The 144,179-nt window shown below is 38.4% G+C and overlaps 11 protein-coding genes across 11 annotated transcripts; 5 read left to right on the plus strand and 6 right to left on the minus strand.

Annotated features, from left to right (window-relative positions):
• Positions 1-17,765: 17,765 nt before the first annotated feature.
• LOC128744649 (uncharacterized) lies at positions 17,766-20,680 on the plus strand. Its single transcript, XM_053841805.1, has 2 exons — positions 17,766-18,192; positions 18,251-20,680. Exons 1-2 carry the CDS (start codon positions 17,879-17,881, stop codon positions 19,383-19,385), a joined length of 1,449 nt encoding a protein of 482 aa, XP_053697780.1. The 5' UTR covers positions 17,766-17,878; the 3' UTR covers positions 19,386-20,680.
• A 3,413-nt stretch (positions 20,681-24,093) lies between these two features.
• Positions 24,094-27,033, minus strand: LOC128744648 (peptidyl-prolyl cis-trans isomerase sig-7). Its single transcript, XM_053841804.1, has 2 exons — positions 24,454-27,033; positions 24,094-24,324 (listed from the first exon to the last, which is right to left on the minus strand). Exon 1 carries the CDS (start codon positions 26,898-26,900, stop codon positions 24,876-24,878), a length of 2,025 nt encoding a protein of 674 aa, XP_053697779.1. The 5' UTR covers positions 26,901-27,033; the 3' UTR covers positions 24,094-24,324; positions 24,454-24,875.
• A 6,327-nt stretch (positions 27,034-33,360) lies between these two features.
• Positions 33,361-38,385, plus strand: LOC128742204 (zinc finger protein 236-like). Its single transcript, XM_053838477.1, has 4 exons — positions 33,361-33,430; positions 33,520-33,966; positions 35,642-36,832; positions 36,957-38,385. Exons 2-4 carry the CDS (start codon positions 33,542-33,544, stop codon positions 37,840-37,842), a joined length of 2,502 nt encoding a protein of 833 aa, XP_053694452.1. The 5' UTR covers positions 33,361-33,430; positions 33,520-33,541; the 3' UTR covers positions 37,843-38,385.
• Positions 38,386-38,467: 82 nt separating this feature from the next.
• On the minus strand, positions 38,468-39,235 carry LOC128743242 (NADH dehydrogenase [ubiquinone] 1 alpha subcomplex subunit 13). The gene is made up of 3 exons (XM_053839786.1): positions 39,181-39,235; positions 39,019-39,122; positions 38,468-38,952 (listed from the first exon to the last, which is right to left on the minus strand). Exons 2-3 carry the CDS (start codon positions 39,113-39,115, stop codon positions 38,594-38,596), a joined length of 456 nt encoding a protein of 151 aa, XP_053695761.1. The 5' UTR covers positions 39,116-39,122; positions 39,181-39,235; the 3' UTR covers positions 38,468-38,593.
• Positions 39,236-43,571: 4,336 nt separating this feature from the next.
• On the minus strand, positions 43,572-45,208 carry LOC128743955 (CD63 antigen-like). The gene is made up of 4 exons (XM_053840667.1): positions 45,128-45,208; positions 44,286-44,474; positions 44,054-44,224; positions 43,572-43,994 (listed from the first exon to the last, which is right to left on the minus strand). The coding sequence occupies exons 1-4, from the start codon at positions 45,206-45,208 to the stop codon at positions 43,572-43,574; spliced, it is 864 nt and encodes a 287-aa protein (XP_053696642.1).
• Positions 45,209-46,061: 853 nt separating this feature from the next.
• Positions 46,062-53,570, minus strand: LOC128740562 (leukocyte surface antigen CD53-like). The gene is made up of 4 exons (XM_053836112.1): positions 53,448-53,570; positions 46,701-46,889; positions 46,472-46,642; positions 46,062-46,412 (listed from the first exon to the last, which is right to left on the minus strand). Exons 1-4 carry the CDS (start codon positions 53,568-53,570, stop codon positions 46,062-46,064), a joined length of 834 nt encoding a protein of 277 aa, XP_053692087.1.
• A 390-nt stretch (positions 53,571-53,960) lies between these two features.
• Positions 53,961-55,103, minus strand: LOC128740563 (CD63 antigen-like). Its single transcript, XM_053836113.1, has 5 exons — positions 55,023-55,103; positions 54,759-54,947; positions 54,525-54,695; positions 54,169-54,393; positions 53,961-54,113 (listed from the first exon to the last, which is right to left on the minus strand). Exons 1-5 carry the CDS (start codon positions 55,101-55,103, stop codon positions 53,961-53,963), a joined length of 819 nt encoding a protein of 272 aa, XP_053692088.1.
• Positions 55,104-57,537: 2,434 nt separating this feature from the next.
• On the plus strand, positions 57,538-62,565 carry LOC128742488 (Fanconi anemia group I protein). Its single transcript, XM_053838866.1, has 10 exons — positions 57,538-57,691; positions 57,753-58,446; positions 58,505-59,160; positions 59,223-59,560; positions 59,615-60,011; positions 60,078-60,242; positions 60,305-60,453; positions 60,522-61,378; positions 61,451-61,667; positions 61,728-62,565. Exons 1-10 carry the CDS (start codon positions 57,596-57,598, stop codon positions 62,563-62,565), a joined length of 4,407 nt encoding a protein of 1,468 aa, XP_053694841.1. The 5' UTR covers positions 57,538-57,595.
• Positions 62,566-63,446: 881 nt separating this feature from the next.
• LOC128742950 (calcium-independent phospholipase A2-gamma-like) lies at positions 63,447-66,174 on the plus strand. The gene is made up of 5 exons (XM_053839450.1): positions 63,447-63,783; positions 63,848-64,259; positions 64,316-64,536; positions 64,594-65,026; positions 65,681-66,174. The coding sequence occupies exons 1-5, from the start codon at positions 63,652-63,654 to the stop codon at positions 65,920-65,922; spliced, it is 1,440 nt and encodes a 479-aa protein (XP_053695425.1). The 5' UTR covers positions 63,447-63,651; the 3' UTR covers positions 65,923-66,174.
• Positions 66,175-67,583: 1,409 nt separating this feature from the next.
• LOC128744416 (uncharacterized) lies at positions 67,584-68,387 on the plus strand. The gene has a single exon (XM_053841418.1). The coding sequence runs from the start codon at positions 67,587-67,589 to the stop codon at positions 68,385-68,387; it is 801 nt and encodes a 266-aa protein (XP_053697393.1). The 5' UTR covers positions 67,584-67,586.
• A 22,952-nt stretch (positions 68,388-91,339) lies between these two features.
• On the minus strand, positions 91,340-136,267 carry LOC128740564 (uncharacterized). Its single transcript, XM_053836114.1, has 4 exons — positions 136,238-136,267; positions 92,634-93,068; positions 91,831-92,364; positions 91,340-91,765 (listed from the first exon to the last, which is right to left on the minus strand). The coding sequence occupies exons 1-4, from the start codon at positions 136,265-136,267 to the stop codon at positions 91,340-91,342; spliced, it is 1,425 nt and encodes a 474-aa protein (XP_053692089.1).
• Positions 136,268-144,179: the final 7,912 nt, after the last annotated feature.

Here is a 144,179-nt window from a genome sequence, read left to right on the forward strand (position 1 = left end):
AGTGCTTGACTTCTAGAGTGGTTGTAATCAGTGCTGAAAATGTGATGGATTCGTTAGTATCGAGGTGGCGATTGCCTTCAGCAGCTGAAAAATGTACGTTTTTGGACAACAATTTGTAATTCATCATATTTCTTGTCGGAAACCCAATAAATTGTGTTTGTGTGAATCAAATGTATGGTTAAGTGATTTGTGAAGATGATCCTATCAAAAGATTTTGAAAATATGAATAAAAAGTGCATTTTCGGCTCATTTATGTTCAACTGATTAAAATAGGTGACACTGCTTAACTCGTTCCTTACCCTACTGTCAGATCATAGAATTTCGCAATTCGGCTGACAGCAAAAGTTTGTCAGTTATCGACATTATCGACTGCTTCACGCTAGACGGGCTAGGCATCAGGTGTAAAGATATTCTCACTGTCTGTTCTGCAGATGCAAATGGGGCGGGTCATACGGTGAGTGCTTATGGATCAAAAGATGGCGGGTTCAATTCCCGGAAAAAAGACATGCATTTTTAATTAGCTAGCTTACTTGTTCGAATTAAAGTTATTCGAAAATAAAAATATCGCGTTTGACGGCGAAATAAAAATGACGCGTTCCATTTTTTTAAATTTAAAAATAGATTTTTTTTTGACTGCATAAAGGTTCATGAAGCGTTGATTAAGCGACTGGAAAAGTAGATTGCAAAACTATTTCTCGTCCTAAAAATAGAATTGACAGCATTGCGAAAATTGGCTATTTAAAAGTGCAAAAAAGTTTCTATTAAGCTTTATTGCAGCTTCGAAAGCAGCTATTAATTAGCCTGAAGCTTGATAAAATCACCAGATTTAGATGTTTAAGACCTGAAAAAAGGTTTTTATTTCTAAACCCAAACCATAGACCAGCCACAGGTTGAATAAAATCAGCTATAAAAGCGTTTGATCAGCCTGAAATTGTTACTTGGGGTCTTAATAGAATACAAAACCTGAAATTTCTTACCTTTTCTTAAATTTTATGCACAGTTTGATTCGATGTTGCTTTTTTAACTTTACCGCCTCAGTCAACCATAATTTCATAAAGTTCTGTATGTATCACTCATAGCATAATTATAACCCATAACATTGCTAATGTAAGTATTGCTCTATCTTTATTGATTGCTGTTTTATAAGGACAGAACTCTTTTTGCTGCCGACTTTTTGCTGCATGGCTGGAGCGGTTCAGTCAAAATAGCAAAATTGAATCAAACTGTGCGTCCCAACCCTGCTTGCTTAACGTGCAATAAATAATAATAGTTGATCTACAGCATTGTATTTATATATATATATATATATATTACCTCTTTTTATGCTACGAAAAATAAAATTAGTTTTGCTATAGCATTATACCATGTATTAGCTACGAACCTAGCTTGTTTCCTTTTACCAGGCTAAGGGATCCGCGGGTTAACTTTGTTATAATGGGAACCAATATAACTACAAATCGGGAAATTCCTCGAAACCTCGAAGTTTTCAACTATAGGTTTTGGCTCCGTTCTTAACTCTATAAACCATACCAGCCACCAAAATTTTATACGATAATTTTGAAAAATATCCCTTAATGACGCTGTTCGACGATATATAAAATTACGCAATGTTATATTGATCGTTTGAACATGTGAAATTAGAGCGTCAGAAAAAACAGTAAACTCTTCAATATTGGTTGGTATAAATTAGGGCCAAACCCTTGATACGGCTCACCAATTCAAATAATATATACCTCATGGTGAAGATAAACCAAAATTTGTCCTCAAATACGTTCTCTTACCATGTGAACATACATAATTTCCAGATTATTGTCGCTTTATAGTCGAGTGTCTACGTTTGACTGATGAGATAGATACAAAAAGATTTATTTCCACCAAAAGTAGAACCTCTCGACTCAAACAATATAAATGTTCCACTTCCGGGTATGTCTACGTTTGGACGAGCGTTGCACAAAATCAGACAGCCAGCAGACGACAAATGGCAAGTTATTAAAAATCATATTGCAGAACGAACTATTGCATGTCTCGTGCCAAGAATATAATCGGGCGTTCAACAGCCAGAGTAGAAACGTTGCTTTTTTCTTCTTTTTCTCTTTTGTTAATAACTATAGTAAAGTTTTTTTGCCGTTCGGTTCCGGTTTACTGGAGAGGAACTACCGTACCATTCATAGGGACCACGTAAGTGCCTTATGTTTCTTTCAAACTGCCTATGGATGGTCAGTGCGCTTCTCATTAAGAATTCAGCTCTCGTAACGCACCTACCTGTTTGCATTAGACCCTACCACGCGTGCTATATGAGGGTTGTGGAAACCTATCACTACTTCAACGAACCGGGAGGTGGTGGAGCGCAAGACTTCAACATAAATGTGTTATTTGCCACAGGAAGCAGCTGGACGTCAACAGCCGTAATCTTTTTCTCGTTTCCGCCTATAGCGGGCTCAGAACGGTCGGGTAAGATTCCGCCGTCCAACGGCCTTTGCGCTGTATGGCGTGCGTATTCTTTCGAGCAGCTCAAGTCACGCTCGCTATCCGAGGTTTACCAGTATTTCGCCGACATGCTTAACTGATTATGTAATTTATACATTTTTTTTAATTTCACTCGTTACAGTTTCAACTTACTGATTTTCATTAGCAAAAAAAAAAATCGTTCAAGTTTTCTTTATACGGTTAGATACAGAGTAGCTTGCAAAATGCAGGATTGAAACAAAGATTCAAATGTTTATCATAGCTATCGAAAATAACGAAGAAGAGATGAACCAAAAAAATCTTGGAATAGTATGAGGGCTTAATTGTTTTAAAATGAACGGATAACACCGTCTCAAGAATATCAATGTTTCTAAACGGGGGTTCGCCAAAAGTTTAGCTCACAGCGTGATTATTTATATATTATCTTATAAGATTATAAGTGTTGTGTATTAAATTTACCCAAAAAAGGGTATAATTTTAAGAACGTGTAATTGATCGAAATCGATCAATTATATCAATTAATTATGGCGGTCTTTCTGGCAACACTGTCATCCGATAAAAAAGTAGAATACACGAGCCGGTCTCGGCAGTCTAAGTTGATCTTCCAACGTGAACTATAGTGCTCAGTGTTGAATCATCCGAACTCCATACGATCTACGACTATTTACCATCTGGAGATTATTCCACCCTGCTGTTTGCCCGGCCTTAGGTAGAATTCATAGGAAAGACTTTAAAGTGGCGACGAGGAAAATTGGTTTTTATCGCGGTAAGTGATAGTTTTTTTTTTATTTTACGGCACGAGGCCAGTGGAAAGTTATTCTTTTCGGCTGGTGCTGTAAGCAAAAAAAAATCAAACGAAAAAGTGTGTTGCGGCGTGCATAAACGCTAGAAAAACGGCGGAAAAAGGTAATTTTCGGCAACGGTGGAAAGCAATTTGTGCGTGGGTGAAATAAAAACGCCATTTTGTGGCGCTTTGGTAAAGGTGTTTCTTTTTTCTTTCTTTTGTTAAGAACAGCGGAACAGACAATAGAATTAGTAAATCTATTGTTTGGAAAAACAATAGTTAGTATTTCTATTGTTCTGAGAGATAATAGATCTCCGATTCTTTTTGCTAAAGGACAATCGGTCTTGACAAAGGAATAATTATTTTATTCTAATGTTTTTTTTTCTCTGTTTCTTTGGTGAAAAAACGTAACACGGCGTTTAGTGCTTTTTACATCGTTTGGCTTTGCTGGTTTGGATTCCGGCACCTGCAGTAGAAAAGAATTGGCAAAAGACGTTGAAAAAAAGGATAAAAGGATAAAAAAAGCCTAAAGGAAAAAGTGCTGAAAAATTTTGGAAATTAAAATTATAATTGAAAACCCTTTTGCCACGGACGATCTGGTGAGTTTCTTTTGTTTTATTTTTTGTAACACTGGGCAAATTGTGATATTTAATTTTTATTTTTCCATTTTCTCTTGCCCATTAAAATAAATTACCACAATATTGTTACAATATATACATATAATCATCCACATATCAGTGACAAAAAGTGACCTATGAAAATATTTTTTATAAATTTTCTTTTAACGTGAATTCGGTGGAAAATTTTGTTGTTCTTTGGAAATTTGGTTTTCTCCTAAATTTTTTTTTGGAAATAATTTTTATTGAATTTTTTTTTGAAAAATGTCTTCAACTTTCTCCACCACAATAGAGCCTTACCGTAAAGGTACTTCTTTTACCCAATGGGTTGAAAGATTGGATTTCTTTTTCATGGCAAATAAGATAACTGATGATGACCGCAAAGCTCATTTCATTACCCTTGGTGGTCCTCACATATACGCCGAGCTGAAACTATTGTTTCCAACGGGAAATCTGGTGGACGTTTCGTTAACTACCATGATAGAGAAACTAAAAATGCGTATAGACAAAACGGCGTCAGGAATTTGTCAGCGAATCTCTTTTAATCAGCGGGTGCAAAGAGCCGATGAAACGGCCGAAGATTTTTTATTAGCCTTAAAACTGCAGGCGGAACATTGTTCATACGGGTTATTTAAAGACACTGCAATACGGGATCGTTTATTAGCAGGGCTCAGGGATGTTACCTTAAAGCAAAAAATTCTTGGTGAATCTGATCAGACGCTTGAGGCGGCTGAAAAAGTGATTCAAACGTGGGAAGCAGCGAAAAGTAGCGTGGAAAGTTTGTCATCTGGCTCTAGATCTACTAATATGACTATTGAGCAAGTGGCATCTTTGCATAGACCTGGTGACCCTGTTGGTCCAACAATGGGCAGATTTTTAAAACTCGACAGGCTAATAAAAGAACAGGAGGAGAAGGATAAACTTTCGGTAAAGGAGAGGTTGGGGTACCAACCATATAATAAACATTTTTCTAATAAAAAGCGGTTCCAACCAAGCAAGCGTTGGAATTCTACAACAAAATTTAAGCCAGCTGAGTATAGGGAAGAACAATTTAGATTATCCGGTGGTTATAAAGATTATCGCGTCTGTGATTTTTGCGGAATAAGGGGTCATTTGAAGCGGCGATGCTTCAAACGCAAGGACTTGAAGAGGGAAGCTATTAACCTTGTAGATCAAATAAAACCGGGGCCATCGGGAACACAAAATTTAGCTGACCTTATGCAGAGGATGAGAACCGACGAGATTGACGAGACTGACAGCGATTCGGACGAAGGTAACTTGGAGTGCATGAATATAATTTCGATTAACAGGATAAGTGAACCATGTTTAGTGTCCGTCCGGGTTGAGGATAAATCTTTAGAAATGGAGGTTGACTGTGGCTCCTCCGTTTCGGTAATAAGTAAAACACAGTATTTCTCTCTTTTTACAAACTCTTTACGAAAATCAGCTAAGCAATTGATAGTTGTCAATGGTGCTAAACTTATGATTGAGGGAGAAGCTAAAGTTTTGGTTTCATTCAGGGGGAAAACTGAGTTGTTAAAGCTTTTGGTTTTGAATTGCCAAAATCAATTTATTCCTCTTTTTGGCAGGCCATGGTTGGATGCCTTTATCCCGAACTGGAGAAAGTTTTTCTCAGATTTTCTGGAAATAAACAATGTTGCTGAAAATAGTTCTAACTTAATTGTTCCAGAAATTAGACATAAATTTGGTCATTTATTTAAGAAAGATTTTTCTTCGCCAATTGTTGGATACGAAGCCGACTTGGAACTTAAATGTGATAGGCCAATATTTAAGAAGGCTTATGACGTTCCCTATCGTTTGAGGGATAAAATTTTGTTATATTTGGACAAGCTGGAGAGGGAGAAAGTAATTACTCCTATACAGACCAGTGAATGGGCGTCTCCAGTAATTGTAGTAGCAAAAAAGAATAATGACATTAGACTTGTAATAGATTGCAAGGTCTCTATTAATAAAATAATAGTTCCAAATACCTATCCATTACCCACAGCACAGGATTTATTTGCTGGTTTAGCAGGGTGTAAAGTATTTTGTGCGTTAGATTTGGAGGGCGCATATACCCAGTTGTCTCTTTCACAGGAATCGAGGAGATTTATGGTGATAAACACTATTAAGGGTTTGTTCACCTATAATAGATTGCCACAGGGTGCTTCATCCAGTGCATCTATTTTCCAGCAGGTAATGGATCAAGTTTTAAATGGTTTAGAACATGTTTATTGCTACTTAGACGATGTACTAGTTGCAGGTACTAGCTTGGAAGATTGCAAGCAAAAGCTTTTTGAGGTTTTAAAAAGGTTAGAAAATGCAAACATAAAAATTAATTTTGACAAGTGCAAATTCTTTGTCACAGTTCTTCCATATTTGGGGCATATTATTAGCTCTAATGGGCTGATGCCTTGTTCAGATAAAATTGCCACAATTCAGCAGGCAAAGATACCAAAAAATGTAACTGAACTCAAATCCTTTTTGGGTTTGATAAATTATTATAACAAGTTTATTCCTAATTTGTCTTCTAAATTGTATTATTTGTACAATCTCTTGAAGAATGATGTAAAGTTTATCTGGAATAAAGACTGCGACAGAGCTTTTGAGGAAAGCAAAAAGGCATTAATAAATGCAAATATTTTGGAATTTTATGATCCTAATAAACCTATTGCAATTGTTTCAGACGCTTCTGGTTACGGTTTGGGAGGAGTAATTGCACATATCGTTGAAGGGGTTGAAAAACCCATAAGTTTTACTTCATTTTCTCTCAATGCAGCGCAAAAAAACTACCCTATTCTTCATCTAGAGGCTTTGGCTTTAGTTTCGACTATCAAAAAGTTTCATAAATATTTATATGGGAAATTTTTTTATGTATTTACAGACCATAAGCCTTTAGTAGGAATCTTTGGGAAAGAGGGTAAACATTCAATATATGTGACCAGATTACAGAGATATATTCTAGAACTTTCAATTTACGATTTTGAAATCAAGTATAGGCCTTCTGCTCAAATGGGAAACGCGGATTTCTGTTCCAGGTTTCCATTAGAGCAGATGGTTCCTAGCGATTATGATAAGGAATATATCAAAAGCATTAATTTCGGTCAAGATTTGCCAATTGACTATAAAAGGATTGCTTCAGAGACAAAGGATGATGCCTTTCTGCAGCAGATAGTAATTTATATGAAACGTGGTTGGCCTAAACGTCTTGACAAGCGCTTTGCTAATATATTTTCAAATCAGCAGGATTTGGAATTTTTTAACGAATGCTTACTGTATAAAGACAGGGTGATTATACCAACAGCAATGCGAAGCGATGTTCTGAAACTTTTACACGCCAATCACGGGGGCATAGTCAAAATGAAGCAGTTGGCAAGAAGATACATATATTGGTTTGGTATAAATAATGATATAGAAAAGTTTGTCGCTAGTTGTGATGCTTGCAACGGAATGGCGATAGTCCCAAAGTCAAAAGTACAGTCTCAATGGATTCCTACTACTAGACCTTTTAGTAGGGTACATATAGATTTCTTTTATTTCCAACATCACACTTTTTTGATTATCGTTGATAGTTTCTCAAAGTGGGTGGAAATAGAGTGGATGAAGAAGGGGACAGACACAGGTAATACCTTGAGAAAGTTGGTAGCATATTTTGCACGTTTTGGATTGCCTGATGTTCTGGTATCAGACGGTGGTCCTCCATTCAATTCGCAGGCCTTCGTAAACTTTCTTGAAAGACAAGGAATTAAGGTTTTCAAGAGTCCTCCATATAATCCTGCTAGCAATGGGCAGGCGGAGCGATTAGTAAGAACAGTTAAAGAGGTTTTAAAGAGGTTTTTGCTTGAGCCGGAAGTTGCCGAGTTAAATTTAGAGGATCAGATTAACTTATTTTTATTCAATTATCGCAATTGTTGTTCGACGGTTGATGGACGATTTCCATCAGAAAAGATTTTCTGTTTTTCTCCTAAAACACTAATAGATCTAATGCATCCGAGGAAAAGTTATAAGCAATATTTAACAAAACTAACAACGCATGATCCACCTACGCAACCAGCTAATGATGTAATGGTAAAGGACAATTATGCTATAGATGTAGCGGATCCTTTCAAAAATCTGATGGCCGGTGATGAGGTGTGGTACAAAAATCACAACCTTCAGAACCATGCCAGATGGGTTAAAGCAATTTTTCTAAGACAAATTTCTAAAAATGTCTTACAGGTGGAAATTGGAAGCGTTCCAATAAACGCTCACAGGAGACAGCTTAGAGTAACACGTTCGGACCCGATGGTTCGACCAAATGTATTATACTCAGCAGGGGTTGCTGAGAGGACAAGCGAGACGACAGAGGTAGCGGAGACAGGCGAGGCAGAGGAAGAATTAGGAAGTTTGCCGAAGGAGGTTTCAAGGAAAGGCCGGAAGAGAAAAAATGAAGAACTTTTTCCGGAAGAGATTTCCGGGAAAGATCGGAAAAGAAGAAAAGAAGAAAGGAAAGTCACTCCAATCAGGAGATCGACAAGAAAAAGAATATTAAATATCGATAAAGATTTTGTCTATAAATAATAATTGTTAAATACGATTTCGAATGTTTTATAGATATAAGATGTATATTCTTTCAAATGTTTTTTCTTAAGAGGGAAGAGCTGTTGTGTATTAAATTTACCCAAAAAAGGGTATAATTTTAAGAACGTGTAATTGATCGAAATCGATCAATTATATCAATTAATTATGGCGGTCTTTCTGGCAACACTGTCATCCGATAAAAAAGTAGAATACACGAGCCGGTCTCGGCAGTCTAAGTTGATCTTCCAACGTGAACTATAGTGCTCAGTGTTGAATCATCCGAACTCCATACGATCTACGACTATTTACCATCTGGAGATTATTCCACCCTGCTGTTTGCCCGGCCTTAGGTAGAATTCATAGGAAAGACTTTAAAATAAGATTATTAGAATTTGCAAAATTTGGATGTTTACGGAAGTAGGGAAAAGTGGTGCAGAATGCACCGCTTAAGCAAAATATCATTTGGAGAGCAACGGTGTGTTTGTTCCACGTTTTTCAACTTCTAAAAGACTTTGGGACTTTTTTACACTATCTTCTGGTGAAATTTCCTAACAAAAACCGGTAGTTTTTGTTATTTTTGACGATTTTTAGCAAGAGTCAAAATCATTATGCGGGGCAAAACGCCACAACCCGTGGGCAAAACGCACCAAGCTTGCCCAGCCAGGCGTTAAACGCAACCAGCAAATTTACATAAAATCACGTGTTGTATAAACTAGGCTTCAAAAATGACGGAAGCGTTTGTTATAGCGTTCGTTTGCTGGGATGGGATGGATGCAATAATGGGTTCATATCTCAACATAATTGGCAATAAAATTTATTCATTTATTTTTCTCCAACTGTTGTGTGATGAAATACTGTACAATTAGGTTTAAGGCAAATTCTGTGTCCTATACAATACATAATATTGCTATATTTTTGATAAATAATCTGAAACAAAAGATGCACTGCAAATTAAAAATATTTTATAAATGTTCGATCCCACTGTTTTGCATGTTCTAACCCTGTTCTACCACTGTTTTCTACCCCTGTTTTGCATTTTGAAGTTTTTTTTGCAATTTATGTGAAAACATGCCTAGTTAATGCCGTTAATCATCGAGTATGACAGTATATCAATTAGATAGACTTTATTTATCATGAAATTTGCATACCGACTAGTGGTAAAAGCTTAAGAGAAAACCGTGATTTCTTACATGCGAATGAGATCGCAGATAATCGCTTGATTTTATTGGGTGTGGCTATGTTTGATGCTTTTACGTGCTACACAATTATGAATTAGCTTGTTTTACACCAAAATAAAATGCGCATTCATAATTTTACAAAATAGTTTCCGCGTTTTTAAACAATTAATAGCATGGGCCATTCTACCCCCATGGTGCGTTCTGGACAGTCTTCCCCTATAGCGCTGAAAAAATGCTATTGTCAACTATTGTCAATTTCAAGGAAAATTGTACCATCCAAAGTGCGATATCGCTCATGAAAGTGTTATTTTGCATTAAATCGTTTCGGTATCTTCGGCGCACTTATTGCTTGGAAGATAACGAAAAAGTGCGCCGAAGATACCGAAACGATTTAATGCAAAATAGCACTTTTATGAGCGATATCGCACTTTGGATGGTACAATTTTCCTTGCAATTGACAATATCATCTTATGAAAGATTGTCGGAGAAGATGAAGAAAATTAACATTCAAAAGAGGAAGCAAATGGTTGAGAGAATCAACCAATAAAAATCAATAAAAAATGCAGCAAATAAATGTAACGGTTGTTTGCAGGGGCTTGCGATGCGTGCCATGTTTTTGTTGCCAATATCTCAGCACATCTCGACAAGGTTGGCAGCAAATTTACCTGTCAGACGGGCGCTTTTCCTGCAATAGCGCCCTTCGTTAAGTCGACTGTCAAACACCGTTCGTTAAGATAGGGATAGCACCCTGCTGGTTGTTTGGCAGGGAAGCAAGCAGCTTTTAAAATTAATTTTTGGAAACAGTCAAGACGAAACCGAATATTAGTATTCCTACATTTAGAAGACATTTGCGGAAGCATAAAGTATGAGACAAACGATGGCTACCCAGGTAACCAATAAGCATTTCCAATGCAATTTAAAAGCAAGCCAATAAGCATTTAAGTTGCCTTAAATGCTACTTAAATGCTATTTTGGCAAAATATGCGGCTACTTTACTGCTAGCCCTTTTATAGTGCTGACAATGCTTATTTGCAGCTAGTTACCAACAAGAAGAATTTAAATAGAATTGTGGATGCCAATTTACAACAGTTATGCAGTCAAAAAGCTGATAAACAACAACCTGCAGTATAAAACGCCAGGGATGCTAATAAACGGCTGATTTACTGCTTATTTTAATGCTTATTGGTTACCTGGGTATCGTTGTTTAGACACCTTAGGGTACTGCCAGAGTGCAAGCGACATGCGACGCGACGCGACATTTCTTGCTGTAGTTATACGCGCCCGAAGCAGGACTGTGCATTTCAATGCATTTAGCAACATGAGAGCGAAGTCGTGTCGCGTTTACTCTGTACGGGGCCTTAGAGATGACTACATGCACTTTGTCAGATTCGATAATGGTGGGAAAGTCGAGAATTATGATATTCGAAATGATCATAGAGAGCAACAATCATTACGACGAAGAAAGAGGGATAAAAGACGACGAATCTGGTGTCAAGAATACACTACCAAAACAGCCACTATATGACTAAAGAGGGAATACCACAGGGCATAGAAAAACTAAAGAAACTCGAAGACTGGCAAGAATGGAAACGTGCTATTCAAGAAGAAATAGATTTGCTACATCAAGATAACACCTGGACAGTGGTCAACTGTGTTCCAAAATGTGTAAAGATTGTCTATTCAAAATAGACATTCTCGGGTGCATATGTCGATGATATTTTGCTCATTGCCAAGGTTATTGGTGATAGAGTATGGATTAAGAAAGCTTGAAAGGTTATTCCAAGTGGAAGATTTATTTAAAGTCACCGAAACAATAGTCGCTGCGCGAGACCGCCGCTCGCTTGCGCTGGCGCTGTTGTCAGATAATATACAAGTAAATTTATAACATTGCTTAATTTATAGCAAGCTGCTCTGCGCAGCGCGAAGACTGCGCCAGGAGATGCTAGTGATTTTTACAAGTTTTATGGGTGACATTGAAACGATGTTTTGTTAAAAGATTTGTTTGAAGTGTTATGTCTGTTAAGCCCCAAACACAATGCATACGGATTTTACTACGTTGCGGAAATTTGACAGAAAACCCATGGAAAAACTGTCAAATTGCCGCAACGTAGTAAAATCCGTATGCATTGTGTTTGGGGCTTTAGTCTGGGGAACTACGATCACTTTTTCAGACGTGCAGGCACTATCCAGCTTTTTACGCGCTATCCAGCTTTTTACGCGCTATAATGGCGGACGCTATAAATTGTGTTCGTAATATTCGAACAATCTTTTTGACAACTCTGCATCCATCAAAACTGAGCACTCTTCTCCTATACGGCAGTGTTGCTCTTTCTTTCGTTTACGCAAAAGAAGGAGAGCAATAGTTTTTGTTGCGAACGCAACAAAAGACAGTTTTCCGGTTCTTTAATAACGTAACTTTATTTATTAACAGCCACTGATGACGCTATTAAAAAATCCCTATCGTATAACATAAGAAATAATTAGTTGTTATAAAGGTGCAATAATTTTAAGTTTTGGTACGTTTGAATTCATTATAATAGAACAATGAAATAATGACTTTTCATAGAACTTACGTTTAGTGTCTTTTTCCAGCTTCCTTATTCGTAATTAGCTCAATTCTGCTTTATTAGCTAAATCTATCCTGACCGTACTTATTCATTCACAGACCGTACTGTAGGCTTATTTTCTCTATGAAACAACGATTGTTTCAATCAACGTATCGTTTGCACCACAAAACATTTATACTAGTTTTAGAGGCAAGGCAAATATAAATTGAAACACTTTTAAAGCAAGTTTTAGTTTTAGATTCGATTTTTAGATAGATCACAAAAAATGCTATCAGTTGTTTACTTTATCCGAGTGACGTTTGTCCATTCAGTTTTCTCCCACCGGTTCACTGGCGCTAGCAACGGATTACGGTGCCAAAGTAATCTTGACGAAGGTGCACCGCAACAGAATGTTGCGACACTCCCCCCAGTACTTCGAGGTCATTGATCCGACGTACTTACACCTGCACCGACGTCCAACACTATGAGTTTAACCGCAGGCCTCTCAGAAACTTCGACAGCGCGTCGAACTTGTCTTTGGAGTGAATCGCAAGACTTACTCCTCCTTTTAACCAGCTATTCCCCGGCAGCATCTCGTCCACTATGGCAACTCCTTCGATAGTTGGTTTATCCATGGCGAACCACTTTGTCCTCTGAGTCAGCATTGGCAAGTATTCTCCTCTCCAGCGCTTCCAAAACCTGTTTGCATAGACCTGCACCATTTTCCAAGTCCACTTCAATGCATATTTACTATCGCCGAACGCGATCGGGGGTTTAGAGCCGATTGAAGATCCGAGAAGGCAATAATTCGGAGTGTGCGACGAGAACAACTCATCAACTAGGGGCGATTTAGTCAATAGTCGTGCGTTTGTAGTTAGTTTAATCTCGGCTAACTTATTCCTTAGTAGTTTATCGGTCGGGGAACGTGTGAGTTCTGCTCGCTCATCATCTTTTGAAAGAAGCGGTTTGGCCGAACGCACTATTCCAACACTGTTAGTGTGTAACGTGTTAGTTTGCATTGTGTTATGCAGCTCTATGCCGCATTGCTCATTGCTGTGGTGGGCTGTGAAGTTTGGTATTGGCAGAAGAGATTGTGAGCAAGGCCCGAAAATTGTCCATCCTAGGCGAGTTCTAGAAGCAATTGGCTCATGTATTGCACCTTCTCTGCTATACAACGGATGCCCTAAGTGGCAATTATCTATCCCTATAAGCAATCTGGGCCGAACATCGCGGTACGAACTCACTGACAAGTTTTTCAAATGATTATACCGGCTTACTAATTTATCCATCACAAGAGACTGTCGTGGTAAAGCGAGACTTTCAACAGTATGAACCTTTGGAATCCAGTACGATTTCGTGTCGTGTATTCCAGAAATCTCCAACGGAAGTCTTACTGATTCTACTTCCTGTCGCTGATGGTCAGCTGTCCATCCTAAGCATAGAGGATATGATTCTCCACTAAGATCTAACTCTTTCAAAAGACCATGTTCCATCAGTGTGACTGAAGAGCCCTCATCCAAAAAGGCGTAGGTACGAACAGAGCTCTTGCGCCCGTGAATCAGCACCGGAATGTATCTGAACAATGCTCCACCAACGTTACTTACATGAGCATTGCAGCTTCCATAAGGGGATTCAGTGTCTGCCTGTGACGTTGAAGGTTGAGAATTTAGGTATCGTGGGTATCTTGAATCATCGTGCAACAACTTGTGATGCATATAAGTGCAGCCATTTCTTCCACAAGCTTCCCTCACCACACATGCTCCGAAATGCTTTGAGAGACATTTTCGACACAACTTATTAGTCTTAACCGCTGTCCACCGGGCCCCGATATCCATGTTTCGAAATCTTGTACATGAACTGGGATTACGACATTCTTCGTCGCATATTAAGCACTTTTTCCTCGATGTTGCATCAGAAGCCATTGACGAGCACGAGGCCGAACTGGATTCACGGTGTACGTACGCTTCCCCTTCCCTACTTCGCCTATCTGATCTACCATTATAATCTCCGAATGATGAAGGAACCGTTACCACACAGGCGGCTTCAACCAGCGTTCCAAGCCAGCTACTAAAGTCCGAAAGAGTAACCGTGTTTAGCGTTTGCCGATGCCTTGCCCAGTCGAGCTTGATAGTCGGCGGCAATCTTTCCACAAGCTCTTGGAGGAGCGCGACGTTACATAGATGTTCATTTAATCCGCAAGCAACAATAGTCGCACACATATTCTGCACTGCAACACCGAAATCGATCAAAGTTTCAAGTTTCTCCGTCTTCGGTGCTAACATTTCTCGTATCTTCGATACTAATGAATGGATGATCACTTCTGGTCGGCCAAATAATGTGCGCAGTGTTTTAATAACACCTTCGAGACCGGATGGGAATAGCAATCGACTTCGTACCGCTTCAAGAGCTTTTCCTTTCAAGCTGTGCTGAAGCCGAAGTGAATTCTCTTCGTCACTGAAGCCACATATTCTAGTGGAACTCTCGTAAGTGGCAATAAATAGCGGCCACTCATCCGGATTACCAGAGAAAATCGGAAGTTCTTGTGCTACTGCTTGCCTCGCAGCAAGTTGACTTTTGCTGAGCTCATGAAGAGAGCTCACAAACTGTTCACCCGACCGTTGGTTTTCGGAGAAAGGGATTGCACGGAAGTTTAAGCCGTCACTAAGAGAAGATTTGCTCATGCCAATTTCCATCACCTGCAATCGCTCTTCCAACCGCTTTATTTCTAGATTCTGCTTTTTCGCCATATCCTGCAGCTGCTTTTCCACCCGTGTAATTGCCGAACAAACACCATCTGCGACACGAGTTTCAGTTCTTAACGATGTTGAATTAGCATTAGGAAGTACAATGGCGGGAACATTCAACTCCTCCCGTATCTGCTGCTCTTTTATCTCCAGATTTAATAGATACTGACGGTGTAAATCACTTATTGCATTTTCCATTTCAAGGTCCTTCTTACGCAGCAACTCTTCATACGTATGCTTTTGTTGTTCGAACCTAGCTTGCATTTGGTCCATCAACCTTTGAAACTGTCGAAGTTGTTCGTTTTGCTGTTCCTGATCAACAACCAACTTTTTTCCTGCTCCACCCTGTACAGATGCCACACGGGATGATGCGCATTGAGATGCACGCTTCGTTTCACACGACGAGCAACTCCAGTCTACATCTTGGATTCCTTCGTCGACACCCACACACTTAAAATGGAACCACCGACTGCATTCATCACAACTCACCATTGAACTATTATCCGGGTCTTTGCACAGACCACAACTCACACCCGGTTGGGGTCCTTTTGCACTATCCTTCGGCATCTTAAAGTTTCCCCGATCGCGATTAAACGGATTTTTTAAAATGTTGCGAACGCAACAAAAGACAGTTTTCCGGTTCTTTAATAACGTAACTTTATTTATTAACAGCCACTGATGACGCTATTAAAAAATCCCTATCGTATAACATAAGAAATAATTAGTTGTTATAAAGGTGCAATAATTTTAAGTTTTGGTACGTTTGAATTCATTATAATAGAACAATGAAATAATGACTTTTCATAGAACTTACGTTTAGTGTCTTTTTCCAGCTTCCTTATTCGTAATTAGCTCAATTCTGCTTTATTAGCTAAATCTATCCTGACCGTACTTATTCATTCACAGACCGTACTGTAGGCTTATTTTCTCTATGAAACAACGATTGTTTCAATCAACGTATCGTTTGCACCACAAAACATTTATACTACCCAGGTAACCAATAAGCATTTCCAATGCAATTTAAAAGCAAGCCAATAAGCATTTAAGTTGCCTTAAATGCTACTTAAATGCTATTTTGGCAAAATATGCGGCTACTTTACTGCTAGCCCTTTTATAGTGCTGACAATGCTTATTTGCAGCTAGTTACCAACAAGAAGAATTTAAATAGAATTGTGGATGCCAATTTACAACAGTTATGCAGTCAAAAAGCTGATAAACAACAACCTGCAGTATAAAACGCCAGGGATGCTAATAAACGGCTGATTTACTGCTTATTTTAATGCTTATTGGTTACCTGGGTAGTTTTAGAGGCAAGGCAAATATAAATTGAAACACTTTTAAAGCAAGTTTTAGTTTTAGATTCGATTTTTAGATAGATCACAAAAAATGCTATCAGTTGTTTACTTTATCCGAGTGACGTTTGTCCATTCAGTTTTCTCCCACCGGTTCACTGGCGCTAGCAACGGATTACGGTGCCAAAGTAATCTTGACGAAGGTGCACCGCAACAGAATGTTGCGACAGTTTTCTTTACATTTCGCACATTTTTGCTCTCCTTCTTTGGCGTAAACGAAAGAAAGAGCACGGTAGTGTTGCAAAAGAAAAGTGCCAGATTTGATGTATGCAGAGTTGTCAAAAAGATTGTTCGCATATTACGAACACAATTTATAGCGGCCATCATTATAGCGCGTAAAAATCTGGATAGTAATGGCCGCTATAAATTGTGTTCGTAATATGCGAACAATCTTTTTGACAACTCTGCATACATCAAATCTGGCACTTTTCTCTTGCAACACTACCGTGCTCTTTCTTTCGTTTACGCTAAAGAAGAAGAGCAAAAATGTGCGAAATGTAAACAAAACTATTGCTCTCCTTCTTTTGCGTAAACGAAAGAAAGAGCAACACTGCCGTACAGGAGAAGAGTGCCCAGTTTTGATGTATGCAGAGTTGTCAAAAAGATTGTTCGAATATTACGAACACAATTTATAGCGTCCTCCATTATAGCGCGTAAAAAGCTGGATACGTTTTTATTTTATTTAACCGGTTCGGAGCCGTTCAAATATTACGTAACGCCAAAAACGCCATTTTTACGAACCACCCACCCTCCTGTATAACAATTTGTTACAATTGTTTCTTACAGCCCCACCCATACTCGTAACGCGGCGTAACTTTCACAGCTCTTCGTACGCTCGTTCGCTCTGCCGATGATTGCGACACAGTACACTCAAAATAATCTGCACATAACTAATGGAAAATTTCCATATGAAAATCCTTAGAATTATTATGTGCCACATATAAACACAATCCGCCCAGAAGTACACATGAAAATTATATGCATATGAATATTATGTGCAAATTTTAAAGGTAAATTTTAAAAACACATAAATGGTAACTGTTTGGCACATAAAGTTCATTTACTGGGCACATGGAAAAAATCTATGTGTGAAACACATAGAAACTATACGAAAAGTTTTCTCAGTGTAGCTTATTGCAATTTAGCTCACAACTGACTCACAAATGTCGGGTAATTAGTTTTTAGGTCATTTTATATATTTTTTCTTAATAGCTCTTTTTTTATGAAGTTACGCGTAAAATTATCGCTCAAAGCGCCCTCCCCCAAAAATTGCGTTACAATTTGTAACAGAAACTCAACATACCCTCACCCCCTGCTGCGTTATGTAATATTTGAACAGCACCTTCAAGCAGCACACAATCTTGCACACAATGAAAAAGTTTGAGCCGGTTTTTTTTTCAACGGGTCCGATGAGGCTTTTCTTTGTTTACATTTTATTAGGGTGATGGATCTGTCAAAGTGCCAATAATAGTGAAAAGTCCTCGGGAACTAGTAGAGAGGAAAATATATGTTTAGTGATTAAAATTTTAAGAATAGAATTAATTTAGATAAACTGTGCTTGCTGTATTCGCTTAATAAATTAAAAAAGCAGGGCATTATTCGGTGGGCACAAAAAACAAACTTTTCATCTAATGGAAGTCAACATCGTTCATCCGGATGATGATCCGGATATTCTCGCTGAAGACAATACTCGGCCCTCGCTACCGGAGGATTTCCCAAATTTTCGTGATTTTCAAATTGAAAAAATGGTTCAGCACTTCCGTGTGGTAACAGACGGATCGGTACAGCGACTTCGGCTTGGTTTCAAGTGTAAGTTGTGTAACGAGGTATTCAACAAAACGATGCAGTTACTGGGACACATCCGGAAACATTTCGAGGACAACCACAGTTGCCGTGATTGTGGAAAATATTTTTTCGATACGAATAAACTACACATTCATAAAAGGTATGTAAATAAGCTACAATTTGTGAAGTAGATATGCGAACATTTGTTTTCGTTTTAGAGCCAAACATACACAGGCGTTAAAGTGCCAGTTAGGATGTCCTAGTTATACAACATCTAATATTAAATGTCTTCAGTCGCATTACTTGCGCTATCACTGTATAAAGATTAGGCCGAGAGAAATGAAGAAAATGGAGGAGACGCTGGTCGGTAGATCTGGACATTTGAGTAAATTTAGAATCCGTCGAGAAGAAATCGCAGATCAGCAGAGAGCTTTATCTACTGCTCAAGTGTTCGAGAAAGCTGATGTTGAGGAGCAAGACCAGGAAGTTGAGACAAGAACTGAAATTGATGATGACGACTTTGATGAACCGGAGGACTACGGTCAAACGGTAGAGTGTTGCGTCTGTGATGTATACATTCCAAGTGAGGATGATTTGCGAGTACATGAGGAAACTCACAGTAGTCCGTACGTTTGTAAGATTTGTTTGACTGCATTTGAGCAGCTTGATGATGCTCGTGATCATTATGATTCTCACGAGAAAACTCAGGTCATGCAGAATCCTCTCCAGGTACAGTCTATCAGTCTATCTCCGGCAATTTTGCAGCAGCCTCAACTTCAAACGAGCATCCCTGTAAACACGATTACCACTCAAAGTCAACAGCATAATCCCACCCCAAACATTACAACTATGATTGTAATGCATAATGGAAATCCCATTCTAATTCCAGTTCAAACCTTTGATAGTAGTCAGTTAGTTCCAGCTTTCCAGCAGCACTCAGTCCCTGCACAAATTACTACGCAGCCGGCTACCACGATTACGCCTATCACAGCTGCCTGGCCAATCAATCAGTTACTTCCCGTAAACAATCAAATCGAAATCATTCCAATCCACTCGACTCATCAAGCAGGTAACCCTCCCACAGGGACCAATGCGGCGGGAGCATTAAATCCGATTGGACCTCCTGCAGGGGCGATCCCAATTCAAAATATAATTAATATAAAGCAGGAGCACGGTCCTCCAACGGCAGCTCACGTTCAGCATAACGCTGGCGGAGGAATCGTAATAACGCCCATTACTGCGTTAGATCAAAACTTCTTGCGACAACAACAGCAACAGGCATTACATGCACAGATACAAATGCAACAACAGCAGCAGCAACAACAACAGCAGCATTACCAACCCCAATCGTAAGCTGAATATAGAGATGATCAAACTGACTAAAATCGAAATTTTAACGAGGCACCAATCACTTCGAAGACGTGTCATACTAATAAGAATTATGTGTAAAAAAACTTGAATGGCGTACAATTTATAAAATAGGAACAGTTTTTTTTTTGGTTTTGAAGCCGAACTGAACAGCTGTCTGAATGTGGGAAACATAATCAAAAAAAAAATGGTATGGTCGAAGCGTAAACGAATTACTACTATTTACGATTTTGTGCCAGTCGAACGCTGTCATCGTTTTAAAATGTTGTATAATCTACTATTATAGACATTCATGCATAACACTTACCAAAATTATAGCGGCGGATGCTGAACGAAAAAAATTTTTTGCTTATGTGCATAGTTTCGCGGTATATCTATTAGGTGTTATGCGACAGTATACATCTAACGTCCACTATTTGTTTTTTTAAATGAGGTTTTTCGAATATATATTTATTTATTGTCATTATTATTAGCACTTTTGAAGAAAGTATCTTCTCGTAGTTTTGAACGATTTAGTTATGAGAGGTCGAGCGTTTTAGGCTGGGAATTTTTAAAGATTTTACTTTAGAGAATTTTAATGTTTAATGGTTTTGATACAATTTATGTGTTGTGGGATACCTAAGCTGTCACAATGCTAATTGAGAACATTTGCGTTCCAAAAAGAATGTCGGGCCTGATATGTGATCAAATACGATGGCACTTTCATATAAGAAAATCAGCAGACCTTCTAAGCCTATTAACCCTCTCTTTCCCATGGCAGCACAAGCGATTCATGATATCCAATACTAAAATCAACAGATCAAATATTTCAGACATTTGAATATTGATATTTCTATTTCCGAACGTAGTAGAAGCATTGTTCTAAAGGTTGTGTAGTTGTGCTTAATGAATTCTGGTTAAAAACCGTTGCGGTTAACTAAAAACTGCAAACCAGGTATACACCCTTAGAACGGAGAGGGTTAATTTTAAGTGAAATAAAGCCGTTCCATCGAAAATCCTTCATAGATACCTACTGAAAACTGATATCGGATATATAGATTTAGTCCTGTGTTGTATCGAGCATGTTATAAACGATGACATAGGTACTTCAGAATGAGTTTCACTTTAAGCAGGTTAAACGTCAAATAAACGTGTCGAATGCTACTTAACTAGCAATGTCTATCATCTGTTGATCCAAGTTATACAACTTTAGAGTCAGTAAGGAAATTTAGACTGGAATTTACATGCAATCATGTAGAACAAAAACAACCCGTTTAGTTTATATTTAGTAAGCAACCTTAAGCAGCTTTTATCATTAAGTTATTTTTGTTTAATAGTTTATCTTTAGATATTTTTATTATTTAATCAACATAGATATGCGTTAAAGGAAAATGTAATAAAATTTGATTCCGCGTAATTAAAACGTGATAGGTATAATAATTATTTATGCATGACATTCTACAACGGTTTTTGATATATTTTAACACCCCTAATCTGTATCGAACGGATTGGTTTTTCCGCCCCGCCCGTAAAATCAACTGGACCAAACAACACGTTCGAAACAAGTCGAGCGAAATAAAGATCCACTCGAAATATTGCTGATAGCAAAAAAAATTACATTCAAGAGTGCGCAATCGCTCCTAAAACTGCTATTTTAGCTTGAATCGTGTCAGTGTCTTCGGCGCAATTCCAGCTTGGAATATAACGAAAAAGTTTACCGAAGATACTGAAGCGGTTCAATCTAAAATAGCACTTTTATAAGCGATTACGCACTTTTGAATGAAACATTTTTCATGAACAGTTGAGTCACAGCATTGAGCGACAAAATCGTGTCGCGTGTGGTTTATGTAATACCAAAAATAGAGTAGTAGAGCAAAATGACACTCGTCACTTTTTGGCGATTTCGTCACTAACGAGCTTGACATTGACTGGGGCTCGTTCATGTAGGAGCGAGAGGGGAGCAAAGAGTGGAGGAGAGGATCCGGGAGTTTGAAATTTGATGTTGTTGGTACCTATTATTCCTATACTGCAAACAGCTTCAGCGAGGGCCCCAGCTAATGTCAAAAAATCTTTATATGTGTGCGTAGTGGAATACTTCATAGCGGCCTTGTCTTTATTGTTCGGAGATTATTGACATAATCAATAGAGAAAATTATTTTCTCTGCCCCCATAGCATGACCGGCTTAGCTACATCTCTTTCTTAGAAAATATCATGCGAGTCAACCAGAATGGAAATTTTCGGTTTCGCAAAGGTGGTTCTCTTGATAACAGAAGAAGGCCATTCTTCCGCAAGATCTTTGGTAACTGACCTATCCGCAAGGAAATAGCTGTATCTTGCTGGTTAGGGTCTGTAACAGGTGTCATGTTCACGCATCTTGCATCGCTGGATAAATTGGTGCTGGCTGGACTATCGCTTCTGCCTTACCAAATCCTTCAATCATGATCTACCATGGTAAATGCATACCAATACTGCGGTAGTTGGTTTTGCTGCGTTTCACGAGGTCGAATCTGGTCTACATGAGATATTAAGGACATTAAGGTCCAAAAGCTCGCTGTAATTTACGCTCGATAATCACGGGTGGTTCCCAAACCTTGTTACTGTGAAGATATTTAACATACACCAGGTCCTCAGAATGGAATACACGAAGAGCTGCTCCGCACCGCCGATTGAACTACATGTTCTGTTCCTCATTTTGGCTGGTTTGAACTGGAGTTGATTTCTTTAGGGAATCCAGAGCAGTCCTAATTGGTCTGCTAAGGAAGGCCTCCAGAGCCTTGAAGTGAATCGAATTCTTTTTGGAAGTTGTTCGATACATACAGAGAAATATTTGAAAATGTTTTAGTGCTACATACGCTTCATACAGCTTGTGGAGTCCTCGATGAGCAATGTTGCAAAACCTTTGATCAGCGAGTTTCAGCATGGCTTCATCGTTAGAAAAAAAACTCTATGCGAATTGAAATCATACTTCCATGTATTCTGCAGGCCAGACTAGATGATTTTGTCGCTGCCATCAGTCGTTCCATTCGCTTGTTGAAAGGCGTAAATCTGCTGCTGCTGTCGGGAAATCTGCTCGGTTATGTGCGGGATGGCGTTCATGGGATCGTCGTTCGACATATCTTCTGGAACGGGGTTGTGGGCTTGAAAAACTTGAGACTTGATTTTTTAGCATTGGACTGATTTAAATCTACGCCTTTATTTTTCGAAGATCATTAACAGAATCAATAAACTAATTTTCTCTTCCGTCATTGCAGTATCCCAAATTAGTAATTTTATATTTTTATCCTCAACATCAGGTTGTACGCTCCCACGTGTCTTACTTACCTGAGATCTGCATCCGACTCATTCTATTATCATTTACAAAGATGCCAGTAATGCATATATACATAAAAGAGGACAAATTTGGCATCCCGTTAGCCTAGTGGGAGTCCGTAAACTTTTTAAAAGGAAAATTTTTCAAGTTGTTCAATTTTAAGTTGTTATAGTTTAATTTCTTAAACCATGCAATGGTTCGACAAAGGTTACTGGTTGCGCATATTAAACCTTTTCCTCGCAATAAGTAAAATTTAACGAATGTCCAGTACCACCCAGTGAAAAGTCTTAACGGGTGGCAACTAAAATTTTGGAATTTTTTCGCGACCCTTATTCGCTCAAGAACAAACGAGCTCAGAGAAAAATGAGAGTATGTATGTGTTAGCTCTCTCTACACTTTTTGTTAATATTTTTTGTTTTGTTTATGCTTGCCCAGTTTTGCTAAAAATAGTGTCGAAACAAGAAGCATTTCGGGAGTGCATTGTACACTTCTACGAATTGCAACAGAAATCTCGGCAAAAATATACGATACAAGATTTAAAAACCAAATATGTTGCGGCTTCGACTGTTGACCATATCCTAAGATGCCCAACAACTATTCGCAAGCAAGGTAGTGGAGTGGAGACTCTTTCTCGTTTCTTCGACAACAAGCCCTCTGGTTATCAAATAAGATGCACCAGACGAATGTTTGAAGAAAATTTTGATGCCGTTTCTACAAAAACATCATGCAGATGGACAATACGTGTTTTGGCCGGATAGAGCATCATCGCATTGCGCCAAAAAAAAAACACAATCGTTTCTGAATACCTATTCGATCCCATTTTTTACCACGACCCGAAAAATCTGTCTCAGCCCAATCAAAGATTTCTTCGGGATTTTAAGTTTCTTGGTGTACAAAAATAGCTGGAGAGCCACGAATTGGCCTTGCCAGCATTGAAAGAGATTTCGTAGGCTGCTAGCACTTACAGGAAATCTCGTGCCGAACTGTCAACGCGTGACAAAAGCAAAAATAGTTCCCTTTGGTTTTTTCTCACGGAAAACCCTGACAATATCTGCAGCGCTGACAAGGCCAATTACAAACAGTTGATTGGTAGAAACAAGAGATGCGTTCGTAAAGTTGACATGACGGCCGTACAACGCTCCTGTTTCGACGTCAAACGAAAGCTTTGCCGAACAGCCGATTACGGACCGTTTTCAAGTGTACACTAATTTTTTTTCAACAATGGATAATGTATCTTTAATTTCGGTAAATCAAAGCTTCTTCATGTATCTTTGTCTTTTTTTGACAGCTTGAGAAAAAAAATCCAAAATTTTAGTTGCCACCCGTTATAATTTCCTTCATACAAAACTAGTTTATTTAAACTAAAATTTCATATTTGAATACTTACATGATGGTATGCACCAGATTTACCCTTCACACGTATAAGCAGCTCCGACATTGCGCACTGTGACCAACTCGAACGCGTCGACCATAGCCTTTTCACGTATCGCACCGAATTTCTTGGTTATAAGCAAAATTCCCTCGTAAACTCCTTACGATCGCTACGAGACCTATGGGTAAAGTACTTGCATTCCCAACCATTCCACATCCAGGACATGGTAAAACTCGAACGCGTAGATTACCACTTGTCGATCCTTAGCGATCCGATCCGAAGCGTGTTTAAATTCAAGTGTTCGTCAGATATTAGTATTGTACAAGACTACCATAGTGCTCATTTCAGACATTTGCTTTCAAAATTACAAACGACTTGAAAATCAACTTACCTATTTGGAATAAACCGACATTTGAAGCATTAAACGCTCTTGCACAAAACATCGACAGCGAAGTTGGACTTTCGAAATTAACTTTCTGAGTTAAGCTGAAAGAAATATTTGATAGAAAGAAAAAGCATAAGGGTTCACATGGTGAATTCGACACGGCGACCACTCAAGCCGAAAATTCTCTGAATTACAATTTTGAATGAGAGGGCGTACTGATTCTAAAATTAGGATTGAAACACAGCCGAAATATTTTAAATGTTTTTCATTACATACAGCATAGAATTTATGTTTGAAATATTTTCCAATCGAACGTTTGCACTACGCAAGACATCTAAGAACTGCCCTTCATAACTTGCTCATTAAACCCATAATAAAACGATGGTTCAATAAAAACAATATTGTTAGCTGTGCCCTATTAGCTGTGTTCATTTCCTTTTCTTCTTGCTCTTATTCTTTTTCTTTTTACGCTTTCCACCGTCGTCGCTTGAATCGGAGTCGGAATCGCTACTAGCACTGCTCGAATATTTTTTGTCGCTCTTTTTGATTTTTTTCTTACTGTTTTTCCTCTTCTTTTTTGATTTGGATCGGTCATCCGACGAAGCGTCAGACGAACGATCAGAATTGGATGAATGGCGTTTCTTTTTAGCTTTTTTACGTTCATCTCTTACAGCAAACGATGATGTGTCCCTAGATTTAGGCGATGGGCGACGACGAGCCGGTGGACTAACATTCCGACGATTTCGGTCGCGATCAACTCTACTCCGTTGGTCCGGCGAAAATGAGCGGCGCGAGCTACGAGGAGCTTTGCGGTCTGGTGAACGGCTAGCAGAGGCTCGTCGGCGGTTGCGACTTTCCAAAGGACTACGTGAAATACGACGACGATCCCGATCACGTCCACGGCGGCCTTGGTCTGAAGACGGATTTCGACGGTAACTAGAACTTCGCGAACGCGAGACGCGACGACGGTCGCGTGAATTGGATCGATGCAGTTGTCGGTTGCGTATTGGTGAACGCGAACGGCGACCTCGCGGCGGAGGCTGACGGCTTGGTACATCTTCTTGCTTCGGTGCATTTCGTTTGATGAAGGATGGTGGATAAGGGCGGTTTTTGTAATCTACCATGCCTTGAACGACGCGAATGTCTCTACCGTTTCGTTCTTCGTGATAAGCTGAGTTGCTTTCCGAAAGCCTAACTCGATTATCTCGACGGCGTCCTTCGTTGCCACCTCCTCCAGATCTTCGCCAAGGAGAACGTCCTCGCGGAGCGCCACCACCACCGCCTCTTAAACCTCGGGGGCTGCGGTTTCGCGGCTTTGAATTAGGAGATCGAGATCCACTGGATGAGCCCGAACTTGCAGATTTCCTCAACCGACTCGGTGCTCTTTTGCGGTCCGATCTGGTAGCATTGTATTGTATATCTTTGAAAGACTTACTATCAGTTCCATCGAAGTACTCAATTCCTTTGCCCTTGCCCTTCCAGCGCACCTTTGAAACTGATTGCGAAAAGTCAACGTGGATTCTGCGGTCGTCGATTAATACGTTATCCATTTTAAAATAGGCATCTTCACATGCCTTTTTGTCCTCAAACTCAATAAAAGCATATTGCAGCGAGTCCCCGCTGATTTTATCACGGATCACCTCGCAGCCTTTGATTTTTCCGAAACGGCTAAAAATAATTTGCAGATCGTCATCGGTTGTCACCGGATTTAGTTTGCAAACAAATAGTACATTTTCTGGCGGTGCAATTTCTGCATCTGGAATATCTCCAACAATTTCCAATATCGTTGCTCGAGCTTTTGCTTCTTTTTCGGCCAACATTTCCGCCACCTCTTCTGCTGTTTTGCCCTCTGTGTCATCGATTTCCTCGTCTGCAGCAATTCTCCCGCCAGCCAAGCGTTCCGATGATGGCGAAGGCGATCGGCTCGGTTCTTTGAATCCTCTTGGGTCATCAAATGGATCTTCCAGTACCACCGTATGAGTGATTCGCACATCTTGATATGGTCTGTTCTTCTCGTCACAAATAACTTCGTTCAATTTTCTTAAAACTTCGTGTCCTTCGGTTACCTCTCCGACGACCACATGGCCACCGCTGTCCAGAGAAGCTAAATCCGGGCCTAAAGTGAAGAAAAACTGTGACCCGATGAGTCCTTCTCCCGCACACACCATTGACAGTAATCCGGGTTCTGTGTGCTTGATTTTGGGAACAGCTTCACCTTCGAAGTAGCGCTTGTGTTTTCCCTCCAATACTCCCCATATTGATGAACCGCCATCTCCAGAACCTCCAGGATCACCGGTTTGTGCAATAAATCCATGCTGGATCGTGTGAAACAAGTTGAAGTTGTAATATTTTAATTTGCACAGCTTTAGGAAGTTCAGCGCGGCCCGAGGACGCTCCGTTAGAAACAAGTCCACGGTGATGTCGCCGATGGTCGTTTCAATAACCACCGACATCTCCAATCAGTTTTTTTTTATTTTTGCTCACTTAACTTATTCCGTACGGAATAGAACTTAAAAATCAGAAACTTTCACATCGGAATGAAATTCGACACTTTCATGATACGTCAAAACGCGGAAAATAACAGGGGGGATCTATCGGTAAGGAATTGTGAAACTCACATGTGAAGGGGCAGGCAGGTGATCATAATTTTCAATGCCGCTCTTGCTATTTTTTTTTTATCGATTTGCTGCTCTTGCCTGTATATGTAGCTTTCGAAAAGTTTCTTAGTTTGTTTTATTTACGCTAAAAAGCAGATAAATGCATTATCGGGATCAAAACAATACAAACGACAATTGCGCTGCGTGTTTGGGTTTGAGTTTCTGTCAACTGCAGTAGACAAAAATAGAGTTGCGAGTCCCTTGGCTCGAAATCAATCACACGCCGTTTGGTCCATGACAGTACAAACGTCATGGACCAAACACCATCTGCGGTAACCACGGGAATGACACTTCCAATACCAACCTATACAAAAAAAACGTAGCCAACATAGAGCGGGCCCAAGCTGACAGCTTCATAGATGGGCTCAAGCTGACAACCGAGTCGGATGTATAAATTGTTAAATTTTGTTAGTTTTAGTTCGATTTTAGTCAAGGTTTTAGCATCACATAGCCAATTTCAGGCAGACAATTAATGCGAAATACGTGAAACTGTGAAAATGGTTAGATAAATTCGTTTTGTGAAATCGCTTTGCGTTTGCCGCCTTTTTCATGTGAGCAACGAAAATGTGACGTCATATCAGCCCCCTGGCGGTAACGCACACATGTATGGAATTTGACAGCAATAGATCCCCCCTGGAAAATAACGAACGACATCATATTTTTTACCAGTGATGCCAAGTAATTTAGCTCGAGCAAATTTAACCCCCGTTGCCAGGGGTCCAACAGAAATGATTACAACCGTATCCAAGAATACAACAGACCTCATAGCACAGAGAACAGATTAACAGGCTCGAAGGAAGTAATCGATTTTTTGTGTGTAAAATCTGTCCGTAGCGCCCTCCAGAAATAGTTTGCCAAACGCATCAAAAAATATCCATGTACCTTTATCAATATTTCTTTGTGCTGGTGTTACATAGCAGCGATGGCAGCGACATCAAGATTTGGTTTGCCACTTACTGCTCGAGGGGTGCTCTATTGAAGGATTACTCGTAGATTACATAAAAACCTTTTACACACTTTTTGTTAATTACCTGGTAGTCTGTTCTCTGTGCTCATAGTCCCTACTCTGAAACAAAAACCATGGTATCTCGCACGATTTTGCAGAAAACGCATGCTTTTTGTAAGTACCATGAAAAAGCTATTCAAATTTACCATGATTCTAGTACAAGTACTATGTTCTCAAATAATTTTACCACCTTTCATGGTCATGTGTAGTAATTTTGACTACGATTCTGTTATTTTTGTTATGTATCGGAATAACGCCGAAAATAACGCATAGTTTTTTTGACCAGAACACTGCTTAAGCTAAACAGAAATCTTTTCTGCAAAAATTCACTGGTGTGTCCTCTTAATTTTACCCTCTAATATGGTAACAATTACCATGATTCTTGTTTCAGTGTATAGACAAGTATTGGCGCTGGCATCGCTGGATATTTGCAGGTTATGTTGTTTTGCTATGTTCTGTACTACACAAATGTCACATTGAACTTGTGCAGATCAATATTAATCATATACAACGTTGATAGATTGAACACACTTGAAGATTTTGCAAAAGCTGGGGCAGGAATACTGAGTAGTCAGCTGCAGACGTGGGTGCTAATTATCTAAATGGTAAGCGGGTCCAACGCTATCCTTTTACTAGCCCTTTCGAAATGGATTGAGTCATTGAGTTCTGAATCGATGCGAACAAACTGCAAGTATGCTTGCGAATGCTTTCAATTGTCGAATCGATAACGACCTGCACCACAATTTGCAGCAGATTTTTACCGGTTAGCTGATACATACTTTTAAACCCGACACACCACACACAGACTGGGGCAGATTTGGCAACTAAATTAACACAAAAATAAATATCCGAAATGACAATAACTTCGCTGCTCTAGCCACCAATTTCACTGTGATAGCCGGTAACTCTGCGGGCTGTAGATTGTACTTATTCCAACAACTGCAGCTACTCCCGTCAACCTCAGCGGTTTCAAAATGAACATGAAATATATTTAAACACGGTCGATTGTTTGATAAAAGGGATCCGTTACTGTTTCGCAAGCACCGACACCGGGCAGTTGTTTTTGCCATTTTCTTTTTGGTAAACGTAAACACACTTTTGACACTTGTAGCTCAGAAGTGCTGGCTTCTTGCTGGAAGATGATTTTCCAGGAAAACAATGGGAACACTAGCGCCAATACTTGTCTAGAGGTATGAGGTCTGTTGTTTTATCCCGCTAACATAGTTAATATTTACATTTTTGATAATTTCTACCGCGTTTTAGCTTGTTTGTTGAAAATAGATTTGTTATTTAGTAAACAGATATATTACCTTACTATACATATAACGCATATAGTAACTTCTGTTTTAAATGAAGAAATTAAATTATTTAAAAAATCTCGCGCTTCCCAGCCCGCATATTGAGCTTATATTTATATAGTTTATATGGAGCTGTCACTTTTGCCTGCCCAACAGCTCTCCAATACATATGCACTCTGCAAACACCCTACCACAGAGAACACACTACCAGGTAATGGACAAAAAGTGTGTAAAAGGTTTTTATGTAATCTACGAGTAATACTTCACCCCTCGACCACTACGTGGCAAACTAAATCTTGATGTCACTGCCATCGCTGCTATGTAAAATCTAACTCCAGCACAAAGAAATATTGATAAAGGTACATGCACCCCATCGGCAGGCAACCATGTTTTCGCTGCCAACATCTCGTGTGTGCGAAAATGAGATAGCATGTCAGCACTGCGTTTCACTCAACTGCCAGCAGTCTAATTTGGGCCCGCTGTCAAATTTTGAGCCCAGGACATCCTGTCGCTGACGTTCACTGCAGCTCGTTATCCAGCTTTCCACGAGCGATAATGGCGGTAATTGAGCACAAGTGGGCACAATCTTTTGACATTCATTGGAGGAGCGTCGAGTTCGCCCTGACGAAGTTACTATGGAAACATCCATGATTGTTTGTTGTTCGAGTGTAAAAATGTAAACATTGTTTCATTTTGCAGATCAGCTGAAATGGAACATAAATGAACGGATTCAAACTTTTGTAGTGGTTTGCGGCCATAATTTCCTGAAAGCACCGGCTCAGGATACTTTTTACAATCGTCCGAATTAAACATCCGAGTGAACTGAGAGACATTAACTTCATATTAGTCGACCCGTTTTTGCCAAGTTTGCTCTCGAACAGCGTCTCGTCTTGATAGGAAACTTTCCGTTGCGTATTTGGCCATTCTCCCTGAAATTCGCGAAAACTGCAAAGCCACAATCCATAAAACTTGTTGTCCGTTCAATTATGTTCCTCATTAGCTGATCTGCAAAATAAACAATGTTTACATTTTTACAGTCGAACAACAAACAATCATGAATGTATCCATAGTAACTCCGTCAGGGCGAACTCGACGCTCCTCCAAGAAATGTCAAAAGATTGTGCCCAATATCCGCCATTATCGCTCGTGGAAAGCTGGATAGAGATGTCGATGGGGTGGGTACATGGATATTTTTTGATGCGTTTTGGCAAACTATTTCTGGAGGGCGCTACCGACAGATTTTACACACAAAAAATTGATTACTTCCTTCGAGCCTATAAATCTGTTCTTTGTGCTTAAATGATAACTTTTTGGCACATAAAGATCATTTACTGGGCACATAGAGCTTGCTAAACCCAGTGCAAAAAGCTACAAAAACTTATCTTATAGGAGTGAAGAGAGTAACTTTCAAATGGTTCTCGGTAAAGGGGAAATCCCAGCAATTTTTTTGGTACCTGTCAAGATTAACAGTTTGGTACCTATGCGTGAGACACACCCCACTGTTACAAATGTCATTCCCATACATTTTCGTGTAGCCAACATCTCATCTAGCCCATAATAAACTTTGCCTCGGACCAAATGTATTTGTGAGTAGCCCGCTCTAACTTCAGCCTCGGATGAATGTGTATTGGTAAGCGCTCGAACAAAATTACTTTTTTGCTTTTTTTCTTTTTGTGTCGGACGTGTAGGAAGCGTAAAAAGATGTTAGCCGCATCTTTACCCTTCAGTTTCATACGCCTGGTGAGACATCGAAAATGTATGAATTTGAAGGCCACTTCACCCCGTAGGTATAATCAACCGTGTAGTAATTGTAATATAAAACCATCCTCGATCCCCTCGGTATATGTTGCAGTTTGGCATTTGGGGAGTGTAGTTTATGTTTCATGCTGTATGTTGCAGAGCTTGAAGAACCGCTGTCGCAGAAAGTCGTGAAAATAGTTTTTTGGGTTGCCTGCGAGTTAGACATATTTTCGTTTATGTCGGCAGTTTCGTTTTGATTTCATTATTCGCTTAGTATACGGCCAGCACGGGTGTTTCGTCTGTGATGCGTGCATTTCTAGGGCGTCTGATAATCTGACCAAACCGCATGTGAACAAAATCGAAGGTGCCCTACTTCGTAAGTGAAACAGCCTCCCTTTCAAGGATTTTTCATTGAGTATCGCATTGAAGGCCAGCAGCCGGAGCTATGCTTTAGCCGAAGGAAGTTTCAGTGACTATTCGTGAGGTGTAGTGTGCACAAAAATCATCAGTGTTAAATAGTGACCGAATTAGCCGATCGATATAGATGATACCGATCGATATCCGCATGCATGAGTGTGCACCGCAAGCATAGTTCAGAATAAGTAGGTAGGTGGGCCGAAAAGTAGAATCTAGTTCTGTGCGAGGGGAATCGTCGACGGTGCGTTGTAATAAATATCATCATCACTAACAGCAACAGCCCCATTGGTAGCGACGGCGGACGAGCACCGAGACGCGACCCAATCAACAAAAAAGAGGACAAGGTAAAAGTGCTCTCGAAATCAGCTCAAGCAACTGCCCCACTGGTTGGCGAGACGAGAGTTGGTTTGGCTTTACGCGAAGTTGCACCCATAGCAGCACTGGAGATCTGTCTCGACTCGCGACGTTGAAACCTTGTAAATATATGAAGAGACAAAAATTGGGGTGAAAGTTGACATCTCGAAGTGTGTTGGGTTACGACAGGAGGAGTTGGCGACCGTATTGTATTGTTGCAGCATTGACCTCTTGCAGAACGAGGCCGCTGGTGCACTTTTTTTAAAACAATGCTTTTCGATTGCCCACAATCTAGAGCACGAACAATGAATACGTGACTGTGCAATGCCGTGGAGCGAAACCAGTTTTCGATCAAAATTGAATTTGTAGTTCAACATGCACTGCGAATGTCATTTTATTTTTAATAAAATGTAAAAATATTTGTAAATCGAAATAAAAACGAGTGAATGCTTACGCGATTCTTAAGCGAAAATTTTACGCTCATACTCGCACTAATGCTAATGCTAAAAGTACATGCTAATAACGCCAATTTACTTCCAATTACTTTGTAAATGTTAATTTACTTGATTAATAAGATTAACTACTATGTAAAGTCTCTATGCAGCACTGCGAGGACCGCTTGCAAGGGTAGACAATGCAACGACCGCTGACCAAAACTTTGCAGGATATACATAGGTATTTGTAGTTCTGTTTCTATTAGATTTGACATTTAAATTTTTGATTTGATCTTAAAATATGAAAATTATTAATATCAATAAGCTAATTCGTCATTCAATGAAGTATTTTCATTCAAAAATGATTACAATCAATCATGCTTTACAATCTGTAACAATCCATTTTAATTTAATCGCTGTTTTCTTAATTTAACATAGGTAAGCAACATTCAAGTTGACACTCCTCTATACATGCACACACACATAGACGTACCCGTTTATGTTTCTAAAAAAAATGATGTGGAAATGTAGCAACAAGTATTGTATTACCAAGTTTGGCAAACCTTAAACACAATTGAACATGAAAAAGCTGATATACATACCTAAATACCTTCCATTCATTTAAACTTTTCGAATACATTACGCGTGTAAATGACGAACAATACTCTAGCAGGTTATTAATGCTTTGCAATCATACAAAACCGAACTTCTCTCGGATTATGTCTCTTGCCAGCCAAATGCCCAACGTAAATCGCAACATCGCTCGAACGAGCCGCCGCTGCTCGTTTAGGTCGCAGTGCAGTTCATGTTTCTCTGTACTTATTAAAGCACTTTTGCCCTATATTTGTCGGGTGCTCTTTCGTCGATTCGTTGCGATTTGGCCCAGATATTAATTGGAATGATCAACATGCAGTGAAACAGCAAACAAAAAACACAAAAAGTAGGTTGATGTCAAAGCGGCAAAGTAAAGTAAAACAAGCCGAAGCAAAAGTGACTACATTTATTTGTTCAACTCGTCTGCCGTGGAGGTCGTTTCGCTACGGGTCCACCACTTCAGTTAATTGAACAGCCAGTGGTGTAGGGTCTTTGAGAAATACTACTCTTTCTGTTTACGTTTCATGATGTGTGCCTAATAATGTTCGCTTTGCCTTTTTTATTTGTCGTAGGTGTGTTGTGAAACGACCAAAAATGGAGTCAACCGGCAGTAAAACGGCCAGTATCGAGCAGATCAAGGTTGAGCCGGATTTCTACTTTCCCATCGGAGAAAACTATGGTCAAGAGGGTGAAGCTGAAGCCATCGACGACAACGACGATGATTATGATGATGACGACGATGATTTTGATAACGAGGAAGAACTGCAGATGCAGCAGCAGATTGGGCTGGACAGTTCGGCGAAGCAAAAGTTAGTGGAAGATACTTTTATAGTGATTAGTGACGGTACCGATGATAGTAGTAAGGGGAAACTGTACGAGTGTAAAGTTTGTAAGAAAAGAATGTCTAATTCGGGCCACCTTATGCGCCATCGAAGGATTCATAGCGGGGAAAGGCCCTTTGTTTGCCATGTCTGCGATAAGGCGTTTATTGAGTCCACCAGCTTAAAGGTTCATCTTAGGTGAGGTTTACTATTGCCAGCGGTGGTTGGTTTTGAAGCATTTGGTTAAGTTTTATTTCGATTCGCATTATCTTTTTTCGACTGGTGCTCCGCTCTATCTGTTCGGGATTCTCAATCTATTTTCGGGTTACTTCACTGTGGTATCGTGTAAATTTAATTCTAACTAAAATTGGTTATGCCGTAGTAGTACCAAATGCGGTTCTATTTTTTTAGAAAACATGGGATACTTTAACATTGCGCTCAATTGTATTAACATGGTAGTACTGTTTCTATCTTTCAAATCTATTAGTTTTTGTATTATTTTCATCCCTATCCGGTTGTGCAATAACAATCTTTTACAGAAATCGTTTTTTTCTCCTTTTTGGCACAGACCTTTTGATCCATAAATGACCGAAATCGTTATTATAAATATATCAAGTCCTCGAATATTAAAAGTGACTTAAAAGTGAAGTTTAAAAGTGCTCTAATCTTGTGCATTTGTTACTTTTTGGAATATTTTGCGCTTCTAAGTGTACCTTTCTAACGTTTCTTGTTGTTTCAGAAATCGTCATTTTTGCCAACACATCTCATTAAATATTTAAAACTCTTATGTTCGAATTTCGACTGAATGGTGTTTTTAGAGATTAGAGTTTAGCCTCCTAATTGCCCTGTACTCTAATAACCGGCTGCGAAGTCTGTGTCGATAAAGAAGGGTCTTAAAGACGTTTATGCCTAAGGCAAGACTTTGCTTTGCTTTGTAAAAAAAATTTAACATTTTAGAATGAAATATAAAAAATGAGGGACTTTTTCAACATTGATAAAGAATAAAGAATAGTTGTGATATGTTTGCAATCCTAAAAAAATTAGGAGTGTGTAAATTAGGAGTGTGTAAACACAATGGATTTAAATACGTTGGGGGGATGTGATCCAAAAAACATGGGAAAAAATGGATCAGATCGATTGGTGCAACAATATTTTTAGAGTTTTTAGAATAATACCTATACAGTCTCGTAAAACTATCAAGAGTGTCTCATGGTGGTCTGGTGCCTAGAGACACCATGCGCTTAATTTACATAATATGGAAGATATCTCGATAGTTTTAATAGGTTTTTTAATAAAATGATAAAATTTTAAGATATATTTTGGGCGTTGTTGATGCATCGAATCGAGTCAATGAGTAATGGCTCTCAAGGAGGACATCAGGAATTTATGTTTATTTCATGCTGATAAACGGCCTGAGCCTGGCTACAGTATAGCAAAAATTCCGGAGTGATTTGCAATTGAGGCGCAACTAGCAAAATGTATACAATAAGGAATCTCACTGTGATAACAAAATATATTTTGAAATTAGGCGACTTCTCACGTGTAATTTTAAACGAATTTTTATGAAGTAAGTAATCTATGTTGATACTTTGAAGCACTTTTAAATTTCGATAGTACTTTTTTCGTGGAATTATTGTTTAAAAAAGTCTAGGCTGTTTGTGGAAATGTGCGTTTTGCCGGATAGGTGTAGACATGTAGGTCTACTTGTAATATAGACATCCATAAAACCTTGTAGTATAAATTCTCTATTAGAGACAAACTTTACACACTCATAACAGGGAAACCAACTAAATTTTAATGTTCCACATATTGTCAAAGCTTTCGCCTTTCGGTATTTTATTTACCTTGTCTAAAGTGTACTTTTTTTATTTAGAACGCACACTGGAGAGCGGCCATATCGATGTGAAATTTGTACCTTCACTTCTGCCCAATCGTGCAACCTTCAATCGCACTACCGGCGAACCCATGGGATCGATCCTAAGAGCAACCCTCAACAGTTCGACAAACTGCGACGACAATCTTCAGTGGATAGTTCCAGCGGTTCAGTGATCTCTCAATCATCTGCTTCCTGGGTCGACCCGAAAGCTCAAAGCCAAACAAAGCCGTGTCATTGCTGTGTTTGCGAGGAACCTTTCTTCGATAGAGATCTACTGCTCATCCACGAAGAAACTCATGTTCCGGAGGCACCGTTCGAGTGTCGTTACTGTAACTCAGTACACTCGGCGCTTAGTCTTTTCCGATCCCATATTAGCATGCATCATATAAATCAACGCAAAGCTTCCGCCGCCAATCACGCCCGACAATCGCAAGCCGGCATTCGAGCCATTCCTAGTGCGCTAGTAGCGACTAGAAAAGTTGACCCTACTTCTGATCCTTCAAACATCAATACGGTACTGAATGCCAATCAGCCATTTATTGCAAGTAATGACAGCCAATATCCCTATAAGTGCGTAGAATGCAACGAGAACTTCCAAAAGCATCAATTATATTACCACATGAAAATCCATCTAAAACAAACAAATATATTCACCAAAAAGAGCATACAATGCGATCAGTGCGATAAAGTGTTCGAAAAAGAATTGACACTGAAGAAACACATGGATGCGGCGCATCCTACCGTGTCCAGTGCATCTCACGACAATCCACTGTTGCTGGAAGCGTTGCAGACCGAGGCCAGATCTCTCACGCCATCTCCGTCGACGGTCATGATGGTAACGTCCGAGGTAGATTCCTCGTCCATTGACGTAAAAGTGAAAGAAGAAGCGCAAAGTGGTTTGGGGGATGACGAAGTGAATTCCACCGTTTCCGATAATCCGATTTTAACACAACTGTTGAATACTAGCAGTGAAGTTGCTGTAAACGAACCCATCAATGCCGCACCCGCTGGGGATGGTATAAATTCAGAGATTTCAAGCGACGGCGGTTTTATAATAAGTGCCGTGGCTACCGTGGACCACAGCTTTCTTGAACAGTTGGACGCAATGGAACGTCAGCAGCAACAGAGTGACGAAAGCCAAGTGCAACCGATGCCTGCTCTGCGAAGAATGCCGGTGTTAGAAGAAAGGTATGTAGAATAACTTGACATTTAACACCGACTTAACCGTTTGTACACCAACAATGTTAGAAGGATGTTAGATTACAGGACCAATAGCTCTGACATGTTTCTTCTTTTCGTTTTTTTCCACCAGTTTGCGTCGCCCACCGGTCACTCCAGTCAGTAACAATATCGCCAGCATCAGACCGATGCCTCTCAGTTCCGGATGCTATCGCTGTTCGTTTTGTTCTAAACAATTTAACGAGCATTTCGGTTTGCGGCAGCATATTCGCGCTATGCACTATTCCGAAAAACGCCACAAGTGCCCAGAGTGTGGCAAAAAGTTTACACTCGGTATCACTCTAGCAACTCATCTTCGTATTCATACGGCCGTTCAACCATTCACCTGTATTGTATGCTACAAAACATTCACCCGATCTAGCTCCCTCAATGGGCATTTATCATCACATTCTTACAGTCGAATCAAGTGTGCGGAATGTGGTACTCATCAGGTCAATGTGTTACAATACATGAAACACATCGAAAAATTTCATCCGGACTTCATGCAAAATGTAGCATGCTACAGAGAGAAAGCCGAAGCAATTTTACAGCGCCGCCGAGAACTGGTACTCCAAATTACACGCGGGCTTTCTAAATATCGGTCGGAAGTACCTAACGTGCTTGCTCGCTTACGAGGGGAGCTACCAGGTTCCACATCAGAGATGAATCTCCAAAACGTTACACAGAGTCACGAGGAGGATGAAGTAAGTTCAAGTGAACAAGTGCTTATTAAGCAAGAACGAGCAGATTCCAGTCAGTCCGGAATTGTTAGCTCGGCCTCGGAAAGTGTGGAGTCGCTACCAGCATTGCGAGCAGAACTGCGCAAACGTCCGCTGAGAAGTAATACCCGATCTAATGAGTTGGAGGAATTAGCCTTACCACCTGCCCGAAAATCAACCAGAAGTGCTGCTGCTACGTCCCCAAACTTAAAACGCTTGTTGGAACAGGATAGTTCAAATATGAGCACCGAAACGGAATAACAGCCCAAAACCAGCCACTGACGATTAGGAAGACTCTCAGAAATATGGAATGATTATTTTGCTTCTAGTTTAAAAGTTCATTTAAGTGCTTGCTACTAAAAAAAATCATTATTCCACCGGTTTCGTTTTTTTTTTGGTTATCGATGTATGTAAGTGTAATTTCCGATAGTTTAGTTTTAACAAAAATTCATTGAGAATAATTAAAAATTGTTTTCGAGCGTCTTATTCCCTAATCGACGAGGGAATTGAACAAATGTTTGCAAGATTATTGAAATATGCGGATTCTGTGGCAGCTGTTCATAAATAAAATTTAACGATTACATCTTTGTTGTACAAAAGACACCGAGAATTTGCAATGTGTTCCAACTTCAATCATTGATAGTAATTAATCATTATTTGAAATACTTAGATTTGTGAAGCATTAACTTAGGTAGTGTTGTGTTTGTGAAGAAATAACAATTTTTTGTTGCAAAAAATCAAATACTGGATATTTGATTGTTGCAACTATTCTACAGAAACAAAGCATCGAAAACAAATATATGTAAGCAGAACCTCCCAGAGTTTATAATTCTACCAAGTTTTTGGAGAAATTCTATTGAACAATACTCTATAATCTGAATTCAGAGATTAAAATGACTAAATGAACAACCTGTTTATTGATCAATGCATTTCGTGACCAACGTACAATTAATTGAAGCAGCAATTTAACTCAATTTTTCATTGAATCCACCTGGTCTGGTTGTTTCACTGTTTAGCTAAGCAGTTTGAGATTTTTGCGCTTAGCCATTTCCCTATATTCTGTGTGAACGTAAAACTCTTGGAAGGTAGGATCGATAAATTTGTCCTTCGGGATAGTTTTGAAGATCGGTTCCCCGTACCAAGTTCCAACCTCCCAGCCCTTGACGTTCTTCATCAGTTCAGCCTCCTCGTCACGGTTTCGTCGTACCTGTTTCAAAAATTCACGATCTCTTTCGGCAAGCAGCATGGCATAGATAACGTTACGAGCCGACCGCATCTCTACTTCGTTACGAAGATTTTCTTTGCAATTCAGATAGTAGCCGCATAAACCGACGGTAGTAAAGCCCGCATATGCAGCAATCAATTGCCATCCTAAAAACAGAATTATAATCTTTGAACTAATATTGCCAAAACAAATGGTGACATAACAGAGCTTACCTTTGAAGTATTTTTTTGCTGGAACACGAGCGAACGGAATTTTTTGATAGCCACCTTTCGGTGGCATTTCCTGAAGCCTAGCTGGTGTGGAACTCATTTTTTACCTACGAAAGTGAAAATAAGAGATATTATTTTTTAAAGGACTCGCAGCAAATAGCAAACCTCCTGATTTTGTACTCGAATCCAGCAGGAAAATCACGAATGATGATTGACTTTGACACACAAGCAGAGTTGCCAGATTTTCTTTTACAAATTAATTTGCGTGGTTTCAAAAGAGCATTTTTACTAGCGATCCAAATTTCGGTTTGAATTTTAATTTTAAGATAAAAAAGTGTGACAATGAGGTCGATTGGTGCACTGAGAAAACTTTTCGTATAGGCGAATTCGAGCAAAACTAAGAGCTACCGTTCGCTACCTGGTTGTGATTATTGGAACTACAAAAAAAGTGCAATTCCCAAAATGCTTGCTGGCATCTATATGGAACTCGACTTTAAACGTAATATTTTATTGAATTAACAACAGTGGGAATGATGAAAATGGATAATAAAGGTAAGAAAAAGCATTACCTTTCATTTGATATATATTGTTTCTGTTTCGGGAGATTATTAGAGCTTCGCAAGTGTATTTATGTTTACGAACTGATAGGTTATATGTTTGGTTCTTGGCGCAGATGATGCTAATCACGAAAATAAATCCGTTAGCATTTGAAAACACATTGGAAAACAGTGAAGACTGAAAATAATCGGTGATTCTCTATCCAGGATATGTAAACTTTACAGCTGACTCTATGTACTTTTGTTTCATGCGGTACAAAATCAAACATTACCATTTTTCTGCCATAAAGTTAATTAATTCGAATATTTTCACTTACCTTAACGTAGATAAACGAATTTCTTCCAATATTTCGCTACCTAAAATCCTGACAATTGATAGGGTTAATCAAAAACTGTATTTTATTTCAGCTTTTTTCAAAAATGTATGGAGTTTGACAGCGATTTTACTTTTCATCACTTTTTTTATGCAGCGCCTCTAAGCGGGCGATAGCTTGTCAAAAACGCCTATAGTTTCTATGTGTCCCACATATAGATTTTTGCAATGTGCCCAGTAAATGATCTTTAAGTGCCAAACAGTTATCATGTGAAGATAGAACCAACAAAAGGGCGAATGTCGCAAGCGTAAACAAACCGAGTGAGAGTTGATTTTCCTAATACTGATGCTCCAGCAAAATATAACTCTCACTCGTTTTGTTTACATCTGCGACATTCGCCCTTTTGTTAATTCTATCTAGATGTATTTGCACGCGAAAAATTTGCACATACTTTTGCGGAGTTTTTACCTATTTAGAGTCCAACACTCAAAATAATCCGCATATAACTAATGGAAATTTTTCATATGAAAATCCTTATGATTATTATGTGCCACATATAAACACAATCCGCCCAGAAGTACACATGAAAATTATATGCATATGAATATCCCGCATTTTGCACCTTACCGGACACCGCAGTCTAAAAGTGCGACTGGCACAAAAAGTGCGACAATGCGAATGCTGTGAGTGAGAAAGAGAGAGTGACAACTGCAATGTTGCTGTTTTGTTTTGTCATATACATTGGCATTAGAGAAAATAATCTGCAAAGCACAATAGTACGTGCAAATTTTTAAAAAACATAAATGTCCACTAACTTTTGAAAAGGGCGGATAAGCCAACTGTCAAATAGACCGAGCGAGGGTAATTTTTTGCTGGAGCAGCATAGGAAAATGCACTCTCACTCGTTCTGTTTGACAGTTGGCTTATCCGCTTTTTTCAAATGTTGGTAAAATAGATGGTTGGTTGGATAGAAGAGTTTCGATAATGCACATAAGGCAGAGATCCCTCTGTAGTTGTCAATGTTTCTTTTGCTCCCCTTCTTATGTACTGGAAACATATAAGCGGATTTCCAAGCAGAAGGAAATATACCTACGGGGTGAAGTGGCTGTCAAATTCATACATTTTCGATGTCCAACGCATAGGTACCAAACTGTCAATTTTGACAAGAACCAAAAAAACATTTGGTTCCAAAAACCATTTGGAACCATGACCATTTGAAAGTTGCTCTCTTCACTCCTACATGAGAAAGAGATAGCAACACACCATGCACTTGAAATATACCTAAGCTAATCGAGGAGTTATATAGACGTCGGATTGAAGCAACCAAGGCATCGATACAGTTCTTATGGAAGTTTGAAGGTACGCCATCCGGTTCACTGGAAGTAGAGCGGCTTGCTTGACCATCGAATCGTTAATAGCCGAGCCGAGAATCGCCAAGATTTGGAACGTTGTCTAGCGCTGTCGATACAGCCTTTCATCGACAAAAACGCCGGAGAATTTACGCGAGAACAAAGGCCATAGAAGTGGAGATCTCTCTCATTTCAAAGAGATTTCTTTGTTCTGCGGACCCAAGGAATCAAAAATTCGAATTACAAATTGTAATCAACGCGCTTTTAAGTAACTAATCGAAATTTTCAGTTCGCACTTGAGTCGGTAAGCGTGAAATGCTGAGAAAGAACTTTCAAATTAGGAAGCCCACTTTCTGTAGATTTCTATAACGGTCCTTTTCTTCTTCTTGTTTTCAGTAGTTTTTGGTATGTTGCGGTATGTTGGCAGCGCGGCATTCCATACGTTCATAAGTATAACTGCGTACATGAATCCACAGGGCAGCGTAAATAAAAACCGCCTAGGGGAAATGTGTATAATGTGCCCCCCCTAAGAATAAATGGATATATCTCCGTTATACTTCCCCAAATTAACGTTACAACTACGTGTATATGTTGGTATTTAAGCTGACAACCAATTGCAATTGTTTATTTCATTTAGTATTGTGGAATAAACATGCTAGGAATTATTTAATAAAAGCACCTAAATGTTGTGTTTCTCGTCTGCGCGGGGTAAAATGCCCCACCTGCGGTATAATATGCCCAATGCGGTAATTTGAGTATTTCTACCAGTGACAGACCAACTCTATTTTGTAGAAAGTAAAACTATTTCCTTTGTTTTGCAAAATACCGTTATTTTATAAAAAATAAACCTAGTTTCGGCCTTCTGGTGCACTTTTTCTTTTCTGCATGGGGCACATTATACTGCAGCTGTGGCATTTTGTACCGGGTAGTTGAATTACCTAGAATTTGGACGTTGGTAATAAATTATTCCCACCACGGTTACTCTACAATACTAATTGAATTAAATAATGGCAGTTGGCTTCAACTTAGATCTGTTTACCTACCCAGGTAACCAATAAGCATTTCCAATGCAATTTAAAAGCAAGCCAATAAGCATTTAAGTTGCCTTAAATGCTACTTAAATGCTATTTTGGCAAAATATGCGACTACTTTACTGCTAGCCCTGTTATAGTGCAGACAATGCTTATTTCCAGCTAGTTACCAACAAGAAGAATTTAAATAGAATTGTGGATGCCAATTTACAACAGTTATGCAGTCAAAAAGCTGATAAACAACAACCTGCACTATAAAACGCCAGGGATGCTAATAAACGGCTGATTTACTGCTTAATTTAATGCTTATTGGTTACCTGGGTATGTTTATAGCCACATTTGCAAGGGGGGCAAATTGCACAACCGCAAGTGGGGCATATTGTCCTGCTTTAACTTATTTGAAAAAATATTAAATGCTAAAGCAAATCAAGCGTTTCATACCGTTATTTTTGGTAGGGATGTCTGTTTGAAGTTCACTTTACGCAATCGAATCGCAACAACCGGTTATTTACAGATTTTGACAAGAAAATAGCTTATGGAAATAACGCCAAAAGTTACATCGGAAGCTGATCAAAAACAAATTTATTTTTGTTTTGTTTTTACAGCATGTGACAACTGTCATACTTGCATAGTAGGCTAGTTCCATCAAATACTATGGTTTCTGGGTGGTTTTGCATTTTGATTTCGCTTGTTTAGCAAAAAACGAAGGGGGCACATTGGCCAGGGGGGCACGCTATACACAATTCCCCTAATTATTAATTTCAACGATAATCAGTTTTGTTGCGTTGCTGATGCAATAATTATGGATTAAATTGTAATATTTTTATTTCTCTGCGTTGTCAATTAAACTTTAACGCAGATCGACTCACTGTCTTAGCCAGTTTTAAGCAATTACTTTTGTGCATTCAAGGGTGACTGTGATACATATAAGGTAATTTAAGCTGTTGGTTGATATAAATTAATGAACTCGGCTTGCAATTTAAAAAACCAAACGACTTTTTAGTAAAGCAAAGTATTAAGCTGGTGTAATACTGTCATTTTATTTGATAACGTAAACATATTTAATACATTTTATTTTGAAGAATACATACGAAAAATATTTATTTCTGTTTGAAATTGAGGTTAGAAAGAATCATTAAATTGCACATCCTGGTTTTGCCGATTCTATTGAAACTGCGTTTCAAGAACATTAAACAAAATTGTCGTTCTGCAGTATATGTTTATAAGCAGTTAAATAGATAATCACACGAATTCAATTATTCAAAATCAGCTTAATTCTTGTAGTTATGTAACACTGTAATACAATCAATTGACGCTTGGACTATTAGGAAGATACATCTCCGAATCCGCATTTTTCGCTGATTTTTCCATCTGTGTGTAGGGAGGGTCATGCAACTTAGTCATTATTCCCAAACTTTGCTGTAGCTGCCAGCGACGAGCAGCTCGAAGTGATTTCGTGCGTCGAATTGTACGGGCTAACATGAAGGCACATATGCTGCCGAGAATCTGAACGAAAGCTACAGTTGTTGCACCGGTAGCGATCAATGCTGCGCTCTGAGAAACGACCCATCCCAGTTGAGTGTAGCAACCGTCTTCGAAAGGTACACATTTCTCTTGCATTGTTGATGGCAGGCAACACGATTCAGGCAGTTCGATATCATCTGGATTGGTTGGAATAGGCAGGAAGTACTCCCAGTCCTTATAACTCTCGACGCCGCAACATTCAAGCTAAAAATTTAGTTTTTATTTAATATTTGCCATTTAGTGATAGTAAATAATGTACTTACAGCTCGTTGCATGAAATCTACTGAATCTTGGATATACGGTTTGGTATTATAACTAGCCATAGATTCGTTGAGTGTCCGACGAACCATTTCTTCAACTTCGCCTCGCAGTACAAAGGCGGAAATAGCTGCTGCGACTTCCAGTATAAACACCAACGCCAACAGGACGCCATACTAAAAACCGACTATATTATTAGAAGGACAACAGCGATCAATGATGCAGATCATGACTTACGATGTTGATCATTGCGGTACTCTCCTTGATAGCTCCAATGCAGCCAAAAATGGAAACCACCATTATAATGATTCCAATCGCTACCAGCAGATGAGCGGGCGAGAAAAAGTGTGAATCGATAAAATACTCAAAATCTCCGAAAATAGTTCCGATAGCTGTTCCAACCATTACCAGTAAGACTGCCGTAAGCTGAAAAGGGGAGTTCCAATAGGTATATATTTCAATTCAGAGAGGATGTAATGGTAATGAAGATAGAAAATAGACAGGAATTCATAGAGATAACACAAAATTGGCTAATCAAGACGCTCAACCAGCAATATCCCAGCTGTTGATTGAAATCGTAAGGAGGAAAGGGCGTCTAATTTTTGTCTAAAGTTTTTAAGTACTTTACTAAATATCAAATACCTAAAATTCATTTTATAGTGTTTCACAAAGTTTTAATATACAATTTTAAACAATACAATAAACTTTCTTGAACATTTCTGGCAATATCTGCATAGTGAAAAGCTATGCAAGGCTATGCTAGAGTCAATATTACAATATTATCGTGAGATAGATACATAGTATAACTATAGTTTTTCAGCAGCGAATGTATGGCCAAGCTCATGGATCTGACTAATCTTTTAGCCAGACATTTATAATGAAACTAATGCTATCACTACTCATTCATATGATATTTCTCAACTCATATACTCGTTGAAAACAAACATTTTTGCGATAAGATAAGGTATAATAGAATATCACTTTTTTCTATTGCTGCACATTAATTCGAATAAATCGTTACCATCTGATACATGCTGTTGATGAAAGTTTTATAAAAGTAATCCATACGTTTTACTTACCAGAAACATCAAGTTGATGATAAAAATCATACATTTCACACATCTCATTCCCCTGTTTAGATCGTTCCGTTCAGTAGCCATTTTTTCTTCAATATAAATGTTTAATGTATTGCTGGAATTCCCTACAGTTATCCAAGTTTTATGATTTCACCATCGAATAGAAGCTTTATTGTTTTTCACTTGCAATTCTTTCTGATATCGTCAACCATCAACCAACCAGGTACCTGTTTCTGGCGACTGTAGAACGTAAAATGTTCAGACACTGGAATAAAGGTTTTTCACACAGTTTTGCAATATCTTATCAGGATTGCCACATTAGTGCAGGCATTATTTGATAACAAAACCAGTAAGTAGTATAGGTACCTGCGCTCAAACTCACTTTTCCCCCTTCCAGATATGTGTATGGTAGCAACCTAAATATGTATGTTAGAACTTACTGCATACTGTTGTTAAATAACTACCTTTATTTGAAACTATAAATATGAGTAAATTTGCAAGATGCAGCTGGTTATTTTAATGACTGTTGAGTTTTATATTGCAGATCCGACATACGTTAGAAACTCAAACATTACTAATCACAAAAACTTCTACCTTGACCTTCATACATATAACGTAGATCTGTTTGGGATTTTACGTATCTATGGAAACCTACCAGCTCATCCTTACGCTAAAGTTGTATTTCGCTTAAACCCGATTTTTCCTTTCTGTGTTGTGCTACATAATTTCTAAGTATTACGTATTAGTCACTTGCCGTATAATATCTACAGTTTGAATTACCTGCTGTAAAAATATGCGACAGTTTGACTTTTAGATGTTCGGAGGGACAAACTTAATAATTGCGTGTCTACTTTTTTGCAAAATAACGCATTTATTGATAATTTTAATAAAAGTAATTTGCATAAGGTTTCCTCGATTGAAGGCCTACCGGATACAACTAAATCGGAGTTTTCTCCTCCGGAATGGTTTCCAAACCAAATACGGAAGGTGGAAATGCACCAGTTGATCGTTGTAAAGTCTCGTGTTTACGATAGCTGCGCAGCTGGATTAGAAACACAACCGCACTGATGACGCAAATTGCCTGAAAAATGATCGCAACTATTGTTCCCGAAGCTAAGACGTTGAGCAGATAGCCAATAAGTTCACTCATTCGATCGAAACAGCCCACTTCGAACGGAACTTCGTATTGAGGGGATGCGAAACAGGACATTGGAACAGAGCTTTCGAAATCATCATGATGCGGCCAATTGTACCAGTCAGAGTAATTTTTGAATCCGCAGCATTGGAGCTAAGACAATAAAACACAAATTTATTCAGGAAATTTTATGAAAAATACAATTTGAATACCCTTTGTTGCATGTGGTTAACTGATCGGTGAGAAATTCGATCGTCATAAAAATTAAGAAATGCGCGTTCCATACGCGTTCCCAACAATGAATCTGTATTTCGTATGAGCGAAAAGGTGGAAATTACTATGATTATTTCCAGAATAATCAACATAGTATATACAACAATGAACTGAAACAGTACAGTAAAATTTTCAAAATATATAGGAACTTTAAATCAATGCACTTACTATCCCAACAGTAGACATATTTTCCAGCATTATGCCTATACATCCACCCATCACTACTACTAGCATCATGATTCCAAGAACTACAATAAACGTGGCTAGTGCGTGAAATTGATTATCCAGAAAATGCTGAAATTCAGCAAATATGTTGCCAGTACTGGCACCGAGGACTATTGCGATTATCTCCAGAACCTGTAAGAAACACAAATGGAGATTTTAAAAATTTGAACCTTATTGAAGCATAATATAAAATAAACAACTATGTAAGAGAATGTCCCCGGTTGTGAAACAAGTTTTGAACAGGCCGGCCCACTTTAAAATTTTCGCATAAACCATGCAAAAGGGTTGATTATGCGACCTTCTGAAAACTAAAGCCAGATTTAGTCACAAACCTAACGCGAAAAAGCAGATCGAAAATCGGTTGAAAAATTATTCCTAAGACACATTCCACGCGCATCTATCCCATGAGAGCAAATTTTGAAAGTAGTAATATTAAAAATATTTGTATGTAGTATGTTCAAACATACTATAAAGCGTACAAAAATTCTGAATTGTCATATTGTTTATTGACAATTCATGCTAAAATGCACCTTACAAGTGGGAGGTTAACAATATAGATTTTTTCATCATTTAGGAAAGGCTGAATTAAATTCTCTGTCAATAGTTTTAAAGCCAAAATAATTTAAAACTATATATCGTCAAAACATGTTTCATTACTAGGGTAACATTTTGTTCATACAGAGTTTTTTGAAAAATGAAAGCATTTTCCAGATAAGCGGCATTTAAAAGCAGGTACTTTTATAGTGGTGTCCCGTAACGAAAATTTTGCATTTATTTCCATATACCAGAGAATTTAAATCCGAATTTTTTGAAACTGTGGATTTTCTTTAATCGTATTGTACCTTGCAGCAATTTTACGAGTCCTACGCAAATACGTTTTTTAATAATAATTATCCTGTACTTGCTAAATACCCTGAAACTTCGCTTGTCAAGCAAGGAGGGGTGCAGTGGGGAGGCAATAATGAAAAACTGATGGTTCAAATTGCTAAATTGCAAACATGTGTGGTAAACGCAGAAAATAACCACGCTAATCATTTTCGCGTGGGACTCTAAATAGGTGGAAACTCCGCAATATATGTACAATCAAAATCGCGCTGTGCTTGACTTTTGATAAGCATTTCTATGTAAAATAAAATAGGTGCTTCAAAATGGTGTTCCGTAACGTTTTGTTTAACACAAAAAGTAATTGAATGAAAAAGCGCTTATCACATCATGATTCAACTAATCTTTATCGACGATAACAAATCTATTATTTGTTAATAGATGTTAATAAAACTTTTAAATTTATGAGTTTTATGATACGTTAACTGATAGGTCTGAAGTAAAACAAAAAAAAACCTAATTTTCGAATATTTGCATTTAATATCATTTTGGCGTGCAGCGCAAATAAAGCATACCTTTCGCATCAAGAAGAACCTTTTTTACCGTTTTAAATTTTTTTAAATAAAATTTTTGAATTTTGTTATTTTGGCCAAAATCATGCAAAATCTTACATAGAGGGAGGGGGCGATTAGTCATCAATGGGGAAAACTCGTTACATAATTAATGCACAGCCTCTACATTTTAATTACTAATCTGTCCAAACCCTAAGATTAGGCAAGCATTTCATTATAATACTTCAGTATAGTTCTCAGTTCTCACATGGGTACACTCAAGTCTTTTTTTACACGGTTTGTTTTTTTCGATTACTCGAAAACGGTGCAGCTAAAGAACTATTTACAATCTACGTGAGGAATGTCGAGCTACTCCCAAATGTATTGAGAAATAAATGAATAGTCTCTAAGTTACCCCGTTCTTAATACTCAAAAAACTAAACCGTGTAAAAAAAGTACTTGAGTGTATTTCTCTTTACCTGGAAGTAAACCTTACCTTACAGATACTTCGTTACGTATGTCTTATTACCAGACTATAACCCACCCAATCAGTACACTATTGTTACAAAACATAGTGAATATAGACCAGATATAGAAAATATGACGGCCTGAACAGAAATCTAGGGAAAATAAACTATATAATGCAGTTTACTTATTTCGTTACGGGACACCATTTGCAGAATACCGTTTGCCCAACAGCGCATGGTGTCCCGTAACGAAATGATTTTTATTATATCTTAAAACCTAAACACAAAACCTGAATATACTTTTACATTTTGAGTTTCAGGCTGCCTTCAGCTACAAATTTTCGGAATATGTCGACTTTGAAAAACTTGAAACAGAGCAGAGTTTTGCAAATGTTTGAATCATGTTCAGAATACGCATTTTCTGCGATGGTGTCCCGTAACGAAAAGTATTCCGCCACTATTCAATGATGCTCATTATAATAAATATTTCGCCCTCGTATTGAGGTAGTACTACTAAATACTACAAAACACCTATTTTGAAAGATATTCGTCAGACTGTTGGTAAAATATGAACAAATTTGCTTCGAAAAAACGGTTGCTCATGGTGTCTCGTACCGCTGGAATGTGTCCTAAAATGGTGATCTTGCGAAGTTTTTTCGTCTTTTCGTGGGTAAAAGCTTATCAAAAAAGAAGCTATAAGTAAAGAATCCTATTTAAACTCTTGACTTAGTATACGTACAACGTATACCGTGGACCCTCGTTCGCTTGACCGTTTTTAATCTAAACACTTTTTAATTTCAACCCCGTTGGTAGGTTTGCACGACGGGCAAAAATTAAAAATGGTTCAAATGTCGTTCACAACATGACATCATTTGCTTATGCATACAATGTACATAAACACGATTGTACTGACCAAGCATATTTAATCTGTTTCACATTCCGTTTTCACAACGATTATGATAGAAATCCGATCGGAGAATGAAATATTCGCTGCATGCAACTGCCATGCCAACTTAATAGACCTTTCCATTTATGTCTGTGTTGGTGCTTGAAAATGAGGCAAACAAACATCAGCCCTTTCCGAAAATGAGGCAAATATCATGTATATACACGCGTATTTCGTGTTCGCTAGTGTGGGTGCTTGAGCTGTCAGAAAGCTCCTCTATAAAACCATCAAAACAATAACAATAACAGGGCGGCCAGTTCATACGAGTTTCAGCATATTTAGAGTGGCCAGTTGTTTAAATTAAAAAGTATCCCCGTTAGTTTGCATGGGAAATCGTTCAAACGAACGGGGGTCCACTGTACTTATATAAAGGACAAATTCCAAACATCTGAAATTTAACTTACACTTCAAAGTTCATTTACAATCAATCCCTATAGATTAATTTGCAATTGAACGCAAAAAAAATTCAAAAAAATTTTGCATGGCGAAAGCTATATGTCTCAATGTCACCCACGTCTCTGTGTCTCACCGTTGTCAATAGGAATGTTTTATGAAAAATAGTGAACTAGCGAAGTTAGCAAACAATTCGATTGTCATATTTTTTCTAATATTAACTTTTATTACTATGTGATGCCTTGCAGTAATTTTAATTTTAATTTAATATGTATTTTGTTGTTTAAAATCACTTGAAAATGATTGCAAAAGAATTTAATTTGAACCATCCAAAAGTGATTTTTATTGAAAAATATACAATGAAGTCGCTTTATTTAAATGATTTATTTAGAAGCCCTTATAGTCATCTGGTGCCTCGTCTCATCCTCATTTAGGACAACCAACTATCATCCATTATGTTTCGGTTTCTAGTCATTTTGACTACAAATGAATGGAACATGCAAGATCTGGGCTTAGAACAAAGTATACCAGCTGCAGCATTCTGAGTAGAATGGAGATTCCCTCTTGGTTTTTAGTTGATTAATAACGTTATTGTAAAAATTATTATTTTAATATATACAGTTTCCTTGTGTCTGACTGTAACGCTAGATCCAAGCAAGCTGTTGAATGAAAATTTTTCTAGACTCCAACACGCGTAGTGATGGTAACAATGATTACAGCAGTGGGTGGGTGGGTGAAATAGGCAATTTGAGGCTACCACATAATGCAATGTTGATTCCAACTATTCCTACGGTTGAACAAAAAATTTGATTTTAAAAGAAACGTCAATTATTTGAGATTGATGGAACATTCTAAACGTGTGATTTGGCACGTGATAATAATGATAGCCTACGATTTAATCAAGCTATAATTGATTATCAGAAGCTGCCAAAATAGCGCATACTCAATATAAAGCGCGAAAACCTAAATACATATATGTGTCCCGTTGGGATCTTTGTACCAATATTTACTTCTTCCGGTGTTCCTTACGAGAATGGTAGCTATAACCCTTCCCGAGTCAGGTGTGGGATGATATCGGAATCACAACGAGGTGATGTAGCATGTAGCGTGTTTTCTTAAACAGTCTGATGTTTTATCAAGGATACATTCAAATTTTGATAATAAAAAAGCCAGAAGCCAAAGAAATCGAAATGTGGTTTATGTGGAATATTGTTACATGATTTTATTGCTAAGTTGATTTACGAACGCGACTTGAAATATCTCATTGTAAAGTAACATAAATAACTGCAAATTTAGGTTTTGAATTTTTTAGTAAAAGTAGCTTTAGACGTTTACTGTAAAGTATACTATTCAAAGTGTTTTAGAAGTGTTCTATTTTTTTAAGGCTTGGTCGCAAAAAAGGCCATCGAAATCTACATCATCCAAAGACTCTGTTGCGTTGACTCGATTTCAAGCAAATAACTAATCCAAGCGTATATGTCCGTTTAGTAAACCGGAAGGGTATTTGTAGTTGAGTGGTAGCGGATCAAACAGCAAATGACCGCTCGGTATAATGCAATCAATATTTACTGCAATAATAATATTGCCGAGACCGATTTTAAATTTTATCTAGGTTCTAAAATTGAATACTTCTTCAAAATGTTCTGCTTCGAGCAGCACGTTCCTCACAATTAATAGATTTTTACACTTTAGGTATATCTAAACCCCGTTTGTTTCGTTTGTATAGATTACATGTGTTCGAATTAATTGAACGATACAAATTTTGACGTCGGACTACGTCTTTGTTTACTATACTGGGACTGGGTAGCACTTTGTGAAAACGAAAATAGAAGTGTAACGTTTGAATGAAAGATTTCAAATGCTAATAACTACTAAACTACTGAACAAAACTGAACAATTTATATGTCGTTGGATAGATAAAATGACCAGCAATTCTATAGGGAGGGTGAGAGAGCAATTCTAAAGAGGGCGTAAGAGGGGGGGGGGGCTCTTATACAAATGAAACACAAATTTTCTCAAAACTCGAGAACTAATCAAGCAAATGAAAACAAATCTGGCATGTGGGGGTTTCAGAAGGCAGGATTTTTTTTCTACGGTGCACTGAGACCTCTTCCCCTTCTAAGAGGGGGGGGGGGGGGGGGGGGCTCCCATACAAATGAAATACAAATTTCCTCATAACTCTAGAACTAATCAAGCAAATGGAACCAAATTTGGAATGTATAGGGGTTTCAGAAGGCAAGAGTTTATTTTTATGGTGAATTGAGACCCCTCCCCTCTTTAGGATGGGAGGCTCCCATACATATAATATACGAATTTCCTCATTACTCGAGTACTAATCAAGTAAATGTAACCAAATTTGGCGTGTTGGGACTGTAGAAAGCAAGAATTTTTTATGATGAATTGAGAATTTGAGACCTTATTTAGGAGGGGGTGGGGCTCCCATACAAATAATATACAAATTTTCTCATAAATCGAGAACTAATCAAGCAAAAGGAACCAAAATTAGCCTGTGGGGTTTTTTGGAGGCATGAATGTATTTTGAATTTATTTATTTTATGATGGCTTGAGACCCCACACCCCTGTGGTAGGAGGATAAGGACTCTCATACAAATAAAACAGAAATTGGTCATTCATTATCATTTCAACCTTTATGATGCACGCAAGTGATTTTCAAAAGAAATCTCTATGCCCCAATGGTTGCTGGCGTTGTACTTATGAACCCCCGTCCACGTATTTCAAAGCCACCATTGCATTCAATGAAAAATTGAATCTGAATTTTGCGCTCTTCTCTTTTAAACATTCACTTAAACAATGGCACTCACAGATTCTTATAAACATACATATGCCAGAAATGCAGTTTGCATTAGTCTTTGATCTGATGATCTGTTATAGTCCTACGTCACCGTTTCCTACAACCCTTAGGGCTGTAAACCTTGTTGTTTTTGAGATATTTGACTAATCAGTTGTAAAGTTGTATATTACTGTATACTGTATAAATTGTATATTTTCAAAGGTTTTGGTATCGTGGCTAGCCACGACGGGTCAAACTAGTTCTTAAATATTTCACCAAGTAAAATCGTCCTTGTCATTGCTCTCGAGCAGCATTTCTGGAGTTTTCCATAACTGCGAGATCGGTAAAACACAAACATATCTCTGCATTCCTATTGAATTGAACTAGGTCTTTTGATTTAAAAACATTACATACAGCATTATTTTATAATGGTATGATGCGATAAGTATCACAAAAGTGTTTGTCGCCAAGTTCACGGGTCTGTTCTGTTGATGGTTTGATGTAAAAAGTTGCTGATCAAGCATAGATCATATCAAAATCATAATATTATTTAATATCTAACTTTACGACACTACTACAACTATATGCAACTATAATTTTTATGTTAAAGTTTTCAAACAAACAAACAATTTAAACACATTCAGCAGGTTTGCAGTAAGTATTAAAAATCCATGTTGCTAATTTTCATCGTTGTTGCAATCCTGACTAATTTTTACGTACCAAACACATGGCCATCAATAGCAAAATAAGATACTTTATAATCGACAGGTTTTTTCTGGTTATAACACGTGAAGCTGCTGGTAGTTGTTCAACTCCCCGAGGATTTTCCGCGTAACCAGTCATCCTGCAGCAATAATACCACCATAGGTTGCAAATGACTAGAGATAAGCACTTTTTGAAGCACAACAAGCAGATTGACGTATTGATTGCAAAATGTACTTTTGTTCAACGTTGTCTTCTATCGATGATCCAACACTGACGGAAGCTTAGCCTTTGAGTTTTATCCATATTAAAAGCAACGTTTTGCGTTGAGTGTCGGGATTTGTGATACCACATCGAATTGAGGGATACAAAAGAAAATCATTATCAGTCTCAATCGGTTTCTGATAAAATACATTGAAAAATCAAAACTAACAGGTTTTGACCGATGAGATATGATAAGACACGAAATTGTATTTTTGCCATAGGTAAATTACAAGTTAATAAATAAAGCCACTTATTCACCTCCAATATCTAAATCTTAGGTATTTGACTGGAACTCTCGCTAAGAAGTTTATAGTCAAAGGTGTGAATCATGTTTTGGTTTCTGAGTTCATCCAGAGACGACTTAGTTTTCATTAGTCGTATATGCTTTCCAAGGATGAAGGCGAACATCGCGGCGGATATCTAAAAATAATGATTGTGTGTCGAAGAGTTTAGAAATTATTATTAAATTACTTACCTGCACGAAAGCAACTAATAGCAAACCGTTGATTATCGTTTGAGAACAGTGTTTGAGAAATGAATACATCCTCTCGTGACATCCTACTTGAAAAGGTACGCAGATGCCATTCTGATAACTATAGCAACAAGAAGCAGGAAGTTCTGTCCGCAATTCATCGTTTACCAGGTCTACGGCAAAAACGTCTTTCCAATCTCCATAGCCTTTTACTCCACAGCATTCCAACTGTTCAAAAAAATATACGTCTTATGAATTCTTATTGTAAACTTAAATGTTGACCTTTATAATGCTTTGAATAATGTAATTACCATATTTACTTTTTATTTCTCCTGCTCAAACCAGTAAAAAAAACTCACCTGAATCTGCATATAATCAACTGAATCTTGCATGTTATTGTTCCAAGGATAATTTTGCATAGAAGTATTCATGGTCTTCATCAGAATTTGATCAATTTCCTGGCGATGATAAATGCCAACAAGAGTTGCGGTCACTTCAAGCAACACAACGACTGACAAAATCCCGCAATACTAAAATATGTACCGAAAATTTAAATACTGAATTGCGAATTTTAGTATAGAAATTTTACTTACTATATTGATCAAAAGCGAGCTTTCTCGTATCGTTCCAATAAAACCAAATGCGGCAATTACCAGCGTTATCATGCCCACAGAAATAAACATAAACGTGGGTGAATAAAATTGCTCATCGATAAAGCTTGTGAAATCGCTGTACACTGACTGAATAGCTGCTCCAGTTGAAATTACTAGCACTGCGGTAAACTGAAATATGTAAATATACAAACGTTATTGATTTGTTTTCAAATATAGACTTAACACCTAGTAATAGAAACTTACTACAAACATCACGTTGATCATGAATAGGAAAAATTTGATCCATTTCATCGACCAACTTCCGGTTTGATGCTCAAACTTCATTTTGCTCACGATTTGGCTGCCGTTATCAGGAGCTCCTGAACGCTAACTGGTGAATGTTGACGCTGGCCAAATCGCTCGATTACGAAAAGGCATACGGCAAAGTTGTGATATCTAGTCACTTATATCTGTTATCTCTGTTGAAGCAGGTTCACTCAAATCGTTTGGTCACCATCTACACAAGTTAACATTATTTCTAGGTAACGGATCTAATATTTTTTAAATATAAATAGAAAGTCCAGTGTATGGATTAATATAATTAGTGGAACAATGGGATAGCAGCATAAAAAACCTTATTAGAGATGACTAAAATAAGCAAAATGCTTGCGATTTTTCAGTACATTTTCTCTGAATTCTAAATAATAAACTCGATTATAAAATTGATAAACTGTAACTTTTAAGGCAAACAGAAAAAATACCATATAAAATATATCTTTATGATAGATTAACCGTTACGTGTGTCATGTGGATTTTTCCAACCGTAAAAAGTGTCATATCTAAGCCTATTTTAACACATAAACAATAGGACAGTTTTTCAGAAAAATTCATTCATTATTCAGAAAAAAAACCGGTTTAGAATCAAGTCACCGTCAGAGTAGGCAGTAGGTTCATCGCGACTTTTTAATTGATAGTAACCCAAGTCATCTATGTACAAAAATTGCACATCTTATCTCTGGTGACTGCTAACTTTACACAATATTGTCAGTTGTCACACAATTTTGATTGTGTTATAAAACGCAGATTCTTAGTGCAATAGCTAATACCATGCAGAAAAATAATATTTTTTTAGGAATTACCTTAAACTTCCACTTTTGAGTGTTTTGGTGGGTAGTTGATATCGAAATTTGAAAGTTCTCCGATTTTGTTCAGATTAGTTGAACTCAGAAAACCTACACCCGTACTCCTCTATCTGGCGCCTAGTGTGCCTTCCTCTGAGCGAGGATGGTCACACCAATCGCTACCCTTACCAGCCTCTCCTTCTTTAAAAATTCACAACTTTTGAGCCACTGAATTGGATTTTGGAACCAAACTAAGGTCATTTAAAAGAACCATTGAGACAAAATAGGGGCCTGAAGCGTAAAGTTTTCAGTGATCGCAAAAACATTGTTTTCTCGTATTTTTAAAAAACATCTGCAATCGAATAATTTCACACCAAAATTTGATCTTTTTTTGGCTAACATGGTTTGTTAAATAACGGAGTAATGAAATGTTCTATATTCAGAACTTTGAAATAACATATTTTAAGAGTTTTTTTGTTAAGGTATTAAATATCGAATACAGTAGTAATCTTCACATTTTCAAAGGAAATTACGCAAGGAATTCGAAAAAGATATTATTTTTCAGCACCAGTGCTGCCAAATATTTTTAAACTTATTTTGAAAACTAAATTTACATTTTTCTCTCAATGAAGACAATTTGATCTCAAAAATTCCAACTTCATATAGGTGAACAAAAGCTTCATTCGACAAGTAGTTGGCGCCGCGGTAAAAATGATGATATTTTTATTTCAAGCTGTCAAAACACATAGAAAACTAAAATCATCAGAAGCGAATTTGATTCTTCTTAACAAATACGCGCTTTGGAATCAATAAAATGTTATGGTTGGGTTAGAAAATAACATATATACTTACTATAATTTTCATTTGCCTGCATTTTATTTAAAACTATTAAAATTTTGTTACATAATAAATACTAAACAATAAGGACATTGATTCAGCATGCCTTGGATGGAACATTCTTATAATTTTGCTTAAAATCATTAAAATTACCTTAAACAATTAAGTAGAACACTTTCATGAATATATCTGGATCTAAATTTTTCGGTCTATAAACATAACTACACACACTTAAACTAAATCCGGATCTCAATTTACTAGTTTCGCAAATTTTTTTACAAAAAAATCACTTATCGCTATGAGGTATTCTTTGCCGATCCAGCGATACAGCGGTTTAAAGCAAGCAATCGCCCATTTTTTATGTCAAACTAAGAGCAAAATAGCTTTTTCTTGGAGCAGTGATTCTCTACGCAATGTAAAAATACTTTGGCATATCGGGAAAGCATTTTTCTCAAATAAAAATTAATCCTGAAAACGACTTACGCTTACCAACTGATCTAAAAGAACTTATTTGGTAATATTTATTATTATTCAGTATTTCAGTTTGTGTCCAAATTGGAAACGGAGAGAGATCTACCATTACCACAAATTGTTTGAATTTTCCCTTGAATTTTCCGGAGTTTTTTGTTCAATATACTAAAACATGTCCATTATACATCCCCTTGCTTGCGACAAAAGCGCCCTCATGCGGCTAGCACTCAACGCAGCATAAAACGAGCATTTGTTTTGGTTTTATACTGTACTGGCGCAAAAGCGTTATTCAGCTCAGTCGTGTAACTACATGTTTAAATTAATTTTCTACAACAAACGATTTAACTTTTATCAGCAACAGTTTCAAACTCAATTGATTTATCAGTGAACAACTTAAGTAGCAAAAAAATGCCACCAAATATTGCTGCCTCTATAGTCAAACTCGGTCAGCAGAAGAAGAACGACGAACTAAAGGAAATTTTAGAAAAGTTTCCGATTAAAGAAGTAAGGTTTTGCTACAGTTACATTAATACAGTAAATAGGTATTTACATACTCTACTTTTAGTTATCTGATTTGGTCACATCGAATCTCAAAACGGCTGATGCGTTCACACTGTGGCACTTCGTACTTGTCGGATTGGCATACTCTAGCAAAGCGAAGGAAAAACGATTTGAGGTGACCCTGGCGGTACTGAATCAGTTGAACAAAACCGAACTAAGTACAAAAATTGTGTTCGACATAGTTTCTCGGCTGGTGCTTGATTTGCCGAAATTCAGTGCCGAACAGTTGGTAGAAATTATGGAATATTGTCTGGAATCAATCCGGGCGGGAGATCCTAAATGCACCGGTTGGAAGGATTTGTTTCCTGACGTGTTGAAACTATTGCACGAGCAAGTGGGAAAGTTTAGCGCCAATGGTTTCATATTGTCCGGTCACGAGTATCGAAAGAAGGTGTTGGATGATTTATTCAAGATGAAGATTCAGAATGGTATTATGACATCTTTTGCTGCCATGTTCCGTGAGGTACCGTTAAGCAAAGAGGAAACCACGTCAGTAGTGGGAAAGATTTGCGATGCTGTACGAGGCTTTCAGCCGTTAGAGATTCCAGCTTTGTCGTTCCAACTGTTTCATATTTGTCTTAAGTATTCCAGCTTGCTAGTATTGCCAATCTATGCATTGCAAAAGTATTTCCATAAACATTACTACAAGAAAATACTGCAGAGCGATGGAGCTGATAGCACAGATTTTGATAGCATTGGTAAGAAAATGTACAACTTGACTTGTTACCTCTTAAATACAAAATTTATTTTTTATAGAACCGGTATCCGATAAAGAAATCCGAGAAGCGGAAGAGACCGTTCTTTATCATTTGTCTAATGTCACGGAATTCCGGTTGGACGAAGCACACGTAGTGGCTATGTTTAAACCTTTCCAATGCATGCCTGAATTTTTGTTGACGCCGTTCGTAATCAGTGGCTTAATTGCAATGAGCAAAATCAATCGAACACCTGATACTATGAAAGTGGTAACCTCACAGGTGATGTCTTTTCTCACAAAGCTAGTGGCTGAGAATGAAAATGAAAAACTAATATGCCGTCGTTCGGCATGGTGTCGGGGACGAATTGAATCCGACGTTGTTCCTGACATTGACCGTATCCTGGCTATTCTAACAGAGCACAGTCAAGAGGGCATGGAAGTTGTTACGCCAGGAGTGATTCATTTTGGTTTTGCGCTATTGATTGCCAAGAAGCAGCCTCGATTGCATTCCATTGCAATATCTTTTCTACAAAACTTTATCAAAAAACGCTTCATTTTTGGTGTTGGAATAGTGGGAAAATTGAAACAATACCTTTTTGCCGAACTTGAGTCGCTACAGTTTTCGGAATGTTTGAACACTCTGAGCTTAACCAATGCGTTGACACTGTCGGAATGTAATTCGGCAATTAATTATATATTGGAGTATCTATTAATGGTAAGTTTGATTGGTGTGTGGAAGATATGGTTAAACCTAGAACTTGATCTTATTTTTTTCAGATTAACGGTGTCCACTCAATGCGCATAATGACATTTTTGTTCCCGTTGATTCGTATATCACACACTATACGAGACTCGTTCATTGAAGTGCTTCGTAAGGCAATGTACCACAGTGAAGTTAACACACGCATGATGGGTGTGTTTGGATTCTGTGCTCTATTGAAGCAATTGAAAAACAATAATTCGCGTCGCTCAGTACTCGGCGGGTCCGCAGGAAATCTTACTCAGCTTTCCATTTCTGGTATGTCCTTGCTATCGCAGTCCACTTTAGGTCGATCGGATAATCCTGACGTTCATTTTGATATGTTGACATTGGAAATTTTGGGAATTCTCAGGAGGTAAAATTATGATATAACAACTAGCCAATAACATTTACAACAATCAAATTTCAGATGCTTCACACAAACAATTGTGGTTCGAGAGTTGCTTTACGAGAGTCTCGGTCGAGCGGTGGAATTTAACTGTAAGCTATTGCCCCATGTACTGCAATTTGCCGATTTACACTTTAGTAGTTATTTCAACGAGTCGCTGGAAGGTGCATTGGTAATTGAGTTTGAAAAATGTGTCCGTTACAAGCAAGCCGAAACAGATTCAGAAGAGGACGTAATCGATCCGCAATCTCAGCAGATTGAAGTTTTTGACAATGTTGGCAAATTGATGTACCTAATGGTGCATTGTGTGACGCTGTGTGATCAGCACAGTATACAGCATGACAACGAAGGTGTTCATAAGATACTAAAAGATGTGATAAAGCAAATTGAGCATATTTCCTTGGATAGTTTGGGAATTGTAAGCACGCTTACGCTTCGCCACGAATCTCTAAAGCTTTCTACTTAAAGGGTTTTCAATTTTCAGATTGGAACCCTCGATTCCAAGACATGTGTTATTGGTTGTCATTATTTAAATACGATTGAAGCGGCCATGTCTTATTGCATTTGGAATGCGAAAACTGATAATAGCTATCTTCGTGACCTGGTCAAACTGTTCAAGCACTACCAGAGTAGCTATGAGAATATTAAGGTACAAATGTGAATTAGGACAATTTATTCTAGTTTTGTTACAATAGTTTTTTTATTTTGAAGAAAATGGAAACAAAAAAAGGTGGTAAAAGAGCGAACAATGAAACCATCGCCCTTACGGCTACAGGAGCAACTGCAAAAGGTGTGCCTTTTAAACCTGATTGTATTTTGGATCTGGCGACATTAGAGCGACTTTTGAAAATTATTTTTGAGTAAGTATTTAAAAAATCTAGGAGTGAAAGTTTAGGAATATTTTTTTAAATATTCAACTAATTTCAAGCGAGTCAACCACGCATGGACCTGAGCAGGACCTAGAATCGCTCCGATCGAATCGTGATTTTACGGTATTTGTGCTGAAAGTGACTTCGGAAAAGTTGGAGGTCCTGCGTCAGACACCGGAGTATTGGCAAATCAAGCACAGCAAACGCGTTTTCAGTCACCTGTGCGAGTGCGGTAAAAGGATATATGATCGCGTTGTAAAGAAAACCAACGAGTTGTGTGGAAATGGGAACATACTTGTTGCCCTCGGTGGAGGTGAATGTTTTCGACAAGCACTATTGACCGCGCTAGCCGTGTACGAAAGAAAGTTAACTGACTTTTTGAGGTTAATCAGTTGCTCTTTGGGTAGTAACTATAAAGCTGTTTTACTCACAACCATGCACGAAATTATTGATCAGTACTTTGCTGATGGAGCGGAAACCGAGACAGCCGGCGAGAAGACAGTTTGCAACTTATTCCTTTGTTTAGAAATCCTCTACCAGTCTAATACTATGGAAATCGCTGAAATCAATGCAGCTTATACATGGCTGCAAAACTTCTGTGAAAACACTAAACTGAAGATCAAATCGCTTGGAATTGTGCACAGAATTCTTTTTGATTTAAGATTAAAAACTCAAACGGGTGCTTATTTTGACACCGTTTCGATGCTTGTCGAAAAGAAATTCGGGCAGATTGAAGCAGACGATCTTGCACCAAGTTTTACGCTGAAATCAATCAGCTCAATAACAGTGGAATCCGCTCTGTACGCTTTGTGTAATGTCCTTAAACAGCAGTTGGATGATGTGGACCATTTTGTGTTGAGAACAAACAGTGTCCTTGGTCGACTGAAGATCTACGGGCACGGCGAAAACGATGAATGTACGCACTCACTGTGACCAACGGTGTGATTGTAATTTACACCTATTCTCATTTATTTTATTTCTATTGTAGATTTACAACAGTTGAAATCTATTGAAAGGTCTATGTGTTCGCAACTTGTGCATATCATATCGGCTGCTACGCACTTGACGAATTCACAGTTGCCTCTGGGATCATGCATGGATGCATTGCTAAAACTGTTAATCAATGTTTATTGCTGTCTTTCAAATTTGACAAAACACTTCCTGACCAGACATCCGGTGGCAGCTGTTTCTCATGATTCAACAAAGTAAATTGTTGACCCTATCAAAAATGAAAGCGAGAATATTCACTGTTTAAATTCTTACAGGTTTAACTTGGTCATCAAATCAACCAAACAGTTGGCGGTCCGAATATACAACCTGTTTCCATTTATTGAAGAAAACATTTTAGGTCAGCCTGAACAGGCAGAAAGCGACGAAGAGTCAAGCGAACCTTCCAAATCAAAAAGTGCGGCGAATGCCAAGCGTAACCGCGAGAAGGTACTTCGTCAAACCAAGCTCATACCGAAGGTGGTATTTCGCATAGAAACGTTCAATAAGTTCGTTCTGCTGCTAAGTAAGCGAACGAAGAAAGATCTTACCTACTTGTTGCACATTGGAACGGTTAGAGATTTCCGCATCAAGGAACCCGCGTTGGTGGAAGCCATTAAAAAAGCATGCGATGGTAGGCAGGACGAGACAAACTCTGAATTTGGAGATTTGGCTGATTTAGAGTACGAAGGAACAGATCTGGGACCCTTGGTTAGACCAACTTCGTCTTCAAACATGGGTGGTGTTATCACTAGCAGCACTGTTTCCATAGTGCCAGAAGAAAGTCAGCTTGATCAGCAAGAATCGAACACTGATTTGTCAGATGTAGGGAACGAAAATTTGCTAATGAAGAATTTGGCGCTGCTGAATGAAAAAAGTAAGCGACGGTCCAGGAAAAAACGGTCCAATGCTGCAGATGAGAAAGAAATGGAAAATCATGCTGCCGAACAAGCTAAGAAAAGAAGAGTGACAAAAAAGAAGGCAGTGTCATTGATAAATAAAACAGCATTAGAAACGGCAAATGAAAAAGCTTCAACAGTAGCAGCAGCAATTTCATCATCAAAAACGTTGGGCCCAGGACGCCGAACTTCGAGGAGTTTAACTAAGAGGACATAGCACCCGTGTTGGATTTTTTATGTCGTTTTCAAATAAAAAAAAATGAATTTAAATTCAATGTGTTTCAAAACACTTCCTCTAGTTATGCAATATTGCAAACTTAAATTATATTCCTAATGCCAGGTTTGGATCTCTTATTTTTCTTAGATTTTGTTCTTTCGACTGCACCGCCAGAAGTTATGCATGAGACACTTATAATTGAGCTATTAATTAGTTTTGCTCAATTTACTTATCCGTTCTAAGGATGATGAGTGATGAATTGTTCTGTAGACCAGCGTCGTACCTTGAGGTCATCTGGGTCATCTCTTAATCCATTACATCACTTTTCTACGTTCATCGTCATACCAGTGCAATCGATCCTCTAACTTCGTTGCATGTGCCCGATGATGATTTCAGTTACACTATTGATGGCTGTTTTGAAGGTACAGCCTTCGAGAGGGAATTCGTACAGCCCTTTCATAGTAAAAACTTGAGCTGAGTTTAAGCTTACTTTTAAAACAATATTATTCCAATATTATTTTTGGTAGCTGAAGTTTATAAACAATCAATTTTGGAGGTAATTAAGAAAGCTTTATTATATATAATTTAGTAATTCTTCTGTGCCCTTCTAGACCAAAGTTCTCCTGCACAGTCATAAACGGAATAAACTCATAAAAATTAAAGTAAAAACTTGTTCAATAAATGGTTGCATTTCGCGCACTTACACCCACTGCAGTCGAACCGTCGAAGTGAGTGTAACCTATGCTGAATGTCGATTCATTGGTTTGTTTTGTTCTCTCTATTCGCATCTCGACTTACATATGCACTCACACTGCAGTCAGTGTTTTCATGCTTTCTTCCCCCTATCACCCATAATGTTATGCTTTCTCGCATAGTCTGATTGGTTTGGTTGGTTAGCTTTAAAAGTGGCGTGATATTATGGTTTATGTTGCAAATGTTAAATTCTAAATCCTAAAAGATATGCTTATACTCAAGGATTGATATTAATTTAGGGAATATGTCTAATTGGAAAGCAATCGGTTCGTTGAAGTAAAAAATTGATTTTTTACAAAGTGCTTTGCTAGCCAAATACTAGAAGTGCCCTTTATGTTGTGTTTCAATGTTTGGAATGTACTCTCTGTATACGCAGGTGGTCGGCTTTTCATAGTGGCCAATAAATCGCGAATCTTGCCAGCGACACCATGGGTAGGTCAGGATGTAATGTCCAAGCAGCCAAGGGTATGAACGAAAATTATATAAGGTTGAATACAAATCATAAAATCGATTTTTTTTGTATTTTTAGCGCTCAAACCAATCGCAAACCCAACATGCACTGATGGATCTGCGCCGAAAAGCAATACCGGTTGATCGTCAACGACAAGTGCTGTACGAACTGGTGGAGAGGTTGGATCGCTCGCCACAGGAAAAAAGTTTTGCAATCCAGGAAGGGGCCATCGAATTGCTGAAGGAATATCTACATTCTTCCGATCCTGCTATTGTGGATCATGCCCGATTGGGATTGGCGTTACTGGGATATGTGCCACCCCTCCCGGCACCGGGCATTAGAATACTCAGCATTGATGGGGGAGGAATACGTGGTATCATAGTAATGGAATTACTCAGGAAAATTGAAAAGATGACTAACCGGAAGATTTTCGATCTGTTCGATATGGTGTGCGGAGTGTCAACTGGAGCAATATTGGTGTGTGCTCTTGGTAGGCACCATTCTGAATCAATTTCTTTCTGCTATACTGAATACCATCCTTTACAGCTTCAGAGAAAAATCTCACCTTGGACGAAGGAATCCATCTTTATAAAAAGATGAGCCACAAAATGTTCCATCGACCATCAACGCTAGACAAGCTCACCGGTGCATCTCGTCTAGTCTCAAGTCATGCTTATTATGATGTAGATTTATGGGAGACGTTGCTCAAACGACATATTGGTCTTCGCAAAATAATTGACACCTCAAAATTGCCCCATGTTCCAAAAGTATTGGGATTGCTATATGAATCTGTTAGATTTTAACATTAACTTGTTTTGTTTTAGTTTTGCTGCGTGTCGACAACCATCTGCGATGACTATATTGATGCGCATGTATTCAGGAACTACACTTTTCCGCTAAATGTTCAGTCGGTATATGAGGGAAGTCATAGGGCACGCCTATGGGAAGTAGTGCGAGCATCGTCGGCCGCGCCAGCCTACTTCGGTGATTTCCAGCTAGGCGATCAATTGCACCAAGACGGTGGAATACTGTACAACAATCCGACAACGGTGGCTATTCATGAAGCCAAATGCTTATGGCCCGGCGAACCAATACAGTGTGTGGTTTCGTTTGGTACGGGTAGAACACGTAACCGACCAAAGGATTGGAAGGATGGGCAGAAAATTATCAGTGAAAATATGCTGGAACGGGTATCGCTTTCCAGCTCTTGGAAAACGAAGTTTCTTCGAATATTGGACTCCGCTACCGATACTGAAGGTGAGTCCATGTGCCATTGTTAATGTAAGGTTTTCGGTTTAGAAACTCCGGTAGAAGTAAGAAACTATTTCCAAAAATATGAACTGCTGAGAAAGGTTGCTCTTTATAAAAGAAATTTTCTTCTATGATGTTAATTATAAATTTTTGAAATAAGCGAGACATTCGGAAATTTTGCGGCAGTTTCCGGAACTTCTTTCAAATATTATTTTCAATCATCCCGCATACAACATTTCATGAAATTCTGAAAATCTTCGTACCAAACTTGTACAATAATTTCCAAAAGTGCCTATCATATTACTAAAAATAAAAAATAAGAAAACTTATCCAATTTAATTCTACTATGTGTATTTCATTCACGACAGATACGTATTTCGCCTACGACTTGCAGGCTTCCTCAGTGTCTGTTTTCGAACAGACACTAACACTGAGGAAGCCTGCAAGTCGAAGGCGAAATACGTATCTGTCGTGAATAAAATACACATAGTAGAATTAAATTGGATAAGTTTTCTTATTTTTTATTTTTAGGTTTCGTATTCTACTAAGACGCTCCAAAAACTTCAGTATCATATTACTATTAAATTTTAAAATTCAATTTTTAATTCGAAATATTTCAAGTGAGTATAACAGAAATATGCGCATTAATAATAATTTCAGCGACCCACACCATACTCAGTGACTTGCTGCCAGCAGGGCGCTACTTCCGATTCAACCCATATCTGACGGAATTCCTTTCGATGGTCGAAGTCCGCCCGGACAAGATAGCTCAGCTTGAGCGGGACACCCAGGAGTATTTTTTGCGTAACGAGGACAAGTTCGAAATGGTAGCGTCGTTGCTTACTCGAAAGAAGAATATTTTCTCCAAAGCATATGCCTCCATTCGCGCTGTTTTTAGCTAGATTCGGTGGATCACAGATTTCAATTTACCATAGCAAGAATAAGTGATAATGTTCCAAAGAAGTCGAGAGGTATTAAACACATATACCCGCCCTAGAAAGAACAGTATCAAGTAGCTTAACGAAAACGAGTTTATTTTTTCAGAACCATTTTTATTATTATTTTTTAACGACTGATTTATTAACTCCCGCGTAGGTGCCGTTTACGATGTGATTTATGTTCAGTGAACCACGGGGTTCATTTTAGCGAAACCAAGCAAGATTACATGAATAAACAAACTGTTCGTGAAAAATAACGTTGCCCACAATCATTTCGCGTTTCCCGACAGTGTGCAGCGTGATGTACTTACGTTGCTTTTCCTTCCGCACAAACATATCTGAAAAATTAAATTGTTGCACCATCGAAAATGCACTGGTCATTCAAATGGTCGGAGACCAATTAATGTTAATAATGATGGAGAAATTGTTTTATAATTTAGGAAATTAGTTTTTTTGGTTTGAAGATAGAAAATGTGCGCCTTTGAAAAGTGCGCCAGTCGTGGTGCGCAAGCGAAATCGAGAACGAATGTAATGTATCGTTTACAGTGACGTTAGCCTTTGTGCGGATTATTTCGTACGTATGTAAATGGGGTTCTCAGATTTTGATAAGGATTGAAAAATAAATGAAAGCATAACAATTGAAGAGCATGATGATAGGACTTATCAATGTACCAATCATGGAATCAATTGCTCAAATCACAGAGGGGAGTTAAAAATTATACAAACTTAAATTTAACTTCGTTAAATTGTTTCTCATCGTTTTGTTGAACTGCCATGAAATCTTCTAACATGATAAGTTGAACAAATACGGCCCAAATATACAATTAGTAATGAATCAAAGGAAAACATGCATTAGCCATTCCGCCAACATCGAAGATTTACTGTAGTTTTTCCAAATTCTCACTTTCGCCACGGCCACGCGCGCGTACGTTTCAATTTCCACGGTCGACTTGTATACACCGCACGGGGCGGCACCTCGTGAAAAGCCAAACCAGCCGAAATTCGTTAGACGGTACTGGGCCTCCAGAGTGTGAAGACACGGTTTGGTTTTGTTTTATTTTTCTTACGCCTTAATTTTTCTTTGATGTGAAGGAATTTCACAATAAAAAGCATCTCGTTGGCGGACAGCTTCTAGCGAAACGATAGTTATCGTGGACGGGTCCATATCGTTTTTGCAGTGCCCGAAAAAACATAGTGTCGCGTTTTATTTTTACCCTCGCTCAAAAACGCATTTATTGCGCGCTCTCCACGTTGCATTATTGGAAGTGCGCGCAAGGTTTTCAAATTACTGGAAAACCGAAGGAGAACGTTCGAGAGGGAAGGTGAAATATTCACACATAAACCGTCTGTTCGGTTTTCTGCTAAGATACGTGGTGCCGTTACTGGTTGCAGGTTTGGAGTGAAGAAGATTATCTGCTTAATTAGTTAATTAACTATACGCGCGTACGCTGAGATTTTTCGGTTTTAATTCTCCTCTGCCAAAGTAAGCTGCTGTGCTTCACGGGGCAGACTGGTGAGTGTGAAATGAATAGATTTTTCCTCAGCGCATCTTGAAGTATTTGGGTTAATTTGTTGACTCAGTGTGATCTCGGTTGTCGAAACAAGCGTGTCGCGGGAAACTGTACGGTATGCAACCAGAGGAGTACGAAAATACCGGTTGGTTGTCGTATTTCAGCCGGCACAAAACGACCTACACGGCGGCTGACATTCACAAGATCAGCAATGAGCTAAATAATGTCCGGAAAAACCTTACCGCCACGCAATACGCGTATGGCGAACTTAGCAGTGAGCTGAAAGCCTTGAAAAGTCTCCAGGAGCAGCGGTTGAGTGAGGAATATGAACGGGCCAACAGTAAATCTAGCTCTTCCAAATCAGCCGAAAAGCGATTGGCACAACAAGCGGAGGAGATAAAATTTCTCAAGAATGAATTAACAGGTTGTAAAAATGATCTATTGAAGCAGATAAATACGCTAAAAGTGAACGTGAGTGAGGCAGCGAAAAAGAAATCAAAATCGGGCCACCTCCCATCGGGTGCTTCACTTAGCATCGAAAGCAGAATTATCGCTTTGGACGCACATTTGGATCAGCTTGCCGGCGAGAACAGAAATCGATTAAACAGTCTCGAGTGTCGCCTTAATCAGCTGGAACAGGCGCACGAACGGGACTGCGGTGCCGCTCTAAAGAAGCTGGAATTATCTACCAGTCGAAAGTTCCAGGAACTGACCAATCTCCTGCTGGAACTCCAGCGTAAGATGGAATCTAGCGAAACAAAGCTGGACGAACAGATTCGGAACCAGTCGATGAGTCAGGATGCAATCTATGAAGAGTTGGATCAACGAATGGACGTCTTTTCGGCCAAGCTGAAAGATATGCATGCCCGAATAACGCGCCTCGGTCAGAGGGATGATATTGGCTCGACGTTTGTTTAGGATAGCAGAATCTATGGGTTTCTGCTCAGAGCAATTTTACACTGGTAAGTTTTTGCCTTAACTAACAACTACACTGCGCTTTGCGGCGCAGTTAAATATACGCATCACTTTGAAGGATATGATGAAAAACAACGAGTGTTCATATTAGGCCTATAAAGCAAAATAATCGATTTGCAACAGAATTTAAACTGAAAGAGACGACTAAAAAGATACTTATGAGTAAAACTCCGCATTACTATCTAACATGCCAAAAAATTTTTATTTATTTTATTTATTTTTATTGGTCGGCCATCAGCGCATCAAGACTCTATATAGGCATGCTAAAAATAATAAGCTATGAGTGTTAAGAAAATGCTGGTTACATAGCATTCGTATCAATTGTGTTACAGAATGTAGAAAATATTTGACACCCAAGGAGAATTTTATATTGCTACTTTTAAAGTATGATGTTTTTTTAAAGAGACTGCCTATTTTGGCATTCGCCTCTGAAGTATGATGTTACCAATTTGTTATTAGAATTACTCGAGATACCAGAAAGAGCGTAAATTTGACCCAATATTTTGGCATAGATGTTAACTCTGTTTACGAAAGCTGCCAACGCATGTCACAAAACAAGATGTTATTAGTCACTCACTAGAGCACTCAGAATACGGCATATTGTGACATGTACCCACTCAGCTTCTGGTTAAAATTAATATCATCTATACCTATAAAAATGGATTTCGGTCTGTCTGTCTGTCCTTATGTGCCTTATAGAATCGAAAACTACTGAACCGACCGGCGTGAAAATTTGCATGTAGGCGTTTTTTGGGCCGGGAAATACAATCATGACCTAGCATAGGGGACAGTGTTCGAATGGGCTAATTTTTATCACAAAATACTATCTACTTTCAAAATTAACCTTGCATCGCAAATTTTGTGGCTTTGTATTCTGTAGTTTATAATATTGTTTTTCTCCACAAGGAAAAAAAAATGTAATAATGCCAGTATTTATTGAGTTTCATCTGAAAACCTAAGGTGTCTGGGCATCCAAGACTTCCCCCTAAAAAGGATGAAAATGTCGGTATTATTAAGATCGGATAATAGGCTAGAAAGGGTGATTAAAAGGTTTGCTTTACTTCACCCATAAGATTTACTTGGAAAAAACAAACCAAACTATTCTATTCATTCGGCCTCATAAGTAGTTTGCTCACTCTATAGCGATACTATAAAAAGAACGAAGTGCGGAATACAGAAAAGAACGCCCGGACCATATTAAAATAGATCAAAATACTAGTTCCAGTAGTAATGTGCATACAGGAAAAAAATAAAAGAAACGCGCAGAAATAGAACGTACACGTAGAAAATTGGTGTCCTACCTTTTTTCATAGCCCTGATACATCAGATCAGTGGTAATAAATACATAGTTTTCTACGTAACTTTGTCGTTGTTGACATTATGCATTATGCTGTTTAGTTTATATTTCAGGTTTATATTGATTCTGCAGCAGCATTACTTTTTTACAGTTCTTTTAATCTAAACATTTGTGGAGATTGACGAACGAAATACGCGTATTCAGCTCATGATGACTTTGTTGCTCGAATATTAGCTTCTATAAGGTTCTATCAACAGTACGAAAATATTAAGAAGCAATATGCCAATCTGCAATTTGAAAGTCGTGCAAAATCAGCGCTATATTTTTTAGCCTCATTCTTGTTTATTTGCACGGATGCTACATAACATTGTTGCTCATTGCTCATGGTAATTTTCTAAGATTTTTTCTTTACTAACAATAACAAATGAACAAACTATTGAACGTTTTTAAATTATTGCTAATCTGACATTCTTACGTTGTTAAAATGCCAATGTTTAAAATACTATGCCTACCTTATAAATTTTAGTTATTGTCATTGTAGGTTCATGGTTTATGGCCTGATAAAAACCATTAATAAATGATTTCACGTTTTGCGTCACTTATTTAAATACGATGTAAAAACTGAAAGATACGAATCAATTTCAGCCAGCTGAAATCTACGAATATAGAGTGGATTTTTTCTCAAAAGAGAAAAAAAAGTTATTCCGTGCTGGCAGCATACACAGCATCCATGCATAGATTAGTTTCCAAATGAAGTGCCAAAGCAAGCGCCAACAAATGGACACAATTCGTGCAGTTAGGGAAAAAAATGTCCAAGTTAAAAATAAACCATATTTTAGAACGCGGAAAGCAGATTGAGTCTAGATTGAGTTACGTGGTATACTTACGTCGCAAGATTTTCCATCGTCTTTTTTTCTGCCCGTCGCAAATAGTCGCCGAGCGACCGGGTTAAAAGCGTTTAATCACTTTTATATTTATGGATTCAGAGAGAATTACAGCACGAGCATGTGGCTAATGAATTCAATCAACCAACGCAATCCAACACGGCACAGCCAGCAGTGCATTATCTTGATTTTCTATTGGTCAACAGACAGACAGACAAACAGATGATGAGGTGCACCAGCACCAGCAGTTTGATTGAAACCATATATTCAATTGGGGTCTGCTTTTATCTGTGGGTTATTTTAAAATAAAATACGCATAACCAACATTGATGTGATTTTTGCGTTACTGTTTGTAATTATTTTGCAATTTTCGCACGGTAGAGTTGAACAAAATTATTTACAATTGCCATCTGAGTTAGTTGGTGCAAAATAACCGCACGTGTATGGCAGGTTAATGTTGAATACTACCTTTCTACATAAATACATACCATATGATCAATATATGTAGATTCGGCCAAGCCAACTGATCAACACTTACCACAAAGATGATTCATTAAAATGTAACAAGATCAAACATTATTGGATCAATGGTACATTTTCAAATCTACAGGGACCAGCAGTACCATGCGTTCCCATATTCACAGGTAACGTAGGGAGTAGCAGCATCGTTCAAAGATATGATGCTAAAAATTAGTTATTTTCAAATTTCCTTAAAAACATCTTAAAATATTTTCTCCCAAAAAGAAATGATATTTGCGACGAAAAAGATGTTATCTTTCAGCACATTTTTGTATAAGTCATTTTCTGTTAAATTGTTTAATCGTTGTTCAATCGAAAAACTGTTCATTTTTTTGATAAAAATTTTTAGAGTCGAACAAGTTCGAGCAAAGAGTACATAGTGAATTTATACCTTGTTTGTGTTTTTGTAGTGAATATGGTTTACTTTAGGGAAAACAGATTGAAAGTGTAGATAAAATTTTAAAGAGTTTGGTTTCAAAACAGTCGATTAAGAAACGCGATTCGCGAATTTGCCTGAACTATTTTTGTATGTTCAAGTAAAATAGAAAAAAAGTGCATTGGCGGTGAATTTAAAGCTATACGCTTCATTAATTTTATAATTAATATTATTTTTTTGATTTCCTCTCCGTTGCTTGGTCTAATCTGTGTCGTAAGACATGAAAAATTTATTATCGCCGCATCAATTGATGTCCATGAAGCATAACGACTGCACTCCTCGCTAACAGCTTTATCAACACAAAGTAGCAAAATCAACTCAAAAATATAACTAATGTTTGTGTTCTTGAATGCAAAGTAATCAGCAAGGAATATTTAGAATCAATCCTGTTAATATTCTTTTCCTTTGGAATTAAGTTTTTTTACTGCATACTTTCTGTTTGAGAAGTAAGAAAATTGCATACGTAAATGTAAAATCTGTCTCAAGCAACACTCAACTTTGTATTTTTTTAATGTTCTGCCCTGTCAAATAAATCTGTCTGCGATAATTGAGGATCGTTTGGCAAACATACGTAGGTAAGTGCCAACATCAATGAGCGCGTGACTCCGGTTGAACATATTTCCTTAGATTTGTAGATAAAATTAGAAAACAAGAATTTGTCAGTCTGTTTATTGAGAGTTTCTTCCAAAACATCTTCAGTACTTGGTGCTTGACTGTGCAGTTTTAATGAAAATAATTATTTGTATTTTGAGGTACACTAATGTGTTTATGTTTAAGTGATGATTTATAAACATTGTATTTTAAATATAATTTGCTCGTATTCCTAATAAAAACTATTAACTAGTAAGAATTAAGGCCTACATGAAAAATTAGCGCTTAAAGCTTGGCTAAAAGTTGATTTAGACGAATAGACCAACCTATAATTCGGGACGGGAGTGTCGAAAACATCCATAAATGACTAGATAGCAGTATTTTTATTCTGTTGCTGAGAAAATCTCGGACCTTTTTCTTAATAGAACTCATCATATTCTGCCCAGTTGAAACTACGACTGGAAGAGCATATTTCTTCCACTTTGAACGCATTTCTTTAGCGCTGTTGTAGTATAGTGCTTAAAAAATGCGTTCGATGTCGTTGTTTGACAATTGGCCAACATTTTTGAATTGATCGAAACTCCGGACAGTTGGGAAAATTCGTTTTTTTTTGGCACGAAACCGACATTATTAGCTGCATACCACTTTAGAGTAGTGACAGCTAGCTAAATCAGCTCTTTTTTTGATTAAAGCAGAGGAGCGTTTGGTGCGAAAAATGTTAGACTGAATACTGGGCAAGTTTCGATCTGCGGCTTAAAATATTGGGCTTAGCGTGGCACCGGGACTCCAACCCGGAATTTCTCGATTAGTACTCGAGTGCTTTACGCATTTAAACTATACCACACCCATATATCAATTAGTCTCAGATTTTTAGCCGCAGATCGAAACTTGCCCAGTATTCAGTCTAACATTTTTCGCACCAAACGCTCCTCTGCTTTAATCAAAAAAAGAGTTTTACGTTTGACCGCGATAACGTCAGTACCAGTAAAAACAAAAAATAGCTAAATGAAGCCAGAACGTTATCCTTATGTTTATGAATGAATTGCAAAATCCGTTTCTTTAAGCATGCTTCCATAGTAATCCTAATTCATTTAATTGAATTGACAAAGAAAGTTATACTTTTGGATTGTCTTTATCAATTTTTAGGTTCAAAACTATTCAGAATCTGCGGTTGTACACTATTAGAGAATTCTGAGTAGTTCTTACCAATTTATAGGTAAAAATCTTTGAGAGTGTTGAAACCATTTATTTATTTTTTTGATTTTTGAATAAAACTTGAGCTGTTATTCAGATTGCTAAGTCCAGTAAGAAATCTTCCCGTAAGAAGTAAGTCTTCCCGTAAGAAATAAAGAGTAGTTTGATTTGCAAATCAATGAAAGGAATAAAGAAAAATAAAAAACGTTAAATAATCTGCAGATGAAATTATTTCTTTCAGTTCTATTATATTTGTTTATTATTCAAAATTTGTTTTGTTGAAGAAAAATCTTTCATTGATAATATCAAAAATGTTCTTATTTTTAGAACTGTTCATATTGTTGTAATTTATTTAAATAAGTAAATATTGATTTATTTTTATTAAATCAACGGGCTCGAAATAGCCCCAAGATTGTCGCTGGTTACATAAAAATACAGTGACATAAAGTGACAATCGTCAGTCGAACGGATCTGGAAGAACATTTTAAGGTCATCCGCATACGAGGGTCGAGGGCATTTGCTAGCCAAATTTACATCGTTGAAGTAAAGCAGAAAGATCAAAGTCCTAGATGGCTTCCTTGAGGAATACCTGAAGAGGATAGATAGCTATCGGACCTACAATGTCCAATGGCAACCACCAACTGTCGATTGGTCAGATATAAGTGAAACCAGCGCAAAAGGTTATCGCTAACGCGTTGTAATGGTGTCAACAAACGGGATATGTGTCTCTTCAGGAATGCAGAACGTACTCCATTAGGTCCAGGGTTGAGGGACGACTTGAGCAAGGAAGCGACCCTTGAAATCTTCTCGGCGTTGACCTCTATGGCACCCAGTGTTTGACCATATATTGGAACATTGGCTTGCTGCTAGGGCAACACGGTCAACACTCAATACCTCGTTGGTGAAAACACTTGAAAATTTGCTGGAAAAGGAACGACAGCGATTTCCCCGTTGTATTCCACAGATGACGGGAGGCAGGACTCTCTGCGTTTACATAGTTCCAGAAGCACTTCGGGTGACGTTCCAGTTTGCGTTGAATGCTGTGTTGATACCGTGAAAAGCATTGCCTACTGGCTCGCCTGTATAAGTGACTTACTCTTGTACAATGAAGTTTTAGCGAAAGCATGTGATGCTTCGTGAATCTCCGCAATGCTGCTCTTTTGTATCATTTCAGTTTGCGCAACTCATTCGCCTAAGAGGGGTGAGAAGTGTTGCGGTGACTTCCTTTCGGGACATGTCGATCTATAACATATAATAGGACATATGTGAAGCTTTGCGCTGCAGCTTCGACGTCGTCTGGGTAGTTTTAGAATATAGCCGCGGGAAATTCAATAAAGTCGCGAAAAAGCTTATCCTCAATACAGACTATCAGGGGTGGGTGGTGCGGAACTGACTTAATTAGCGGGCATGGAGCTTATGACATGGTGATGACTGGGGCCTTGTCTTGTGAGCTCACGAAGCAGAGATCCAAGCAACGATAGTTTTCGTTAACTACATGGTTACCTTGATGGAGCATTACAACAACACTATAATTGGTCGGTGTTAAGTCAGACTGGACCAAGTCGCAAAATTTACAAAAATGAGTTAATGACAGCAAACGATCAACAATTTTCTAAGCTATATTTTACTCTAATCAGATTACAGTAATGTTGCGAACAGCCGGAGTTATGAGATGATTTCGAACAATTAATAGCTATAAACCATACAGAGCAGCAAAGCCATGTTTTGCATAGGGCAATGACATCATAGCAGCGCACAGTGGTCCAAACAGCGAAATACGTGATCGTTTAATATAGCACCGAAACGTGAAGTTTTTCGCATATAGTGTCTTTAGGAACATTTCTTGGTATAATTAGCCCCTTCTTGTGAGAGAAACCTTTGGGTGATTAATTCCCTTAAAAGTGAGATACGAAATTTATTTTCTTGTACATTCGAGATACAGGTTTGGTACTTTCAGCAAAGTTGTAGTAAATATCAATACAAACAACTTTGTCAAAGACACCATACTTGTATCTTTTCATGGAAATTGTCTATGAAACATTATTCGTGGACAAACCCTTCAAAACAGGTTTTAAACCCTGGCTTATTCTGGTCAACTTTTATGTGTTAATAGTGTTCTAGAAAGTTGTTTATCTTGCTAAAATCAACGTTTTTGTAGAACATTATTATACGCGATTTTCTGCAGTTTTGGAGATTTTGAGCATTTTTGATGAAAAATAGTACTAATTTGAGCCTCAATATTTCCCAAGGTGGCAAATGGTGGCAGACCAAACAACTCCTACTTAAAAGTACAACAAAAAACCTTTAAAAGCAAGTATCAATTGTCTGTATCCGTTTGTATCCTCAAAAGTTATAGTTGTTTTAAAAATCCATCTCAGTCATGTTTATAGAACAATTAAAATGTACTTCGGATGCAATAAACGCCATTTTGTTTACGTTGACAATCTCTTTCTAACAAGTTGAGTTACCAGCAATTTTTTCGCCTATTTTCGAGTCGAAAATGAATGTAGACTTAAAATTATTTACCGCAATTAATAAGAGCAAGACTTCCAAATAACTAACTTAAGTCTATTTTGTTCAATACTTTCGATTGGTGTTTTTTCAAAAGATCACACTCATAATGGGCTGGTACCGAATGGCCGAAACACAAATAGTCGAATCACGAATGGCTGAAATCCAAATGGCCGAATTTCAACAACAGTCACAGAAGGCCGAATTTTCTCGGAATGACAAAATAACTATTTAATTAGAAAACACGAATTAACAAGCAGTTAACAATTAACTTTACTCAAACCAAAAATAAAATAAGCAACACATCTTTTTGTTGTACTTTTAAGTACGAGTTGTTTGATCTGCCACCATTTGCCACCTTGGGAAATATTTAAGCTCAAAAAAGTACTATTTTTCATCAAAAAAGCTCAAAATCTCCGAAACTTCAGAAAATCACGTATAACAATGTTCTACAAAAACATTGATTTTAGCAAGATAAACAACTTTCTAGAACACTATGAACACGTAAAATTTGACCAGAATAAGTCAGGGTTTAGAAACTGTTTTAAAGGCGTTGTCCACGAATAATGTTTCATAGATAATTTCCATGAAAAGATGCAAGTATGGTGTCTTTGACAAAGTTGCTTGCATTAATATTTACTACAACTTTGCCGAAAGTACCAAACCTGTATCTTGAATGTACGAGAAAATAAATTTCGTATCTCACTTGTAAGGGAATTAATCACCCAAAGATTTCTCTCACAAGAAGGCGCTTATTATACCAAGAAATGTTCCTAAAGAAACTATATGCGAAAAACTCTACGTTTCGGCGTAATATCACGCGATCACGTATTTCGCTGTTTGGACCACTGTGCAGCGGTCTGATATAGCTAGTCGGTACTCTTCAACATAAGAATTCATTCCACCGGCATTTTGGGAGAAGACAATGATATTTTCCTTGCGGCTCGAAGTCAAACAATCCTTTTATCTGACAAGTACGTTAGGTGGATGTGTCCATTTTCGACACTGAAGCAAATAGAATTTTCGCCATCGTCGGCGGACTGGGCTGTCCTGTTGTCAAGAGATGGTGTAACTGGACCATTTTCGCGAATATTAACGTAGTCCGCATAACTTGACAATAACCATATCTTGACTATACAGGTCCGGGACGACTTAGCTGGATACTGGTAATGATCGATTTAGAGAAAGATGAGAAGAAATTTTGTTTTAAGTTCTATTTATTAATTACTTTAACAAATACGTATTTCGTATATTCTGAGAGAGCAGAAATAAAAAGAAAAGTTTTATTTGTTCTGTTTCTAATAAGACACTCTTCGGAGGTATACCTACATTAGTCAATAATTGATTTATTTTTTTTACGTTTACGTTTTACTATTACTATGTACTATTCAAATAAATTTTGTAGTCATGGCAAAGGAAATAAAGAAAATATTTCTAACGCTAGTTTAAAAATGATCGCGCAGGCCTGCATTTCTTATTTGTTAAACAATTGCTACAAGAATGCCACTACAAAATAGTTGAGACGGTGCATTCTTACCACGCCTGAGGAATGTAGATGGTGAATTAGAGGAGAAAGGACTCGATTTATTCTCAGATTAGATTGGAATTTTAATAGGTATATTCCTATTTTATTCGAATTCAATTTCGAATAATCCTTCACGATTGACGCTTGAAAATATCACTAAGTATTTTACCCGATCAGATTTTTTCCCTAATTGATACGGATCGCTTTTTAATTGAATCAGTTTACGGTTTGACCACAATGAACCTATAATTTGATGAAATCGATCTAAAAATAATTCTAATCTCGGACGCCCTCTCGAGCGGCGAAAATTGTTTTTCTTTTTAATAGCCGTAAACAACAGGGCATCGACACAACCGTCGTTCTGCTTGTCAGCCAGCAGCGGCGGTGTTCGGATAATTTACCAAACGTGTCAAATATATTTAGAACTGCCGTGAGCATAATAGATTTCGTTCTTTTTAAAGCGGTATAGCTGTACAGATGTGAATGCAAACGGTAAACGTTTAAGAAACCGCAATTAGTCGTTGAATTACAATGTTTTTGTTTGTGTTTTTGAATTTTTACAATAGTTTCCAAACTGAAAACATGTAAGCGCGTTGATTAATGGCATAGTTCTGAAACAAGTTCGTGCGTTACTTGTGACAATAAATTAGCCCCAATGTTTGAGAATGTATACGGGGAATCTGCCTTATCACGATTTTTTGTTATTTGAAGGATACACCTTGATATTAATTATTTGGTTAAGATTTGGTTCGTATTGTTTTATTGAGAGCAATCCTGTTTACTAGCTGGATATATACTGTTGTTCTGCGACTTAATCTCATTAACAAACTAACTAAGAGTTTTAAAACCAATACTTGAGTTTAGTTTGATTATAATTGGGAATACATTTTAATGAAAATTTGTTAGTGAGTTTAATTAATTTACTAATTGACTTGGTAATTTCCGTCAACACTTAGGTAGTGGGTACTCCGACCCACTTAGTCGTCTGCCATGTACATTTTCATGAAATTTATTATAAATTTATCTTAGGTACGGCCATATTTCAGATTGGAAAATTATCTCGACAGTAAATAAGGTTATTAAAATTCCGAGTAATAATCAAAATCCAAAATCATGAAGCAGATTCTGTTGATCTGTGGAAAAACAGAAAAAAATTCACGCTACGTTAAACATTTGAAACTAAACCAATATTAATAATATTAAGAGTTATTCGAATTCTGTTTTAACTTGTTTCAAATCAAAATCTGAAAAGCCAAAAGTTTTATTTTATTTGGCAAATGGACGTTATTGTGGTCACTAAACTATTACCTAATACACATTGTAAACTAGGTTATTATCAAATAGGTAGTTAGCTCAGTTACGTGTCATTGCAACTTAATTAATATTGAAAATATCATGTGCTAATAATAGTGTAATAATTTATTACTATAAATCGCGCTTGACAAGCCCAGCGGCCTACAAACCCAACATGAACTCACGATTACTTGCTGAGCGTAGGGTATAATTGGGGTCTACCTGAGTTACGTTGCACGCATGGAACCGGGCCATCATTTCCCTTTCAATACCTCTTTACTACCTCCTATCAGTTCCGATTAAATTTCTTGACTGGTTGCGTTTGGGTTCACGTACGAAAGCATAGCGATACTAACGGCGCGCCGGTCGAATTTAAATTCGATACCACAATTACCCGAAGGCCGAACTGTTTTTGGGCCTCTTTTCCCTGGCAGGTTGCATTCGAAGGGGCCAATGAATTTGTCGTAATTTGAGGCGGGCTTCGAGTGCAGGAAGAGGGTTGTTTGGTCGCTCCGTGGTTTGCTTTCGCGATTGCTAGGAATATTCAATGAGGATTATGTTGATCATGTTGTGCTGGTAATTGTGACAACAATCGGACAATGCATTACGCGAATCTTTGTTGTGATATAGCCACATGCGTTTTTCAATGCAGACCATGTTACAGTTAGCGCATCAAAGAGGATGAATTGATAGGAAGAAACATCCGATTGCGAGTAGGGGTCGCTATATAAGGTGCATGAAACGTAAATAATCGAATCAGTTACGCAGGATATTTTAGTTACAATAGTTTGTCTAGTTGGGTGTCAATGTTGAAAATCATGAAGTTTGATGTAAGTGATTTGTATTTGCAATAAAAATGTGATATCTGAATGAAGTGCTACCAGATTGCTAGTGATACCGATTTCCTGTAATAATAATATGGAACATGTGTTATTCTTGTTTTAAATTTTAATTCGTTAGATAAAATGAACTATTTTGTGAAGTGTGTGTATAGATCTAGATAGCGCAATAATCAAATATTTAGATCAAAATGAGCTCAACTATTAATTTTAAGTGATAGCGAAAGTAAAGCAATCTATCAGATGTATGAAATCCCTCACATCCGGCTAGCAGCACTCAGCAGGACTGTTCTGCTTGTTATGCTCCGATTTTACTTATCTGCTCGTATCTACCACCTCAGCCAAACTAAATTTGAAAAAGTTATGTATACGGCACTTATAGAGCTTATTATGGCTGGCTTGTTAAGGCAGCATCGTACCCCGGAGTTAACTGAGTGGGCCTCCTTTAGCTAATTATTAGCTCTATAAATGCCCCATACATAAGCTTTCGACCTAGTCGATCCATCTCGCACATTGGGTCCCTCTGTTCCTGGCGCTAATGGGGTATTAAAAAGAGAGGTCTTCGCCACACTATCTTCTGGCATCCTTACGACGTGTCCGGCCAACTGCAACTTTCCCACTATCGTCTGGTGTACGATAGAATTCTCGTAAAGCAGTGCCTGTAGATCGTGATATATTCACCTTCGCCACCCTCCGTTTTCAGCTTGTACATCATTTAAGATTATTCGCAGTACTTTTTGCTCGACCATGCTCGAAGACGCGTATGTGCTTCAGGAATACCGTCACGACTTCAATTCTATAAAGAACTACCGGCCTAATAAGGACTTTTGTACATTGTCAACTTTGTCCGGCGGTGTATGCTTCTTTACCGTAGCGTCTTGCGAGGGCCATTTTTAGTTCGTCTCCGTCTGGCGAGGACTGCGCGCATCGCAAAGTTTCTGGCTATAATATCAAAGTATTGGGTTTCCTTCGGTGATGTTCATGGGTTGTAAAACTGCGAACTACGCAGATCAGAGTTCATTATTGTTCTCGCAGGTAATTCTCCAGTGTATTTCGACGAAAGGTTGACAAAAGTAGTAGATATATCTGAAGTCATCCAGTGCATTCCCGTAGTACGGAGCAACTCTTTGACCCACTTCGTTGCCGACGATGCAACGGTTTTATCAGCTGCTTCTCGTCTTTCCGGATCGAATGGTGTCCCATCTATTTTATTGAAACATTGTATCAACGCCAGGCTGCTCAGTTGAATCAGCTAAGCAAAGCAAAACCTGGGTGCTAATTCCGTTATCCGTTAAATTTGACCTTCTGTTTTTATACGACAGACTTCGCAACCATCTGTTAGAATACAGGACAGTGCGGGGTCAGTACTACGATCCTATTGACTCTAACAGCCTCTCCCAGCCGAGATCAGCTGCTCAGCGTATTACTCCCAATCTCAATCCCAACAGTATAGAAATCGGTATACTTGTTTCATATTCATGAAAAAGGGAATAGGAGAAATGTAAATATCTCTAGGGGCATCCCTGCATTAAATTCCATAGCAAAACTGTTTCAACTCGTCGTATATGCGCCTCTATTTGCTTTCTTCAAGCAATATATTGTGAACGATCAACACTTTATGCCTAAGTGCTCCATCTTCTAACTCTTACATCTTACGTGATTAAAAGCTTCGACGATCGGTCGCAGACAGATGGTATTTACACGGACCTCTCCGCTGTTGTCAACGAATTGAACCTTCAAGTTGCCATCGCTAAATTGAATAAACTTGGAAATGGAAATGGAATACCTGTCCGACGCCTTCTAGAAGGCAACATCGAAGGTTTTATCTCGAGATTTATCGGTATCCCACAAGGCAGCCATCTCGGACCTTCAGTCTTCCTCATCTACTTCAACGATGTCAACTTCTTGCTTAAATATCGACGCTTGTCTGCTGACGACCTCAAGCTGCATGCAAAAGTAAAGAGCCCGTCCAACGCTGCTGTCCGCCAGGAGCAGCTGTTGTTGACTTTTGCGAAATTGTGCAGAGACATTCGCATGCTGATGAACTCCATCAAATATTTGGGTCATAAGTCCTGTTGATATTTTATGTGCAAATAATAATCCTCGGCGAAGCCTAGGAGTTGTCTATCTTTAATGAAAATTGTGCTACTCGTTTCGATTTGGAGTCACTGGTTGCTTACATTACAGATAAAATGCTGTAGGAAATTACCTAGTTGATCGATCCTTTTCAAACTCTCAGACAATAAAATATGACTCATTAGTAAGCTTTTGGCATATTTATTTCATTCAACTTCTATACCAGTGATGGCCAAACTGCGGCCCGCGGACCACATGCAGCACTTCGAGACGATTCGTGTGGCCCTGATGGACGTGTGGACTGATTTGAAGCATGGCGGACTTATGAATATGTTTTGTGATGACACAGGAGTCGTAATACCTCATATTGTAGAGCTGATTGCTTTCCAGTTTAAATCTAGTGGTGATTCTTAAAAGTCGGTTTTTGCTGCTGCCTATTTTAGATTTTGTTATGCGCAAGAAGGGCAGAGATCATTGCGGCCCGCGGACTTATGAAACTATCTGATTTGGTCCGCACTACGCCTATGCCTGGGCACTCCTGTTCTATACCATAATCGTGAGGGGCTCTGTAGCCGCAAGGTTACCGAGGCTGCTTTGGCAAGCGAATGCTCGTGGGTTCGAATCTTTGTAGAATCAAGCCATTCGATGTTCAAAGTGACTTTTAGCATGGGTTTATTCTCAGGCCCCTCATTTACCCTTCCTTAATGCGATTATAGCAAATAAATGCAGTGCAGGTCATACAGCAAACACCCGGGCGATATCACAATAGATCTAACTATACTGGTCGCAATGATGAGTCCATACAAAAAAAATACCATAATCGTATGGTCGCACCTTACGCTTAACTCCACTCATAAGGTTCTGTACAACATCTGGCAGAGCTTCTTCTGTACGGAAACTCTCTTTTTCTTCATGTCTTCCTCAGATTCGACCTCCTTGGGATGCTTCCGTAATGCTTACTTCCATAACATAACAGCCCATGTGCCTTAGTTCCGGTGCGTCAACAGGGAGGAGTGCGGGGTGTGTGTGGGGGGGGGTCATGTTTTTGGATACGAAAGTTACCCCGTTGGCTTCGTACCACTCCAGGACATCCTTTGAATAGTGGCACGAAGCTAGATCCGGCCTTGCTTCAACAGAGAAAGCAGACGCTTCTGTAGACACTCGTTGAGGTAGATCTGCCCGTTTACAGTCCCGGTAGTCACGAACGGCGCACTCCGTTTGTCACGTAAGCAGATCGCTTGCGAAATCATGTACTTCTTGGCAAACTTTGAAAGTTTCTGCTTCCTTACTTCCTCTGGAGCATCCAGCTTGTGCTGGGCGATGACGAACAGTAGCCCCGGAAGCTGCCGGAAGTCCGCCTTGACGTAAGTCTCATAATCCATGATGAGACAATGGGGCTTCGTCAGCATCTAGGTGTTCCCGGGCCCGTGGCCTTCCCACCGTATTTTGTCGTTCGTCACGATTTACAGCCCTTTGCACTTTGTATGTATGCAATTCCTCCCGGTCCTTCGTTGTCTGAACGAAAAACTTGGACAAATTCTACTTTTTGACCACATCCCTGAGACCGAAGCATGGGAATTCTGAAGACCGAAGCATGGGACGACACACTTGTGATTTTGATCACTAATATAATATCCATTTTGACCGCATTTCTCCTTCCATTCGATGCTCAGAGTTTCGTAGTAATGTTTAATCACACGAATCACCGTTTATTGCATGATTCCGAGTTGTTTTCCGATGTCCCGATGAGAGCGTTGGGGATTTTCCAGGTGCGTGCGCAAATTCAATTCACGACGTTGCTTTTCTGTTGACGCAATATTTTCCAATTTTTAAAAAACTGACAGCGATAAAAGTACAGTGTAAACAATACACTCTAAACTACTTCTATCCAAATTTTCAAGAGAAAATACTCAATGGGTAATTTTCTATAGAGTTTTTTCTGTGATGCAATTTGATGTAGGATACCCTTTAGACAGATAAAAGTCACCTGTGAAGCCCAAGATTTGGCTGTCTTTATTGAAAATTGTGCCGCTCGTTTTGATTTGGAGTCACTATTTGTTTACCTATTGATCCATGTCTCTCGATCCAGCAGAACAGATAGATGAAATCAGAGATCTCCCCTGCCAACTGTTATCGACCATGGCTTTCATCCAGAACTGCGTCTGGTCAATAGCCCGGATGTCGTTGGTAAAGCTACATCACCGTGTGCCTTTGGGTCTACCTCTTCTTCGTTGTCCTTGCGACTTCCAGTCAAGTGCTTCTCTGCAGATCTCGTTCGCTACTTTACTCAAGGTGTACTCAATCCACTTCGACTGCTACCTTCATTCTTAAATTCCTATTGCTACCGACTGTTGATGACATCGACGATGGATTTCTTCGTTGGAAGTTCAGTTGTCAGGCCACCAGGTATCAGCATTTGTGGCTCGAGCAGTACGTTTCAGGACGATACATGAATGAATCATGTATCGCAAGCAGCGATTAATACTTGCACTCTTTGCGTTGTTTCCGCCGAGACGCGCCATGTTTCGCAGACGTACAGTAAAAAGGATTTAACATTCGAGTTGAAAACTCGGGTTGTGGTACTTAGGGTAATCTGGTTTGACCACTAGATATTTCGCAAATCTGCAAAGGCACCCCTGGCTTTCCTGATCGTTGAGGCTATAAATTTATATAAATATATTTATATAAATATTTATCAGTCAATATCAGTATATGGTACCCCCATCGAGCATTGTCTGAGTACCAAGATATTCAAGCCTACCCCCGCTACTGTGACTGTGAAGTTGGTGGGATAGCCTATGTTCACTACCATTGACCTAGTCTTTGCTACATGATAGATGAGACCTGTTGCCCAGGAGCTCTTGGAGAGATAATCTAGCTTGCTTTGCATATCGATTTAGTGATTAGAGCGATTATTTTCTATCCAACTCATTTTTGGCTTGATGCATGAGCATGATTGTAGATTATAATTAGCATGATTGTAGACTATAGACTACACACCCAGTTTGTTTGCGACATCTCAGACGGAGAAGTTGTGGTTTCGTCTGAATGCGCTGAACACTCGTTTATGCAGCGGCTTCCGATTTTCGATTTCTCTCCTATCCAGGCTTCCTAACTATGGAAAAATGTTCCTCAAATAAAAGTGTTACGTTGGTGTGAGTTAACTTGAACCATTGAACCATTTCGCAAACTCGACGTGCGAGAAATTCGCGTTTTCAAGATGCGCGAGCAAAATTTGAAAGAGTTGCTGTTTTTTCTTAAACCCCGTTTTGAGGAATTAAAAAGCAAATGTCTGAATTAAAATAGAGGCTTTATTATGCATCCACAAGGCAACAAAATGAGTGAGTTTTTAAATGCATGATTCAATGAAATGGATCAACTTTAAGACCCTCTTTATATTTTTTTAGTTGACTGACCTAAGTCATCGATAATATCGAGTGTCTATAATCGTCAATTATTTAATTTATCTTTGTGTTTCTTTGTTTATATATTTTCAGATGCTTTTACCAATTCTGTTAGTATTAGTTTTATCATTATTTAACATCGGTGGAACGAGCAACTTAGAAAGGTAATTTTACGTTTTATTGTTTGCTGGCAATTAATATTAACAATTATTAATATATTATTATTAGTATTATTGAATATCCCAGGGATGCTCAATACTTTTTTAAAGGAAGATTATAGAACATGCTGCTTCGAAAACCTTTTTGAAATTTGAATTATGAATAAAGCTATTCCAATTAAAGTGGCGTACATTTAACTTTTAACTTTTACAGAATCATGTTGTGCTCATCGACTAAATTATTCACCGTAAAATGATAATTTATTAGTTATTTAAGCAAAATTTTGGCGTTAACTTCTGTTCGTAGGCATATTCTTCCAAACGAATCCGTATATACTTCAAATCCGGTGATGAGTAGTATAGACGTGATCGATGCCATTCAAATTTAGATATGTCTCTTGATGCGACAAGGGATCGAATTCTAAATGATCTAGGCTAATCGTCTAGGATTAATTAACCAGTCTGCTCATAAACATAAATATTAATTATGTTTAATTGATCTGTCCTGAGACATCGCTTAGTCAGCATGATTCATTAAACTGCGCTGTTTAGCCGTGTCTTATTCACCACAACCCTGAAAATCGAATTTGAAAGTCTGATCAACTCTTCATTCTAGCAAAGAGAAGCATTCAGCAAACATTCCATTAACATGATTGTTCCGATCGCCGTTCGATTTCAGTCACGCAGAAACTCACCTTCAAATGGGATCTGACCTTAGACAAACATTTCAGTGGTTTTCCTTTCGTCCATCGTCGGACCGGCTGATGATGGTGAAAAAGTAAACTTTCCACCTCGAATGTTGTTGCACCCGTTCGTCTCGGTACCGTTCGCTTTTTAATTTTCGATCAAACGGAAACCAACCAAACATCTACCAGCATATGCCAAAATAGAAACGAGAATGTTGATGTTTCACAGACTAGATCCAATCTGTGCTGGAGCTAAAATCTGACGTGATTGAATCGGTTGTGGTCATTTAGAACGTGGGTAAACACCCGCCTGGCTTCGTTGCGCGGCACGCGGTTTGCCGTTTGCGTTCTCTCCAGAAGAAAACATAAACATAATCCTAAGCCGGCCGATTCAAATCGATTAGCGTGCGTGATTAGTGTGGGCGAGAAAAATAAACTTTGATTTTTCGCAGTAGCAGCCGCAACACGGTTCGAGTAGAGTATGCTCGGACGGAACATTCAATTGACCAATCCGTTGCGCTGCTGCTGTGGCGAGAGTTTCCTCATACTGTAGTAGCATGAATGTTGGCATTTTTGTTTTGCCCTGATCACTTTCACGAGTCGATTTCTAATTGGTGTCTGATAACCGAAATGGTCTCTTCGATTTTCACGGCGCATTAGAGGTCAGAGTCTGGAAATAATTATCTGCGTTGCTTTCGCAGAGCAGTTCGGCTACCTCTTATTGGAGATTAATTTTTGCGTGAGCAGTAATGATAGATCTATTTATATGGTAATGTCAGGGTTATTGCGGATATCCGCACCTGCAAATCTTGATACAAATGCCATGCGGATGTTAATTTTATATCATCGATTATTAATTACTTTATGTTAATTTATTGGCAACACCGAAAGATTACCACCATTGTTGCCATATTAAAAAAAATAAATATTAAAGATTGAATGATATGACACTGAAGACTTAGTGCTTACACAAGAAAAATGTAATTCTTATTTTGTACGAAAACAAAATTTACACTAATTATGCATTGACTTGAATATTTTTCGAAGAATCTCTTACCAAAAACTTCTATCTATCTTCTAAAATATCCGTGACTAATGAGAATGGTATTAAAAGGGAGTAAATTTAGAATACTAGAACATATTTGTGAGTACCAGATGAACAATGTCAATGTACGTTTACAATAAGGCACATTCCAGCGTTACGGGACACTATCCCTACTATGCAGATTGGTTCCTGTTTTATCAAATCCCTGGCATTCTTGTGGAAAATGAAGTACTCTTTAAACAACTATTTTACAAGGTATTTGCCAAAAAATTGGTGAAACAGGAGGCGATTCACGGGGTAAAAATGGGTGCTAATTGTGTCATAAGTAGTTTTATTGTTTCGTTTATTTCCAAATGAGTCCTTTTTGTTTCATACTAAATTGCATTTTTTTTTTTGTAAATTTCAGTTACACCAGTGCAACACATGACGATCTGCACCATCACGACTTACACCATCACGACCTCCACTCCCACGATCTGCACCACCCCGACCTGACGACGCACGTCGACGTGCACCACCATCATGCGGATCTTCACACCGAATTACACCATCACGATTTGATCGAACAGCACGGGAATCACCTGCACCATTCGCATCATGACGTCGTGGTGGCCACACCGCAAGCATCCGGTTTCTGGAAGAAGAGCTTCGTGTGGAAACCACGCTGGGTTAAGTCTTGGCAGGAGAAGAAAGTCTACGTGGCCGTCTGGAAGCACGTCTGGGGTCCGGTGCAGGTGAACGAATGGGTACCGATTCCGAAACCACCCCCAGGATGGGTGAAACATTAAAACGGAGTGAAGCAGCCTTATGTGTCTAGTTGTGAATGGAGAATTAATGCGCACTGTAATCAGTATTTGTGATTATTTGGGCATGAAATGAGCGTGTCATATGTACAAAGTAATTTTAGAAACAGTTATGTTGAAAAATATACAGATTTTAATTTTATATTTATATTAATGTTTGAGTCATAAAATGTTGGCACAGACAAACAGACGAAACACTTGCGTTAATTCCATCGTCCAATCAAAAACCACTTATCTTTCAAAAAAGCATGTTTCACAACATGGCCACACCGCGGCGCGCAGGTGTTGCTTCGAGTTTTCAGTATGAAACCATAAAGATGTAAAAACCCTACAGCATAAAACCCCGCAAATGCAAGCTACTCCGCAACATGCATAACAGAGTGTGCTAGTATGCAAGCAAAATGTGTAGAACGTTGGTTTTAAAGGATTTTCTTCTATGTGTCATGTCAGTTCATCAGTGATTTTGGTTTTAGAACCTTTTGGTATTCGCCGAACCTTCGTGAAATAATTTAATCGTCTTTTTTGGAATTGAACTAGGGTATGTTGCTGCTTCGTCGTAATTGCCTATTCCTGTCCTATCCACCACAAATTATTAAAAATATCAGCATTTTCATGACACACAATGCAAAACTAGTTATTCAGTAATATTTTAGTTTGTTGTCTATCATAGGCGATCAATCAAAGTGAGCTGAGAACTATTGGAATGCTTTTTATCATTAAAGAAGTCCTACCAGCCAAATTTCCTACGTTTTTTCGTACGATGAAGAAGAAAATGTCGACGAATCGTTTTAATTTCCGTCATTCATAAATGAAAATAACTCATGCAAGGCATTGTCGTTATTCTACAGCCAAGAAAACTTGCCTGACCTGCAGAAATTTTGCAGAATAACATTTGTCATGCCGTCCTACACAAATACATGCGCGTTAGTTTCGTAAATATTATTGTGATTTTTAATTCGGACGATGAAAAGTTTTGATGGACGGATTTTAAAACAGTACGACGAATTTAAGAAATAAAGTCAGTTACGTAATTTCAATAATATGCTTTAATAATCGCTTTTCAGTGATTTCAAAGTTCACGGATCGGAAGGTAAGTGCGCTTTAGTCAAATCAGCGCAAGAACTTTTGGAGTATTCAGTAAATCTATCCAACAAATGATGAAAATTAGAATGGCTTTACTTACTACGACGAAAATTGGAAATAAACCCTATATTTGGGCTGAGTGTACGTTTTATGTCAAAATCCCAAGCTTGGTGACGATTGGAGATCCTCGTGGTCAATTGTATTATACCCTTTTTTTTAAAAAAAAAAAGAATTATTTATGTCAAATTTTCTTATTTTCTTTCCTTATATCTCCGGAAGACTGACGGTCAAATCTTCCACATTATTGTGAGGAAGGTGCTGTCCGAGCTACAAATGCTGATATATCTCCGGAAATATTAGAAGCGTTTGAGCGTTTTGAGCGTCTGGAGGCACACAACTTCCAATTTCATCCGTAAAATCCAAAGGAAAATTATATCTTCTTCAAAAATAACCTTTAATGAATCAGTATAAAAATCACGAAATGATAAAAACACCAGATTTAGCTGTTTACGAGCTGACTAAAAAAAGTGTGAATATATAAAAGAACAGGAGTCCCCCCAATAAGAATACTAACAGGGACCTCTTTAATCTTGAAGCTGACAGTCATTTGAGGAAGCTATCCGAAGACCGCAACTTTCTTGGTAGTAGGCAGCGCAAGATGCAGCCTGTATAACACATACGCTAGCACCACGTAGTGAGACAATTCCGAAATTCTATAATGCAACGAAAACCCAATAATCTACTGAACAACTTTGTCGAAGACACCAAGCTTCTGTACGGTTAGGGTTACGAGTTATTCCATATTGGAACTAATTAAGTCAATTCCCATGTGCTGCGTAGACTCCAGTAAGGACTTTCGACTGCCAATGGAATCACTCGAGACTGTCCTTATTGGAAACGTTCTTATTCGAAACCGCCTACTTCGGGGGACTGCTGTACCAGTTCGCCAGTGCTTATACGATTAAGTGGAGTGCGAACGTGGATGAAAGGTTGCATATTCCATGTAATCTACATTCAGGCTGTAAAATAGTACATGTACCGCTGTAAAAAAAGTCTTTTTCTTGAATGGAGTTCGTACCTTGGCTTGCACTAGGCTTTAACTGGTTACGAATAAATTATTTGAATTCTGACTTTCAAATAATTTTCAACAGTTTATGTTGTAGCATTAGGTACCTATATCATACTTAATATTTTATTACAAACTAGCTGTACCCGGCGTGTCGTGCGTCAACCTGCAAGCACAAGATACTACAGATGAGTGACTATCGAGCTTTGCATTTGTAGGAGGAAGAAGAAACAGCTATGAAAATGACACCTATTCAGCTACCTAGAAAAACGGATAGCACAAGAGCACTATACGACACATGCTCTATAGATCTCAGATACTTAAAATGCCCTTAAAGTATACAAATCCAGATTATGAATATTTTTTCAACTAAAAAATTGGCAGTAGGAACTTAAAAGTGCGCCATGTTTCACAGAGAATAAATCAATTACTGGTAGCAAGCAACCAGAATTGTTTAAATTTACTACTAAAAATTTTAATTTTTTAAGGACATTCTGAATAGTATCGACCAAGTTTTAGCCAAATCCGACCTATTTACAGGTAGACTCACTCATTGGTGGAACTAGGGGGGGGGGGGGGGGGCTAGGGGGGTCTAAGCCCTCTCTAGAAAAGATTTAGCCCCCCCTAGGAAAGTTGACCAAGTTTTTTAATTTTTGAAAAACCAATAGTTAGATAACTAAAGGTACGAAAAACTTCAGAGTAAAGTTTATTTGCATAACTGTTTTAAGATTCCAGGCATTAATGTGCATTAAATTTTAATATGCCGACGAAATAAAACGGTTGAAAAAAATTCCGGGGGCTATAGCCCCCCTAGAAATGAGCGCTAGTTCCGCATGGACTCACTTAAGAGTGTATAACTTTAATCTACCAATTTCCACACACTCCCTCCTTAACTCCTCCCTTCCTTAAGGCACCTTAAGGTCTTAGTTACAAATTAAAATCGCTTTGGCGTTGGCTCGAATTACTCCATAGACACCAACACCAAGACTTAAAGTCGCTAAAAATACTTTACAATCGAATTAACAGTCGAGAGGAGCAGTAGGTTGGAATTTCTCTAACATCGATTCATCTCCATAATCGTTTTCAATCAACAATTTGTATCGAACCATTCAATAGTTTAAAGGTTACAGCAATTAGACAAGAAAATATTCCTAAAGATACGTAACGTTAGCATGGATGGCGATCACGAAACTACCTCGGTTTGCGCGCTCCAATCAATGGAACGCTTGGTAGCTCTGCAGGATATGGATATCACTTTTTGCGGATGAAAGTGAGTATTTCATACAAATGATACTAAAGCGATAACTTCACATCATCCGAGTTGGATTGTAGCATCTCCTATAAACTTTGTAATATTTACACGTTTTCAGCCGCGGACGCACCTAAGATTAATTAAATACTGGGATAACTCTAGTTAACAACTAGATGACTTTGTGTACAAAAAGGCTAAAGCTTAGTTTCTTAGAATCTAGATTACAGTAACAATCAGGATTTGGGGAACCGGAAATCGGACTTGTTTTCCGTTGCATCGGTTTTCACTACCGCTGGCGTAATGTTGACCGCAGCCCCAGGGACAGCCTCTACGGCCTTTGGCTGGGCGGCCACCGATTCACTTCGTTTGAAAACCACCTTCGACTCGGCGGCATCTTTACGATCCCAACCATGTTCGATTTCATGATGGTGGTGATGCTCATGTGGATCCGGAGAGGGGAACCATTCGGAAATCCACACCGGTTTCCAAATCTGTTTCCACGCTGGTAGCCAAATTTCCTTCCATCCGGGGACCCAAATTTGCTTCCATGCTTCCTTCCATTCCAGTTTTTTGTCTGGAACCCAGATCAATTTCTTGCTTGGTTTCCAAATCTGTACCCAGGCTGCCTTCCATTCAAGTTTTTTCTCAGGAACCCACACCTAGAACGGTTAATGAATTATAATTTCAACTGAGAAAGTAAATCTTAATCTTCCGAATGACAAACCTGCTTCTTCTCAGTACGCCACACCTGTTTCCATGCTTCCTTCCACGCTAGTTTTTTATCGTCAACCCAAATTTGTTTCTTAGCAGGACGCCAAATCTGCTTCCAAGCAGCCTTCCACTCCAGTTTTTTATCGGATCGCCAAATTTGTTTTTGTTCGGTTTTCCAGATCTTTTTCCATGCCGATTTCCAAACTAATTTTTTCTTCCAAAGATCGTGGCTTGTGTATTCCCAACCGTCGTGGTCTTTACCTAGATATTTCTCACCCGGTATTCCAACTTTCACCCACGCTGGGTACCAGTATTGCTTCCATGCTGGAACTTGAATTTCCTTCCAGTCGGGTACTTGAATTTCCTTCCAAACCGGTTTCCAAATCTGTTTCCACGCTGGCACTTGGATTTCTTTCCAAGCGGGTACTTTTATTGGAACCCAGATTGGTTTCCAGATTTTTTTCCAATCTGGAACCTGTATTTCCTTCCATGCGGGCACTTGAATTTCCTTCCATATTGGTTTCCAGATTTGCTTCCAAGCTGGCACCTACAGTAAAAATCGATCAATATTAGTACCATTACTTTTATTCTCTTGATAAATTCTACCGATCACCGCATGCTTCTGACTAAAACGTGGCGTTAGATGTAGTAAAAGTCATATGAATGTAACCTACCATGAGTGTCTGCGTGCTCTTACCGTTCTGTATCGTGCAAACATTGTCTAGGTCATGTGAACTGTTAACTTTCAGTCCAAGCCTCACCGGAAGGTCTCAGTCGGATTCTAAACTCACAAACCATCTGATACCTTCATCATACCTGAATATCCTTCCACACCGGAATCTGCGTCGGAACCCAGATGGGTTTCCAGATTTTCTTCCAGTCCGGTTTCCAAATCTGTTTCTTTCCGGGTTTCCATATTTTCTTCCACCCTTCCTTCCATATTAGTTTCTTTTTCCAATACCCGGGATCATGGTGTTCATGATGTTCATGATGTTCCTCGACCTCGTGGTGATGAATATGATCCTCCACCACCGGTTCCACCTGGAGATTGTCCACGACCGGTTCCGGTTCGATGTGATGTTCGTCAAAGGTTACCGGGACAGCGGGTGCCGGATACTCGTAGCCCAGCCGTTTCTGGGCGCTAATCGACTCCTGTTGAACATTACTATTTTGTGTTTCCTCTGCTTTCTGGTCGATGATGGCTTTAGCACCAGCTAAAGCGACAATGTGTAGTATTATGCTGAGGGTCACCTGCGTCGGGAAATGCAAAAAGTGATTAATATTTGAAGCTTCTGTCAATCGAACCGACCGTAGTTATGAAAAATGATTGCCTGTTTAGATTGCTTAATAGGGAAAAAGTAAGTGCAATTATTGACTATTCATTCGATCAATGTGTTTATTTAATCACTGTTGAATTATCAGCTAGTTGTCACTTGGTTGTGACTTGTATAATACTAACGGCAGATCACTCTTTATGTTATGCGAACATAATAGACTAGTACTATTATTAATAAGCTGTTACTATTATTGATAGACTATTATTACTATTATTATTAGTAGACTAATAATGATATTGATGCGTTCAAAAATTCATTCAGCAATTCCATAAAAAATACATCAAAATTTAAGAGTGCTTCCATTTTGTTCAAATTTTGTATAGTTATTCTATTGTTATTATATGAAATTTTCTTGACTATTTTACATATACTTATTTTACTTTTATATTAAATTTCAATCACTTCATTATTATTTATTTTACTTGACTAAATAATAATTTATCTATTCATATGATGTTCAAGAGATCAGGGGTGTTAAACGAACGGAGGGCTGGAGGACCGACGTGTGTGATCTGCCTGAATCAACTGGAAGATGGCCCCCCCTAAAGGCCCGATAAGAGTTTACATGCCCTTACCCTTTTTCACCATCACGCAAGTTCAGTTTGTACGACGAAATCGTTGACCGAGTAACCGGATGTTTATGTTGGAAGGGATTTTTATCTATCCGTGGAATGTGCGTAAGTGCCTCTGCTTACGAGTCCACCCAACCCCTTTTGACCCTTCTTACAACATATACGTGAAAGCTGCTCGGTGAACAGTCTCGATTCTACAGTCATTCTTCTTGCATACATAGGTAAATTCTTGAAGTGATGGTGGTATACATACATAACTACAATTTAATATTTGGCCAAAATCAGCACCACGCGTAATTGATCAACACGTAGAACAAGTGGGAGTGGTTGAAGCAGGCTTGAGCTTCGACTTGTGCTTCCACTTAGGCTTGAGCTTGAACTGCAACAACTATCAAGGAGGAACAACTATTGACGAGCCAAGACCTCCTTCGGCGGACGTCAAATCGAGAATATATTAACTATTCCACACTTGCCGAAATGTCATCTTCATATGCTTGCTGCGTTTGCCTTACATTAACCTGTTATGCTACAGAATGGTATTTGAGAAAGTCAATAGCATAAACTTGGCTTTGACAGTGCCGATTAAATGTTTGCTTCAAGGGGGCAGGACCGGTGCTAGCCCATTTGTCGCTCCACGCAAACTCTTAAAATGGCGCCCCCAAAATTTAGCCGTAAAAAGTAAGTAAGATTTATACGGATGCGTCGAGACTGTCAACGAATTGATGATGAATAGCCCAGGATCGAGTACAGTGGAGAGAACTTCTTGATAAGGCACGAGCGACCTTGGCACTTCCTCCAAAAGGACCGCGAATACAGAGTTCCCACGCATCATTAGTTCGTTGACTTCAAAGCCGCATATGATACCATCGACCGAAAAAAGCTATGAAAAGTCATTGACGAGTGTAGCTTCCGCAGAAAGCTCACCAAACTGAATCTATCTACGATGGACGGTACACAGTGCAGTATTCGGATCTCGGGTAGATTGTCGAGTGTACTCGAATCACACAGAGGGCTTCAACAAGGTGATGGTCTCTCATGGCTGCTGTTCAACATAGCGCTACAAGGTGTTATGAACCAAGCGCATATCTACACGTGGAGCACGATCTTCAAAAAATCCAGTCAATTCGTTTGCTTAGCTGATGACATGGATATTATCGGCAGAACATTTGTGGCGGTGGCTGAACAGTACACCAGACTAAAGCACGAAGTCGAAAAGATTAGGTTAAAAGCAAATACGTTTAAATTAAATTAAATGCTGGCCGATAGAATCGAGGTCGACCGACACAGCTTGGGCAGTAATGTAACCTTCGACGACGATGAGTTAGAGGTAGTCGATAAATTTGTCTACCTTGGCTTACTAGTAACAGCAGTCGATGACACCAGCCGTGAGATTCGACGGCGTATTATCAACGGAAGTCGTGCTTACTATGGGCTTCACAATCAATTGCGGACGAACAGGCTAAGGCCCCGTACCAAGTGCATCCTGATACAAAACGCTTATTAGGCCGGTTGTTGACTATGAGCGTGAAACGTGGCTGATGCTTCAGAAAGACCTGCGAGTGCTCGGAGTTTTCGAGAAACGAGTGCTAAGAATGATCTTCGGCGGCACAGCTCTATGATGAATCCCCCATTCAAAAGGTGAATAAAGCTGGATGGATACGATGGGCAGAACATGTTGCAAGAAGACAACTACCCTGCAAAGATGGTGTTCGCTTCATATCCGGTAGGAACAAGACGATAAGAGGAGTGCAGCGAGCAAGAGGTCAGACCAGGTGAAGCGAGATTTGGCAAGAAGTCCGCGGAGCCCAAGGAATTGAAGAGCAGTAACCCACAACCGAGTAAATTGAAGAAATTTTATTTATCAGGCATTATCTTAGAACGAAAAGCCAACTAAGTAAGTAAGTACGTAAGCCCGGTTTTATGTTGCTAGAGGAGGAGGAATCTGTACCAAAAAATCTAAAATTGTGTTAATCGTTATTTATTGAAAACCCTTATTTTATTGATAACTTATTTATTTAATTTAGGGTATATTGCTGCTTCGTCGTAATTGCCTATTTCCGTCCTATCCAACACAAATTATTAAAACTATCAACGATTTTTATGACACTCAATGTAAAATTAGTTATTCCCCAATATTTTAGTTTGTTGACCATCATACGCGATCAATCAAAGATCTATTTAAATGCTTTTTTTTCATTAAAGAGTTCCTTGCAGCCAAATTTCCTACGTTTTTTCGTGCGACGAAGAAGAAAATGTCGGTTAGTCGTTTCAATTTCCGTCATTCATAAAATGAAAATAACTCACGCAAGGCATTGTCGTTATTCTGCAGCCAAGAAAACTTGCATGGCCTGCAGAAATTGTGCAGAATAAGATTTGTCATGCCGTCCTACACAAACACATGCGCGCTAGCTTCGTAAACATTATTGTGATTTTTAGTCCGGACGATGAAAAATTTTGATGGACGGATATTAAAATGGTACGACGAATTTGAGAAATAAAGTCAGTTGCGTAATTTCAATAAAATGCTTTAATAATCGCTTTTTAGTGAATTTAAAGTTCACGGATCCGAAGGTAAATGTGTTTGAGTCAAATCAGCACAAGAACTTTTGGAGTATTCATTAAATCCACCTAAGAGCTGATGAAAGAGTGGCTTTCCTTATCAGCCCTGTATCAACAAGAATACCATTACCAAGTCTGCTTGATAAACAAGAGATCATGGCTTCGAATATTAGTAATTTTAGGTCATTTGATGTCCAGTGTGTTTAGTACGGGTAGGTCCCTACACATTCTTCTCTCGAACTAAATTCTGGATTACTACTGATTAACGGTTAGGTCGTTTAGAAATTAGATACTTCATTATGGAGATCGCGGTGCTCCTAGTGGTCGCATATGTCAACTTTTGACAGCGTTTTGTTGTTTGTAAACAGTTCTGCTCGGTAAATGTCTTTCGTAGTTAACAACTGACGTGGTTCTGAGATATTCAGCATGCAGGAGGAGAAAACAATAATAATTATGCACAGTCAATTGCAAAATCCATCAATGTCGACACGGCAGCTAGCAAAACAAATGAATTATCCTAAAAGCACTGTGGCGCGACTGCGCGAGTGATTGAAGCGAGTGACTGCCCGAAAATGGCAAACAAAGCATTGCAATGGAACCCTTTATCATTGACTGCAGTTGAAGGTCATTCGGGAATTTCGGGTGATCACAACGTTAATGACTATGCTTTGGGGAAAAAATTGAATTACTGACCGTTGTACTATGCGGCGAATCTGTGTCCGGAAAGGTTATAAGTAAATCCCAATCCCTCAAGCTGTTAGAGAGGCTAAAATAAAAAAAATGTCCCTAGGCTTGTCCAACAGATAAGTATTGGCGATAATTAAGCGGAAGCTAAAGTCGACGGGAGCAGTCACCAGCAACATTAGAAAGTGTTCCGATTAAAAGAATGCTTAAAAAATATACACATTCGAAAGCGCCCCATTTCTAAATGATCTAAGCTTTAAGCGACAGCTAGTATGTATGAATACAGTTATGAATAGGGAAGCTGTCAAAAAAATGTTCAACCATATTGCGAAGTAATTAAAATTGGTCTGATTTGCCAATCGCTAATAAATATGCCAGTTTATTATTCTTTTCCGTGGCAGCCCTCGTTAGCCGAAAGAAAACGTCAGCTCTTCTGAGATAGTGCTTATATTAATAGGCGAAACCAATTACGTTCAACACGAGCTTAGTCGATGAAAAATGCTCGTAACTACTTGATTACAGCGTTCACTATTATGACACTAAGAGTAAAAGCATAATTATTTTAATAGAATGGATTCTTACGAAGCAAAGCGAAGCGAAGATCTTTGTGGATACAAGAATTACAGTAAATGATATGCTCATTAGTGTGTTCTACGTAAAACCAATGTAAGGTATATCATCATAGTATGAAACATGCTTCGACTAGAAAATTTCGTAAGGATTTATTGCTTTGGTGGAGGTGGAATGGAGGTCAAATCCAATTCGATAGATTATGGGGACGCATGGTTTATTTCTACCAGCACAAAACGAATCCGTAAAAAATCAGTATTGAAATCATGGTTGTCAATGTTTTTGTGCATCGAATGAACAGATTTTGACTCTCAATAGCTTTGGCTCACATGTGGGTGTATTTGCAACAGTTTTTTAGATCACAAAATAACGTATTGACAATGTAGATGTTCACACAAAATTAATTCGCTATACAACGACGAAAGACAAATCGTGCAAATTTACATAGGAAATAAGAAATAATTAGTGCACTGTAGGAGGCCACACTCATAACACTTTCTCAGTAATAAAACTGCCAGGTAGAAAACAAGCGCTATTGTTTGATACCAAGAGGACCTGTACGGTAAAACTACCTCATCGCTGAACAACGATCAACTAGATCATTGTCGGTAAACCCTTCGATATGAATAGGCATCTTCAATTAAGACAACCAACGATAGATATAGTCCAACCCAACCAGGCCCATGTGCACCGGAGGTGCAGTATGCAACCGATCTGCTTTGCCATGTAGGTATGTATGCATATCCGATGCGTTTTTCTTTTCGCACCGGCATAACATTTCTTTCGTGATGAAGCTTCGAGAAAACTACACACCGCCTCTCACCGTTACCGTGATTTTTATGTAATTGTTGCATACAAACAATGCGTACAATGAATCGCAGCTTTTCCTTCTGCCGGTTGAGAGGTGTTTATGTAGGTAGGATAAGCTCGAATCGTAAAAAAATCTTCTGATGATTACGCCATATCGAACACGTGGGACTCGTGCTGTATTCGCATTTGAAGTGCAACTATATCGGAATTATGCAATAGGCATTAGCGCCTCGCGATCGATTAATTATGTTGTGTGTGTTACGTAGTAGTGAATAACTTTGAATACAATAGTTGTCATGAAAGAAGTGACCTTATTTGGAGGAAGTTCAACCAATCAAGAGAGTGTAATTTTTCCTCATAGATGTTGGTAAGCATAATGCGAATGTGTCAAATAGTCAATTTGTAGTAAACAAGGTTGTCAGTGACTCTCCGATATGTCTTCATTAACTCTTGTAAGACGTGTACCTTTTAGTTGAAGCACATGAATTGTCAACCTGCTATTTAGTTGCAGTTTTCCCATCAACAAGTCGCAATTATCGCTATTATAACTGATCAATTACTCCGTAATTGATCCAATTAGCAATTATGTAAATGTTTCCAATGATCGGATATTAACGGCGCATGGCCAGCAACAATTTGCTCACATGCAAATTTGTTGTGATAGATCACAAGAGTTGCTCAAATTCCTTGCAACCCACCTTATCCGTTATATCACAAACAACTATGTCACTTAAATTGTTGATACCCAAAAAACATGTCATTCAAAAATCCGGCTTCGCTGTCGCTTAAAAAAGTCTAAAATTACTCATCGAAGGACAGATCTAGGTCACCAGGGTGAAATGCAGTTCATGACTAAAATTTCGCCTGTCCAGTAACTTACTTTGCGTGCCACTAAACCTTGAAACGCAAAACTCGAAGCCATTACCCAAAACAAAACCCGCAAAGGGATCAACGAGGCGGCAATCAACCGACCGACCGGTTTGCACTCAATCAACTCACATCAGTAAGCACATTTTTTCTCGAATTATTCAATATGTGTGCCTTTCTTTACACGGCCGTTGATTTGCCGGCCTGTAGATGTTCCATAATATCGATAGTAAAAAGCAAGAGGCAAACAAATTCACCTTCCGCTAAATACCGCATCACGACTGCGAGATGAAATGGCGTGTGCAGCTGAAAAACGACCGATCGTGTCTGCCGATGATGTCGGCGCTCCGTTCCAGCTCGTAGTCTGTAACTTGTGTACGAATACGGGAGGACAGGTTTTTTAAACTGACTTCTGCATGAGCCCCTATGCTGTTGCATAATAGGTAGGTAATACCGATTTGCAAATGTAGATCCGAAATATGGGGAAGTGTGTCTGTCTGCTGCGTTAGTGCGATCGACTGGTCAGTCAGTGGCTGCGTTGGCGTTGGATTATGACTAAATCGTTCGCCACTTTTGAACCAGTTGAGTGTGTCAACGGAAATTTACATTACAAACAGGACGTCGGTCGGTGAGGACGTTTTTTTTCTGTTGTCATTCAAAAATGGGTCATCCAAAATTCATAAGTCGTGGACGGATGATTGTAAGTATAACATTTTTTCAGCAATTCCGGAGGATTTATACACAGAATTTTACATTGGAGAAAAGTTAGAAACTGTACTATTGACTTTTGGAATTGCTTGTCTATTTTTATCTTACATTTTTGCAAATTTTATAAAAAATTTTATTTTATAATGTTTTAGAATTTCTGAAAATATTTGCTAATTATTTTATATAAACTTTTTTTAACGTTAACAGTTGGCCTGCGCATTGTTATCTTGTGCTATCGACAGAAGTGATTCTATAATATATCTCAGAATAGAATACCAAGTCCAACCTATCTAAACTAGATCACTAAGTTTCCGACAAAACGCATAAGCAATTGCAAAATTTTGATTAGATAAGACTTGTTCCCGCAATTATTCACCAGAATATTACACACTTAAAACTGGAATTATGTCACACTCGTCACCATCTTGGCTCCGATGACTATGTATCTAGGAAAAGTTACGCGGCATCTGCGTCTGTTTAGCATCGTCGTGCTAATTGCTTTGATTAGATTATTCACACTTACCGTGCATATGGTAACAATTAGTGCACCGCACAATAATTTGTTGCCTACACATCCAGAGGATGGGCTGTTGCAAATCGATCTACTTCTGCGCTAGAGATAATAAAAGAAAATGTTGAAGCGTAATCGGTTAGTTGGACGGTCTGTGAGTTATCCTACCACACGGTGCATGTAAGATAGACGATAACGAATTGTTTATGTTGAGTTTTGACTTAACAAACCCCGTGTTAAGTTGTGCAATGAATTGCGTGGCGCTTCAATAGGCCTTTGAGCAAATAATTTCCTGAAATCATAACGCCCTGCACCACACACCGGTGGCAAACGGTAATCTAAGCGCCAATCAAAAAGTGTGTCTGTGCGTGGACTGCGGCTGTGATCGATCAACATATCAACATTCACTTGTTATGCCAGTCGTATGCAGAAAATGGAATCTCGTGCGAAAGTGATGCACGTGCAGCGCACGCGTGTTTCTATTCCATTCTCTCGTTCTCACTATTTGGACATGGGCAATAGTGAATGCAATCTATCCCACACTGACTGATAAAATTGTTATATCTTCTTGTAGTTGTAAATAGATCTTTTTAATTTTGTGTAATTATCTTTTTAATTTTGTGCAATAGATGTTTAATAAAAACAACGATAAAGATTGTTAGTAAACTAATATTTAGCCAAAAAACTATTATTATTATTAACCATTATGGTTGTACCTCCCTGCGCTGCGGTGAGGTGCAGGAACTTTACCATGCCTGTCTGTGATGTGCAACAATAGTGCTGGAAACCTGAGTTTTAACAAAATGCCGGTAACAGCCAGGTGGAAGGAGCACTTCTAGATGCTGTTGAATGGTGAGGTAAACACGGAGATCAGCAGGAATAGGATAAGAATGGTCAGCGAAGGAGAATGGTCAAGTTGCGGAGCCACCAACACAGGATAAGGTTAAGAAGGCAATCAGTGAGCTGAAAAATGGTAAAGCTGCTGGAAAGGATAGAAATTTCTAAAAGACGAAAGCGAGCGACTGTACCAAGCAATCACCGGATTATTGTCAGGATCTGGGCGGAAGAACAAATGTCGGAGCTCAGAGGAGTAGTTGGATGGCGCCATTTGCCCTATTTGTAATGAAAGACATCGAATCGGGTGTAAAAACTGTCGAGGCATTACATTGCTCAATTCTGCCTATATCCTGTTCTGAAGACTGAGACCGTTAGCGGAGTCTTTCGTCGGCGAGTACTAAGCTGGTATTCGTGACGAATTCCACGAACGAATCAGATATTACCCTGTATTAGTTACTAGACAAGTTCCGAAACTTGCAGACTAATCATCTGTTTGTGGACTTTAAGGCAGCGTATAATTCGGTCAAACGAGGTTAGCTGTAGCAGAGGAGGCTAGGGCATAGTTTTCCGACGAAACTAGTTACGATTTGTGGGACGCTGGATAAGTCAACATCATGCGTCAGAATAGTAGCTGAGACCTCCGCCAGTTTTGTGTTGATGGATGGACTGAAGCAAGGGGATGCACTCTCTAATCTGCTATTCAACAGTGTTTTAGAAGGTGCAATACGAAGAGACTATCATCACGAAATCTTACATGGTTACAGCGAGGTTGGGTCTAACCATAAACACTGTCAAAACGAAGTACATGGTTGCTGGTAAGGAACGTGGGAATCCAAATGGTGATGATGCCGAAGTGGAGCGGGAAGAGGAACGATATGAAGTGGAGGAATTCATATACAGTATCTCCCCGCTAATCCGACACCCAATAATCCGACGACTCAATAGTCCGAATCTCGCTAATCCGGAAAATTCCGAATTAAAAATTATTGAACTTGACTTCTTTCAATCGAACATTACCTTCGTTTGGCGTCAGAATGGCCTTCTTTCTAACTAAATGGAAATGGTACATAGTGCTGCTTCTAACTACGTTCACGTTTGCTATGGCCAAAATATTTTCATTGCTATTCTCAATAGACTGATGTGCTTGCAATTATTTCGACACTAACTAAGAATTTCCAAGTATTTTGTTGACGAAATTGAGCATTACTGAGTATAAAACATAGTTATTGCGTACTTACGACAAATATTTTCAAAAATTTCCGGAGTTGTTTACGTATGTATGTAAACAAAACCACATTTCAAACTCACGCTGACGTCAGTTTGACTGTCGGATTATCGAGTCAAAATTCGCTAATCCGGCTATAAATTTGTCGGATTAGCGGGGCGGTACTGTATCTTGGTACGCTCGTGACATGTGACAACTTTATAAGCCGCGAAGCAAAAGAACGCGTTGCAATTGTGAATCGAGATTTCTACGAATTACGTAGCCAGTTTAAATCCCGTAGTTTGCAAATTCACAAAAAAGTGAACTCTAACGAACAGTAATCCTCTCGGAAGATATACTGTTATACAGAGTTCTGAATCATGGACGCCAAAGGAAGCTGATCGACGAGTAGTTGGGGTTTTTGAACATAAAATTCTGCTATCTATACTTGGTGGCAAATTGGGAAATGGAATCGCCAGATGTATCAAGCTGATATAGTAAAGGCTGTACAATGTGGCAGGCTGCCGTGGGCTGGGCACGTGGCCAGAATGCCTGATGAAAGAGCAACCAAAGCTATTTTCAACAGAGAACCAGATAAAGGCCGTAGACTTCGAGGCAGACTCCGCATTCCATGGAACTGCACTCTCGAGGTCGAAGCACTTTTGGCTTGTGTCCGAGAGGATTGGAGTAGGGCTGTCTAGGACCGATAGTACTAGAAAACCATCATTCGATTTTCGATCGAATCGAATCGACGGCAGGATCGATGACGAACCGTCGCCACTAAAGTAAACTAAGTAGGTTACCACAATAGATCAAAATAATGGTCGCAGTGGTCAAATCTTCCGACAAAAAAAAACTAAGTAGGTTGTATCACGATGAGCAAATGAAGTAAATCGAAAACAGATAAAAATTGACATCTAAACAAAATCTTTTGCCTCGTTTTCGAGAATCAGATCTTAAGAAACTTTAATTTTAGATTTGCTAGAAAAGAAAAATAGTTCCAAGTATGGTTTTTCAGTTATTTTGGCGTATCGATTCGCTGAATTAGATTATTTTTTACACGCTTCGTAAAGTACAACGAAGGGAATAAAGAATCAATTTAAAGCAAATGGTATACAGACATAGACGGAATCGAAAATAGTAACGATCAGTGACCAACCAACCGTCATATCGTGGGAACGAACTTACTTGGTGATTTGGTTTCGACGGGAATTTAATTTGCATCATAAATCTTGCAATTTAGCTAAAGTAAGTTTTCCACTAATGTGAATGGTATACGGTTTGTAAACTAAATGAAGTCATAAAAAAAATTTCAATGTGAGCAATAATTTTGACAGTTATATCCTTAGCTCTCCAGCTCTTGTAACTTTCATGCAAAAATAATTATGATTCAAATTTCGAAAATTTAACCCGAGCAGACGTAAAGGGCAAAATAATATCAATCTGTGTAATGGAATAGTGTAATGGACATAGTTGGTAAAATAACAAAAAAAAAATTGCTTCTTTAAGGCCAAAAGAATGACAAAGCAATATCATGACTGTATTGAAAGTTTGAAATAACATATTTTAGTATTTCTAAGGTATTGAACATCACATGCAGCAGCATATGAGGTATTAAACACTCCGCCTATTAAGTACTCTCCGCCAAATCTCGCTCCACCTGGTCTAACCATCTTGCTCACTGTGCTCCTGGTCGTCTTGTTCCTACCGGGTTTGAGGCGAACACCATCTTTGCAGGGTAGTTGTCCGGCATTCTTGCAACATGCCCTGTCCATCGCATCCGTCCAGCTTTAGCTACCTTCTGGATACTGGGTTCGCCATAGAGCTGTGCGAGTTCATGGTTCATCCTCCGCCTCCATACTCCGTTCTCCTGTACGCCGCCGAAGATCGTTCTTAGCACTCGTCGTTCGAAAACTCCGAGCACTCGCAAGTCCTCCTCGGGCATTGTCCATGTTTCATGCCCGTAGAGAACAACCGGTCTAATAAGCGTCTTGTACAGGATGCACTTCATACGGGGACTTAGTCTGCTCGACCGCAATTGCTTGTGGATCAAGTAAGCACGACTTCCGCTGATAATACGCCTCCGAATCTCACGGCTGGTATCATTGTCCGCCGTTACCAGTGAGCCAAGGTAGACAAATTCGTCGACTACCTCAAACTCATCGCCGTGGATCAATATACTACTGCCCAAGCGGTGTCGTTCGGCCTCGGTTCCGCTGGCCAGCATGTACTTTGTTTCAGACGTATTTACCTTTAGCCCAATCTTTTCTGCTTCGTGCTTTAGTCTGGTGTACTGTTCAGCCACCGCCACAGATGTTCTGCCGATAATATCCATGTCATCGGCAAAGCAGACGGACTGACTAGATTTGTTGAATATCGTGCCCCGCGTGTTGATATCCGTTCGGTTCATAACACCTTCTAGCGCTATGTTGAACAGCGGGCATGAAAGACCATCACCTTGACGTAGTCCTCTGTGTGATTCGAATGAACTTGACAATCCACTTGAAATCCGAACACAGCACTGTGTACCATCCATCGTAGATTTAATCAGTTTGATGAGCTCTCTGGGGAAGCTGCTCTCGTCCATGATTTTCCATAGCTGTTTCCGGTCGATGGTATCATATGCGGCTTTAAAGTCAACGAACAAATGATGCGTGGGAACTCTGTATTCACGGCCCTTTTGGAGGATTTCCGCAGTGTAAATATTTGATCCGTTGTAGACCGACCTTCGACGAAGCCGGCTTGATAAGTTCCCACAAATCTGTTCGCATTTGGTGACAGTCGGCGGAAAATGATTTGGGACAGCACTTTATAAGCGGCATTGAGAACGGTGATCGCTCGATAGTTCTCACAGTCCAACTTGTCGCCCTTTTTGTAGATCGGGCAGATAACCCCATCTTTCCACTCCTCCGGTAGCTGTTCCGTATCCCAAATTCTAACAATTAGTCGGTGCAGACAAACGGCCAGCTTTTATGGTTCCATTTTAATAAGCTCCGCTCCGATGCCATCTTTCCCAGCTGACTTGTTGTTCTTTAGCTGCATGATGGCCTCCTTAACTTCGCCTATCGTTGGGGCTGGCACCTCTTCCCCGTTTGTTGCACCGTCGAAATCGCTTTCTCCGCCGCCATGATTCTCCGCCTGGGCGCCATTCAGGTGTTCGTCGACGTGCTGCTACCAGCTATCGGTCACCTCACGATCGTCCGTCAGAATACTGCCAGTCTTATCCAAGAACATTTCGGCTCGCGGCACAAAGCCTTTGCGACATCCGTTCAGTTTCTGGTAGAACTTTCGCGTTTCGTGAGAACGATGCAGCCGCTCCAACTCTGCATATTCCGGCTCCTCCAGGTAGCGCTTTTTCTCCCGAAAGATTTGGTTTCGCTGCATCTTCTACTGTTTGTGTCTATCCACGTTCTGACGTATGGCATTGCGCATTTTGGCCGCCCGCGCAGCATTCTCCTCATCCATCACCCTCCTACATTCATCGTCAAACCAATCGTTATGCTGATTCCGGGCCATATGCCCGATGGAGATCTTCGCTACACTGCTGAAGGTTGTTTTGATAGTGTTCCAACAGTCCTCGAGAGGGGCTTCGTCCAGCTCGTCCTCTTCTTCGAGTGAATGCGCGTAGATCTAAACGCTTTAGCCGCGCGAGATCTAACCGAGGCTGGCGTCGGTACCGAATGTTGTTCACAACGGAGAGTCTTGGGCGCATCTTAACCATCGCTAGGCAGTGGTCCGAGTCAACATTAGCGCTTCGATAGGATCTGACGTCGATAATGTCAGAGAAGTGCCGACTGTCGATCAAAACGTGGTCGATCTGTGATTTTGTCTGCTTTGGTGACCTCCAGGTGTACTTGTGATGGACTCTGTGCTGGAAAAAGTTACTACGTACGGCCATATTCTTGGAGGCGGCAAAGTCGATAAGTCTTCCAGCACACCTCCTGTACCGCTACGACGTCGAACTTGTGGCTCTTCAATACGTCAGAGAGCATTCGAGTGCTCCCTTGGAAGTTGAGAGATCGGCAGTTCCACGTCCCGAGTTTCCAATCCATAGTCCTTTTTCGTCGCGTGGGTCTATTCCGATTGTTCCAGTAAGAATTTACTTGTTCTTCGTTCCGTGCTTCAGTATTTTTCTTGGTGACGGCTTGCAAAGCCTGCTACACCAACCTCCTGTTTCGCCGGAGGGCCAACGAAGCTCGAAAGAGCCCTCCTTTCCTATCGGCATACGACCTTGGCTTCCACCGGGAAGGTTCCACCTTGGCTGGTACCACGAGGAATAGGAGTTGCTGAATAAGAAGCTATGAACCATTGTAGGGTCTATTTTATGCCTACACGTGCACAAGGCACCGACGGTAAGCATTATTCAGCCGTTTACCAGCCAAAAAATAGTTACTCATACGTAGCACTAAATATGCTCTAAAACTTTGCAAAACATACCAATGTGTTATATAGAAACTGAACAAAAATATTTTTCCCCTTTAGGTGGATTACTCAAATGTTGAATTCCACCAAACAATAGACCTTTTAATTTCAAGAAATTCATCTAAAGGTTCCATAAACCTAAAACCAAGCTTTTCTACTCAAAACACAAACAACCACATTTTTTTTGGTTTCGGACCTCTGTGAAATTGTTAAATTCAGTTTTTCAGTTTCAGCTTTCAGTTTCTCTAGTTGTTGTATGACTTTTTCATATTTAATAAAGGTATACTAATACAGTGGTATTCCGATTATATCTATACCTGGTTTAATCTACACCCGATTTTAGGTACCCCCGATTTTGTCTACCGTTTTGACCCGGTTTTATCTACCTTTTTTTAAATTGTTATTTTAACCATGCGGCATGAAAATTTGGAAGATTTCATGGATTTATGCATAACAGAGAATATTTCCTTGTATTTTATAGTTTACTATATGGCATCTGTGGTGTGTAATTATACACAGAATGGATATAATAATGCTGAAGTCAAATACGCAAATAACTTCCATTTATTTTGTAACGCATAATTTTAACATTTAACAATGATCCTTTGTGAATTTTTTCTATACTGTAACGCTAACGGGCGCACCTCTTCTCCGCTAGTAACTATGGTTATCACCTTTCTCTTCTTATAAATTCTCATCTTTTGAACCATTGAATCGATTTTAATGATTTTATTACAAAAAAATTGTACTTTAATGAGCTTTTCAGAAAAAAAAAACAATAATCTGACGTTCAAAGTTTTTTAAGATTGCAAAAACATTATTTGTAGGAAACCCTTAAAATCACTTTAAAATATTCGTTATCTATTTTTTTAATAATACATTCAATGGCAAGCTAGTTGTTTACATACGATATCAAAAAACAGATGTGACATTTTTGGTTTTTGAGAGTCTTTTTTTTAAAGAAATAAAGATACGAAATTGTAATGCACTCGCATGGCGTTTTATTTTAAAGACGCATTTCTTTGTTAAATAACCCCTTTTATTACTAGTAAAAACAAAAACCATGCGTCTCCATTGTATTCTCGACACTTTATGAAAACTTAGAGTTTCTTTTGTCTACACACCATGTAAACACAAAAAGCGAATGTTTCCAATGTTTTTGCGACAATAAAAAACTGGGCTTCAGTCCAATATTTTTTCTGAAAAGCTTATTGAAATACTTTCCATTTGGTATTAACATCATTCAAATCGGTTCAATAGATCAAAAGTTATGAATTTTTAAAGAAAGATAGGTGAAAAAATGGTAACTTTTGGGACCACACTGACTCAGAAAAGAGAACCCTAAGTTCCAAATAAAAATACGGTTCTAAAATTTACTGCAAAGGAATAAGTACACAAAATTTGAATAAAATCAGAGCAATTTTGAATTTCGATATGTCTTTTTTCATAATATGCTGAGTTGACGTGCATTATGGCTAATGGTTGATATGAATAAAATGAGCCCTAAGCGCAAAATTACGCTGAAATGATACACAATTGAAGAAAATGGTCAACATTAACAATATTTTTCGTTCATTTAAATTATTTTGGAGCAATTTATTTTTCCCCAAATTTGTCTACTTTCCAAATATATCTACCAAAAATTTTCGGATGGGTAGATAAAATCGGAAAACCACTGTAGTAAAAATACACCAATTTGCCGAATATAGTATACTTATATACAGGGAACGTTATCCTCGTTATTACATACTCTCGATACAACGTCACTTGATATAACGTACACATTTTCAAGTGTGACAAATCTCTTCAGAAACTGTAAAGAAAGTTTTCTTTTCTATTTAATTTCAGGTTTCGTATTCTATTAAGACGCTCCAAAAACTTCAGTCAGCAAGAGTAGCCGACTCGTAGTCTTCGCAGGCAACATCGACATCATTACTAGAAATCTTGTGACGAGGGAGGCAATCTACGCCAGACTAAAAATACGTTTGCCTCCCACGGACAGTGACTATTGACGGCAATGAACTGGAAGTGGTTAATGAATTTGTATATTTGGGATCTCTGTTCAGCGCCGACAATAACACGAGTAAGGAAATCCAACGAGGCATTCAAGCTGGAAATCGAATCTACTTTTACCTCCGCAAGACGCTTCGATCACGGAGCATACGCCGCCGCACAAAGCTGACGATGTACAAAACGCTGATCAGACCGTTAGTCCTCTACAGACTTGTGACAATAACTTTGCTTACGAAAGACACATAGGCACTTGCCGTATTTGAACGAAAGGTGTTGCGGACTATCTTTGGCGGAGTACAAACGGAAAGCGGAGAGTGGCGGAGGCGTATGAATCACGAGCTACAAGCACTACTTGGAGAGATTCCCATCGTACACAGGGCGAAAGTTGGGAGACTACGGTGGGCCGGCTACGTCGCAAGGATGCCGGATGACTGTGCAGTGAAATCCGTTCTCGTCAAGAACCCCACTGGCACCAGGAATAGAGGGATCCAACGTGCTAGATGGCTCGACCAAGTTGAAGCTGACTTGCGTATGTCGAGACGCGCAACGAATTGGCGACGAGTAGCTCAGAACCGAGTATAATAGAGAGGAATTCTTGATACGGCAAGAGTCACCCCGTCTCTTGGCTGGTAAAGTAAGTAAGTAAGTAAGTAAGTAAGTAAGTAAGTAAGTAAGTAAGTAAGCAGAAGCTTAGTCTCGTTGCTAGTTAAAATAACAAAAATTGTAACAAAATTCGCTTTAGGCATATCAAAAAAATATCAACATATGGTATAATTTAATTAAGTCTATATCAAAATGAGTTACTAATCTAATCTAATCTAATCTAATCTCACACTAACGTAAGCCTATATTAAAATGAGTTACGAAAAAAACAGAATTCTGCCCTGCATTATAACTAAAATGTTACAATACGTACCAGAACGAGATAGAAATTTTGTAAAATATTTTGTATGTCAAAGTTTTTCTACCACATTTATAACAAACTTTGATAAAAATGTCAACATGAGCTACAATTCTATGTTTTTTTAGATCTTCAGATTGGGTTTCTTATGGATCGGGCAGAAAATTCTATCGTTTAACTCATCCGGTAGCTGTTCAGTATTCCAAAATCTAACAGTCAACCGTTGCAGACAAGTGGCCAGCTTTTCCGTTCCCATTTTAGTAAGTTCCGCTCCCCAGCCGATTTATTTTATAAATTCCCGAAAAAATTGGCGACCCTCTCATGTCTCTTAGAAGACATATGACCGATTTCGGGTCCTGGACAAGTTCCTTCGAAATCCATTCCGTGCTTGGATCAGAAAAGAAACTTGACCGGAGCATGGAACCGGCCATATGGCCTCTAAGAAACATGAAATGGTCGCCAATCGTTATTTTGTCGCGTGCTGAAGTTTTTTTGTTAAGCGACAAGACATCTATTACTGATATTGAAATGTCATTTTATGGGACCGGTTCCGGATTCATAGCGATCTCCCGGATCCCGATGGCGCGTACCATGGCTCATAACTGCAGCAAAGTAACTGATGTGACCACAGTCAATGATTTGTTTAAGAAAATCCATATGCTTCAAAAAGATTTCAATAATTTAACAAAATTGTTAAACCTAGGAACACCGCAATAACTCCGGAACTATGTGATATATGGCCACTAAATTTGGTGAGAAAATATTGAAAGTTAAAAAATGAGGGCCATTTTAGTGAATTTTTCGGTGCTAAAAATGATGTAGTCCTTAGAGGGATTGATTGTAGATCATATGCTGCTACAAAATCACACAATAATTTTTTGACCATTGGCATTTTGTACTCCAATAATAATTGACTAAGTGTAGCACCAAAGTTATCTATGATTCACTTTCGTTTTCAAAGTGGGTCATTCATGTGTTTGATGTACAAGACATTATTTCTGCTTTAATAACCTAGAATATATGTCACATTTTATAATACATTTTAAGCTATTTGGAATTCATAATTGTTTACGATCGTTGGGACATTCTTTTGAGTGAACACATCTTAAACCGTAAAAAATAAAAGAAAACTGTTCCTTATGCAATAAAGCAACAATGTTAGGAACATTAATACCGTCGCAGTTATGAAAACAAAAAAGTGAAATGACGAATAACCTTAACAAAATGCTTTCTCGAGTCGTGCTCGGTTTTCTCACTTCGTCTTTTTGATGGTCAACTGGTCACAAAAAACATCCATTTCACCCAGAGTACCAAACACTTTCGCCTCAATTTAAATCATTGTCAAATAATGCATGAGACTGCCCAAAGAGAGTAAACGAATTAAGGCTCATTATACAAACCGAACGGTTCAGTGCTTTAAGCAACTTATGTTTGGTTGAAACACACCGCACCGGTGACCGAAGTTTTGGTTTTATATCACACTAAATTAAGATTTATTATGCGTAACTGTGCTGGTATTTTTGGAGCTAACTTGGTGTAAAAATAATGTTTTTATGCATTGTATGAAATCTTGACAATAATTGTTCCCAGAAAAATATCGTTCGCTTTTGCACCTAATCTTTATGTCACTCTTCCGGCGTAGTATGCATAACATTCACACTTCTTTCACAACCTGGTCACTAAATAAGTTCCTATTTTTCAGGTTTGGTGGTAATGAATAAAACAAATCAAACAAAACACAGTTCACTGTTATATAATACCGGACCAAAGTTCAAAAGTGTCACTCGCTCCATTTGATAAAGAGTTTTTTTCCTGCTTTCCAACAAATGTGCATGTTTATTTTCACTGCAGTGCACCGGAATACACAACACCTCAGTTTGCAGTTTAAATTAACAGCCTCGCCAGAAAAAAAAATGTATGAGAAGAAAGAAGCATAAACTAACCACAAGATTCCATCGGGTCTTCATGGTTCCCGAAGCTTGATGATTTCGCACGCCGCAAACACTAGGAGTACGGTTCCTCTGCGAGGAAATTTTTGACACTGACTGGCAATTGTTTACATCCGCTACTATTTAATATATGGATCGGCAAAGGCAGCTTTACCACCTCTAAACCATTCGGTCGGGGTAGCAGCAGAAACCGACGCGACCACCCATCGAAAGCTTTTCAACCGTTTTGACGAAAGTGAGAGTGCGAGAGTAAAATTAACCTTACTGCGCAGAAATGGAGTGGAGAGAGCTTTCACTCTTCACAGACCAGGCCAGTCAGTGCGCGCCATCAGTTTGAGCCACGAATGTAAACAAACTTCACGTCACCGGAGATCGTCTCTTCCGAACGCAGTACTGCGCTGCGAGCGGCGAGAGCGGAAAATTTAACCCGCGCGCCGGTGCCGTTCACACGTGAGTACACCAAAAAAAGTGCGAATCATACACACAATACCGTTAACGTTGGAACCGGTTTGACGCTTTTTTCGGTTTTGCTTGGATGACAGTGATGTAGTGGCAAGAAGGATAAATTTTTAATATGGTACAAAAGAGATTGGTTTAAAAATTTGAATCAACTTAGATTTATTTGGTGTTTGTAAACCCACATTTATCTAATTATCAAAAATAAGTTGATTTATCTTTCAAAATCAAATGATAGTGTTTAAAATAAGGTACAGGTAACGCCTGTCTAAAATAAATCAATCACTCTACTTCCAGTAAATTAGTTAAGTTTAAATTTGTGATAAATCACTAGATTTATAATGCTGATTGATACATGTGCAGTCATGAAATTTATTGAAGACTTTTCAAAACAGTGATAATTTAGCTATTTCGTGATTATAATCTTTAGAATACATAGGTATTTATACGTAGCACAATTAAGCATCAAAGGTCAGTATTCTCATTAATGGTGAAATACCTATTAGAATATTAATAACCATTCCTAAATATATTCCAGAATACACCCCTGTGCAAACGATTAACTTTTATTCCGGAAAACGTTTTTCCCCAAAGTTGCACACTTCCCAACCATCGGTGAGCAGGTACTTATCTAACGACTGCAGTCAGCAGTCCTGTTCGTGCAGCCCTCCGTTAAACGAGCTCTAAAGATTAGAGCCTAGATTGCTTTCGCCGCGGGAACTCCGAAGCAACCTTTCCAAATCCGTTCACTGTGTCACCACCATATCCCGGTAAGCGCTGGCCATATCTGCACACGAATGCGGAATGGCTCAAGCCCATGCCTAACGAGACAACTTTTTCACCCAAGATTTGTGCAAGTTTTTCCCTCTAACGCGCGTATTTCCTAGCCTGCATCTTCCGTCATCAACGGAGAAGGCGGGAGCTTTTCTCGCTGCAGCACAAATTGCACTCGCCGACCGATTCCTGACTCGCCATCCTACCTCGCTAATAGGGCCGGTGCGCGCGCAGCGGGTGCAACTTCTTTCCTTTGCATAATACTACCAGTGCGGCCTTTTTGGTCCAGATATTACATCACCGTCATCTTTGCGGCGCTGGGACTGGCAGACTCGGCCAGTAGTGCGCCACCAGTCGCCGCTACAGTCGGCAAAACACTCTCCCAGTTCCCTCCGGCGTCAAGTGTGATGCATTTCTGCTTTGCTTTTACCGGCTGAAGCGTCCGTGCGAATTGGCCCCAAGGCCGTCGCTAATGAATACTTGCACAATGTGTGGTTGAGCGGATCTTCGCTTATCTGTTGTTATTCGTTTTGTTTTCTTCGTCAGGCAGGATGAGGAAAGATGTGATGATTGTGTATTAACTAATAAACAGCCAGTTTGTTTACGTCGATGAGTATGCTGATATCAATTACATTGAGCCTGCCCCCGTAAGCGTTGAAGGGATCAAAACTTCGGGAAGCAAATATTTAGAGCGAACATATGTACATACCTAAAAATGTTATTTGTTTTAAGAAGAAGTTCCGTTTAATGCTACTATTCTTCTGCTAGCAGACTTCATCATCAGCATCAGTCGAATCTAATTAATTTGCAGGTCGGATTCAATCTGCTTGCGTTGGTCTGATAATAAAAAATAAATAGTGGAATTGAAAGAACAAGATTCATCTTGCACAAAAATAGTAACGCCTTTGGGTATTGCTGGAAAACACAGAGGTTAGGTACTGCAGCTTAGTTCTACTTGAATAGCTATTTATCGCAATTCGCGCAACCACCATTCACCAAAAACCACAACAATTTATGGTACATATTTGCACAAGCGAATTTGCACGCTACTTGCTCGCCCCGCATCGAGCAGATTTAGAGAGTTGGTTAAAGTATAAACGACGAACCCGTGTTCGTGAAATCGTTTAAGTGCGACAAGTTTCATACATTTTTAGTATACATTTTTCTGTATACACAGTGTAATAACTAGTTAATGCCTATATTGGAAGCGGTATGAATGCACAATAATGATGCTATCCCTAACTTACATTTATGGAATAGTTTCGATAAATCATGATATTAAATTGTTTCCAATAAATACGGAGATAAACGGACCCCTAGACACAAGAAACTGTCCTCTATGCTTCACTTAGCCTATTATGGTATATTGTGCTGTACGTGCCGTTTTATCTTCACCTATTGCTATCGTGTACCAGCTAATATTTTTCGCTTACTGCTTTTGTCGATAGGTGACTAACATACATACGTGAAACTGCTCAACTGCCTGCACCGTTTTCGGAAAAGCTGACAATACAGACAGTAATTAGACAGCAGAGTTGGCCATTCTCCTTATCGACAACGTTAGTAGCCACCACCGAATGCATGTTTTTGTCATACTTCACTGCTTTACATCATTTATTTGACGACGAGCAAATTGCAACTTTTACAGTTTATGGCTATCTTTATATTTTAAATTGCCTTACATTGCATAATGGTGATCGAATTCCAATGAAAATAATATCATAGATATCATAGGAAATAATAATTTCTCCACTAAATCTGCCTTAGAATTGTAGACGAGATAAGGCTTCAATGTCCCATATAAAATAATTTACCTTGTAAATTCGAATCGCTAAAATCAACTTAGTTCAATTGCATTGCATTTTTTCTGCCTTTAAAATTTTAATGCACGTTAAATCGCTCTAGCCAGAGAGCCGAATAAAAAAACATTGCATAAACATCTCCGAAAGTTTATATAATAATTTCGCGACTATTTGCGGGAATAAAAATTGCAATAACACTTTAAGAAGCCTATTTATGAAGCCATTTATAGCAGACAGATTGGGGCATATGCGCTCGAGTCACATAAGCAGCCTGAGGCATGTGAGTAGGAACAGCCGTTACGATCCCGCGCGGCGGGCTCATAAGTGGCCCCAAAAATGAAATCAACTGATGAAAGTCACCGTTTAATACCGCATTGCTTTCAGTTATTTAACAAGCTAATTTTAGTTAGTTATGGTTAATAGTTTCTGCAGCAAAAATTACCAAAAAAGTATTTTTCTTTCGAAGGAAAAACACAAAATGAGATTTTCATGAATAGCTTCATAACCTGGAGTTCCAAAACCCTGTTTGCGTATTTCAAAATGTGGTTAATTTATTTAAAATAGCCTATCTAAATATGATACTAGTGTTACCATAAAATGTCACTAAGTTGTGATATCATTTCAAAAAATATGAACAGGGGGTGATTATAGGTTTCATTTCAGATTTGACGGATTTCACGCCAACTCGTCTACAGGGTTGGCCGCACCCTCTCAGATTTCAATGAAACTTTTTGTGTGTAAAAAGTTCATGTAAATAAACAACTTTGCATACTAGGTTTTTCAAAAATTGGTCTATACTAAGGAAAGGGCTTAATTTTTTTCTTTTTTTTTGGGCCATTGCAAATTATTTTTAAAGTTTTGGCTTGAAAAATCGGGGGACAAAAAATAGTTTGTAGGATATAAGTTGATTTTTATTATAATGACTTTAATGGTTTGACTTTACAATGTCTCGGCATAGACTTAAACATCACTTTAATTTAATACGTAATCATAACGCCTAGATAACGAAACAAAGGAATAAGAACACTTTTTAATCACCATCTAATTATAAGACTTCTATATAAGAAACTGTATATGCATTATACTAGTCTACATCGGTTGACGAAATAAATAAATAAATAAATGATCAAAACCAACCACAACCAATCGTTTTGAGTATGAAGCAGGGTTTGAAGAACAAACAATTTCTCATTAGTGCTAAAAACGACAGCGAGCAAACTGCCAGCACTGCTGAAAGTTGTAACAGTACCGGGCATCTCTCGCCTATTGCTAACGACAAATTGGAATCTGTCACAATGAACTGTCAAAGCCTGACTTAGAAAAAGAAGTGAAACGATTAAAATTTCACATCTCGTGTTCACCACGTCGCAATTCGTAGGAAATTTAATTTCCTTACATATTTCGCTGGACCAGAAGACGGATTTGGTTTGCTGATAAACATTTCGGCAATTCATACATTTAGAACGAACCATTTCGTGAATCGGTCACAAACTCGCGTTAGAGAGGATTGCCACTCGAATGAATGTGTGGTTAGGATACATAGACTGTAAATGAAGTTGAACGAGGATACACTTATTCTCAAAGGCTTCAGGCCTATTTGCATTTATGAAATGGTTCAGCAGCATATATTCTTACGTTAATTCGGTTTATTTAGGGTTGCACATTAATAATTGTTTGAGATTGACATATCGGAGAGCCATTAAGGAATCACTATAAAGTAGGTTTTAATCATTATAAAATATAAAATGAAAATTAATTTGGCTAAATACATTGCAGTTTTGAAGCTGCTTACTCTACGTAACTGCTAACAAAAGTGATTAATCCGAAATTGGACAATCCCCAACAATTAGAAAAGACCACTTCGAAATCAACGTGCCGACGGAGCAGCAGTTTACATCTTTCCTGCCATTTTTGTTTTGTTGCTTCCGGTAATCTATGGATTTCACCTTTTTTGACTGCTTTCATATCTAGATCCATTTTCAAAGATTCCCTATTGATATTCAGCTCAACTGCCATTTTTCATGCGGACCGGTCGCAACTGCGACGAATTCAATTCTGCAGTTCTAATGCTTCGTTTTCTTTCGGTTTTAACGGGTTTCAAGAGATCCCGTCTCGACAAATCTTTTTACTGTATAGTATACAAATTTTCTTTTTATGCCGAGATGTTTGAGGTCAAGAAAAATAGTGCCGCATGTATCACCGTTTCGGAATTTATTTATTATCAACGACCGTAACCCAAACTCTGCTACGTGCACACCGAACTAGACACAATACGAAAATGAAGTTACGTCTAGTAAGACTTAAGTCATGATGACACACACATATGGTCTTAGTTTGATTGAGTTGATTGTATATGCCGTTGCAAGCATAAAATGATTTTTGTTCGAATATATATGTGTCACACTGTAGTACAAAATACCTATCGGAAATTGCTGCCTTCATCAAGAAGTATCACGTAGAGAATGCGGTCCTTTGGCCGGACCTTGCCTTGGACCATTATCCCAAGAGATTACTGCAGGGGATGAACCGGCCTAAGATAAACATTTTACCGACGATCACCAACTCTCCCAACGTCCCCCAACTGCAAACGGGCGTTGTCAAAACATCAGAAGAAACAAATCCCATCCATTCCATACTGTGCGAAGTGCAGGAATGGTCCATTTTGCCCAATTCATCCCCATATACATAGATAACCCTATTAAAGCGTTTAAAACTAATTCAAAGGCAAGGGAATAAACTCGAATAGCACCGAATCATTTGAAAAATATCAGGAGAGTTAAATGTTATCGATTTGATAACGTGATGAATTCACAATCGGTCCGTTTTGCCTGATTCTCTCCTAGATCTACAAGAACACGTTCATTTGCTATTGCGTAAAAAAATCGTAAGTTTTCAACGATGGTGTCTTTAGACAAGTTTATCAATAAAATACAGTGCAACTTTTTAAAAGCGTGTAGGGCGCTATATCTCTGCATATTAGCGTTGATAGGAGGAAATGCTTATCAACTTAGGAACTATATTTGCTTGTTTCATTATGACTGATTTTTGTTTTCAGGTATAATAAATTCAAATTTGTCACGAGGTTTTCGAGTCACTTTAAATCTCGCATGTGCATTATATTTTTAGATATAAATTATCAAATTATGGTTGTATATGAGTATCTTAATTTTCGTAATTACTGGCTTTACCAGAAAATTTTTGAACAGTTAGGTTAGTCTCATATAACTCCCCCCATCTACTAACAACAATTCCTTTCCCGAAATACTTGTGAAGATGCAGAGGATTCCCTGGTCTTTAGTAGCAACAAGTATTGGACTAACATTCCTTCCCATCCCACCAGGACCTGCATTCGGACGTGGCCGGCGTCGGTATTGATCAGCATGCAGGGACCTGATAAGGTTGCACAATGAGGAATAGCGTGCTGTCCCAAGTATGCACTTTCCAGCCATCATTTTGCAATTTTCATAGGTCCTGGTCAATAACGGAGTAGCAGCACACGGGCGGTATCCTATGCTTATGCTTATGCTTATAAGTTGATTTTTATTATAAAATCAATTGTCTGTGGGCTCTAGAAGCTGAAAACTCGAAGAATGAGTGTACGAGTTAACTTAACGCTCCTAGCACGAAATAGAAATGGGAATACAAACAGTGGAATTTCCGAAAATCGGTCAAAAAATTGTCTTTCGTTTTCGTCTTTTTTTCGTAGATTTTTGCATAGAAAATAATAACGTATATATTAAAAGCAAGTACAGTTTTGGTTTTCACGTTTAAACTTTAAGTAAAAATGCCTAATATCCGATGCAATGCTCGATTAAAAAATTCTCTTTGTTTTTTTTTCGCTCCCCCCCCCTTTCAGTGGCCCAACACCGGAGGGACAAAAGCTTTTTAAAATATTTGTAATGGCCTTATCTATGGGTTTTACAGCCTAAAGAACTCGAAAAAAGAGTGTACGGAGTGTTTGCGCTTCTAGCACGTAACAAAAGTGGAAGTACAAATTATGTAATTTCCGAAAGTCGGCAAAAAAAAACATTCTTCCGATTTTGACTCTATTTTGGAAGGTTTTAGCATGGAAAATAATAAAATAATAAATAATACTAATGAAAAGCAAGAATAGATTCGGGTTTTACGATTAAACTTCAAGTAAAAATTCCTAAAAATCTCAATTTTTTTGCGTGATTAAAAAAATCTCTTTGTTTTTTTTTCGCCCCGCCCCCCTTTAGTTGTCCAGCATTGGAAACACAAAAACTTTAAAAAATATTTGTAACTAGCTGACCCGACAAACTTCGTATTGCCACAAATTAAACTGTGTTGTGCATAAATCGTGAATCTCGGATGACCTTTGTCACAATCTCGAGTTTTGCAAGTTTCTGAGGAGTTCATGGGTCTTTTAATATACAAATTTTCCTCACAGTAAAATAGAAAACAACTTCCCCCTTTTTTCGTTTGCCTGTTAAAATAAAGCGGATAGCATTTAAATATTCGCCATCATTACAAACTATTTCGGCGAATACCATTTTGCGGAACACCATTTCTCGGTTGACCATAATGCGGAATATAGAGTTTCGCAGAATACCATTTCGCGAAAAACCTTACGCGGGATGTACCATTTCACGGAAAATCGTTTCGTAGAAAGTACCATCTCGCAGAGGTGATCCAACTGAAGGAAAGTAATAGAGATCAGTAGATCTAGGAAAATAAATAAACCTAGATAGAGGTGATCTCTACGGGGGGGCAGTGGCCGGCGCTTCTACGGCAGGTCGCCGGCAATACTCGCGGCCTGTATCCGTCTCGCACTAAATCATCTAATGTTACTATTGATAGTTTCTGGTGGTCTTGTTATTGACTAATGTTTTATGAAAGAGTCTAAAATTTCTCGAGTTCGATTAGTTTTTGAGTTACGTAAAAATTTCTGTTTTATTTGTATGAGAGTCCTTATCCCCCTACTACAGGGGTGAGGGTTCTCAAACCATCATAAAAAATTCTTGCCTTCAAAACCCCCCACATGCCAAATTTGGTTTCATTTGCTTGATTACTTCTCGAGTTATGAGGAAATTTGTATTTCATTTATATGGGAGCCCCCCCTCCTGAAAAGGTAAGAGGTCCTAATTCATCATAGAAAAAATTCTTGCCACACCCACATGCCAAATATGATTCCAATTGATTTATTAGTTCTCGAATTATGAGGGAATTTGTGTTTCATTTGTATAGGAGCCCTTCCTCCTCCTAAAGTGGGGTGGGGTCCTAACTCACCAGAGATAAAATTCTTGCCTCCTAAAAACTTCGCATACCAAATTTTGTTTGATTAGTTCTCGAGTTATGAGGAAATTTGTATTTCATTTGTATGGGAGCCTCCCCCCCCTACTGAAAAGGTAAGAGGTCCTAATTCATCATAGAAAAAAATCTTGTCTCCAAAAACACCCACATGCCATATTTTGTTCCATTTGCTTGATTAGTTCTCGAGTTATGCAGAAATTTGTGTTTAATTTGTATGGGAGCCCCCACTCTTAGTGGGGGAAGGGGTCTCTAACCATCATAAGAACCTTCCCTGGCCCCAAAAACCTCTACATGGAAATTTTCACGCAGATTGGATCAGTAGTTTTCGATTCTATAAGTAATATCCCGACAGACAGACAAAAATTTTTATAGGTATAGATTTGTAAAAAAATATAACTCGAAAATAATAGGACCCACAAAAAAATAATCGATGGGTAACTTTTAGAAAATCTTCTGAATTTTCATAAAAATATACTGAAAAAAATAAAAATTAATACATTCTATTTAAGTAAAAATTGTGATTTTGGTAAGTAAACCGGTAATTTTTACTTCATTATTCAATACGGTCTAGCAAAAAGGGCCGACCTGGACCGATGTGATCTCAATTAATTTCGGAGGCCAATATATTACTAAACATCTATACAAAATTTGATTTGCTGCTTTTGAGCAGTTTTTACGTTATTGACATTTGAAAAGAATATATATTTTAGAAAAAAATGCCTGTAGCTTCGGAATCGAAGGAGATAGCAACTTGATTCCTTCAAACAAAATGCACGTTTTCTATGCGTGTGAAAGTACTCAAAATGTATGATTTGGGAAAAATAAACAGGAAAGAAGATATAAAGAAAAAACGAATTTTTTAGGTCCACCCCGACCAAAAAACTTTAAATAGCTTCAGGCCGTCAACCATAAGAGATAGAACTTTTATTTTTTCAGCAAATTTAGTTAGAATTTATTGTTCTTTAACTTTGCTGAACATTTTATTCAGCTAACTTAAGCAATAAAAAAGTTTATATTTTGCACTCGCTTACTATGATGGTCACCCTAATGTCATATATACCAAAAAATGCGGAAATTAAAACATCCGAACATACTATATACCTAAGAGTCTTAGGCTGAGACTAACGGTTCTAGCGTAATTACTTTTGTCAACCTAGATTTGGGTTTCATCCCACGGTGCGCCGCCCTACAAGACTTACAGAGATTGCTCTTATTGCTGTTATTTCTTTTATGTGAAATTCTTCCAAAAGAAAGACAAAATCGAAGAAGAATCTGTTACTAAGTACAGTGGTTTACCGATTTAATCTACCCATCCGAAAATTTTTGGTAGATATATTTGGAAAGTAGACAAATTTGGAGAAAAATAAATTGCTCCAAAATAATTTAAATGAACGAAAAATATTGTTAATGTTGACCATTTTCTTCAATTATGGATTATTTTAGCGTAATTTTATGCATAGCGCTCAATTTATTCATATCAACCATGAGCAATAATGCACGTCAACTCAGCATATTATGAAAAAAGATATATCGAAATTCAAAATTGCTCCGATATAATTCAAATTTTGTGTACTTATTCCTTTGCAGTAAATTTTAGAACCGTATTTTTATTTGGCACTTAGGGTTCTCTTTTCTGAGTCAGTGTGGTCCCAAAAGTTACCATTTTTCCACCTTTCTTTCTTTAAAAAATCATAACTTTTGATCTATTGAACCGATTTGAATGATGTTAATACCAAATGGAAAGTATTTTAATGAGCTTTTCAGAAAAAATATTGGACTGAAGCCCAGTTTTTTTTATTATCGCAAAAACATTGAAAACATTCACTTTTTGTGTTTACATGGTGTGTAGACCAAAGAAACTCTAAGTTTTCATAAAGTGTCGAGAATACAATGGAGACGCATGGTTTTTGTTTTCTTTTGGGTTTTTTGTCAAAGAAATGCGTCTCGAAAATAAAACGCCATGCGAGTCCAATAAATTTTCGTACCTTTATTTCTTTAAAAAAGACTATCTCAAAAACTAAAAATGTCACATCTGTTTTTTTGATATCGTATGTAAACAACTAGCTTGCCATTGAATGTATTATTAAAAAAATGGATAACGATTTATGTATTTTAAATGTTTCAAGTGATTTTAAGGGTTTCCTACCAAAAAAAATGTTTTGCAATCATAAAAAACTTTGAACGTCAATTTATTGTTTTTTTTTCTGAAAAGCTCAATAAAATACAATTTTTTTTTGTAATAAAATCATTAAAATCGATTCAATGGTTTAAAAGATGAGAATTTATAAGAAGAGAAAGGTGATAACCATAGTTCCTAGCGAAGACGAGGTGTGCCCGTTAGCGTTACGGTATAGAAAAATCTCACAAAGGATCATTGTGAAATGTTAAAATTATGCGTTTGAAAATAAATGGAAGTTACTTTGCGTATTTGACTTCAGCATTATTATTCCCATTCTATGCATAATTACACACCACAGATGCCATATAGTAAACTATAAAATACAGAGAAATATTCTCTGTTATGCATAAATCCATGAAATCTTCCAAATTTTCATGCCGCGCGGTTAAAATAACAATTTAAAAAAAGGTAGATAAAACCGGGTCAAAATGATAGACAAAATCGGGGGTACCTAAAATCGGGTGTAGATTAAACCAGGTATAGATATAATCGGAATACCACTGTATTTTAGTTGTCGGGTTATTCGAACTTCTAACTCGTAATTTCTGTGCGAAGCGTACACAAATCCTTATTAGACGAGTAGTTCTTTATGGACTTGAAGCTGGGACGCCCACGGAGGAAATACGCGCCCTTACCATATTCGAGGAGAAGGTGCTGCGGATGATGGTATAAACTAAAAACGGAGAGTAGCGAAGGTGTATAAATCTCGAGCTACATGCTCCACTAGGAGAAATTTCCATCGTCGGTTGGCTACCATGGGCTGGACACGTCGTGCGAATGACGGAAGACAGTGCGGTGAAAACGGCTCTTTTCACCATAGAACCATCGACCCCAGGAACAGAGGGTTCCAATGTGCGAGATGGCTCGACTAGGTCGAAAGCGACTTGCGACTTCTCGATGCCTGAGAAATTGGTTACGACGGGGCAGAGATCAAGTTGAACGAAGACGACTGCTTGAAACAGCACGAGTCACCACGGATCTACTCTGACGATGACGACGACGACTAATACTTATCTTTCAAAAAATAAATATTAGACGTAGTTAGATGAACCAGTTTCAAACCGAACGGAAGATGAGAAAGATTATTTATTGACTATGTTCCAAAGTCGATTTCCTAGGTTGAATTATTACCAATTTAAAATTAGAAGTATTGCTTTTTGAACATTGTTAGAGCTTTCCTTATATTTTTATATTAGTAATAACGTGCTGATTAACACATTAGCGTGATCATACATACGTGTTTTTATTACGCATAACATTTGGCCTTATGATTGTTTAGCCAAAGGTATCTAAGCACGCACAAAAGTAATATGTGCCTCATTGACTATCCGTAACTGAGGTGTAAACTAAGGGAGGACGCACTATGCAATTATTCAATAATTCACAATGAAGTTATTAGATAACGTAATGAGCCTGGTCCCTTATGGGGACAGTTACTGTTACGGAACAGGGTCACCGATAAAATGTTAAACGTAGGTATGTATTATCGTTGCGAAGAATGTTTCATTGAATAAGTATTTGAGCTTTCAACAAGTTGAAATGATCTTTAGTTTGTCGCTAGCAGAGGGGAAGTTCTTTATTAACTAATATCTATTCCAGAATGAAATATTGATTTTACTTCGACTTATTACGCTAACTTTTATTATCAGGCTAACCTTTGCAGTTTTGCAGTTTTTAGTGATTTGTTGAGTAACAATGGGAAAACGGAAATGACTTGAATATCTATATCTATAAAAATGAATTCCTGTCTGTCGGAATGTTCCTTATACAATCAAAAACTACTGAACCGATCAGCATGAAAATTTGCAAGTAGGGGTTTTTGGGGCCGGGAAAGGTTCTTATGACGGTTAGAGGCCCCTCCCCGTACTAAGAGGGCGGGCTCCCATACAAATGAAACAATAATTTCCTCATAACTCAAGAAGTAATCAATCAACTGGAACCAAATTTGGCATGTGGGGGTTTTTGGATGCAAGATTTTTTTTTATGATGCATTAGGACCTTTGCTTCCTATAGGAGGGGGGGCTCCCATACAAATGAAATACAAATTTCCTCATAACTCGAGAAGTAATCAAGCAAATGGTTCTAAATGTGGCATATGGGGATTTTAGGCGGCAGGATTTTTTTTTCTATGGTGAATTAGGACCCCTCCTTCCATACAAATAAAATACTGCCAAAATGAATCTTCTAATGTTGAGCTCCTCAGAAACTTGCAAAACTCGAAATTGTGACAGCACAGTTTTAATTTGTGGCAATACGAAGTTTGTCGGGTCAGTTAGTGTAAAATGAACCAAGTATTTAAACTTAAAATAAGTTGCACGTTAAATAACTTGCTCCACCGCTGATTTGCTTATGATTTGCACTTTAAATTAAAACAACCACAGTCTACTGACCGAAATCATTCGTTTCACTTTCTCCACCCTTCAACGATCGGTATAATAGCCTCAGTGAAAAAATAACAACCTTGGCACATTTATGTATAAACTCATCGTCGACCTTGACAAGGTGGACTGTCAAAAACGATCATCATCAGTTCCGACGGACGGTTCGTGTATGATCGAATCGAACGTTACGTAACGCTATACTAATAATAACAGCTACCATATCGTGCGCGACGTGACTGGAGACCTACATATCGGTTGGTGTGGTTTCTCCATATAAAGAAGCCGGTGCGAAGTTTCCCTCATTCCTTTCGTGTCGGTCAGTTGAACTGCCTACCTACCTACCATTATTACGGATTGCTTTATTGTTACATTCTCTTTTCTTTTCAACCCTTTTACAACCCTGTTGATACTAAAAAGCTGGATAATTCCTACGAACAAAACACTACGGAGGTCTAAGTTCATCCTTTTAGTTCAGAGTGTGACACGAGCTGTATAAAATGTCGGCTCACATGTAATAAGAAATCTATAAAAAAAATGCAGGTAAACGTATGTCGATGCTAGTTACAAGTAAGGCTGTCATTTTTTCAGAAAATTATGTAAAAATAAACTATAAGAATCTATCAAGGCTTGGGTAAAAAGAAAAGGTCCATGTCTTGCTGCTTGCACATTACATTTTGATCTATAGAAAATGTATCATTATTGTACTTAAAATATACAAGAGAAATTCAATTCCATTCTTTAAGTTCTGAATGGGTTAACTGCTTTTACGTTGACATGACGACTTGACGGGAGCGTGGTAAAAACGCGTTAATACTGTAAACGCGTTTTTAGTAGTAAAACGCACACACAGCACTTTCTTGCTGCGTTACTATTGATTTATATCCTTATTGCGTACATGTTTCGATGGAATACCAAGCATATAATTCAGAAAAGATACAATAGTTTGCTATTAAATGACGTATTGAATGTATTTTGCTCGTGCTCTGTCTTTGGCAAGTCCTTCCTTGCAATCTAATTCCCGTCAAATACTATTTGAAACAAAACGCAATTGCGAAATAATTTAGGAATTTGCTTTGAATTTGGATAAACTATTCCAAAATAACGTGTAACGGTCGAACAAAAGTTAGATTTATTCACTGTTTATTAGACGTGATAGTTGAAATAGATACTTGACCGGTCTCGAAGTTGCCAACATAAAAAAAATTGCTGTTTATTTTGCATTTATTCAATATACTTTACTAGCAAAATATCACCACCAGCCCACTGCTGAGAATTCAGAATTCGGATAGACTTTCTACAAGTGATCAATTTGAAATTCCGATCGAATTAAATTAACAAAGCAAATAAAGCTTTATTGAAAGGCTCGGAGCGCAACATCTCGAGGCAAATTCAACCTAACTCCGTACTTGCTAAACGGTTTGGCCCTCTTTATCCTTGGATGTTGGAAACATCGCCAGCATTCAGAGCGATTGCATATAGCCTGCCAAGGGTTTATGGACGTGAACAGGATTCGGGGCACCACATTGTTATGCAATAGTTTGATCTGTAAAAAAAAACATTCGCTCACACAAACACATTATCCAACAAGCACAAGACACAAGGTGAGTAAAGTTGACCGACAGCTTCTTGACTGCACAATCTGGAAAGCGGGCGATTCAAGGAAGTCGATAAAAAAACTAAATCAAGCTCAGCATTTCTCTTCGCACGAGGCGCGGTGTACCAGGTAAATGTGTCGTTCGTGTTCGTTGCTGGTGCATTTACCTACTTATTACGGGTCGCTCGAATGTTCACACTTGTTTGAAGAGCACTTAGCAGCGCCGGCTGAGCTGGGGTGGGTGGAGGCGACAAATGGCGACCGATCAATCAAATGCAATCAACGGGTGTGAATGAGGGCGCCCTGGCGACATGGGATGATTGTTGGACCGTAATTTATTCGCATGCATGCATGCAAGAGTTCAACAATGTCAACGATGTATTTTCGAATTCATTAAATTCTTTTGTGCTTTTCGTTGAAGTGTAGCGAATACGACGGTTACTATTAGGTGTGCAAAAGGATCTTAAAACTATGATTATAATGCCTAATTAATGATTATATGAAACTTCTACCTTTTACCCATTTTCAGCAATAGACCTTTGTTTATAAACGACCCCTCAAATCATATTTCTTCTTGTAACATGTTTATTTCAACAGGTAGCTCAATGTGATGTTCTAGAAAATATTTTGCACATTAATGAGGAATATTTTTGCTGAGGACTGTTTTGCTTTGTATGCATGAATTAATAAGATATAACTGATTTTAGGTTAAAAACCGTCTGATGAAAAATCCGAATATCTTAGCCATCTGCAAGTATCTGCAATTAGTTTGCATACCAATTTGTAGGGAATTATTAAAGCTATCTGCCCAAATGTATATTTCAGAGAATACCTGGGAATACCATGGCTGGGAATACTTGGGAATAGTGCGGATTTTTTTTGCATACATTTTATAACTTAATAAATATGCGTCCTAGCGTCAAACACTCTTAACAGCAAATATGTATTTCAACATACTAAATAACTTTGTAGAACATTTGAAAGCAATAAAATAATCGTGTGCAAAGTTATTGAGTGTAATTGGTTTTTAAGTGCTCTTTTTTAACACATCATTATATTTCGTAACCGGTAAGAGATAGATAGTTACTTTATTCAGCAAAGTTGCTTATTTTAGTATTTTCTACAACTTTTGGAGAAAAAAATACTTTTTTTTTAAATTATTTTAGAAAACAAAAATTTGTATCACCCTAATAGGTGAATTCATGGTCACCACCACCACCACCAGGTGAATTCAAGACACCACATTTGAAAAAATACACATTTTTCATCAAACGGTTTTTAGCCTAAAACAGTTATATCTCATTAAATAATGCAAAAAAAGCAAAGCAGTCTTCAGCAAAAATATTCCTCTTTTATGTGCAAAATGTTATCTAGAACATCATATTGTGCTGTCTGTTGAAATAAACATGTTACAAGAAGAAATGTGAATTGAGGGGTCGTTTATAAACAAAGGTCTATTGCTGAAAATGGGTAAAAGGTAGAAGTTTCATATATTCAGAAAAAATACTTGAAATTGGTTTATCTTTAATATTTTGAAACCAAAAAGGCGAAAAAAAATTTACTCAAAAAGTTATTACTTAAATTTTCCTTAAAGTAACACGTAACTATTGGACGACCCCTTCAAAAGATGCATCATTTTTTCATTCAAGTTGCCGAGGACCACATTGAGCTGAGACACGCAGTTTAACCGCAAATATATTTGTCCCGAAATTTTAATTTCTGGCCCATAGTGCCATGGCCGCAATTCGCCAGCCACGTAGTCTGCGTAGGGTCCGCAGGTCGCCTCCCACTTGATCGATCCATCTTGCTCGCTGCGTGCCCCGCCGCCGTCTCGTTCCAGTCGGATCATTATTGAGAACTTTTTTAACCGGGTTGTCGTCCGACATCCTCACGACGTGCCCAGCCCATCGCAGGCGACCGATTTTTGCGGTGTGAGCGATGGGTGGTTCTCTAAGCAGCTGATGCAATTCATGGTTCGTTCGCCTCCTGCACGTTCCGTCTTCCATCTGCACTCCGTCGTGGATGGTGCGCAATACCTTCCCGTTCGAAAAAACTAAGGGCTCGTTGGTCCTCCACGAGCATAGTCCATGCCTCATGGCCGTAAAGGACTACCGGTCTAATCAGCTTCTTCTAGATTGTTTACTTCGTGCAGTGGCAAATTTTGTTCCATCGCAGCGTCCTGCGGAGTCCAAAGTAGGCACGATTTCCTGCCATAATGTATCTTTGTATTTCTCGACTGGTGTCGTTGTCTGAGGTAACCAGTGAGCCCAGATACACGAACTCTTCTACCACCTCGATTTCATCACCGTCTAAATGAATCTGGGAAGGGAGGTCAGCATTCACTTCTCTAGAACCTCTTCCTTTCATGTATTTTGTTTTTGATACATTAATGACAAGTCCAATCCGTTTGGCTTGAGCTTTCAGTCCGATGTACGTTTCCGCCATCCTCTCGAAGGTACGTGTAATGATGTCAACGTCGTCAGCGAAACCAAAAAGCTGGACGGACTTCGTGAATATTGTACCACTCGTGTCTATCCCCGCTCTTCTTATCTCACCCTCCAAAGCGATGTTGAACAGCAAACATGAAAGCCCATCACCTTACCGTAACCCTCTTCGAGATTCAAAGGGACTCGAGAATGCCCATGATACTCGAACAACACACATTACTCGATCCATCGCCGCCTTGACCAATCGCGTTAGTTTATCCGAAAATCCGTAGTAGTGCATAATCTGCCATAGCTGATCTTGATCGATCGTGTCCTACGCCAATTTGAAGTCGATGAATAAATGATGCGTGGGAACGTTGTATTCGCGACATTTCTACAACACTTGCCGAAGCTGATCCGTGGTGGCACGGGCACCCATGAATCCCGCTTGATATTGCCCCACGAACTCCTTTGCAAATGGTGATAATCAACGACATAAAAGTTGGGAGAGTACCTTGTAGGCGGCGTTCAACAGTATGATTGCGCGGTAATTACAACAATCCAACTTGTCGCCTTTTTTGTAGATCGGACACACGATGCCTTCCGTCCACTCCGGTAGTAGCTCCTCCTCCCAAATCTTGACAATGACTTAGTGCAGCGCTCTAGCCAGTGCGTCACCACCGTATTTCAGCAGCTCGCCGGGTAGCTCCTGGTGGTCGGGGGCTGGTGTCGTCTTCTGCACATGCTCCCCAAGATCTATTGCGATATCGTCACCTTCATGTTTAAATATACATATTTAAATATACATTTGATTTAAAAATACAATACACTGAATTATACATATTCAAATTGGGATTATTTCTAGTTTCCGTCGTAGTAAGTGAAGCCACTCTAATTTTCATCATTTCTTGGATGGATCTAATGAATACTCCAAAAGTTCTTGTGCTGATTTGATTCAAACACACTTACCTTGCGATCCGTGCACTTTGAATTCACTAAAAAGTGATTATTAAAGCATTTTATTGAAATTACGCAACTGACTCCATTTCTTCGTCGTACCGTTTTGAAATCCGTCCATCAAAATTTTTCAGCATCCGAACTAAAAATCAAAACAATGTTTACGAAATTAGCGCGCATGTATTTGTGTAGGACGGCATGACAAATGTTATTCTGCAAAACTTTCTGCTGGTAATGCAAGTTTTCCCGGCTGAAAAATAACGACAATGCATTGCGTGAGTTATTTTCATTTTATGAATGACAGAGATTGAAAAGATTAGTCGACATTTTCTTCTTCGTCACACAAAAAAACTAAGGAATTTGGCTGCTAGGAATTCTTTAATGAAAAGAAGCATTTAAATATATCTCAGCTCACTTAGATTAATCGCGTATGATAGTCAACAAACTAAAATATTAGGGAACAGCTAACTTCGTATTGTATGTCATAAACAATTCTGTTATTTTTAATAATTTGTGGTGGATAGGACGGTAATAGACAATTACGACGAAGCAGTAACAAATCCTACTTACTAACGTTCCGTTTCAGTGTTCAGACCTCGTGACTTTTATTTGAAAGACTTCACAGACAGCACTTAGACTACAGGTAACTACGGGTCTAGTGCTACGATTTTATTGATTCTAACAGCCTCAGCCTCTAATAGACGACGACTAACTTGTTAGACCAGTGTTACAGAACCACGAGGTCAACTGGAAGGTTATTCATGTTAATAAGAAATGTAGTAGTATAAGGGCCAGGTCACACCGCTAGGTGAATTAATTCAGGTTTTTTAATCACTCGCTCGTGTTGTATACCACTGCACGGCTTACTAATTGCAATAAACTTCGTTTATGCAGGATTTATTTTGAGTCTAGCTCCTGCAACTACTTTTTTCACAGGGCCAAAGGCCTAGTTTTACACCTAACACCAGTGATGTGGAAGTCGTCTCCAACGCCTAAGGTCATAGGTACCTAGCAGTCACTCATAAAGTTTTAATTGTACTAATATAAAAGAAATTAAAATCAAACGACGTTGAAAAAATGCGTTTCATACTAAATTACCGACATTACAATTTTTATTCCTATGCGCTGAGTTGAATAATTTCCTCGGCTCGTTTGACATTAGTTAATAGAGCAGCAGCACTTCATCTGATTAACGACAGTTGATACCGGCGCAGAAAACATAAAACCTACATTGCAAGGTATAATTTTCAATTTACTACCTTATTCATTGCCTTTTGACTGCAAACACTTCAAACGAAAGGAAAATCAAGCCACGACGAGCACGGCGGCGGTATCGAGCGCAAATAGTCGGAAAAACGCGATCATTCACGCGGATGATCGCTATCGCTTACCAACCGTACACCATCAGTTTAACTTTTATCTGGGAGGCCGCGATCGGCGTGAATTCTGGTTGATGCCATAACGACTTCCTGGTCCGACAACGCAGTCACTCATCGCAGACGTTTTATGCTGCAGTTGCAGCAACTGAGGCAGCCCTTCTGACGTTTTGCGGAATCAACCGCGAAAAGTCATAAACTAAGCGAGTCAGTAAAGCTATCTAACAGTGAAGAGATTTGTTTTGAAACAGGGATATGGATTCTGCTGGTCATCGCGGTAAAATCAGGCTCTCCTAGACGCTTCGGAGGCGTACCAATGCTATCGGAAAGGGGAGGAGAGTACGGCGCCTTTTTTCTCAACGTTGCACTCGATGGTATGCGACTGGTTGCGCAGACGTACCTACCTACTGGAAGGAAATTGGTTTGTTATGAAGTAATGCGTTTTCCAAAACTCGTTTTCTTTAAGTTTATAAGGTAAGATTCAGTCGCGGTTCAGTGGTGGTTTCCAATGGGAGAAAACCTGTAAAATACACGGAAAAGTAAGTCATCTGTTAACGTAACCCGATCAAAGCGAACTCGTTCAGTATCGTGTTATAGATTTGTGCTGCTTCCTTATTTTTTCGAAACGCATGCTGCAATGTGCAGACGGAGTAGTGTGAGCACGCAAGTCCTGAAATGTAGTTCAGTTGGATTTTTTGGATACGCAATTATGAAAGTCCTGTAAACTATGCCCCAAAAGTCTATCATTGCTTAGTACAATGTTGGTTGCGTACAAATTTTCTTTCCTAATTATTTTTAAACGTTAGCTTGAGTCAGAAGTGAAATGGTGCTTCAGAATTTTGCAGAACATCCAGAATGTACGGTTGACGGTTTAACCGTACAGTAAGATTTGTCACTAATGCGCAGTGAATTTATTTTATACTCTGTAATAGTTAGTTTAATCTTTGTTTTTTGGAATGGTTTTTTGACTTTACTGTTGCTTGATAGCAGCTAAAACAACGTTTTGCTTCTAATACTCCGACGTTATTCAATTTAATCAAAGGAGTACTTTTAAGCTCTTAATCATCTTCGAATAAGCACAATCACGTTTGCATATTAGGAAGGACGATGAAAAAATTTGGGTCCTGACAAAACTGAACATACCTATTTAGTTAGAAGAAGCACCATTTCGATTCAATTTTCCGGATCAGCTAGACCCGGATTAACGAGTCGTCGAGTTATCGGGCGTCGGATTTGCAATGGGATACTGTACAAAATGTCGTGCAATGGATTATTATTATTTCACTAAAATGTTTCACAGGTTAGTAACAGCCGCTCAAGTTGAACACATACTTTACCACTGTGCTTTCCCACGTACATCAATGATACTTCACTACGAGATGTATTTCCTGGCGGTTTTTAAAACACATTAAAGTTTTCCCATAAAATCCACCTGCAACTTGTTCCCATCACTGTCGAACGAAAATATCTTTTTCTGGCTGCGGATAAATAACTTCCTGCAAGAGATCACCATCTGACGTAGAGGTAATCTGTTTCCTATTTCAGGAAGCATAATGAAAACAGCGATAAACTAACTGTTACGTTCGATCTTCTAGCATCAGAAACTACCACTGGATCACGCTAATCCTGTTTGGATCAGTTTATCCACTCGCTCAACGAACTGCGAGGATTCCGGCGTCTGCATTTACTGCTTCGCGACTTTTACCGGACAGCATCACTGAACCTAAGCAAGGGTAGCGATAGAAGGAGCACAAACCAGTTATCGCGCCGATCGTTTTACTGCCTTAGATTTAAGCCTACTTGCAGTGTAGCGCAACGGCGGACCGCGCCTTGTAATTAAATTACCTGTACGATAGTGCAGCTTGTGTAGCTAATCTAATGAAGCGCATAATGTATGCAAAATTGTGCACGATTTGCAACCAAATGTAACACCTAATAATTTATCCGATCGGCTCCTCAGGGCGAACGTTTAGACGCTCAGAGGTGAGAAATAATAACGCTTAATTTATGTAGGCTCGCGGTTGTACCTTTAGCCAAGAAATTATTAAACAATCGACTACTTAATGACTAATTCAGCAAGATACGATTTTATTTATTTTAACAATCATTCGAGTGTCATTTTTGAATACTGCAAAACCACGATTTTAATCATAAAACCTTGATTATTTGCAACTTTGAATGCAACAGTTCCGCGTCTCTCGAACTCACGTTGTCAGCATGGTTAAGTGGCAGTGGCACATAGGCTTAACTCGCCATATTCCCGCAGATACACCGGCATCGAATGCACCGTGTGAAGGAACTATCACTCAGCGGCAACAAGAAAATATTGGCGAAAGGTTTCCTGTTTTGCCAAATCGTTTGCATCGAGACACGGCACAGGGAACAGCAATATGTAGGCCTTAATTGTCATGTTATGCGCTGAGTGGGTTGTCAATTGTACTGGCTGTGATTCCAGGTTTTGCTTCGGAGGAGTGCCTGTTGCACACCAACCGTCGCGTCGTCGTCGTCACTAGTCGTGAGCAAATGCAAAAGGTATCGTGCTGCAATGTTACACAATCAGTAGCTATGGTCGTGCTTCTGAATATGCTGCAGGACATTTTTCTATCCATGTGGCATGTGAACATAACTTATGGAATTTCCTAAAGGATGCATTTTTTTATTTGATCATTTATATCCGAGAAACTGCGTTGCATGCTGATTCATATCTTGCATAATTTAGAGCATGGATATCTGATTTTACGTAAATTGAAATTTATTAGTTTCCGTTATCGTGATTTACTTCGATCATAGCCCTCACACTATGTTTCACTTGCAAAGCATTTCCAATCTAATCTATAGCTGAAACAAAGTGGTGTGATGATTCGCATCAGCATCAGCAAGCTAAATTTCCTATGCTAGCCATACAAACTGACTAGTGCACCAAACGTGTTCGAACGATAAAAAAAAGTCTGCGCATCACGATTTTTCTATATCTTCCTCCCACCCAGAGTAGATAAAAGCTGTATAATCAGTTGACTACAATAATTCGTTCACATTATTGAAAATTATAACTCCATGGTTTGGCAGCTTATCAATGAACAGGATGATCCAGTCCTGCGATTATCAATCTCAAACCATACCCGTATTTATAAGGAAATGAAATTTGCATTTCCGTATCGACTTTGGTTGAATTTTTCTAAAAATTTACTTTGTGAGCAAATACGTTGTTTTAAACTATCATTGTACACTGTGGCCTTTATTTTCAAATATAAACTGTTTTTAAACCTAAATTTGTAAAAACCATAGTGACCGCTAGTTCCGCCAATGATTTAGTCTTCCGTAGAAAAACCGACCAATTTTTTAAATTTATCTATATCTAACAATAGGTTGGTTGGTTAATTGGATATAATTAGATGACTATAGGTAATAAAGACTTTTAATATAACGATAAAATAAAACGATCGAAAAAAATGCAATGGGGCTATAACCTCACCCTAAAAAGAGTCTTAGCTCCTTCAATGCACAAAATAGTTTTTCACTCCATTTGCCGATTTACTGAGTCAGCTTACGGTTTAGGGATTTCTTCAAAATTATCGTGCAAGTTTGGATCGAAAATCTCCATTTGCAAATAAATTTTTGCTTCATCAGCATAGCACAACCTTGTTTCATAAGGCAATGGTCGAGTGACATTGTAAACGAATAGCGAAAATAATAGTGTTCCTAAAATGCTAACTTGAGGTACACTTGAACCGTTCTGAGACCACCTCGATTGAGAAGGGCCTAGTTTAACGGCAATTTTGCGATTGTGTAAATACGTGCTCAGTCAGGAAAGTAAGCTAGATGACACTCCCAATTTGTCCAGCTTAGCTAGTAAGATATCGATCATTGACATGATCAAATACCGCTTTCAGATGGCATCGGTCTGACCCGATCTGAGACATAGCGAGGTGAACGTAAACTCCAGTAAGTTAGTAGTAATTAGTATCTTATACTTGCAGCCATTTACAGGTTACTGCATTCTGAAAGATCATTTTATCGTTTCTAAATTATGTAGCATTATATTGACTAGTACTGTTATGTTATTACTGTTAGTGGTAATCCTATTTTCTCAAGTGTTTTTCGCATAAAACATAATATGATACCATTCTTGCTGTTGGCAGCATAGAAAGTAGTGCTAATGTGGTCTATTGATTTACTCAGGTAGGAATGTTTAGACAGATTTTTGCACAATAATAGCACATACAGAGAAAATTTGGAACATCTGTTCATCAGTCAAGTGGTTTTAATCCACCAAAAAACATTTTCTAAAAATAAGACCTTTCATAAAAATAGATTCCTCACAGGCTTCATTTCTGTGGTTTCGGTTTATGCTGATCTATTTCCCTAACAATTTGAAGCATAAAAGCATTGAATAATTATGCCATTTTGCTAATAAAAAGTTCATTGAAGAGTTTACGTTGGTTTGACATCGATTTGTAACTTGAAAACAAAATGGCATTCGAAAAGCTACAAGTTTTGAACAAAATACAACGACGCAAGTAACCGAAACTTAATAAAAAATTAATGAAATTTCTTCAAAAAAGCTTTATTGATGTGAAACTATTAAATTAAAGGAAATTAAAGGCATTAAAGGAAATTTCAAAAATCTATAAATTAGCAGGCAATATACAAAAATAATATTTCTTCTTGTAACTTACGTTTATTTGTGCTTAAAAAGCACAGCAAAGCAAAGCCTAGGTGCTACATTCCGTTATCGAAACGTAACCTTCTGCTTTTATACGACAGATTTCGCTACCAGCTGCTAGAGTACAGAACAATTGCAGGGCCACGATCACTACGATCCTAATAACTCTAACAGTCTCTCCCAGTTAAGATTCGAACATACGACGACGGCCAGCATCATACCTCGAGGCCAACTGGAGCTACAGGTTTTATTTATACTTATTCAAATGAATAACAACTTATAACAAATAACAACAACTTACTTTGCCATGCCCAATAGCCTTCGGTGTGCTGGTGGCCGACCAAATAAAACAAAAAAAAAAACAAAACAAACAACTTACTTATACTTAGTCAGCAATTTCATAATAAAAAGATTTATCAAAATTTGCTCTGATTTTGTTGAAATTTTGTAAATTTATTCAATATCAGAAACTTTTTTTTGTTTCAAAAATCCTCGTTTTATTGAACCGATTTTCATGATTTTCATACCAAATGAAAAGTATCATTATTCTTCATATTTATTATCTGTCAGTAGAAGTGATATAAACCTACTTACTAGCACATCGCGATCCAACAGTTGACCCATGTTCGTGTATCAATACGAAGACGTATTGATTTCTATCTCAAATAACAAGCAAGGTGGTATAACAACCCGATCAAATGAAAATAACAAATTTATAACAGGATGAGTTCTAAATAACAAGTATTTAATAACAAAATCTCCTTTGTGTTATGTTATAAGCTTGGCCTCGTTTGTAGTTAAAATAACAAAAATTGTAACTAAATCTGCTCTAAGCATATCACAAATATATCAAATTATGATATAATTTGATCTAGTTTATATCAAGATGAGTTACAAAAATCAGTATTCTGTCCTGCTTTATAACCAAATTGTACCTAAAAATTAAAAAGAAGAAAACTTATCCAATTTAATTCCACTATGTATATTTTATTCACGACAGATACGTATTTCGCCTACGACTTGCAGGCTTCCTCAGTGTCTGTTTTCGAACAGTTCGAAGGAAGCCTGCAAGTCGTAGGCGAAATACGTATCTGTCGTGAATAAAATATACATAGTGGAATTAAATTGGATAAGTTTTCTTCTTTTTTAATTTTTCGGTTTCGTATTCTACTATGACGCTCCAAAAACTTCAGTCAACCAAATTGTAATAAAGTGTGTTATAAGTAACAGAACGAAATAGAATCTTTGAAGAACATTTTGTGCGTCGCAAATTTTTCTATCCCATTCATAACAAAGTTTGATAGAAATATCAACTTGAGCTACTATTCTCTAATATTTTTGTTAGAATCATCTGTTCGGGAAAGGTTCCTTTCACCATCAGGTGGATTAAATCAGGTTTTAAAGAAGGTAACCTTATATATTGAAACTAAAAACCAACCTTAGTATTTAAATGTCCCCCATTTTATTATGCATTCGATTTTTTTATAGGACGGGTAAAAGACACACTGTACTGTACATCTCATGTGATCGTTAAAAACCTAAACGTTTATTTGAATGTTGCATTAGTATTGGTAATATATGTCAAATGGCAGAGCTTGCAAACATAAACACAGCTGATCCGCAGCCAACCGCACCGACTACGAACATCCCGAAATATGGTTTATTTTCCTTATCAAGATATTCCGATTGATCTAAGATTTGCAGCAGCAATCCTATTGATCCTATGCATTCAATAGGATGACTAATAAATCCATTTGCATTGAAGGCGAGTTTTTTATTGCTGGTCAGCTGTTAGTTTATTTACATTCGCTAAGCTTATCGATGCGGCAAAAATAGAAAGCTCTTTAAAAGCTCATTGATGTGGCGAAACTTGGAGACCGTGGTGCTGTTTTTTCGGAAAGCGCTAGTGCAACGAAATACGTGCGCAACCAAATATCTATTAACCAATTCCAGATTATACGTTTTATGAACACGTATTGATCTATATGATCCGTTGAATTTATTTTCCATTAGCAATTATGTTTTGCTGAGTGTTTGTTGATATATACCGGGTCGATAAATGATATGACAAGAGTTAAGAAATTCTAACAGCACTGGGAGCACTGATTACGTGCTCTGCCAATACATATGCATTTTTAAGGCACAAAACAATACTTGCATCGAACGGTAGCCATTCATCCAGCCATCTTTGAGCCATTTTCGGTTTCCCCTTAAATATTCTATCTCATTTAATTTCATTTTTTAAGTTTATATAGGGGTCATTCGCTCTCAAGTGATCTTACCCGTTGTAATGGACCACCTTCGATTTCAACCAAATTTGGTATAATTGCTCATTCCGACCCCACATTCAATTTCCCAAAGTTTTGTACAGATTGATTAATTCCCCTTGCAGTGTCGCTTCTCTATTTTTCTCAGATTTTCGAAAAAAAAACTCATTTTCCACTGCATTTCACTGCAAGGGGGAATTGATTAATCCGTACAAAACTTCGGGAAATTGAATGTGGTGTTGGAATGAGAAATTATACCAAATTTGGTTGAAATCGGAGGTGGTCCATTACTACCAATAAGACCACTTGAGAGGGAATACAGGGGTCATAAACTTAAAAATAGAAGTTTTCGAAAATCCCAAGATAAAATATTTTAAGACCTCCTTTAAATTCATTGTTTTGATTAATACTAACAGCATGTGAAGAAAAATCTGAGGTGCATGAAAGTGAAATAATAAGATCCTTCGGACATAGCGTGGCACGTCTTTTTGGAATTCCTCATATCGGATAAAGCCTAGAGCGCCAATGATGGTAGCGTATTTTATTATTTCTTGAGGGGAAAAGTGGGAATCTTGAAACCAAATGAATATAATTTTTTATATTAGTCTAAAGTGAGATGTTTTGAATTTTTGAAAATTTGCGGAATCAAAAACAAGTTTTATCGTGAAAAATATTTTAAGTCAGTCAAAACATGGTAGTAAAACTACTATGCCCCCTTAACCACACTTCTTTTACACTGAATTGCTCCTGCAGATATGCATTTGAATGAATAAGTTACACACTGAGGTTTGAAAGTATTCATATATCTGGACTCGATTTGCACAATATACTCTACAATGATATAAATAATTGAAATTGTTCAACGGGTGACCGGTCATGGAAATTGATTTATTTACACAATAGTAGATAAACTCAATAAAATAATTCCATGTTTAAGGAATGCCCACATCAATTCATTACAGTGTCATAATTATAAATCGAATAACTTATCGAAATGAAAACTACAATATTAAAGTTTCCTGCAGTAAATATGTTCATGTAGTAATAGAGAAACATAAAAATCTAATATTCTGTAAAATTTTAAACGCTCTAAGCTTAACTCATCGTTATTAGATAGAGACTGCTTTCCCAATTGATAAAGGTACGTATAGGAAACAAATGCTGACTTAAATCAGACATATTTGTCGTCCTCAATCATCTATCTTACAGAGATTGTATTATTATGATTATAGTATCGACAAGGGTTGTATGTTTACGTTTTGATTCATATTATTATAACTATAATATTTTTACTGAAACAGGACCGGACCGCTATTACCTATCTATATTTTTTGATAGCCAACTGCACGTCATATTGCTATAGTCGGACGGAGCACTCTACCCGTTAACAAGCTTTGCATAAGGAAAGGCGTTTACAATCAGACGGTCACTAACGACCGCGTGTGTATAGATGGACAGGATTGAATAGAGAAGTAAGTGAATGTAAGTTTTATTTTCAAAACCCGCGATAGATTTTCACGGAGTAGCGAATACTAGTGTCGCCTGTCGCAATTTTAAATCTGTAATGATTCATTACTAATGATCAATTACGAAAACCATATTTCTATTTCGATAGTTATCATTAGGAATGTGGGAATGTATGGCTCACTCAACTTATTCATTTCGTCCTCCACGTACAAATTCTCAAATTCTTTACTTTTAGATTTTCAAAGAATATAATTTTTTACTTCAAACGTCTCTAAATCAAATTTAAATGGAAAAATTTCTCGCTTACTCGTGCTAAAGAGCATCAGCTTGAACAAAACTATTCAGAAGTATAGTACCAAATATTACAAAATTAAACAAAGCTTTATGTACGAAAATTCAACTGCATTGCATTTAGTTTGATAGCTCATATCGATTTGATTTTATGCTTGCCGGCATAAAATTGCACTTTAAGCTTTCCAAAACTTTAATCTGGAGTCTCCAAAACAAGCAAAGCATTTCATTTTTAGATTACTTAGAAAACATAATAACTCAAAGGAAACAATTGATCTAATTAAAATTTTGCTTTTTAAACTGTCAAAAACCAATGGATTAATTTTAAAGTAGATTTAATATAAGTTAAGTTTAATCAGCATGTAAATTTTCACATCAATTAGCCTTTGAATTTAAAGTCTAGCAAAAGAATTCAATATACGGTCAGTCCACAATCATGAGTCACACATAATTAGGGGTCATTTTAGCTTTATCTGCCGATTAATGCGTGAATATTGATTTCGGTATGACATAAAATATTTGCTAAAAACTTGGTGAAACTGAAATCAATTTACATAGTAAAAATGCTTGCTAATTGTGTCCCGTAACACTGGAATGGGTCATTTGAATACATAACTAAATTATACCCTTCATATGAAGTACGAAATAATTTGACCTGTATAAGTCGATATCAAAAATGATAAAAATAAGTTTGACTTTCTAACTTTAAATGTTTTATCGAATATTGAATATGTTTTGTACGGCAACTACCTGAAACACACCTGTGATACGCCAATATTCAGGCTTGAAACGTTTTCAAGCTTGACCCATGTCAAACCTTTCAAGTATCTGAGCGGTGAAATATGCCTTCACAAGACAGGTTAGAGCAGACCAATTTTGATCCCTCTTTAATTTTGACTTCAAAATTTTGAACTTCACACATGCTGGTAGCTGCTGCTGGCAAAAAAGGTGTTGCTCCCACTGCTGCTATTAGGTATAACAAATGAGTGATCTTTTAGAGATTGCATAACACGCATATAAGAAGCAGAAGTATAAGGTATTGCATCATAGTAAGAAGAATCATCATACATAGTTTAGGCTACGAGTGAAGGAGAGTTATTGATCAAATTTTTACATTTATCCATGACACGCAGGACTGTGATAATATAATTATGCTCTTTGAGGAGACTTTGACTTTTCTGGTTTTAAAAAGTATGTATTAATCTTTTTATTACACGATCTCTCGATGGAATGGTTCGGTGAATTTTGTTCTCTACAAGAACCCAACCGATATTAGAGAAAATAAAGGTGGCTGACCAAATTCGAAGCGAACGCTTGAAAAATTGCCAAACCCCAGGACCGAATGTAATGGCAACGGTTACTTAATACATAATATGAGCTATTAAGGATCATTGTGCTGAAAGAAACAGTATACTATAATTTTCTATTATAAATCAAGTCTAATGTGCAGTGATGATTGATGATGATTATGATGATTTGATGATGATTATAGAGTAATGATCGTTTACAAGCCCGAAGCCAGGATGTACTGTCAGGAGGGAACAAGCTATTATCTACAAAAATAAAAGAATATTGTTGAAAGTTGTAATTACGAACATAATATTACTTGTTGTATTTTCGTGCGTTGCTACGCGTCCAACTTCAAGCAAAGAAGGTACCTTCTGAAGTAGCCTTCGATAACTCAGTTTTATTTAAGCATTTGGTTGAATCAAACTTGCACACAACACTTGGACGTCGGACGCCGTGGCAACCTGGGCCTTCCCGGTCTGCAATGCGTCTGCACTGCATTACTACCACAGAGAATAACATAGACTAACAGGCAATGAACGAGAAGTGTGCAAAAATGTTTTCATGTAGTGACTGAGTAATCTCTCGATGGAGCACCCTTTCAGCAATAACCGGCAAACTTATACATGACTTCACTGCCATCGCCTATATATAGGCGATGTAGCTCCAGCACAAAGTAATATTAATAAAGGAACATTCATATATTTTACTCTCTCTTTCTCTCTTCTCTCTCCTTTGTTTCATTCCTTCTCTCTCTATCTCTTCTTTCTATCATTCCTTCTCTCTCTATCTCTTCTTTCTACCATTCCTTCTCTCTCTCTATTTCTTCTTCCTATCATTCTTTCTCTCTTTATTTTTATCTCTTTCTTTCTCTATTTGCATATTCAAGCAGGAAATCGAACCTATTTTGCTCTTCATCAAGACGCTACGATAAAAAAATACAAGGCTTATGCTACCGTGCGAAGTTAACAACGCACACAACCATTATAAAACTGGCAGTACTTTATGGATGTGAAGCCACTACGTTGCTCACTGAAGACATGTGCGCCCACGCGAAGAGTACTGCAGACGATCTTTGATGAGGTACAAAACTAAAAACGGAGTGTGGTGGACGAGGATTACGAGCTCTAGCCACTGCTTGAGACAATTCCACCGTACACCCGACGAAAGTTGGGAGATTATGGTGAGTGGGACACATCACAAGGATGCCGAATGATAGTGTGGTAAATACCGTGCTCTTCAAAAGTCACACCGGCTCCAGAAACGAATGGGCCAAGGCGACTTGCAACTTCTGAGATGTCTGCGAAGTTGGTAGGACTGCTTGAAGTAGCACGAATTACTCTGGCGCTGCGTTGAATGACGACGGCAATCCACCCTAACATTCGTTTTTATTCCCTAATTTCCCACAATGCATGAGAAACAAAGTGTTTTTTCTTTATTTGGACCTCTCTCCCTTGACGAGGCCCACCTGTTCAGGGCCGGCGCTAGCGAATTTGTCGCTAAATGGCGCCCCCAGAACAAACGAAAAACAGCCGGCGTTGCTGTGTGCAGACATTTTACTACCTACACACTCGCAAACGCACAGTCTCGTAACGTTTTTCTGCATAAGCGCTCACGAGGCATACAACTTGTGAGCAGCCAGCTGCCCGTGAGGGCTACCGGCACACTGGGATACAGATGTTGCATTACTTTTTGTTTTCTTCTTCATCTTACGCCCTCGATTTTACACGCGGGCGGGAGTGCGAGTCCTCGCGAGTGATCAATATCAGTTGCTCAGGCTGTAATGACGTGCGAGAGCGATGACCATGACTGTAAGCTAAATACACACTCGCAAAAGTCGTTGCAGTGCTTGAATAAACAAGAGCGGGAGTCCGAAAGGAATGCTTATGTCGGCTTATTCATTAGAATGAGTACGCGTGTGTGAGAAGATTAGCACACACGAGTGTGGGCTTCGCAATGCTGCACAGTCCAGTGGTTGGAAAAAACCTGGCCAAAATCGACAGTTATCACACATGACATATTCTGACATAATTACACGTAGAATAAGTTATTTTATCATATGCTGTAATATCAACTATCGTTAATGTAGATTGGCGTACTGTCAAACGTCAGTGTATGAGAGACTCTTTGCTAGTGCGACTTGCATACGTTTTGTGGCTCTTGGCAATAACGCATGTGGTTCGTTATCGCATTATCAAATAACAATCAACCGAAATGGATAACATTTCTGAAGGTATGTACTGCATTAACGTTATATGCGAATTCAGTTTTTTTCGTTATATATACTTAACAACCCAAGCAACAATGTGAGTTTTATTGTGCTCTTATGATGGTCTTTAAGACCAATTTTGGTCTAATAAAACCCAAATTGTTACTTGGGAATGCTTAAAGTTTCCTTCGCAAATGCTAGTTTTTTCAATCAGCGCGCGCAATGAAATTGGCATTTACTTTATATACCGCGAGGTGCCGTCGAATGTTGTATAGTTTTGTGAGCGTCAGATTGTGATGGTTCGAAGGGCATGTAGCTTTTTTGCAACTATTTGTAACTCCACGAGAAAATGGAGATTTAGTGTTGACGCGCACCTATAGGCGAAATCGGACGGGAGAGATTTTGATGCTCTAAACAACCTGTGCTTGTGTTTAGCTTGTTTTTGCTATTATCCTGTTCTTTACAAATGAATCATTTATGCACTCAAAAAAATCGACACGTCGCATCCACGTGAAAAATCATGTAAACTTCTGTACAGCAACTTACGTGAACTTCATGTACTAGTTAATGGGAAAGTTGATAAAATCTACCAGGATCGCACGTAAACTGGTTAGTATGAGTGCGAGTTGCCAATAATTCACGTGAAAATTACATGAAAAGTGTGCTGGACGAGAATTACGTATGTTTTCACGTAAACTTGACGTGCTGATTTTTTTGAGTGTGGTGCAGAGCAAAGCCTAGGGGATACCCTTCTTTATCGACAGACTTCGCGAGTACAAGACAATTACGAGGCTAGCTCAAGGATCCTATCGACTCCAACAGCACCTGATCGTTCTTAATGTGACAGATTATTAATAATAACTCTTACGATTCATTTTATAATTCTGCAAATTAACGAATGGATGAAGGTAACTGGCAGCAGTGTCTTCAAAAGGAGAAATTGAGGCAGACGGGCCACATTATTATTTGCCGAATCAAGTGAACGCTCAAAATGTTGAAAAGAAAACGGTTGAAA

The sequence above is a fragment of the Sabethes cyaneus genome, chromosome 3 (assembly GCF_943734655.1).
Source record: "Sabethes cyaneus chromosome 3, idSabCyanKW18_F2, whole genome shotgun sequence".
NCBI lineage: Eukaryota > Metazoa > Arthropoda > Insecta > Diptera > Culicidae > Sabethes > Sabethes cyaneus.

Bases quoted from the DNA above. Each gene is read 5' to 3' on its own strand.
- LOC128744649 (XM_053841805.1), top strand. From the start codon at position 17,879: ATGGAAGTCAACATCGTTCATCCGGATGATGATCCGGATATTCTCGCT. The intron at 18,193-18,250 runs GTATGTAAATAA...TTTTCGTTTTAG, and splicing joins AAACTACACATTCATAAAAG to AGCCAAACATACACAGGCGT.
- LOC128744648 (XM_053841804.1), bottom strand. From the start codon at position 26,900: ATGTCGGTGGTTATTGAAACGACCATCGGCGACATCACCGTGGACTTG.
- LOC128742204 (XM_053838477.1), top strand. From the start codon at position 33,542: ATGGAGTCAACCGGCAGTAAAACGGCCAGTATCGAGCAGATCAAGGTT. The intron at 33,967-35,641 runs GTGAGGTTTACT...TTTTTTATTTAG, and splicing joins AGCTTAAAGGTTCATCTTAG to AACGCACACTGGAGAGCGGC. The intron at 36,833-36,956 runs GTATGTAGAATA...TTTTTCCACCAG, and splicing joins ATGCCGGTGTTAGAAGAAAG to TTTGCGTCGCCCACCGGTCA.
- LOC128743242 (XM_053839786.1), bottom strand. From the start codon at position 39,115: ATGAGTTCCACACCAGCTAGGCTTCAGGAAATGCCACCGAAAGGTGGC. The intron at 38,953-39,018 runs GTAAGCTCTGTT...TTCTGTTTTTAG, and splicing joins AGCAAAAAAATACTTCAAAG to GATGGCAATTGATTGCTGCA.
- LOC128743955 (XM_053840667.1), bottom strand. From the start codon at position 45,208: ATGGCTACTGAACGGAACGATCTAAACAGGGGAATGAGATGTGTGAAA. The intron at 44,475-45,127 runs GTAAGTAAAACG...TCCCCTTTTCAG, and splicing joins TCATCAACTTGATGTTTCTG to CTTACGGCAGTCTTACTGGT. The intron at 43,995-44,053 runs GTAAGTACATTA...CTAAATTTTTAG, and splicing joins TAGATTTCATGCAACGAGCT to CTTGAATGTTGCGGCGTCGA.
- LOC128740562 (XM_053836112.1), bottom strand. From the start codon at position 53,570: ATGACTGGTTACGCGGAAAATCCTCGGGGAGTTGAACAACTACCAGCA. The intron at 46,643-46,700 runs GTAAGTGCATTG...GTACTGTTTCAG, and splicing joins ATATGTCTACTGTTGGGATA to TTCATTGTTGTATATACTAT. The intron at 46,413-46,471 runs GTATTCAAATTG...TTATTGTCTTAG, and splicing joins TTAACCACATGCAACAAAGG to CTCCAATGCTGCGGATTCAA.
- LOC128740563 (XM_053836113.1), bottom strand. From the start codon at position 55,103: ATGAAGTTTGAGCATCAAACCGGAAGTTGGTCGATGAAATGGATCAAA. The intron at 54,696-54,758 runs GTAAGTAAAATT...TACATATTTTAG, and splicing joins GCTCGCTTTTGATCAATATA to TATTGCGGGATTTTGTCAGT. The intron at 54,114-54,168 runs GTAAGTAATTTA...CATTATTTTTAG, and splicing joins TATTAGTTGCTTTCGTGCAG to ATATCCGCCGCGATGTTCGC.
- LOC128742488 (XM_053838866.1), top strand. From the start codon at position 57,596: ATGCCACCAAATATTGCTGCCTCTATAGTCAAACTCGGTCAGCAGAAG. The intron at 60,243-60,304 runs GTACAAATGTGA...TTTATTTTGAAG, and splicing joins GTAGCTATGAGAATATTAAG to AAAATGGAAACAAAAAAAGG. The intron at 61,379-61,450 runs GTACGCACTCAC...TTTCTATTGTAG, and splicing joins GCACGGCGAAAACGATGAAT to ATTTACAACAGTTGAAATCT.
- LOC128742950 (XM_053839450.1), top strand. From the start codon at position 63,652: ATGTTGTGTTTCAATGTTTGGAATGTACTCTCTGTATACGCAGGTGGT. The intron at 63,784-63,847 runs GTATGAACGAAA...TTGTATTTTTAG, and splicing joins TAATGTCCAAGCAGCCAAGG to CGCTCAAACCAATCGCAAAC. The intron at 65,027-65,680 runs GTGAGTCCATGT...TAATAATTTCAG, and splicing joins CTCCGCTACCGATACTGAAG to CGACCCACACCATACTCAGT.
- LOC128744416 (XM_053841418.1), top strand. From the start codon at position 67,587: ATGCAACCAGAGGAGTACGAAAATACCGGTTGGTTGTCGTATTTCAGC.
- LOC128740564 (XM_053836114.1), bottom strand. From the start codon at position 136,267: ATGGGTCAACTGTTGGATCGCGATGTGCTA. The intron at 92,365-92,633 runs GTATGATGAAGG...TTTTTACTGTAG, and splicing joins CGGTGTGGAAGGATATTCAG to GTGCCAGCTTGGAAGCAAAT. The intron at 91,766-91,830 runs GTTTGTCATTCG...TAACCGTTCTAG, and splicing joins GGCGTACTGAGAAGAAGCAG to GTGTGGGTTCCTGAGAAAAA.